The sequence below is a fragment of the Microchirus variegatus genome (assembly GCF_963457635.1).
Source record: "Microchirus variegatus genome assembly, chromosome: 19".
NCBI classification, from domain to species: Eukaryota; Metazoa; Chordata; class Actinopteri; order Pleuronectiformes; family Soleidae; genus Microchirus; species Microchirus variegatus.
The window spans coordinates 9,450,813-9,592,698 of NC_139820.1; the positions used below are offsets into that span (position 1 = coordinate 9,450,813).

Sequence of the window (141,886 nt, forward strand, 5' to 3'; positions counted from 1 at the left end):
TGACTTATAAAGGTTCCACCTGGAACCCTTTTAAAACTCTTTATTCAGGAAAGGGGTTTTAAAGGGTTCTCTAGATCAAAATGGTTTTTACTGGAACCATTAGTGTTACCAAGAACCCTTGAAAAAACCCTTTCTTCGGGAAAGGGTTTTTCAGAAGCAAATGGTTCCAGGTAGAACCTCAGCCCTTGTAGAAGGACCCTTATTTCTCAAAGCGTAGTTGTAACTGAACCCTCGGCAAAAAATAATATATGTGGAAGGGGCTGGGGCTTTTTTTTTTATTGTCAGATGGATAACATGACATTTTTACACAGCAAGGTCACATTTGGGCATCTGATGGTTTTGTATTATGTCGGAGGTAACACATGCTTCTGCTTCAGAACGCACGTCAGAGTAATAATGACGATTAGACTAACATTCATCGGGAGGTCACATAGTTAAAGGCGCCATATGTAAGAATGTGGACAATTATGCACAAGCAACAGCACCATGTTATGTCACCGTGTCGCAGGAAAAGACTTCACTTTGTTCTATAATGTAAAAGCAGTATGTGATTCATTTGTCCCACTGAGGTTTATTCAACATTCTGGAGGACGTACAGGGCAGCAGGGAAGTCACAGTACCACAGTAGTGAGAAACTGCACCACAGAGCATTAGCTCTCTTACAAATGTAGAAAATGATGCACCAAATACCTGACTTGTAAAGGAGGAGCGTGCAATCACTTGGAAATAAGTTCAAATTGTCCTTAACTTGATTAAATACAGCGCAAACAATAGGACAAGATGTCAGCACAGGGACAGAATAAGCTCTGCTCAGTCCAGAGTTTTGGGATCCAGTGCCTGGTAGACAGCAGCATACTGAGTGGGATCCTGAGCACTGGACTCTGGATCCTGTTCTAAAGACTGGAGCTTCACCATGCCCACAGTGGAGGTGCTGCCTTCTGCGTTTTCCTCACAGTAATCGACCTGTGAACGAGTCGACGCTAAGGTTCATTTAAACAGTCCTTTTCAAGAGTCACAAACTTGGAGAATGACTGAATGAACGCTCACCTTGCCTTTGTTCGCCTCAGATCGGCTTTGAACTTTTGAAACACACAAATATACCACATTCATTACAATCCAACGGGTCGAATGGGTTCCCCCCCAAAAAAGTCAAAGAGTTAGAGTTCCCCTGCTCGCTCACCTGAATTGCTCCTCCAGTGTCCATAGAATACGAGAGGGATAAGTGCGCAAACCAGGAGTGCCAGGCTCACAGAAATAATGATGACCATCGTGGTGTCTGCAAAACAGCAGAGTCAGGTATGCATGTGTGCCATTTACCCTACAACAGATCCTCCAAACAAACAATCTGGCACAATCGTCTTTAAGAAAAACTCAGGTATGGGTTACAATAAGGGGGCGAAACTCTGCACAATCATCCAAATATAAGAACAAATCATTTGAGGGCTTGTTAGGCTTGTCTGAAGGGTTCCAAAAGTGTCCTTCTACAAGGGCTGAGGTTCTACCTGGAACCATTTGCTTCTTTCAAGGGTTCTTGGTAACACTAATGGTTCCACTAAGAATCATTTTCATCCAGAAATCCCTTTATAACCCCTTTTCCGAATATAGTTTGAAAAGGGTTCTTGGTGGAACCCTCCAAAAGGGCCAAAGAGGCAGGGGCGCAGCTTGTGAATAGGCAAGGCAGGCAACTGCTTGGGGCCCCGAGCTGATAGGGGGCCCCTCGACACTCGGAGCCTGAGGGCTGTTTTTACTTAAATGTGCAGTGACCAGTCACATCCCCGTCCCCCTTAAAAAACAATGGCCGATTTGCAATGACATCTCAGTAGGAAACCTCCCTAAAGGGGCCCCACCTCACTTTAACCTGTGTGAAGTTATCGTTCTGCAAGTTTGAAAATTAAGAGGATTATTTACAGTGTAAGGCATATCTTTTTTACTGTTCATATATGTTTTTTTCAGTTATTTACAGTATTGTATTGTTCTATTTATTTATATTGTTTTATAAAGTGGGTTCTTTACAGTGTAATGTATTTTTTACTAAGTTTATATCGTTTTTAAAAACTATTTACAGTATTTTATTGTTCTTTACATTTATAGTTTCACATACTTTTTAATTACAAGGTTTTTCCATGTTATTTCAATCATTTCGAAAAAAAAAAAATATTTTGAACTCATACATTTTTCGTTGGTGTCAGATTATTTGTAACATAATAGTGATGAACACTGGTTGGAAGGAAGGTCCCCCTGGGAATTTTGGCTTAGAGCCCCTACAGACTCCGGAATCGCCACAGCAAAAAGGGTTCTCCTAGCCGAAGAACCTTATATGGTTCTACTTAGCACTTTTATTTCTAAGCGTGTAGGGAGACAGCAGCTGACGGTGACTGTGAAATACCTGTGAGGTTGCTGGTTGTGCGCTTGTTTGTCTTGTCAGTAGTGGGTCGTGGCGCCGCCGCTCGGGACGATTTTGTGGTAGATTGAAAGCTGCCATGGGGTAGAGATCCAGGAGGAACAGTGGGAGCTTTGAAGAAAGCAGGGCAGAGGACTCTGTGTTTGCGTCTGTGTGTGAACTCATGTGACTTCCTTTGTGCGAGCGAGGACGCATCACAAGACATATATTATGGGTAAATATGATCATTTCAATCATTTGAGCCAAACAAGTTCTAACAAGTGCTGGCTACACGAGAACATTATTAAGTTCAATATTTGCCAAATTTATATGAACAAGGTTATCTGTTAAAAGTCGATAAGTAAACATTGATCAGTTGTATTCAGTCATTTCTATCTCCCATAAGCTGTTTACCTAACTGAAATCTTACCATCCAGAACTAAGAGGTCGATCTCCTGGTGCAACACATTAAAGGTTTTCTCTACTCCACAGCAGTATCGGCCAGCGTCTATTCTCATCAGCTTCTTTATGGTCACGTTGAAGAGTCCATATCCTTTGTTGACCTCCATGCTGTACTTCCCCTCCCTGCTGGCGTCGGCCCGCTTCTTCTCCGTCATTTCGACGACGATGTTTTCTCTGGAGCAGCCTCCTTTACAGAAGTACATGTTGTTGGGTTCTGTGTTGTTGTTGTTGTTGTTGTTGTTGTCGTCTTTGGTCCCGCCGACGGAGCAGTGGATGGAGACCTCACCTCCAACATGGCCGCTCACTTCCAGCACTTCTGACGTCCTGACACTTACGGCTGTTGCAGAAGACAAATAAGCACAAATCTTTCCAAGGTGTTTGAGGTTATGCATTGATACTAATTCAATCTCATTGTTTAGTAGTGATTTCTTAAGATTTCTGGTGGCATCTGTTTAGTTTAGTTTTCCACAAGGCCTGGTAAAAAAGGGGGAATAGCTAGCCCCCCGGTATGGGGTCGTACCTATGATCCCCGATCGGGGTGCATCAGACCTTTTGTTTTTTTAAAAAGAGTCCAGTGTTCCCAGGTTTTCCCAAAAAAGGTCCTATGTTCCCCAATGGGACCCTTTAAAAAAAAAAGGGCCCCATGTTCCCCGCTTTACCCGGGAAACATAGGGAACATAGAACCCTTTTTCTAAAAAAAAGGGTTCTCATTGTTTAGTAGTGATTTCTTAAGATTTCTGGTGGCATCTGTTTAGTTTAGCTTTCCACAAGGCCTGGCAAAAAAAGGGAAATAGTCGTACCTATGTTCCCTGGTCACATACAAAGCGGGGAACATAGACACGGCCCCCCTGGTATTAACCCACAAAACCTAGATAGCTAAATTGAGTAATTAAAGGAATATGTCACCGAATTGCATTTGGCTTTGTATTAATAGGGGTAGTATTTTTAAAAAATTGTACTTTCCAACCTCAACCATATAAGGTTCTTCGACTTGTCCTCATAGGAGAACCCATTTTGGCCCCAGGTAGAACCACCAAGAACCCTTTTAAAACCCTTTATTCAGGAAAGAGGTTTTAAAGGGTTCTCTGGATCATAATAGTTCTTATTGGAACCATTAGTAACCCTTGAAAAACCCTTTCAGTTTTTTCAGAAGCAAATGGTTCCAGGTAGAACCTCAGTCCTTGTAGAAGGACCCTTTTAGAACCCCTATTTCTAAGAGTGTACTACCCACACACATCAATAGTGGTCCTACGACGCATACGCACTGCATTTGCCCACACAAAAGAGATCACCTGACAAAACTGCAGTAAAAGCGTCGCCTGTCTTCTCAATGATCAAGCTTTCAAAGACCAGTTCAAGGACAAGACCGATTCCCTGGTCATGAGTTGAAGTCGTTACTAATCCTGAACTCAGGAGGCCCCATTTGCAAGAATACGGCATGAAAATCTCATGCTGTATTTTCACGTGGGCTCACCCACAAATGTTACGGTAATTTGACAACAGCACTGATAGGAAATGCTCAGAACAATCGCCACAGTGACATCTGTATTCTCCTTGTATTCTTCAGACAATTTCCAAGAGAATTATCCACATGTAAGTGAGCATTATGAGCACTGACCACAACCTGCAGAGGATTAAATTCCCCTGGGGTTTAACCACAACTTACTAAAGACAGATTTGGATCAGAGGTAAAATGTCTTCAAGAATTGAAGAGAAAGCACTTAAGAGCAAACAAATCCCTGCCACGTTTCTCAGTGTCAATAAACTCAAGTGGTGATGTGATTTGGGAAAAAAAAAAATCATAATTGGTCCTTTGCTTTTTGAGTGATGCTGACAAACACAGACAAAAACATGACCTCCTTGATGAATGTAATTAAGACCTGGATGAATGAGAGACTAAACAAATACGAGTGGAACGACGCTGATTCACACAAATAAACGTTTTTTTTTTTTAACATAATCTAATTATAATTCATGCTGTTCATTGAACTTGATGCATGTGATCACTCCAATAAGTATGTCCCAATTGTTTTTTTTTTTTCAAATTCTAGGACAGTATCTAGCAAAAATACTAGTAGTCTTGCATGTTTTTCTCTTATTAAAACATCACAATATAGATTAACTGATTACGGTAAATAATTGAGGTTGAAGTTGAAAACAAGTTTAACAGGACATTTATACTTTTATACATGTATATATAACAATAAAGCACAAAACCATTGTATGAAAAGTTATCCTTTGTTTTCTCTGATACAACAAAACTCACCCAAGAAGCAGTAAAACACGACAAGAAAAAGAATCCTCATTCTTTATCCAGGTTAAAAATTGAAGTGAAAGCAAATTCACGTCCAAAACTTGTCAGAAAAATGTCACTTGCACCAAATGTGTCATCTGAGATGACAGTGCCATAAAACAACAGAGCCTAAAGGATGGTAAAAAGATATGATTGAGTGAGCAAATGAGTGCAGCAGCTTGTTGGTCCTTAACTGATGTGATCAGTAAAGGGGCATGGTTCTGTCTGATCATGCCTCTGAAAACGTGTATTCCAAGCAGAGAAAACTTCTCTCTCTCTCTCTTTCATTTTCGCCTCACTCTGATCGGAGGAGCCAGCTTTTGTGTTCGCGTTTATTGTTTGCAACCCCCCCCCCCCCCCCCCCCCCGTCTGCCTCGCCGCATCAAACCGAACAGTCTGTTGACTGTGTCAGGGGTGTCAGAAGACAACCTGAAGGCTGCCCCATAAAGCGAGAACGCTGCAATTCGACAAAGAAATCGTGTTTCAGAAAGACATTTTCCCGTACAACATTTCGTTTGTTCTAAATTGCCCTCCTTCGGTGAGGAGGCCTGAACACGTTACACCTGACTGAGACCAAATTCAAGGATGGACTTGTGTGCAAATATTCATATCGAAGTGATTGATGAAGAATCACAAGTCTGCACCGCAACCTCCAACTGTGGCAATAACATCATACGAGTCATTAACATCACATTAGCCACAGTGTGAATGGGAGTAATAGCTGCATGAAGGGAATCGCAAGACTGTATTATCAGTGGTCAGTTTAGTTTCACTTCTTGCCTGAACGGTCAATCCACTGGCGTTTACAATCTACGCATGTGCTAAGCTGAGCTCAAGATGCTCGACAAAAGATACACATTGAAGACATTGACAACTATCGCTCAGAGAACTGACGCTTACTGGATATTTTACAGTTTCTGAAGTAGGCAGACTGGTCGGCCTGCAACAATACCATCATCGAAGTCACGTTCATCCGCCTTTCTTCAACATCCCGAGGCATGGGTTCAACCTCAGCAGGTCATCTCGACTCCGCCTCCCACGCTAAATGTCTCGAGTTGCTGCCATGTGATTTGCTAGAAAGTTAAGAGACAATCTTAAGCACACTAATCAGAAATCACATCACGATGTCAAGAATATCAATTATAATTCTTACCAATTATCACCATGACACTTTCATCCCATGACGGTAAAGACATTCTAAAGATTCCAAAACAACTGGATTTGACACGGTCACGTCAGAAAATTGAAATGCAAGCGTCTTTCACATTTTGAAACAATCGGATTAGAGACGCATTCTGCCGATTATACCGTTTCAGTCATTAATGGCATCATATGGTATGTGAAAGGACATTGCGTGACATAGGGACAAACACACTACTGAAGAAAACAAGTGTTGATGTTCACAGCTCTAATTTTCTTTTTTTTTTATTATTCAATAACGTTTGACAATTCTGTCCAATAATAAGTGCAGCCTCTTGTTGTACCATCCATGGACAAAATGGATTAGACCATCACTTCTTACCCCATGTGCTGTATGGCCCGCCTTTGCCATGTTTCTGAACAAAATGATTTCTTTGACGAATCATTTCTCCTGCATTTTGCACTCCAAGTCCCATCTGAAGCATATAAACAATCAATGGCAAATCCTCAGGTTGCAATTTTAGACAAAATAGAAAACTTCCTCAAAAATAACCTATACAACCCCAACAACTGTTCCCACATGATAAAGCATTTGGTATACTATATACACTTAATTTCATCAAAATATAATCTATTTAGAAATGTTTACACAAGGAAGAAAAAAAAATCATATTTACATTTCTTTACTTTATTGACTGGTGGGCATTTAACCGACCTTAAGTCCTAAAAAATAAAAAACAAAATAAAAATATTGACAAAAATTTGTTGGCAGGTTAGTGCAATAGTCCATCTTCCTCACTATCGTGGTAGGACCTGGGCGATGGTGTCCCGAGCACTCTGACTGAGCCTTTCTGGGAATTTGACCTCAAACTCCACAATCAGGTCACCGCGACGATCGGGCCGCTTAGGATAAGGAAGCCCTTCACCGCTAATCCTCCGCTTCATACCTGGTTGTGCTATATCTGTAGTCACGGTCACTGTTCTGCCACCCAGTGTGGGTGCATTAACTGTGCAGCCACACAAGGCCTGATGGGAAAGAAGAGAACAAACAAAAGAGAGAAACAGAATATAAGACCTTGCATACTTATGGATGTATTAGTAGTTTTTTTGTTTAATGAACTTCAAGGACTATTGCTGAGTACTTTTTACTTACATCTCGGAGTGAAATCTTGGCTGGGTAAACGATGTCTGAGCCGTCACGTTTGAACACTGGATGTTGTTTGTCCTTCAACACAAAGACCACGTCAGCGGGAATGTTGGTGGGAGTCTCATCCCCCTCTTTAGGAAATGTGATTTTGGTCCCCTCCTTCCACCCTTTCTTTATCTGCACCTCCAGGATTTTATCTTCTGCCCTCACGGATCGCCCATCGGGGTTCAGTCTTTTACGAGAGATCTTCATTTTCTTTGTGCAACCTGACAGAACTTCCTCCAAGGTCACGGGCAGATCGCGAACCAGAGGAGGGTCCTGCTGCTTCTTTACGACACTATTGTGACCGCCCATGCCACCCATACCAGAGCTGTATGAGCGGGGGAACCCGCCGAATCCAGCTCCGCCCATCCCAAAGCGGGCGAAAGGGTCATCAGTGTCCATGTCCTCATCCATACCCCCATTGCGGCCACCAAAGAACTGTTCGAAGGGGTTACGCCCACCAAAGAACTCTGAAAATATGACATGAGGGTCTCCTTGGAAGGTGTAGCTGAAGTTGCCAGGTTCGCCACCACTTGAGGGGCCTCTGCCTTTCAGACCTGTGTAAGAGACAGTCATTTAATTCATTTCCACAACGTTAGAGCTTTATTTTCCCGTTCCTGACGCACAGAGGAGCTGTAACAGAATGCTTTCTCTTGTTACCTTTGCTAAAAAGGTTAAGTTTCTGGTCATGTATGACTCATCAGTGCGACTCAAAACTAAAAGAAATCAATTGTTGACCTTAAAAAAAACAGGGAGTGTACTGCAACGTGGGAAACATAGCATTCTTGAGCAGAGGTTTGTGCACGCTGAGTTACAACAACTAAACACATTGCGTGTCGATGCACGCCCATTTCTGCTCCTCTCCAGATCCAGGACAAGGTATTTCTCAACGTCAGAAATTCAAGGATATAAGATAATCAAAAAAATATAGATTTCTCATAAATGTAAATATACAACATTAAAATAAAGCAGGCCCTGGAATGGAATGCCGACTTGTCCAGGGTGTACTCCGTCTATTTAGCCCTATGTTAGCTGGGATTGCTTACAGTGGCCCCAGCAACCATTCGTGCATAAAGGATAAAGCAGTAGAAACTGGATGAATGAATTAAACTAAAGCAAAACTCATAAACGCTAGCATTAGTTAACATTAAGCCTAGGTTATAAACCACTAACTTGAGCTGTAGTGGCTACATTTGTAAGCTGATGTCACTATTTAGCATAAAGTTCAAATTCAAGTTCAACAGGTTTGTGATGAAAAAGAATATTGTTGCCGTTTCTCATTCATCATTATAGTGATATTTGCTTTTAGCATGAAGCTTAGGAATGTTGTGGTATTCATCCAGTGCCGTGGAAGCTGGAGGGCCCACCTCAGTCACGTGATAACTGGATCCCTAGATTACTAGATTTAAACCATATTCCAAGACTTGTTAATGTTAAGTTTCCATTCATGTTGCTTAATGCGCATTAAAGGCTATCAGGAACGAGTCTGTTTCAATATTTAATGGCCAAGTTTCTGGAATTACCATTATGGATGTATAGATGTGACATCATTTTGACTTGTCATAATTTCATTTTCGACTGACTTCCAATTCCAAAAATAGTCAAAACTAGTTTCAGACATCTGTAACTCAGTCTTTTACTGGAGAAAATGACGTCACCGATTACACATTATTCAGTTTTTACTAGTACATTCAAACTTTTTTTTTTTTTTTAACCAGTCATGTGAGTTTGATGATGGTAATGAACTATATATCTGGAATTAGACACCTACAGTTCCGTTGCAGACATCCGGAACTGAATTGTAGATATCGCTGTCATGACGTGCACCATACACGTGACGTCATTATGACAAGTTGAAACTGATGTAACTATAGTTTAACGACGTTGCAGATATCGGTCGTGAATACCCCGACTACCGATTAACCGTCTAAACCGTTTGCCTCGTATCTTAAAGGACCTAAATAGGGTATTTCTTCTCAACTCGGGAATGCTCAGTGATGTCGATTAACACCTTAATATAGAGCAGGGTCGCTGCGTAGTCACCGCGCCGCCATATTGAAACGCACAATATCAAGTACCGTGTTTATTCTTGTAACAGAGCCTCGCCTTTTCCTGGTTCAACAACAGGATAAGTCAAAAAGCCAGAGCAGCTGGCAGCTGACGCCGCCGCCATTGCACACAGAAACGAGACGACTGTCAAGTGTTACTTTCGTTTTGACGGTGTTGCAGGTCACTTCGAAATAACAACTCGCTTAAGTCCACTGTTAAACCGTTTACATAACTTACCCTCTTCGCCGAAACGATCGTAGATGTCCTTTTTCTTTGGGTCACTCAAAACATCGTAAGCTTCGGCAATTTCTTTGAATTTATCCTCGGCTCCCGGTGACTTGTTCTTGTCGGGGTGATATTTCAGAGCCTGCTTACGATACGCTTTCTTTATTTCGTCCTCCGACGCCCCTTTCTTAATCCCCAGAACGTCGTAATAGTCTTTACCCATATTTTTGTGTTTGTTTTAACCACGCAGCTGCTTTAGAGGCTAGAGTTCTTGTTTTTCTTCTTAATTAGCGTTTCACGACAGTGGGCATCCGTTATGTCGCATCACCGCAGCTGTCCTTTGATGAGGCGTTCAGCGAACTTTGTCAAACTTTGTCCTCGAACGTTGTTGTCTTTAAAGTACAGTTTTTTAAGAAACTGTAAGTTCAGACGTTGCGGTTACTCGTAGCCGGTCCTCTTCTGCGCCACTCGCCTCGTTGTCCCCAGGCTACTTTATAAAACCCCATGGAAACTTCCAGAGTTTTCCATACTAAGCTCGAACATTCAGAGCAGTCCAGGTTCCACAGAGACACGCCCACACGCACGTCATCTCATGCTGCGTTCAAATCTGTCGGAATTCAGGTCCATGCATGGTACCATGCCCATCCGCTGATCAGCCTCCCACCCAGAGGCGATTCTAGAGTCTGCAGGGGCCCTAAGCAAAAATCCCCAGGGGGCCCTTCAAACCAGTGTTGTTCATCACCATTATTTTACAAATAATCTGACACCAACGAAAAATGTATGAGTTCAAAATATATTTTTTTCGAAATGAATGAAATAACATGGAAAAACCTTGTAATTAAAAAGTATGTGAAAATATAAATGTAGAGAACAATAAAATACTGTAAATAGCTTTTAAAAAACTATATAAACTTAGTAAAAAATACATTATACTGTAATGTATAATGTATAAAACAACATAAATAAATAGAACAATAAAATACTGTAAATAACTGAAAAAAACATATATAAACTGAGTAAAAAAGATATGTTGCAGAACAATAACCTCACACAGGTTTACGTGAGGTGGGGCCCCTTTAGGGAGGTTTCTTACTGAGATGTCATTGCAAATCGCCCATTGTTTTTTAAGGGGGACGGGGATGTGACTGGTCACTGCACATTTCAGTAAAAACAGCCCTCAGGCCCCCTATCAGCTCGGGGCCCCAAGCAGCTGCCTGCCTTGCCTGTTCACAAGCTGAGCCCCTGCTCCCACCCCCACTTTGGCAAGCAGCAATGGCTAAACTTGACCATCCATCAACGATACAGATATCAACATCATAATCAGAGGTACCAGAGGTCAAAGTACCACTGTGTTTGATTATGTAAAATCTAAATGATTAAATTAAGCAAAAATACTGGTCTAAGCTCCACTGGCACTGAAAATACCTTGTTCTGATGCTGCTCAAGCCTTTGAGATTGCAGAAAGAAAAATAATAATAATACAAAAAAAATATTATATATATATACATACACATAAAAAATACATACCAACACATATATATACTAATTGTCATTCAATAATATATACTCGTTATAATTTGTGTATATTTGTCACGTATTGTAATGTTTGCAAGAAATTTTCAATAAATGTAATTTAAAAAGGAAAAAAAAGTGACCTCTCCGTTTCCTTAAATCTGATTGGACACAGCGTCGAGAGAAGGGGGCGTGCTCCTCTGACTTTGGCCGTTTTTGATTGGCTGCGGCGCCCACGTAACGCCCGCCCTATGTGGCCTCAGCGGTTGAATATCACTCGCTCTGATTGGTCGTTGCTCTGTCAGTCAGCGGTGATTTTGAGGAAGGGCCGTGCGCTGCCAAGATGAAGCACTACGAGGTGAGTGGTGTCAATGAAACCTTAAACCCTTAATGGGGACGTCTGGCGGAGCCAAATTTGAATGAGTTGCATCCAAATGTAACATTTGTGAATGTTAAAACCAACAGAAGAGCCTGAATTAGGGGTTTAACCATGGACAGTGAGGCTCGCACGCTGTAGCAACACTGTCCACCGCGGGCTGGTTGCTATGGCCGGGCTATTGTGACCTCCCGTTCACGGTAATTAGTTGTATTTACTTTGCAACGGTCGCGTTGTAAGTAAAGCTGCAGCCACTCAAACGGCAAAATGATTGCCGTGCCGTGTGTTTGCGATGGCCGCCACTATCCGCAATGTAATACTTGTCTCTCTGTGTGTGCTAATGCTCAGCATTAACGCCGTCTCTGGCTGGAACGACTCATGGCGCTTCCTAACTCGTTATTACCCAATAATGCAGGTGAACAGTCAAGTGTGGCATTTCATTATGATGAGTAAAGGGACGGGTCGGTTTAAAGAAAGGAAATAAATAAAACTTTAAATATATGGAATAAAGCAAATGATACATGTAAATATACCAATAGTGTATTAAGATGCAAGTCAGTAAAGTACATAAGTAGATTTGTATTTTCGTAACATTATTGGATTTGAATTATAGCACGTTTCCACCGGCTTGATTGGCTTTGGCACGGCATGGTTATTTTTGCGTTTCTACTAGCAATAGTATCTGGTACCTTTTTTAGTACCTGCTCTGGCGACACAAGACTTTGACTGAAGTCGGTCAAAGTCACGTCGGTTTCATGCAGCCGCACGGCGACGGCTCCGCCCACGTTGAGTCGGTACTATTTTGTAGTGGAAAATAGGGGTGGGGGTAAAAAATCGATTCACATAGGAATCGCGATTCTAATCATCCACGATTCTGAATCGATTCATAAACTTCAACAATCGATTTTTGAATATATATATAGATATATATATATAGATATATATAGATATATATATCTATATATATATACATATGTGTGTATGTATATATATACATATGTATATATATATATATATATATATATATGTGTGTATATATTTTTTAAGTTTCTATTTTGAAATTTGTTATTTGTGTACAGTTTATTTTTGTAACTTCTGGGAGAAAAAGGCAGCTAGCCTAAGCTTTTATTTATGCAAGTTATTTTTTTGTACAGTAAGTAAGTTTTTATTTGTTTTGAATGAATAAATGTTAACTTTTGTCTTAAGTTTGCCTTTGTGTGATCACATTATCACATTATCTTATACAAACTGTATTGTTTTGATGCCATAATTTGCCTTAACACACTATGCATTGCATACAATTTTGAATCGATTTTGAATCGAATCGGGATCCTAAGAATCGGAATCGGATCGTGAGCCACCCAAAGATTCACATCCCTAGTGGAAAACCAACCTAAACTGTGCCGTGCCGAGCTGGGATCATAGGTGGAAAAGAGGCTATAGGTCCATGTTGGGCAACCTTTTTCAGCCACACTGCTCACTCTCCTGCACTAAAGTCCACAGAGAAAATCGCAGTTTTTAAACTTGCGTGGACACACAAGCTGCTGGTCTACTGCTGCTTTGATTTGTTAAGTTTCAGTTTCAAACGCAGAGGTCACGAAATGGCACATTTGAAGTTACTGGTAAGACAGCAGGGCGATTAACAACTGCTGTGTGCCACGATGCAAAATCACTGACATCCTCATGGACTTTGGTGCAGGGAGAGAGTGGATCGCAAAGTTTCCAGCAAGAAAAGGGTGTCGAGCAGCAAGATAAAGCAGCACACAACCTAAAGATATTGTAGATTAAGCGGACGCTGCGTAGATTTCAATAGACGAGCACCTAAACCAGTTAACCGATCAAATCAAAAGTGCAGTTTCTTTAGCACTTCCTTAAACCCACCAGACAGGATCTGAAGCAGTCTGACAGAAACTGATCCAACCAGTGGCTGCGCCGGTTCCCCTTCTTCCTGTCAACAGCTATGGTTTTTGTAACCTATGAGGGTCAGAACAACATTTAAATTATGAAATGAACTGATTGAGAGCACCACTGATTAATTTGGTTTAGGTAATAAACACCCTTACTTAATAACATTTAAATGAAGCAACACATGGAAACTTATTTTGATTCAATATTTGTTGTTATTCACACGTTGTATTCCACCTATCATTTGGCATTCACTCTGCTGTCAACCTTAGGCTACTCTGTCAAAACCCTAGCTTACATTACACAGTCAGCCAGTCAGCAAAACTACTGCCCTGTATAGATTTGACACATGTTTGAAGCTGCTGTGTCTTATTCAGGCTTATACTTTCACACTCGCAAGATTCCCCCACATTCTGGAGGTAAAAACCCATGGCATGTTCATACAGTTGCAGGTGAGGTGTGTATTTTACAAACGGCAATAACCACCCGATTAATCATGTAGCAGTTATCAAGATGGTACGTCATGTGACCATAGTACAAAGTTTTGCAGTTGATGTAACACCATGCAGCGACAGTATATAGGTGCAAAGGTTTGGGCATTTGCTGCCAGACATGTGAAAGTATTATCATATGGACACCAATAATCAACTGTTGACCTTATTCAGAACATGATAGTATCGTTTTTAGTGTTAACATGAGTTGCTGATAATAATATTGCATTCATTTTTCTGTTTTCATGTTAGAGATCATACACTCTTAGAAATAAGGGTTCCAAAAGGGTCCTTCTAGAACCATTTGCTTCCGAATAAATGGGTTTTCAAGGGTTCTTGGTAATGGTAATGGTTCCAGTAAGAACCACTTTGATCTCGAGAACCCTTTAAAAATCCCTTTCCTGAATAAAGGGTTTTAAAAGGGTTCTTGGTGGAACCCTCAAAAGGGTTCCAGGTAGAACCTTTATAAAAAGGTTCTACTTGGAGCCAAAAAGGGTTCTCCTATGAGGACAAGCCGAAGAACCTCATATGGTTCTACTTAGCACAGTTGGAGGACGCTCCACACAGTCTAGCTGGTTAAACAAATTGGGCCACTGTAGAAACATGGTGGCATGAAAGGCTTATTTAAAAAGCTACAGAAATCAAACTATTAAAATCGGTACAAACGTGCAAATGGGTACTGTATTGAATTTTGGCCACTAAATCCTAAAAATAAGTTTACATGCTGGACCTTTTACATTGCACGATTTCCAAACTAATATTGAACAAAAAGTTAGCAATATCTTGAAATTATAATTGAACTCATAGTTTCATTGCATTTACACCAGATAGCACCAGAGAGCTGCGTCCGCTTCATAGTGATCTGCCTCACTTTCACACTGGAATGCCATCACAGTCTGGCAGCGTACGTCTTATTCAGATTTTTACCGATTAAAAAAACAAACAAAAAAAACCCGCCCTCTTACCTTTTTGACAAAACAAGTTGGAAAGAAGTCAAGGTTTTAACATATTTCTCCCAGATTTTTTCTCCTCACCCAACTGTCCGTTACGACCAAAGACTGTCGCTGCCAGACGGAGACTTTATATAGATGAGAAGTGGGAGGTACAGTGGCAAGTGGGTATGCCTGGCACAGAGGAGAGTGAGATGAAGTTATTTCCATGACCCCAGTGTCATATGTCCTGCTCATTTTAAATGTACATGGGTGTTCTGTTTATCCAGTTATAAATCAGCATCATGACATAGTTTGAAATGGGCAAGATACAATTAATTCCATGCGAAATGAATCCAATCATGTGCACAAAAAAACGTTGATCCTAAATGTCTTTTGTTGCCACATGTGACCGTCTTTCATTCATGCAGGGAACTGTGTTGTCCAGACTGCTCATCGTTAGAGAATGAACGGGGTGAGGGGGAAGCCTCGAGTTAATCTGGAATATGATCATCCCTCAATGGCAGGGGAGCGCGGCCTGCTCAGATTGTTTTTAATAAGCAGCAACACGTTTGGGAAAGTCCAGCGGATGTGAGACCCTGAACTGGGCCTCTCAGGTGTGCACGGATGTCAGTCAGAGAGGGAATGACATCACTACACAGGCATAGATGGGTGGGGAACATAGAGTTAGTGGCAGACATTTATATTTAGTGAGAAGAGGAGGGGGGTCAAATTAGGAAATGGGCGGGTGGACTCCTGTTTGTCATAATAACCAAACTCCCCTCCATCTTCCCACTTAGCCAAGGCTTGAGAGGTGTCAGAGGTCATCAGGTGTCTTTTTTTAGGGAGGGGTTATGTTTCCAACCCAAGAAGCTGCTGCTTTCTGCTCGAGAAGTTTCCTCTGTGGGATTATACACAGATGATCCGTTATGGGCAGTTTGCCGGGGGAGGGGGGGGGGATACTGGGCATTCCTGCGTTTGCAACTGTGCACACACATGTGGTAAATGTCTGTTCTCAGAGGGGGCGCCTGGCAGTTAAATAAAGCAGCGTGCCAGGAGAGGAGGCATGAGAGAGGGAGGGAGAATGACAGAGAGGAGGAAGAAAAGGGAGGGTAGAGAAGGAGGGGGGGAGACAGATTCATTTCCACAGCTGAGTGCTGCCTCTCTCCTCTCTGGCTTGGCGTGGATCTGTGATAGACAGCGGAGAGTGACAAGAGGACTGAGAGTAAGAGTGAGGGGAAGAAGGGAATAACCAGAGTGCAGGAGGAGGACTGTGGACATGGATGCCCTAGCACTAGAGGCCACTGGTGGCAAAAAGGCAGCGAATGGGGTGGCAGCGGCTCCCCCAGTGTCAGCTGCAGCCCCTGTGAAACGCAAACCTGCTAAAAAAGCTAAAAAGGCTGTTGTTTTCTTTGAGGTGGAGATACTGGATGCCAAGACCAAGGACAAGCTCTGCTTCCTGGACAAGGTGAGAATTTTTTTTTTATCATTAAAAAAAAAGTTAATCATGATGCACTTTAAACTGCACTAACCACAACCCTGCCCAAAGTCTTTTTAGTACTTTCACTTAACAGAACAGGTGCAATATATCTGGTCCTATGCCAGCGTCAAAGGTCTGTGTGTGTTTGTGGGCGTCAGACTCTTTCTAGAACATTTCCGAGCCGCTGTAGCCCCTCGCCGTTTGTCAGTGGGTGTGTTGCCTTGGCGAAAGCACCTTTCACACGTATGACACAACCCCGCTGGGCTCACTTATGTGGGTGAGGCAGTGGCTGTTTGGCACAGACATGTATAGAACAATGTAGACAGAATGTCATTTCGCAACCGTTCTACCGACCACAGCGGTGTCGGTGCAAACGCGGCATTGGGCGGAGACTCGCACGGACAGTGTGCGTGTGTTGAAATAACAATAATCCTGTTTTTCCACCCCCAAAATCATGATGTTTATGCTGCTTCAGCAGAGCAGTAGATGGAAGTGAAGGAGGTACACCACTTGTTGCATGGCTCCATATGTATAGTATGTATATAAAAGAATGTAATTGACGAGGTTAGCTTATATGCTACAGTCAGTTTGGCGGTGGTGGTTCCTCTTTTTTGGTTGTAGCTGGTTTCTTAGCTGCTCTGTTTCAGGTGTTTTAAATTAGGTGGAGCAGAAGGTGAAGGTGTGAGCTATGTAGGAGCGTGTCTTTCCGAACATTTTAAAGCAGGCACCGACCATAAACTAGGGATGGAACGATACTACAAACTCAAGTATCTGCCGATACTGATATTGGTCCAATACAGTCATTTTAGACCTTTTAAACTATGACGCTGTTAACAGTACTTACAAGCATTTCAAGCTATTTCAAAGACATAATTCGCCAACTGTGTGAAAGACGAACTGAATCAGCAGTGTTTGCATGGGATCATGCCTTTCGTATCACATTCATAACACATTTTGACATTATAAAAAGCCGGAGTGAGAAGCTTGTCCAAATCATAGCTAGGGATATCCGTCTTTTGTACGACTCGCATGTTAAACATGCATTAGAAAGTGGAAAAATGAAAAGTAGTTGCCTTGTGTTTCTTGTGCAAATGCATCCTGCTTGTTCAGAAGAATCATTGCGTTTAGTCATGTTCTAGTTCTGTCTATGAAGTTGCGATTGGCAAATCACAGAAGCTGCAATGCAATTGTTTTATTCTTTCTTCAATGCCATTTTTAAATACATGTTGAGAACAATTCATGTCTTTAAAACTCGTATTGTTGTATTGCATAATAAAAGTTAATATGGTGCTGGCGTTTTCACGCCGCTATGCACTGCCATAATTGAAGCTTAAGAGCACCACTGTTGTTTTATAACCATAGATTGGGTTTTAATCAGGAATATGACAAGTAAATAATACTCACGTGTTATCTTTGTATAAGGTAGCTTTACTTAGTCTGCTCTGCTTGTAAGTCAGTGCTGTAACATTAGGAGGATTTAGTGTGTTGCTGGTGTGAGGTCTGTCGCTGTATAGTGTTGCGTTAGTGTTCGTTAATAGTAACGTCATGAGGGCTGCTCCACCAGACCTAAAAGTATAAGGTGCTAGCCTGCCTGGATCATACCGTGTTGTCGGCTTAGCAGAGTTTTCGTGGTGAAAGCACGTGCAATATTAACACCTTTTTTTTGTAGAGGCAGTTCACAGATGTGATGGATATAGTAAGTCTGGATCTGGATTTAGCGAAAGAAGGAAGGAGGGGGAGGGGGGAGGGGGGGGTCACTTAAAGGTGGTCTCTCGTTGATGTCATCCTGCTGAAAATGGCACGTGGTCTTCGGTTCATGTACAGTGCTCAGTAACCCAACTTTTTAATTAAAACTACAAATAGAGAAAGCTAATGTGTTAATGATATGATATGTAGACCTTTATTTAAATGCAACACCCCTAAGGGAAAACCAATAATCAAATGTAGATTTAGTGCCTTTACTAAAAGTTACCAAACAACACCTTCATGCAATTTCATCATGTAGTCTTCTTTTCTTACCTTTGCCTGGCTAGAATGTTTTGATGTAAATATAGGTCCACATTTCACGCAGGGATCTTGGCTCTGTTAGTCCGGGCCTGCAGAGAGATGTAGATTTACTGCTATGATGTTTGAGAGACCTGCCAATTAAGGCGTGAAAGAAACTGGACGCCATCTGTACTTCTATCATCATTCTGTCAAACACAAATGGTCTTGTATTAGTCACGTGACGACTATCTGGTTTCATTCTCTTCAGTTCAGCAACGCTACCCATAGATCAGAAGACTCTCCTGATATTTCATTTCATTTTACCACTTTACCACTGTTTCTCAACCATGCTATTCATTTTTGGTCAGAACTCTGCTATTTCTTGTTGTCAGCGTCACCAAATGCAAGACAAAAAGACTTGAGATAATATGAAATACTTTTGATTTGAGTAGACTAAATCAAAACAGCTCCATGCACAATCCTGGAGATGATGGTTGCACCAAAACAACAGCAAAAGCAACAAAATGTTCATGATCTTGGTGAAAGTCAGTTACTAAATATTTATGGACGGAACCATTGGCATGACAAATTGACTTATCATTTATACCAAATGGGTTAAAACAGGAAGGTGTGCTAGCTTAACTCAAACCGATAAAGCTACTCGATCAAACAATGGGAATGTGGCGACGACTGTAAATCAGCTGACTCGGCCTCGGTCCAGTTTTTAGTGCGCGTGTCCAGATTTGCCTTTGTGTGCTCCGTGTTCCTGTTTTGTTGTCACTGTGTTTATATTTGGGGTAGTCAGGCCTTTGCTGGCAGCCCAGCAGAAGGTCGCGTACTTTTGGCTGCGTGTTACTATGTCCAGTCTGTCCAGTTTGAGACACACTGTGTTCCTAACTTTAAAAAATAAAATCAGATTTTGGGTCCGTGTTAAGTTGTAAGTCTTGAGGAAATGCACGTTTGCAAGTAATGTGTGTACGTGTGAGGGTGGGAGTGCACACTGAGGTTTGCTGAAACCCTAATACCAGCTGTTAAATAGTCCACGTCAATGGAGAATTTGGCCTCAGCTCGAGCTAAATTTACCACTAATCACCATCATAAATGGAAAATGGGAGTTATTATCTGTCCGTGTATGTGCCCCGACACTAATTCAATGTGGTGTTATTTGTAGGTCGAGCCAAATGCCACCATTGGGGAGATCAAATCCATGTTCCACAAGAGCCGTGAGTGCAATCTGTGCGCAGACAACCAAAGCCTTGTAATTAAAGATTCATGCAGAAACCCTGACATCAAGTCCCGTCTCTTTACAGATCCTCAGTGGTACCCAGCCAGACAGTCGATTCGCCTCGACCCCAGTAAGTCAGCTACTGTGTATCACTATAAGTGAATGATGTATCGTTATTCTCCCAAGAGTGTAAACCTTAAAGAGTGTGTAAGAGTTACCGTGTGTTTTTCAGAGGGGAAGTCTCTGAAGGATGAGGACGTTCTGCAGCATCTTCCTGTGGGAACCACGGCAACTTTCTACTTCAGAGACTTGGGAGCTCAGATCAGTTGGGTCACGGTGAGTGCAATGCCAGACCGCCCAAACATCGGGAAACGCTCGTACACTTCCACAAGTGTTTGAGAGGGATCAAGTAGAGCTATATTGAGATCTCCCACTGGGTAAAACAAGAGACGGGGCAGAAGTTTGTCACCCTGGGAAACAGAGGAGAAACATAATAAGTAAAGGGGTTTATAAATCAAGCTTTCAGTGTTGAACTCGCCGACTTACCTGTCCTTGTCTTTTATTTTCAGGTCTTTCTGACGGAGTATACTGGTCCTCTGGTCATCTACCTGATGTTCTACTTCAGGGTTCCTTTCATTTACGCACCCAAATATGATTTTACCACCAGTAAACACTGGGTCGTACAGTGAGTGTCTCCAACACGCCTTTACAAACTGACAAATAATGACTAAAAGTGAGGTTATAATTAAGGGTGTCCTGGTCCCAATCTCATGTATCAAATCTGAGCCAATCTGGGCATGATGATCACGCATTTCCTATTACCTATCTTTCATATTATTGGTGAGAGCTGAAGAAGATTTTTCAGTTATGGTAATGCATAATAAGGAACGTAAAGGCTAACATAATACAAACACTGTGCAAATGGGGTGGCTGACAGTCAAAACAGCTAGCTACGCTAATGCTAATAGAATATTACTAATAGGACATTTGCATTGTGCCTAATGAGGTTGCACAGCGTTTGTATTATGTTAGCCCTACGCTAATGTTAATCGTAGCCTCGCTAGCTTACCTTTGGAAACTGGTTCGCCAATTTCGCTGCAAAGTAGTAGCATGCTAATGCAAAATAAATATGCGCTCGCATATTGGTGAATGGACACCTCGTCGTTTCAGTATAACACCATGTTCTGCGATGAACCATGTGAAAATGTCTCACTCACCGTGAGGACAGCCTCTTCACTCCAACCGCCCCCGCTCGAGACAGCGCAGCTGCTGCTGATGAGCTGCTGCCTGCCTGGTGTAGCGTGATAACTCGGAGAGAATTGAAATAAAAAAAAATCAAGGATGCACACCATCGGGCCATGCTCAACCCATATCCAAAGTCTTAGGACGATCTGTCAGCGAGATATGCCCGTCACAGACGAACAGAGTGGGACATCCCTAGTTATAATCACTTTCCCCATCATGTTAAACCGTTGCTGTAAGCTTTGATTTGTCATTAACAAGAAAAAAAAAGTCAGTGGAGTGTCCTCATTGGCAGGATGTCATTTGTGTCCAAGTATAGTCTGGCTCATGCATGCGTCTGCTTTTTCCTCTCCCCAGTCTCGCCTGTATGTGTCACTCTTTCCACTATGTCAAGAGACTCCTGGAGACGCTGTTTGTCCACCGCTTCTCTCATGGAACTATGCCGTTACGCAACATATTTAAGGTTAGGATCCAATACCTCTGCTCAAGCTCTGACTACAGTACTATGTATCGGTGTCATGTCAGTTGTGTGTGTGTGTAGTTCGTAGTTTGTCACCATAAAATCTCAGAACATCTCGTGATGCTGTTTCTGTTCCTTGTTTAGAACTGCACATACTACTGGGGATTTGCGGCATGGATGGCCTACTACATCAACCACCCGCTGTATACGCCGCCCAGTAAGTGTATGTGCAGCTTCACATGTATATATAAACACATCACTCCCATCACTCATCTTGATCATTACTTACAGTAGGTTATTGTGTATTATTGCAGTATACGGGGAGCAACAAATTAGACTGGCCCTCATCCTGTTCTTGGTAAGAGTCTATGATTTGTCACATATTATTTGACTGAAAATTTACACAATTTTATGTACGACAAATTTTTCCCCCATGTTTCTAGTGTCTTGAAGGGTAACATTTATAATTAAGTACACACTATTAGCATTAGTTGAGCATGAATACATGTCTACTTTATCATTAAGAATGCATGAATTAATCATTAGTATGTAGTTTATAAACAATTATAAATGTTTTACTCATGTGCTGAGACGATTAAGTTAGTCATCAAGTGGAGTCTCCTGCGACTAGACTTTATGAGAATTACTACGCAAAATGCATTTCAATGGAAACACCTGCACTTTGTCAAAATTTTTCAAATGTTGCTTAAATTTAGCGAAAAACTGTAATGGAAACTCATCTGATATAATCATTGTTTTCGCTCTCAGTTCTGTCAGATTGGCAACTTCTCCATTCACATTGCTCTGAGGAACCTCCGTCCACCAGGTACACACACACACTGTACATCTCAAAACTATTTGTTCTGGGTCTGTTGTCTGCTGTCCCTTTTTAAAATTCTAAAAAAAAGATCTGACCCTAGAGAGGGAGAAGTCGAAAGGGGGGGAAAAAAGTAATGTTCCCTTTTCTTTCCCCCGTTTTCATTCAGGCTCCAAGACCAGAAAGATTCCTTATCCAACCAAGAATCCCTTCACCTGGATTTTCTTGCTCGTCTCCTGCCCCAACTACACTTATGAGGTAAGAGTGTGTCTTCAACCTAACAGCTAAAAGTTAGTTTTGCTTGAAAGACATTCAATAAGTTACAAATAGACTGTGACATTTTCATGTTTCACTCAAACTTGTAGTTTTTAGGTTCAGGACATTTATTTGTCTTACCTTAACAGCTGCAGCTACTGCCCTCTACTGGTGTCCGTCTGTATTTTAATGTCCCTTCTCCTGTTGCAGTTGGGCTCCTGGCTGGGCTTCACTCTCATGACGCAGTGCCTGCCCGTGGCTTTCTTCACTCTGGTGGGTTTCATCCAGATGACCGTGTGGGCCAAAGGGAAGCACCGCAGCTACCTGAAGGAGTTCCGCGACTACCCTCCGCTCCGCTCTCCCATCCTGCCGTTCATCCTGTAGAAGGCTGATCAGCTGCTCCCTCACTATCTGGCTCTCCCCAGTTGTAGGAGCCAAGTACATTATCTGAGGGTTGCATCTCCCTTTTTCTCTTCTCCAAAGTCTTCAGCGGAAGTTAATAGATTGACTGACTGACTGACTGACTCTTAACTCTGTCCTGCTTTTCTTTTTCCTTCCTATTCTAGATCTGTGTCATAAGTAAAAACATGAAACACTGCATTTTTTTCTTAAACTAACAAACCAATTCTGATTGGTTAACTGGTGTATGTGCATTTGATTTCCCAGAGCAGTCTTCACTTTCATGCTACCCAGTGTTTACTGAAAGACTCGCTGCACTCCCACACTGTCAGGTGTCTACTAATCGTTTGATTTGTTTTCTGGTTCTGGTGCAACATCTGGTGAAATTCATTAAATCTTCACCTGTTCAGTTTTTATACCCATTAGTTTAAACTAGATCATGACAGCATTTGATTTTGTTGATGTCTGAAATAATTTATTAAAAAAAGTAAACAAACATGTTGTCTTTGCTCTGTTATATGATATGTTAAATTGAGTTTACATCTTTTGCTCCAAGACCTTTTTTCACAAAGCTTGAGTTAAAACTGAGATTTATGAAGACCAGAGGTGAACGTCGATGACATCAGACTCTTGACTGAGTCATACGGCAATAGAAATGCAGGAATGTACTAACATTTTTCAGGCTCAACTGAATATGCAATAGTGAAATTTGTTGTAGCAGTGGTTGTGATGGAACCTAAAAATTCAAATCTGTTTTTAAACAGCATTTTTGGGATTATGTTACTGCATGTTTTGACAGGATTAAGACTACAGGTAGTGAAGATGAAACTCAATTGTTTATTGTGAACAGCAGCTCATATATACAAAGAAGAATAAGAGGATGTACTGATTATGCGGCTTGAGCCTGGGCCTCAATTCTCTTCTTCCTCAGCTGGAGCCTCCTCTCCCTCTCGTACTCCTTCATACGCATCACATAGCTTTAGGCAGAAAGAGAACAGGGAATATAGTCAGTGTCGAATGTAGTCAAAAATGTAAGTCGTTTTTTTTCTATCAGTCAAAATGGGATGTTTAACAAAAATTCCCAGAAAGTGTCACCAAGTCTTTCCAGATAAACTGCGTCTCTACATTAAACACTTACTCCTGGTGCTCACAGTAGTCCCAGTCATGTCTCTCGTGCTTGCAGGCCAGGAAGTTGGGCCAGTTGTCCCTCTTGCACTTCATGAGTTTTAGGAGATGATGGGCACAGTAATCCCTCTGCTCCACAGGCAGCTGGGCCAAGTTCATCTGCTCCTGGTTTGCAACCATTTCTGCCAAAAATGACAAACAATTATTTTTAGTAATCCTTCACAGTGTTCAGTATCATGTGGTGGCAAGCAGTGAATCAAAATGTGTGCCCGTTTAAATCCTGTCCAGGTTAGCAACTCTGTACAACCTTCATAATAATAACTCTGTGACACACTTTTTAAAACATTTTTAACATTTACCTATCTGAAACTGGTCGTGATGATTTTCAAAAGGTATCAACTAAAAATCTAAACCTTACAGCACAGCCATAATCTTATCAAAATAACTTTAGCATCATATACAGGTTATCAGCTGCCCTCCTTTCTAAGATTGACATTAGGCATTAAACAATTACATATTGGTCGACCTCTAACTGTACTACATTTTTGACTCAAAATAACAACATATTTTGAAGTGGATATAAAACCGTATAGTTGCACACGTCAGTGTGCAAAGTATTTCAAACAACAGTCATGTTGATAACAATCGTCATCAAGGCATTGAAGGCAAACGTCAATACATTCCACTCGCTGGGTGTAGAACCACTGACACTGCATTATAAGTGCTAACAACTTTCTATTTATTTCGACGTTGCTCAACACATATAAAAAATTAACTGTAATTCGTAAGAATGTGGCGTCTATAATAATAATAATAATCAAGTGCACAGAAGGCAGCAGTAAGCTAATACCAGTTAGCTAACGTTTAGCAACAAAGCTAGCTCAGTTAACGTTTACCAAGTCTAACAGATATACTTGGTAGACTCCAACTATGATGGTTAATAACGACACTAACTACAGTCCGTTTGTTTTGCCACAGCGCAGTATGAAGCAGAAAACCCTCAGGCAGACGAACCTCTCTCTTTCCGCTCTCCGAAGCCGAACGCTGGGTCGAATTCAAACTTCTTCGCAGGGTCCGGCTCGGTGTCCGTCTCAGTGATGTAGCGTCTGACCAAATGAGCTCCCATGGTACCGACGACGTTTACACACGACTATTATGAATATAATATGTCCCCACTTGTCCTTGTTCTGTGCCTATCTTGCCAATTATGTCAAAATGTTGTGGCCGTCTGCCATTCGGTCACCTCCACATTCGCCCTGCGCTGACTTCCGTTTCTCGCCGGAAATAAACAGCGGAGTCGGTGGTGCTTCCCAGGAACACTTCCCCTCCATCATTTGACGAAAACGAAAGGTTCCGCTTGACGGTTTCAACTAATTTGGTGCAGGGGTTTAAAACCTTTTACACCTAGCAAGTGGGACATGTTACTACATGTAACTAGCTACTTTTCCACTTTTTAACTTAAGTACATTTTTAGACCAGTAAATTTACTGAATATCAATTCTTTTAAGGACACTTAATGGCACTTAAAGTATTGGAAGGGACCTATAGGAAACAAATACAACATAGAGAGCCCTGAGTGTTTGTATCATGTCCTTCATACTGTCTTCATGTGGTGCATGTTCCTGAGTTTGTTGCCGTTTGTGTTCAAATCGTTTTTCCCACACAGGAATTAATATTGAAATGATACTCATGCACAAATCTAGACATATCATATCCTATGGCGAGGAAAGAAAAAAAACTGATCATAAAATTATACAAATGAATTTATCACATTTCAAACTCAAACATACACACAACTTACATAAATGTCACTGTGCAAACAGAATAAAGAGTGCTTAAAGGATTTTGTTTTCTTATAGTTGACACATTTAAAGTTGTTTTTCTTAGTGCCAGCGTCTTAGAAGTGTATGCATTGGTGTTGACATTAAAACAAAACATCCTAATATTTTCTAGAGCCAGATAATCTTTTTTCATTTTAATTCTTAGCATGAAAAAGAATTCCTTACCATTACTTATTACCCTATTTCCCTCTCAGCAGGAAAGACTGACACAACAGTAAGAGAGGAAAACACTGTGCAGCTCTACGATGGGTTTTGTCACTGATAAAGATCGTCATCACCTTCTTCTCTGTACAGGTTTGACCTTCCTGACCCAGAGCCTGACCCCTGACCTTCAGACCGGGTACCAGTAGCAGAGGGAAACCTGGCAGGAGAACAAAAAAAAAGAATATGCTGGAGGGCCAAACTAACGTGTATCCTCTCATGTGATACACTGTATTTACATCACTTTACTGTGTGAGCGTTTGTACCTGAAATTTCCAAACCCTCGGCTCTGCTGCAGAGTTTGAGCAAACATCTCATATTTCCGGATGTCGTTGTCACTGACAGAGCGACGGGCAAATCGCATCGCCTCTTCGAAGTGGTCCTTTCTGATCTCAGGGACTGGGTCGAAATCCTCATCCTGGATACAGAGGAAAACAAATGTTATGAGAGCATGTAGCTTCTCGTATTCCATATTCTCTTGCAGAGTCAATCAGCAACCCCTGGTTTAGTCTCGTATAACATGCAGTAGAAGCCTGACAGTCTGACCATGGGAATTCCTGGTCTGTTCTGCCTCTGACGCTCAGCTTTGATCTCAGCCTCGATTGCCTCACGGATGGCCAGCTTACAGGCTCGCTGGCAGATCTCTGTCAGGTCAGCTCCGGAAAAACCATCTGTGATGTTGGACAGGTACTCCAGATCCACGTCCTACATGACGCAGAGAAAAACACACACAAACTAAGAAAAAACCTCAGAGTATAGTATTTCGTCCAAAAACGTCATAGTATGTAGTCCAAAATTGGTCAAAAAAGTCATAGTATAGTATGTCGTCCAAAAATGGTCAAAAACGTCATAGTATAGTATGTCGTCCAAAAACGGTCAAAAACGTCATAGTATAGTATGTCGTCCAAAAATGGTCAAAAACGTCATAGTATAGTATGTCGTCCAAAACGGTTAAAAAAGATAGTATGTCGTCCAAAATTGATCAAAAACGTCATAGTATAGTATGTCGTCAAAAAAATTAAAAATTGGTCAAAAATGTCCTAGTATAGTATGTCGTCCAAAAACGGTCAAAAACGTCATAGTATAGTATGTCGTCCAAAACGGTCAAAAAAGATAGTATGTGGTCCAAAAATTGTCAAAAACGTCATAGTATGCTCACACGGCACGGATCTGCTCTGCAGGTGCACCCTTGGTAAATTGCCGTAGGTATAAAATACAACTCCTTATATGGACATCCTGGTGGTGTGAGTTTGTAGGTCACATATCCAGGCTTTAAAAAATGTGTTTTCTTACATGCTTCTTATGTGTTGTTGAGTCAAAGTTATGATTCATTTTACGTTGCATTTTTACTAGTGATATAAAGTAGCAATAATTGTGCAGAAGTCACAAAATTGTTTTTTTTTCCCACAAAAACGAGCAAAGTGTGTGAACTTTGAACTGTGGAATTTTTTGTGTTTATATAGTTGATGGAAATTTGATCAGGTTGCCTATAGGTTGTGTTGAAAAAAAGGATAAAAGACACTATATTGCACACTCTTAGAGCCTCTATATACACTACCGTTCAAAAGTTTGGGGTCACTTAGAAATGTCCTTGTACATTGTTAATGTGGCTATTCTAGCTGCAAACGTTTGGTTTTTAATGGAATATGTACATAGGTGTATAGAGGCCCAATTATGAATCACATCGCAATCATAATAAATGTCAAAAATGATCGTGTGCCCAGTGTGTGTGCAACTTACACGTGCGACAGGAGATTTCCGTAGGTTAGCATTTAGGATAGCGGTGCGAGACGGTTTGTCTGGGAGTGGGATGTAGATGAGCTGGTCCAAACGGCCCGGTCTCAGGATGGCTGAGTCTATGATGTCAGGTCTGGTGGGATTAGAGAGATTTGAACACGTAATCGCGAAAAAAAAACCCCACAAACAAACGACTTCCCCTCACCTGTTTGTGGCACCAATGATGAAAACGTTCTTTTTGTCGGACATGCCGTCCATCTCGGTGAGAATCTGGTTGATGACTCTGTCGGCTGCACCACCTGCGTCCCCGGCGCTGCCGCCTCTGGATTTAGCAATGGAGTCTAATTCATCGAAAAACAAGATGCAGGGCGCTGCCTGTCTGGCCTGGTTACAGAGGTTACAACGGGACACATGGCAGAGTTGGAGTCAGCCATTCTCCGAGGTTTTTGTTTTTATATCAGTGTAAGTGTGTAAAAATTAGTGACATCTAATGGTGACACTGCAGATTGCACCAAACAAAGGACTCCTCCACTAACCCCTCACTTTCCTTCACATAAGCGAAAGGATGATTTGTTTGTGTTGTAAACTTGAAACTGTCGTAGGGATGGGAATCGGTATCGGTCCGTATTGGTTCAGTATTGGTTCAAAATCACGGGATCGGATATCGGACAGATAGAAACATAAAATCCGATATGATCCAAAAATCCTACACTCTCAGAAATAAAAGTGCTAAGTAGAACCATATAAGGTTCTTCGGCTTGTCCTCATAGGAGAACCCTTCTTGGCTTCAGGTAGAACCTTTTTGTAACGGTTCCACCAAGAACCCTTTTAAAACAATTTATTCAGAAACTGGGTTTTAAAGGGTTCTCTGGATCAAAATGGTGTTACCCTGAACTCTTGAAAAACCCTTTCTTCTGGAAAGGGTTTTTCAGAAGCAAATGGTTCCAGGTAGAACATCAGCCCTTGTAGAAGGACCCTTTTGGAACCTTTTGTTGAAATGACTCAGCATTAATGTGTTGTAACAGCTTCATAGTTCAAAAATGGTCTAAAATGACTCATGTTTCAGACTAATATCGTTATCGGTAGAGTTTGCAATATCGGTATCTGAGACAAAAAAAGTGGTATCGTCCCATCCCTAAAGTGTAGGAAATAGATTTGTCTGTTTGTGCTACTGCAGAAACACGGCAGTGCTTGTATTTCTGCCAATGAACCCTCCTAGATGTTACAACTGAACCTTTCAGCTGCCCTTACCTTATCGAACACGTCCCTGACGTTGGCCTCCGACTCTCCAAACCACATGGTGAGCATCTCAGGACCTTTAATGGAGACAAAGTTGGCCTGGCACTCGTTAGCAATGGCTTTAGCCAGAAGGGTTTTCCCGCAGCCTGGAGGACCATAGAACAACACGCCTCGGGATGGCGTCATCCCAAACTTCAGGAACTTGTCCGGGTACTCAACAGGGTACTGATAGGGGCAAAATGAAATTCAATGGCTGGTTAATGAAATAATTACAAACCAGTTGATGGGTTGATAATTATTACTGTTTAAACGTGTTTTCTTCCACCTGAACAAGCTCTTGTAGCTCTCTCTTGACCTCGTCCAATCCTCCGATGTCCACCCAAGTGACCTGAGGAACCTCTGCAACAGTCTCTCTCAGAGCTGATGGGTTGCTCTGACTCAGCGCCCACTGATTAAAGGAAGAGACGCCTTCAACACTCCTAGACACATTTTTGTATTGTAAACAATGTTAACTAAAATACTTACACTGACACAACTGCGCACAAACATGTGCTCATTGAAACTCATTCAAATCACTTTTTTTGACAAAAAGTTTGATATGTATGAAGCATGAATTCTGAGATTAAAGTCAGAACTGTCTTTTTTCCTCAGAATTCTGACTTTTTTGACGGAATTCTTACACCTTAGAACTGTCACTTTCAATTTTTCTACATGTGGCCCTAATAATCTTCTGAAGTATGATGACTTAAAAAAAAAAAAAAAAAAAATAAAAAAAAAAATTGCTTTAAAACAATATTGATAATATTAAAAAAATTAATAAAAAAAAATGCAAGAATATATATACACACAGGATTTACAAGAGCTTGTGTATGTGTGTGTGTGTACTTTGAAGTCGTCCATCGTGACAGCCATTGAGTTGAGCAGGTCAGCATCAATGGATTCATCCTCCATGTCTATGAGAATCATCTTCTTGCGAATGGCCTGCAAAGCGGCTTCTGAGCACAGAGCCGCCAGGTCAGCACCCACATGACCATGGGTCTCCATGGCGATCTGAAATACACAGTAGTAATCAACTCAGTTTTATGCAATTATTATAATTATTAATAATAATAAGTGGCACACACCCATCTATTGATTGGTGGTGGTGTGTTTGCTGCATGGCGCATCTTACTTTATTTTTTATGCATAACACTGGGATTAGACAAAATCAGATTGTAATGGTTTTGATGATTTTGGTTTTTTTTTAACGTGTGTTGGCCCGAACTGCTGGACTTTCTCACCCTCTCCAGATCGACATCATCAGCCAGTTTCATGTTTTTGGTGTGGATCTGCAGGATCTCCAGTCTGCCGGTCGAGTCTGGGATTCCAATGTCGATCTCACGATCAAACCTGCCTGAAGACAAACATCACTATATTTGTATATGTGTGTGTGTGTGTACTTGGATTAGTGACCTCTTCTGGACCTTTTCTGACATAAACAGTAGCCCTTATGGAGACCAAAAGAGATAAGGCTTTGTTAAAGCTGTCCATAGATAGATAGATAGATAGATAGATAGATAGATAGATAGATAGATAGATAGATAGATAGATAGATAGATAGATAGATAGATAGATAGATAGATAGATAGATAGATAGATAGATAGATAGATAGATAGATAGATAGATAGATAGATAGATAGATAGATAGATAGATAGATAGATAGATAGATAGATAGATAGATAGATAGATAACCCTGTGTGTGTAGTGTGTGTTTCCTGACCAAAGCGTCTCAGAGCAGCGTCAATGCTGTTTGGCCGGTTTGTTGCTGCCATGACAACCACGTGAGCTCTTTGCTTTAGGCCGTCCATCAGGGTCAGGAGCTGGGACACGATACGCCTCTCCACCTCACCATGGGTCTATGCACACACACACACACACACACACACACACACACACACATGTAAACTGGTCTTATCCAGCAGAAATATTCTTCATAACTTGTTGGCTGCAGATTACCTTCTCTCTCTTGGGAGCGATTGCATCCAACTCATCAATGAAGATGATGGCTGGAGCGTTTTTCTCCGCTTCCTCAAACGCCTTTCTTAGGTTGCTCTCCGACTCTCCCGCCAGCTTACTCATGATCTCAGGACCTAGTGACAGAATGATGTGCAGCATGTGAGACACAGGGCCATCAGTAGGGAAAAAAACCAGTACGTGAACCAGAGTCGCCAATCTGTTGAATCAAAAAACTAGCCATTTCTTCAGCTTTGCCTGGGCACAGTTGGTCTCACCATGTCATTGTAGCAAACCTCACCATTGATGAGGAAAAAGAAGGCGCCAGTTTCATTGGCTACAGCTCGAGCCACCAGGGTCTTTCCTGTCCCTGCAGGGCCGTACAGCAGGATGCCTCTGGGGGGCTGACAGAGACGAGGGAAACACACACACACACACACAGTGAATATGTTTGCATGAGGGAAAAAACTAGACTAACACATGTTAGTTAACATGTGTTAGTCTTGCTGAAACTGTCCTAAGTCTAATTTCTCATATGGAGTGTTTCCACTGGCTTGCCTTGCCTCGCCTCGGTATGGCACGGTCACGGCAAAGTTGCGTTTCCGCTAGTATATTAACTGGTAGCAGGTACATTTTTTAGTACCTGCTCTGGTACTAACCCTCTAACCCACCCTCTAACCCAACCCTCTAAACCCTCTAACCCTCTAACCCTCTAACCCTCTAACCCTCTAACCCTCTAACCTCTAACCTCTTACCTCTAACCCACCCTCTAACCCAACCCTCTAAACCCTCTAACCCACCTCTAACCCTCTAACCCTCTAACCTCTAACCCAACCCTCTAAACCCTCTAACCCACCTCTAACCCACCCTCTAACCCTCTAACCTCTAACCCACCCTCTAACCCAACCCTCTAAACCCTCTAACCCACCTCTAACCCTGTAACCCTCTAACCCTCTAAACCCCCTAACCTCTAACCCTCTAACCCAACCCTCTGAACCCTCTAACCTCTAACCCTCTAACCTCTAACCCCAACCCTAACCCGAACCCCAACCCCAACCCTAACCCTCTAACCCACTAAAAATGTGGGTTAATCTTGCCCACGTTGAGTAGGTACTATTTTTCTTTTCAGAGCCACTCGTTAGGGTTCGGCGCAGGATGTGAGTTGCGGTTACGGATATTACTTGATTATGGATAAGGCTTTAGGTCAGGTTAGGTTACATTGTCCAAATAACCAGAATAGCTGCTCAAAAAGAGCATGTGTTTGTTTGTGTTGTGTAACGCACACCTTAACTCCTATCGCCTTGAAGAGACCCGGGTGTCTGAGAGGAAGTTCGACCATCTCTTTGATCTGAGCCAGCTGCTTTCGACAGCCTCCGATGTCGTCGTAGCCTATGTCATTGAGGTTCTCCTCTTCGTCCTATCACAGGGGACAGGATGCAAAACAGATAAGGTAAGTTTTTGTTGTTGTTTTAATGTGGCACGCTTGGGGGGAAACAAATATTTACTTAGTGTCTATGAACAAGACCAATGATAGCCTTTAATGCAGAAAGGATTAGAAGGACAATTTGAAGGGAATTGAACTCTAGATGCCCTGAGTAGACAAAGTGTGAAAAAAGATGACTCACTCATGTTTTTGTGGTACTCCTCATTCTAAGTACAGGCGGATTTTGACTTCCGCTCATATCTGGAAGAGCAGAAGTCCACGAAGTGTTCTCTTCTAGGCTGCACAGTGCAGCACAGAGTTCTACACAAACTTCCAGCCTCAGAGGACTTACGTGTCCAGTGGATACATTTAATATGTGACGGCAATGTGCCGGCTAGCATTGGCAAATGATGGCTTTTCCAAATGCTAACTGCTGTTAGCTGCCGGAGCCTCAGTGACGCTGACGTAGTTTCCTGTGTCTCATTTGCATTTAAAGAGACAGGCACTCAAAAGCGAGCGTTCTGAACAGGGCTGTTTTGGCAAAGTGATTGAACTGCTATGGTGCTTCATCTTTAAGGTATTTTGACCAAAGCATGTCATTAGGACACCAGGGAACTCGGTTAACTTGGAGAAATCGGGTATAATATGGCTCCTTTAACCACAAAATGTCCACCGAAAGGCAAAGTACAACAGCACCCCACAAACCAGAGGCTTTTACACATGCAAATTTGACTTGGAGGACGGACTGAAAACATTCATATGTGTGTGGATGTGTATGATAAGTAGAAATATTCAGCTTCCATCTGATTTCACTCCAATCATTTAGTGTATTAGTGGATTATTCTGCTGATTTCAGCTGGAATCCGCTGAATGGCAACATACAATGACAGCGCAGACACCAGAGGCTCATTAATCCGTCACAGACCTCTCTTTTGATTGGCTCTCCCTCGCAGTATATGACGGTGTCTGGGGCGACGATGCAGTGAGGGCTGGGGTCTGTTTCCACCACCTTGAATTCCACTGCTCGCATGCTCCCCCTCACCAGGAAGATGTCACCTGACAGCACAGACAGACAGACAGACAGACAGACAGAGTAATGTGTGCACTTTTATTTTATATAGTAGGGTGCTGTTGCTTTAGTGATGAGTGGTGGTGGTGGTGTTGTTGTGGCACCTTTGTGTACGGGCCGGTAAGCCTCCAGAAAGTACGGTTTGAGGAAAGCGTCGAAGAGGCTTCCAGTCAGGCCTTCAATGGTGTCATCTATGGGGAGAACATGAATCTTTTTTCCATACTTGATATCGGGGCAGGCATGGATACTGTGGCGACACACAGACATGATACAGATGATTTAGACACCGGCCATTTAAATATGATCAGTCCTGCCTAAAGACATGTGTACAGTTGTATCTTGATTAATTGTACTTAAAGGGGACATATTATGCAAAATCTCAGTCTAAGCACAGGAGATGAAACACGCCATGTTGACTTCCGCACTCTTTGGGACGCCACAATGCGCTAAATTCCTGGAATTGTTGTCTCGCGGAGCTCCGCTTTGTCCGTAAAACACGTGAAAGTGCTGGCGAGGGCAACGGTGTCCGAAAACCGGAAGTCCGTGAAGTCCGCGAAAAAGCTCTATTCTTGGCTCCACAGTGCAGCACAGAGTTCTACACAAACGTCCAGCCTCAGAGGATTTATCTGTCCAGCGGATACATGTTATATATGACGGCAATGTGCCCGCTAGAGCCTGCGAATGATCACTTTTCCAAATGGTAACTGATGTTAGCTCCCATTAGTCTCTGTGGCTGATGTCATTTCCTGTCCCTTTAGTTTCGTTTTGTTTTTTTTTAAGGTGGATCTTTAAGGTGGACCTAAAGAGATACTACTAAACAGAGCGTTCTGAACAGGGCTGTTTTGGTAAAGTGATTGATGTCACAGACATGTTCATTAGGATACCAGGGAACCTTTAAAATAAAAAATGAGTCAATCAATCTGATGACTTACCTGATGACATCACCAAGCCGGACGCGCAGGTTACTACGCGTCACGCGATTCATCCGGATGCGCTCGTCTGCACAGGTGTCGTCAGTTAGGACGATGCACACCGTCTGCCGTTGTTTCCGTCCTCTCAACACCACCGTGTCCCCCCTGAAGAGCTGCAGCTCCTCCATCTTATTCTGGCAGGAACACACACGTGTAAGAACAACCTCTGGTGTATATAATGTATTCACACGCGCACACTACGCACACACAGACCTGCGACAGGCTGACAATGCTGCTGTCTTCGTTGATGACTTCATCCACGACGAGCCTGTTGGGTCGCGGCTTCTGCTTTAGGATGGCGGTGGAGAAATCTTCTCCCTTTGGGCTTCCAAACAAGACACACAATCGTTTCGCGACTCTCACATGCAAGGCTCGGCTCTACACCGTCCCGTCGCTCTAATTTCCTCATGTGACACCAAGCTGTATTTAGACTCTGTCTGGCTCTCAGCGCAGCAACCACACATGATGATTCTGTAGATATGTGAACATTTACCATGCAAATGTATTGTTAATTGCACTTTGTACAATACAGTAGTGAAACAGCATGGTAATAAGGAGGTCATAGTGTAGTAATACTATTCTATTTACAATGCAATAATGGTAAACAAATCATTATTACCATACTATTACTACATTTTTAAAGTGCTTTAATTCAGGGGTGTTAAACTCATTTAAGTTCACACACTGCAAAATGCCTCTAAAGAAACAGGAAAATATAACCATTATGAGGGGAACATTTTAGTTTTATGCACAACGACCGGCCAGTGCAGCAAGAAAATGGCTGCAATTCAAATTATTTGAAGTATCTTCAACCTTAATAAGTCCCAAAAAGGGTGTGTTATCTTTTTACTCTAGTACAGGGGTTCTCAAAGTTTTGATACCTGAGGGCCAATTTAGGAACCCAACATTGGACCGAAAAAAACCAGAAAGAAATCCTGTTAATAATAACACTTATTGGTCTGTAGCCAGTAATGTAGATCCTGGATTAAAACTATCAACTTTAATTCATTGCGGGCCACCAGAAATGTTTCTGCGGGCCGCCATTGGCTCTCGGGCCGCACTTTGAGAACCAATGCTCTAGTACATATTTTCATTTATTGCAATGAAATTTGATGTCAAGTGGGCCGGACCAGTAAAACAATAGCATACTAACCTAAAAAACAACAAGATCTCCAAATTGTTCTCTTTGAAATGACCAATATAGTATTGTTTTGCGGGCCGGATTGGACCCTTGTGCAGGCCATATGTTTGACACCGCTGCTTTAAATATGTTGTCATTCTGAACATAATGTAAAAGAAACGTTTCATAGTGCAAAGAGCAGTGTCAATATCCGTAAAATACCGAAACAGCTGCTTCACTCACTCTGCTCCTCCCGAGCCCCGCATGACTGCTGTTCCTGTGTCTCGTCAGATTCCAGATAGCTTCACTTTTTCCTTTCTCTTTCCCGATCTGGGCCTGAGGTTTCAGACCGAGCCTGATCCGAGTTCCCAAACAAACGTCGCGTCAGTCTCTTCTGTGTTTTCCTTTGGCGCCTGGAGCCATCATGGTTAGTGGGAGCTGTGTGTTCATCAGTGGAGGTATTAATAAGCTTCGCCGTCTTATTTTGTAACCCCATCGTGTGCGTGCACACACTTTCATACTCGCCAACAGGCAGAGATCCCAGGCACTTACCTTGGAGAGTGTCCCAAGACTGATATAGCATGATATCCCCCCCCGCCCCAAATACCAGCACTAGCACTGAGCTGGTGCCAGAGAACGTTTTCCTAACTTACAGGGACATATTTCAGGGTCAACATAAACTCTTGGAAATGCTTTCCAAAAGAGACATTTTCTGGATGTCCTCGCGCGATCTTTCACTCTCCACCTTTGACTCGCGTCGTCACTGTGACCTCAGCTATCAACCTCACACACAGACACATGCTCATATTTCACATGATCTATTTCCAGACTTTCATTCATTTGGACCAAATTATTAGCGCCTAACCTAACCGTAACTTCACCACAACGCAAATGTTACAGCCCTAGACTCGGTCACTTCCTCCCAAATGAGGTTCTGCCATTATTAGGACCAGGATTTGGTCTCCATGAGGATCACTGGTCAGTGTTTACGCTAGAAAAGGTCCAGAGAGAGAAAAACAAACACACAGTACATATCCACATACAGTATGTATATCCGTGTTTCCTAAACTTTTTATATGGGGACCCACTTTTTTAAAAATGACAGACCATCGTGACGCAGTTCACAATAATAATAATAATAATAATAATGAAAAAAACAAGACTACAGCTACTTTGATTCGACTGTAACACTGTAATATTATTGGTACGTCAAAAAACGGTGAGCTGATTATTGCCCAATAGTCACCAGGTCTGATACATGACAAAATCCATTAGTTTTGGGGTATGTTCAGGCCCTCAAAAACGCGATTTATTTTGAGGAAAAAAGTAAATAATAATAATAATAAGAAGAACTCCTTGCATTTCAATAGGGTTCTTGCAGTCGTGCTCGAACCCTAAAAAACTGTAACGTTAACGCCTCAATATTTGAGAAAATGTAAATATTCCATAAGTTAAAAGGCGCCATATGTAAGAATGTGGCCAAAAGCGGTTACTACACTCAAATTCAAAATACCGAGGTCTTTTAGTTTTTGTTTTTTCCGCCGTTGCAGCTCAGACGTAACTGGCAACCCGTGGTTGCTCGGCAGCTGAGACCCTACTGACTGCAGTGATTGGTAGACGGCGGTAGGTGGCGCCACATGCCAAAACATGATTTCAAAATATGATTTGCTGTGGGCAAATTTTTTTTTTTAATAAGAATATTTTGTCTGTACTGTTGTTGTTGGTGAGTTCAGTTTGTTATATGAACATTATTCCTGAGTCTCTGTGACATATTAGGAGGATTTTATGGCCAGTTGCTTTAGATTTATAACATAATGCACCTTTAAGTGAATTTTGAGTCTTTGACCAATGTTAAAGTCAAGGAAGTCTCAACTCAAGGAATCTGCGACTTGAGTGTATATATCTGCTTGATAAACGAATCACAACTTTGTTTAATGCATGCTTCCTATAATAAAAAGTAACTGGGCATTTTCCACACGATAGTGTTTTGATTTCGTCTTTTATTACTAAAATCATCCTTTTTTACAAATAGCAAGGGACGAGCAACAAAGGCAGAAACTGCGTGTAAAATCCTGCTGCGAGACCGGATCGCCTTCTTTGAGAAGAGGAGGTGAACGTTAAGGGAGAGGTGTGCGAAAGCTGAGAGGGGGGCCCATGTTCGCTTATCTCAAGATCGAGGGATAACGGCCTGATTCACAGGTGTCAGACCCGACAGGCCGAGTTAAGAGGGAACGACCTTATACACTACTCACAAAAAAAGTTAGCCATATTCGACAAGAATATCCCCATGAAAAGTTCATGCTACGGCAATATTCTACCATGAAAGCAGGGCATTTAAGTAGAAGGACGCAATTTCTTTATCTCGAACAAGAGCTAACAACAGTGGTGGCAATACCACAACAAACATGATCAATTTTAGGCTAGCTTTACACGACAACGATCCACCGCAAAAGTGACGTTTCGAGTGACTTTTTATTCCGTGTTTCGACAATCGTCTTTGGGTGTAAATCTGCACGCACGCGGTGACGCAAAAGTGTGTGGAATTTGATGTAGTATGCATGTCAGGTGGCTAGGTGGCACTGCGTAGCACTGCCATACAGCAACACCAGGAGCGCGCGTATCGCGTGACGCCAACGCGTACGGGAGGATAGCCAGCGTGAGCAGCTCAGAGCACACTTTTGCGTTTTTCAACCCTTTAGACGGTAACGCGGCGGTGGAGCGTTTTTAAGATTTCCACTCTGGAGGGTGGGTTCATTTTTTTTTGCGTTTTTAAGCCCCTCGGTTTCACCCGGGAGCGTTGTCGCGTAAAGTGTTGTCTTGGTCTCATGATTTGAAGATCATGATGAAGACGACCGTTTGAATACAATAGAGAAGGTCAACTTAAGTTCACCTGTAAATTCTGAAATTGAATCCAAAAGCCAAACATCCCTAACTTTTTGTGAGTAGTGTATATTTTTTATCTGTGAAAATGAGCCCCGTTATGAAAGAGCGCATCGCACAGCGACCATGTTTGTTCTTGGCTTCTGTAGAGATGAGAGGTAGATGAGGTTTAAAAGAAATGTGGCGTGGAGGACGGACTGAAAACATTCACAAAGGGAAACCATATTTCGTGAACAGATTGCAGAAAACCTGGAATGATTGCTTGTACAAGTGCGGGGGGTGGGGGTGGGGGTGGGGGTTGTTGGGGGGACGACACGACAGTGTTTGGTTTCTCAGGTTTGAGTTTTTGTAAAAACGGTAAAAAAATGCTGGTGGTACACGATGACTCGAATGATTCCGCTCCATCGTCCGCTACCTAAAGTTACAGCTGCGATTCGCGCATGTTGATTAATGCGTTAAATGGCGTGAATGTTTCAATATATTTACATATTCACATTGATTGTTCTGCTCCCATTCGCTGGTGTGTCCACTCTGGAGTCGGTGGCATTAGATCAGTCCAGTCTCCGCTTTGCTCTCAGAGGAGTTCCGACATTCCTCATGAACTACTACACGTTAACCCTTTAACACCGAATTACACGATGGTCCGTGCTAACACTAGGTTGTGCAGGTTATTGCAGTGATTTCACTCGCGCTGTTGCAGGAAGCTGACAAATCAGTGTCTTTGTCGCCAGAGTCTGCAAGCGGTCTGAAAAAGTCTGGAATCGTGACGTAAGGATTCCGTCTCCTGAACAGCAGATCCTCCTGCTCCGGGCGCTAGTTCGGGCACGTCCGGTTGCGTACATTGAACCGCAGAAGAAGAATAACATAAGTTGTGGAGGTGTTTCACTTGCGACAGTGTCTACTGACTCTGGGTCCGACTCCGGGTCAATGAGGGACTATGATGGGGAGTCGTGATGAAGCCATTTAAAAATGTTTTGATAATGAGTAGCAGTGCATCCACCGTTCCAGAGGTGGGAGCTGCGCTTCTGAAAGCTGACGTTGCTAATTACGTCACTTCCAGGTACCTGGCCAATCACAAGACAGTTGGGAAAGCTCTCGTTGGCTGGCCAATCACAACACAGTTCTGTCTTCTGGGGCTGAGATTTCGGTCTGAAACAGCGCGGCTGAACTGTGCCGTACCGAGGCCAGTTGATGCGAGCTGGGACCATCGTGGAAAAGGCGACAAGGTCAAACATCTAGGGGGGAGTTATTATCAGATTATTGCTTTGACCAGTGACTCTTTGTTGTTTATATAAGATCGTGACCTGTGCATCGGATCGCATCCTGGTGTTGACGACTACACCAGAATCTCAACCCTCCAGTCCAGTTCCTGGGAATGTATTTCATTTGGTCAACTTCTAATCCAGCATTCTCTGTCTTTGTTGTGTTCATCGGGACAAAAAAAAACACACAGGCTGAATAAAAATGGATCTCTTTGAAAATGAGTTTAAAGACAAAACCACCTCTCGCAGTTTTATCAAGAAAGTGCTTGACGCTGGTAGATGAAGAGAGATCGCAAGACTGTCTCAGACGTCCTGTTTTCTCCCTCAAACATTCGTGTAAAAGAAAGTCCCTGTTGTCCAGGAAAATCCAGCCGACATTTGTGGGCCAAGAGGAAGAGAAACAGAGGTGTGCATGTCTGTCTAAAAAGTAGAGTGTTTCATGCATGCATTTTCATAGAACTTGCGCGATAGGCCGATGCAAACGTAACTGCGCCGTTAGCAGTCGTCGTCGTCAAAGTGCGTTTTCTGCAGCACCTTCACGTGATGCTCGTAGATCTTGAGGGCGGGGCCGAGCCTGATTGACAGGCCGGTCAAGACGTCGGCGCGCTGCATGAGGAGCAGAGACTTGCCATCGACTTCCTAATGAGGAGAGCAGAGCTTACCGTGAGAGGAGGGTTAAAGCACAGTCCCGTCTGTGGTGCCCTCTAGTGGGTTTTAAAGGGAATTCAAAGACTCACCTGGGTCCGAAAGGCAGCTGCCTGCTCAGGGAAACCAGCTGCTGTGAAATAACTGACCACATCAGACACTGTCCAGTCCAGCGGGCTTCCACTGGCCGCCTCACACTTCTTCAACCTAGAAATATGTGGTAGAGCACATTACAGGTACTTTCATTGTACTACTTTACTTTTACTAAATCTCGACAGTCGTATCTCCCTCTTAAAGTCCTAGTAGAGACTCTGAACCATGATTTTACAACATCTCGTGGCCAAGTGGAAAAGGAACTTGGCTTGTAACCGGAGGGTTGGGGGTCACCCCTCAGCAAGGTACCCAACCCCCATTGCTCCCCGGGCGCTGCTCAGTGGCTACTCGCTGCTAACTAATTCTAGGAAGGTTTCTAGTAGAGGATGGATGGGTTAAATGCAGGGAAGGAATTTCCCTCTGCAGGACTAATAAATGTATTATTGCAATTCTCCGTATGATGGTTTAGACCAGTCATCTGTCCGGCGACTGCAGCTGGTCCAGAACGCTGCCTTTTTTTGATTTTAGCGCCAAAATCCCGACTAAAACCCCCTTGTTATTCTAGGAATTCTTCTTCTTTTTTTTCTCTCGACGGAATCTCAAATTTGACCACCTATCGTGCGTGAAAACGGATTCGATAAAATAATGGAATTGTGAAAAACCATTGGAAAATGGCTCAGTAGTGCCCCCCTCAGGTCAAAAGCCTACGGAGCAGCCGAAATTATTAAGTTGCGCCGAATTTCACGAGATTTGGCGGGAACATCGGTCGGCCCAAGACGAACAAAAAATCCTCTTGGGACCATAATCTCGACTCAACAGGAAGTCGGCCATCTTGGATTTGGAGTCCATCTTGGCGTTTTGCAAGCCATTGGAATTTTGGCGAATTTCGACAATTTGCCACGAAACTTACCCACTTACTCGGCCTGGTAGCGGTGCGAGGGCCCGCACAACGCTGCTTGCAGCTTTAATTTATTATTGATTATATTTGTTATACATTTAACTCTGTAAAGCACGTTGGTCAAACTGGGTTGTTTTTAAATGTGTACTTGTTGAGCCTACATTTATACATTTTCTGCTGTGATCCATCAACCCAAAAAAGTCGATTTGTAAGTCCCTATGTAGTATTTAATGTGTCACATTAAAACGATTCAAAGTTGTTGTTTGATTGCCCTGGTTTCCGGCAAATTTTACATGAAAAATGACTTCATATCAGACACAAAAAAAGCATGCGAGGGGCTGCTTTCAGTGATGAATCAGTATGTCTGCCGTACTCACCCCGCACTACTAACTCCTCCATTTATCACTCGCTCTTCAGAGAGGCCGGAGTCTCCTGGGGAAGCGGTGGGTGTGAGCAGGCAGGACGACACACCCACCTCTGTCTTACACTCCACAGCTACGAGGGGGGGGGGGGGGGGGATAAAACGTGAAGTGCAGCGTGACTTCCTGTTACCACAAAACGCATACATGCAAGAAAAAAACGTGTATATTTCGGAAGCGGAACAACTCACCGGTGAAGGCTGAGGAGGCAAGGTTGATTGGTTCACGCTGCTGCTGATTCTGTGACGTCCGATGAGGGGGGGGGGGGGGGTCAAACAGGTATATACCAAATACAAAATGAGCGCAGATAATTAAATAAATTCTCTGATGATAGTGCTCCGTCTACAGGACTCAGGCTTCATGACGAAAAAAAGTTGTTGTGGTAAATGTACGGTGGCCTGGAAGCGCAAACCATTATTACACGTCCCGAAACATACGAATTCAAGTCGAAGCTAATTTTCATTTTCAAAAAAACGCCACAGTTGCTACGAATCCGTGTATCAAGTGTATCGTAACCCGGTATAACAGGCTATAACCTAGGCTATAATCTAGCCTAGGCTGCTTTAATCCCAGGTTTATTCTGGACTGGGGTTATACTATGGACTGTTACACCAGAACGATAAATCTGCCTGCAAATCAACAAAAGAATTAAATTTTTATTACACTACACTGTACTATGGTGACGTTATTGAATGTTTTTTTCGGGCGTTGCACTTTGTAGACGGTCCCTAGGCGTCGGTCTCACTGACGACTGCAGGTAGAGATCAACGTAGTTGAAAGACGGCTCTTTTTTGACGAAAACAATGTTGTTGCTTGTCGTCTAAAATTCAAAATATGTCTCGCATGCGTTGTTGATGATCGCGGAAGTTCGAATCTGTGAGTAACTTCCTGAAACCCTGAGGGAAACCCTCGCTAAGTGACACACAGATTTTTACAGAAAGGGAATTTAAATTTTTTGAAAACAAATATACACCAGCAAACTCCTGGAATAAGTTCTTTATTCGGCCAATTTTATACAGAACCACTTCCTTGCAACCTGGCTTTCAAAATAAAAGCCACTTCGGACTTTGGCTTTTTACTCCTTCTTGTATCAAACCTTTGCCATAACGTTCACTGTATTAGTAAAATAAACGTTTCACTGTCCTTCCACAAACTTTGTAAATAAATAACTTTAAAGGTGCATTATGTAATAAATCTAAAGCAACTGGCCATAAAATCCTTCTAATGTGTCACAGAGACTCAGGAATAATGAGTCTCTGTGACTCATTTTTTAATATTTGCATTAAAAAAAATATTTTGCAGACTGCAAATCATGTTTATGTTTTGAAATCCTGTTTTGGCATGTGGCGCCACCTACCGCCGTCTACCAATCATTGCAGTCAGTAGAGTCTCAGCTGCCGAGCAACCACGGGTTGCCAGTTACGTCAACAAACGAAACCTAAAAGACCTCGGTATTTTGAATTTGAATGTAGTAACCGTTTTTGGCCACATTCTTACATATGACACCTTTAAATTTAAAAAGTAATTTGGTATATTCCTTTCCTGTAAGGGACTGTGGCTGTATCATGTTGTTATACATAATGTTTTGCACTTCCAGGCCACCGTATAAATGCAATACAGAAAAAAATAACAATAAAACCCTTATTCAGGACAATTCACGGTAAATAAAAAAAACAAAAAAAAAAACACGAAAGACGCTCACTAACCTGTGCCGCCATTGGCGGCGGATCTGTGAGGACAGCGCTGTCCTCCAGGCGTCCACCGTTACACTGAGACAGTGAAGCTTCCTGGACGGGTGGGGACAGAGCCCTGATGAGGGAATCCGGAATCTCTGAGCAGCCAAACGCAGAAGGGACAAAGATTAGGAACAAAAAAGAGAGAACAACCAACAAAGAGCCTGATATCTAATTATCTGGTTTTGATATTAACGGCTTGTATGTGATGCAATAACATCGACTTTATAATAATAAAAATGCCCACAACTTGTGTTACTTTACACTCACACACACCTTTGACTATGTGCTGCTGCTGCTGCTGCTGCTGCTGCTGGTGGGGGCTCCCCTGCTCTGATGCTGCCTGAATCTCAGGATCTTCTGCAGGTACATCAGTGAGCCCTGGTTCGGTTGCCATGGCTACCGGCGATCGTCCTCCCTCCTCATCAGAACTCCGGGGATCACCATCCTCCCTCTCCCCTTCTGCTTCTTCTTCTTCTTCTTCTTTCTCTTCCCGTTCATCTTCTCCGTCCATCTGCTCTTCCTCCTGGACTGGAGAGGAGGGCGGCGGCGGCGGCGGCTGCTGCTGCTGCTGCAGTGACAACATAAACTTATATCAAAAGTAAGAAAAAAATGGCACCCTTAAAGAGAAGTGTGGGGGGTCAAGGCATCTCTTAGTCTTTGGGTTTGCTGAGCAACACGTGAGTTTAATCCGAAAGTTCCTGCAGGGGAGATGGAAGACACACACAAGCCACCTTTTGTGGATAACTCCAGTGTGTGTGTGTGTGTGTTTGTGTGTGTGTGAGAGAGAGAGGAAAGGGAGCAGAGCGAGCGAGCGCGCGCTGACGGTGATTACAAAGGCACGAGACGTGAAGATAACAACAACAACAACAGCAACACCTCTCCATGACTCTCGTGAAAAAAACGATAAACGTGTGATCGGCATGAACAATACATGACGCGCGGGTGCAGCGCGCGCGGCACGTCTCAAGTTTACAGACACCGCCTACCGCGCGGCGGAGGCGGCGGCAGGCGGCAGGCGGCAGGCGGCAGGCGGCAGGCCCCAGACACCGCGACGCGCACGGATAAAGTTCCTGAAAGAGAGGAATCACAATGTTTACTGACACACGAGAGATTGTGACAATGAAACGAGGGGGCTGCGCGTGACCACGTCGCGCACAGACGCTCTTTTACGGAGGTCGCGCGCGCGCGCTTATCCCGAGAGCGGAGCAGCCGCGGCGATAACACTGAGCGGCACACACACACACACACACACACACACACACACACACACACACACACACACACACACACACACACACACACACACACACACACACACACACACACACACACACACACACACACACACACACACACACACACACACACACACACACACACACACAAAGACACAGAGGCACTTTTGCGTCAAGGTTTTAAGAGAAAAAAAACCAAAAATATTTGGCGCAGGGCGCTGAGCGCGTGCGTCCTGATGTAGTTTCGCCATCAAATCACGCGCACGCACGCACACAGTTCTGCACATTTTACTGGGGCGTGTTGGAAATATCAAGTTGTCGTTTCTCACCTTCCTCGCCGTGCTCCGGTCCTGCGGCGCGCTCTTCCCAAGTCCGTCAGCGGGCGCATTCTTCGGCATCGGCTCCTCCACCTCCATCCCCCGCAACGGAAGAGTGATGTTCCCACAGCGGGTCCTGCGCAGCCTGCCTCTCGCCACCTCTCTCTCCATGACCACTTTGACTTTGCCGCGGGTCAGCTTCTCCTCTGACAGCTGCTCCTGGCTGCTCAGATAACCCAAAATCTCCTTGAGCCCCAGTGGTTTTATCATGTGGCCTCTGGTCGCGGCAGTGGCAGCGGCAGCGGCAGCGGCGGGGGCCCCTCGGAGGCTCCTCTCGGACAGACTGCGAACAGAAGCGACCAGTCTGTCGCCCAGGTTGGAGTTGGCGTGGTTCCCCGCTCCTCCTCCGACTCGAAGTTTGGGTTTGTGGGGCGCAGTCTGCCTCTGCTGTGGAGGGAGGCTGCTGCTGCTGCTGCTGCTGCTGACGCTCCCTGAGCAAGTTTTGTTCTCACTGTCAGCTCCGGACACACGAGGCGCGTTTCCTCCGTCAACTGCAACGTCTTTTCCCGGCGTTGTCCTGCTGCCATCGCCGTGGTGGCATGCGCTTGTCCCCAGTCCGGGACCGGGCGGCGGAGAGCCCCACAGTCCCCGCTCTCCTAATCCCTTGTCTCTCGTTGCACTTGCTTTCTCCTCTTTACAGCCGCTCCCGACGGCGCAGCCCGTTGTTGCGCCACAGCAGAGGCACCCGTTTCCGCTACTTGGGCTGGAGGCAGGCTTCGGCTTCTTGGCAGCGGTGCTGGCTGATGTTTGAGTGTGGGGATCTGGGCTGGGCTCCGACTCCTCTGCCTCCTCCTGGTCGCTGAAGCTGTGCGCACTGTCGCCGTTGTTGTTCAGATGGTCGTGTTTGGTTCTCTCCCTCGCTGCCTCCGCGCCGCCGCCGCCGCCGCCACCGCCGCCGCCGCCAGCCGCCGTAAACTCACTCTTCTTTCTGCTTTTCCTCTGCACCTTCGCCGCGTTTCTGTAAGAGATGGAGCCCTTGTAGCTAACTTTGAGCACGGTCTGCTCTTGAATCAGTTTTTCCAGTTCTATCCTGGTTCGGTCCGGGTCTGACCCGTGTCGTCTCCGGACCATTCGACAAATCCTCTCCAGGTCTGGACGGGCTTTCCTCGAGCGGAGAGAGTCGATTGTCTCCAGGATCCACTCTCGGTACTTGTTGGGCTCGGACATCTTCTGCTGCGGGTGCCGGATGAGGCTTTGGCCCGAGTGCGTCTGTTGTCTCACAAGTGACGCTGCTGTGTCAAAAGCTGAGCAGCCGGAGTGCGATCCCCCCCGGCAGGAGAACGAGGACGGAAGCCTGGCTGGTACGCTTGCGTTCGCTGGCCACATTGTGCGCTTAAGGTAGACCGAAGATGGCGCCGATTGTCTCAGACGCAGACACGGACGCAATTGGCATTTAAGGTGGAATTGTCTCGCTTTTAGCGCACGGGTGATAAATAAATACATATATACATCTATATATATACACATATACACATACATACATATATACACATATAAGTATACATATATACATATATATATATATATATATATATACATACATATATACACATATATATATATACATACATATATACACATACACACATATATACATACATACATACACACACACACACACACACACACACACACACACACGTATATATATATATATATACATACATATATGTATAGCCTGAATCAATTACACACACAAAAGTGATCCAACAGGAAGGGAAAACACCACCGCTGGAGTTACATTTAAATAAATACAAGTAAAAACAAGCCAAATTAAAAAGGTGATGTGAAACTAAACTAAAAAAAGCATTTAAAAAAGGCAAAAATAAAGGATGTTAAATTCCCTAAAAGTAAATTGACATCACTTTCCCAAAACGTTTTTTGGTCACCACAAAAATGTAAACCCACACAAAGCCTAATCCCTGACTTTAACCATAACCTTACATCGCCATACACTGCCTCACTCAGACCAGGTTTTTGGTTCCCATAAGGGCTACTGGTCCAGATAAGGTCAGTGTTTTCATCCTCAAGAGGGAACAAATACAAGTCCAAGACAAACGCATGTGCGCAATTCCAGTAGAATTTTACCAGTAAAACTTTATTGGAATGGTACTAATGTTGCAAAATATTACACTTCATGTTTTCTGTGTCACTATTCCCGTGACTTTGGATGCTTCCCTTTGCAATGTGTGTGTGTGTGTGTGTGTGTGGGGGGGGGGGGGTTAACATGGTTTACATTGGAGAGGGAGAGGGAGGGGGAGGGTCTCATTTCCCTAAAAAGTGCGACAGCATGAACCAGCATTGTGCCTGCATCGACAAGGAGGAAGTTGTATCACTGCAAAAACACCAAAGAGACACCGAATAATATTGTATTATAACTTCAAACAGTTGGTCCATGATGACAGAGTCAACACTGAACTCGACATGGAGGAAATACAGCAAATGTGAAGTCACATAATAATAACAACAACAATAATCATAATCATAATAATAATCATAATAATAAAGTGGTTTCTAAATAAGATGCAAGATACAAGTGTGCATCTAACTACATGTAGGTGGAGCCACCCTGCAGCTTTCGACACCGTTTATCTGCCAGTGTTTGTTTGTTTTCAGCAGGTTCACCTTTTGCAGAAGGGAAAAGTGCAAACAGTGCTCACTGGTCGACCTCTGGATATGAAGGAGTGATGAATCGTGAACGGGGGAGGCTAATACTTGGGAAAGGACCCAATTGCTCACAATTGTTAGTTTTTTTCGCTTTCCTGACGTGGTACTTGGTGTGATTACTTTTCTTGGGACTATGCTGTACTTGAGCATCGGCTGACAGCATGGAGAGAGTTAAAGGTCCAGTGTGTAACATTTAGCTACCAACAAAGTGTGTTTGTACGCGGGTATAGCCACTTCAAGCCACTTTTATGTGTACTTAAAGGGGACATATTATATCCGTTTGGTCATTAACAGACAAGAGGTAACATTATTCATCTGAAAATGTCAAGAAATACTATCAAGAGGTAACATTATTCATCTGAAAATGTCAAGAAATACTATCAGATCTGACTGATATTAAAGTAGACATATTATACTCTATTTCCCCAAGTTAAACTAGTTCCCTGGTGCCCTAATGAACATGCCTGTGACACGTGACAAGGATGAAGCACCACAGCAGTGCAATCACCCTGCCAAAACAGCCCTGTTCAGAACGCTCGGTTTAGTAGTATCTCTTTAGGTCCACCTTAAAAAAAAAAGTAAAAGAAAACTAGCCAGAGGCTACTGGGAGCTAACGGCAGTTAGCATTTGGAAAAGTGATGATTTGCAGGCTCTAGCAGGCACATTGCCGTCATATATAACATGTATCCACTGGACAGATAAATCCACTGAAGTTTGTGTAGAACTCTGTGCTGCACTGTGCAGCCAAGAATACATCTTTTCGCAGACTTCGGTTTTTTGGATACCTTTGCCCTTGCCAGCACGCGTGTTTTACCAGGACCACAAAAACATGAGCGAATCATCTTTTTTCACACTTTGCTGCCTGATAGGGCCCCCGGAGTCCCGAATATAAGGATTTAAATGATTAAAAAGTTGATTTTGCATAATATGTCCCCATTAAGCTTCATTTTACAGAGGCTGCCTTGTTTCCTCGCCACGTTTCTCGAACAGTCCGAACGCAAAAACCAGCTAAGATGTTAGTTTTGCTTTATTTTTTATTTTTTTAAAGCACAAATGATGATGAACAACATCCTTTCTGGTTTGTGAAGTGAGTGGAGAGTCCTCCATTTGTTCCAATCCTCAGTCTCACCGTGAGATGTCACTAATTCTTACACACTGGAACTTAATCATGATGCGAGTTTTAACGCTGTCCCGTATGGCATTATTGATTGGCAGATGAGTTGAGTGCATACCTGCTGCATCGAGAATGTTAATTTTCATAGGACCAATCACAGGAACAACATTTAAAGTTGTGTTCGGTGATCAATTAGTCCTGGCCCAGTCATATGGACTGGGGAAATAAAAATAAATAAGTGCCGTCATCCAGGTGTCTCAGCTGAGGCTTGGAGAGTCTAAAAAAACAACCCGAAACCACAAAAAAAAACAAAAAAAAAACAGAGTAGATGTAGAATCAAGAATATTTGGCCTCGGCTACAAGTGTCACATTTATGGAAGTGCAATAAGAAATCACTGGAATGGCCCTTTAAAACGTCCATTAATTCAGCTGATACTGTGCTTACATGGTGCATATCCCTAATTAGTTTCTGTTTAAATCACTCGGCACACAGTGATCCAGGGGCCACATAACAATCCCAACATTGCATGACTGTACATCATGTACAGAAAGGAGGAGGGATGTTGTTGTTATATGGACCCAAAGCTCCTGCAGTAGAAGACTCATTCGGCCATTGACACTGAGCTTCATTGACCTAAATATACTCCGGAATCAGATCCTTTAGCTCATCCTGCAAAACTGCAGTCATTTTACATATCATCCCATATGACAAAGAGGACACACACACACGCACACATACAACTACACATAATACACATTTGTGTAATTTCGGAGAAAAGGCTTGTTACATTTTCCCTTATCGGAACAATTTTGGACAAAGCATACAAATGTGATTTTAAAAAAACAACAACAAAAAAACACCCCGAGTTTAAAACGATATGCGGAAAAAAAACAACAAGAGTGCGGCTGTGGGAAACCAAATCAGTGTAACGTTAAAATACAGCATCTTAATAAGAACTCCGCCATTGTGGCTCAGGAGACACGGAAACACCGGAGTTGCCGTGTGTGTATTGTACTGTAAAATAAATGGGCAAGATGTACACTGTGCGTCTGTTTTGTCAGTTTCTACTATATAGCCTTCCCCCAACAAAGTGCTAAGTAGAACCATATACGGTTCTTCGGCTTGTCCTCATAGGAGAACCTTTTTTGGCTCCAGGTAGAACCTTTTTATAACCCTTTTGGAGGGTTCCACCAAGAACCCTTTTAAGAACCCTTTACTCGGAAAGGGGTTTTAAAGGGTTCTCTGGATCAAAATGGTTCTTACTGTAACTATTATTGTGACCAAGAACCCTTGAAAAACCATTTCTTCGGGAAAGGGTTTTTCAGAGGCAAATGGTTCCAGGTAGAACCTCCGCCCTTGTAGAAGGACCCTTTTGGAACCCTTATTTCTAAGAGTGTACTAGTCCTCTTTATGACACCGCCACATCAAAAATTTAAATTCTAATTAAAGTGAGCATCTTAAACACAAAAATAAGAGTCGAGTTGCTGTAAAATGGTCCAACCTCGCAAGTGATTATACTAAGGGTTCCAAAAGGGTCCTTCTACAAGGGCTGAGGTTCTACCCGGAAATATTTGCTTCCCCGAAGAAAGGGTTTTACAAGGGTTCTTGGTGACACTAATGGTTCCAGTAAGAAACATTTTCATCCAGAGAACCTTTTAAAAACCCCTTTCCTGAATAAAGGGTTTTAAAAGGGTTCTTGGTGGAATCCTCCAAAAGGGTTCCAGGTTGAACCTTTATACAAAAGGTTCTACCTGGAGCCAAAAAGGGTTCTCCTATGAGGACAAGCCGAAGATCGATAGAACCCTATATGGTTCTACTTAGCACTTTTATTTCATTGAGTGTAGGAGAACACTTTTTGGCTCCAGGTAGAACCTCTTTATAAAGGTTACACCTGTAACCCTTTTGGAGAGTTCCACCAAGAACCCTTTTAAAACCCTTTATTCAGGAAAGGGGTTTTAAAGGGTTCTCTGGATGTAAACCATTAGTGTTACCAAGAATCCCTTCTTCGGGAAAGGGTTTTTCAGAAGCAAATGGTTCCAGGTAGAACCTCAGCCCTTGTAGAAGGACCCTTTTGGGACCCTTGTTTCTAAGAGTGTAAATATAATGCATTATTATTATTATTATTATTATTATTATATGGTTCTACTTAGCACTTTTATTTCTAAGAGTGTAGAGGAGAGGGCGTCTATAGAAGACCATAAAATCAAGCCACACTATCCAGAAGAACGCCAACAACATGGTCAGAGGAAGTCTGCTTCGGGGTCTCTTTCACTTGCAGTTGAATCAGGGCCAAATTGTCGATTCGATTCTGACGAGAAAGTGTTTTTTTCAGACCAAGCAGAGTTGTTGAAAGTCAGCAAAACCAAATCTCGCCGAAAAAGGGAAAACGGTGGAAGACGCTGGAGCAGAACTCCTCATTTTCCCTCACGATCAACTTCTACTGTATATAAAGAAGGATCCAAAATACCTTCTTCACTCACCGATCGGAACGCTTTCTGTCATTAACATGTCTATTAAATGATATGTTCAAACCTGAGACACCACTGTGATACGACACCATTAAAACATTTGAGATATTGTTTCCTTTTCTCCATTTCCTGGTGTGTTAGCATGACATGACATCATTAGTACCACTAGAATCTAATGACATTTAAAAAAAACAAAACGTAGTGCTGTAGATATGCACAAAGCCTTGCTATGCTAAGAATTATAAATGGATTTACGCAGTAAGCTCAGTTAACTTTCTTCATCTCCGTCTGTCTGATCTGTGTTTGTTCTGACATTAATCCCAACATGCCGCCGTATGAGTTCTACGATATGATTGTTTAAATATTCACGGTAAAATCAAGACTTCGCTTCAAAACATAGTCATTTAAAGGTCCAGTGTGTTACATTTGGGTGGATTTCTTGGCAGGAAATTGAATACACTGCCAATAAGTATAAGCTTTGAAATAAACACATTTGGGTCTTAAAATAAGCCTTTTCCGTGTACTTTCGGCTATGGACGCTTGCTATATTTACATTTCACGACTAAACGTTGGCGAGAACTCGATCGACTTTCGTTACGACTGGTCCGTTCAGAATCAGCTGTCTATCACAGATTGTCCGACACGATTTTTTCTCTGATCGTACGTACCCACAGCGACGCGGCGCTCTGGCTCTTGATCTCTACGAGGGCAGCACAGAATAGATTTTTTTCCCGTCACTGTGGTGAGCGAGACGGTGATTGCATGAATCACTGCTCAGCTGCTCAGTGCAGACTTTATGTATAAAATAACATGAACCCAGTGCTTAAAACAAAGAAGAAGACGGACACAGTGGAGAAAGTGAAAGAATCTCACCAATAATTGTCACTAATTATTACACACTGGACCTTTAAGCCAAAGTGCATATCCACGTACATTGGTCCACTCACTCAATCAAGTTGAACTTCGCTGGGCTTCGTGTCGCGATGTACAGACTGATTTATCGTGAATAAAAGATGAAGGAAACGGTAAAGGGTGGGGGGGGGGGGTAATCTTGGGTGAAAATGTGCAGGGGCAACTCTAATAAACGGGGGTCCCGACACCAATGAATGTGACGCACACGTTCATTACACAGGTATCCATAAATAAGACAGAATAATAAATAAAATGCAACAGAAAAGGCAACACTGCTGGTTATCAGTCTCTATGCGCTTTCCCCCCCCTCTCTGTCCCATTTTTTTTTCTTTTTGTAGCTGGTGCTTGTGATTGGACAGGAGACAGTATCCTCTCCTCAGGTCTCCCACTTGACCAGCCTACCTTAGACTCTCCCTACTTCCTTCGTTCTTCCTCCGTCGCCCCGCTAAACTCTAAAACTCAGCAAACTCCTTGCCACATTTCTCAGTGAAGGAGACGCGGATCTCCTCCTCCTCGTAGTCATCGAAGTTGCTGGTGTCGCCTGGTCCTTTGAATTTGGGCACGAAGGGAGCTTCCACCTAAACACGAAAAAGAAAATTGATCAAGTACGACAGAGGCGGGTCACAAACCTCCACTGAATACTCATGAAGTGTAATAAGTGTACCTTTTTCTGATAGATGGCGATCCAGTCAGTGGTTGCGAACCACTTGTGTCCCTTGATGTCGTTGACCCCGTTCTTGAGGTTCCCGTAACGTTTTGTGAGATCAACCTGAGGATAACACCAAGATATTTTCCTCACTTACACCATATCAAAGTAGACATCATGCCACATTATTTATACCAACATTATTTGTCTGCTGCACCCTTCATCTGAAAATGTCAAGCAATACTATCAGATCTGACTGATATTAAAGGGGACATATTATACCCTATTTCTACAAGTTAACCTAGTTCCCTGGTGTCCAAATGAACATGTCTGTGACATGCTTTGGTCAAAATTAGTGCTGGGTGCGTTAATGCGATAGCGGCGGTTAACGGAGTCAATGGTAACGCGCGTTAGCGCACGTTAGCGCACGACACGCTTCCATGACGACTGACCGATTGTTATAATGAGTCTCTAAAATAACGCTAAACTTTAAAAACAGAGGCACACATACGCAGTACTCGGGTACGCTGGATATTTGTAGCGCTGCTCTTTTCGTTTCATAAATAGACCGCTCGAGTTCGACTGTAGGCGCGCTAACGGCGCTAATGCAGTGCTAATGCAGCTAACGGAACTAACTGGTAAACGGTGCCTGGACTCCGGTGTCGAGGCACGTAAACATGACGTCGCACGTCTTTTTCCGGTCAATCGTCACTGACCGTGCATTAACCTAGTGCCCAGCCCATTGTCAAAATACCTAAGGATGAAGCACCATAGCAGTTCAATCACCCTGCCAAAACACCCCTATTCAGAACGCTCAGTTTTGAGTGCCTGCCCGGCAGCTAACAGCAGTTAGCATTTGGAAAAGCCATCATTTGCCGACTCTAGTCGGCACATTGCTGTCATACATAAAATGTATCCACTGGACGCGTAAATCCTCTGAGGCTGAAAGTTTGTGTAGAACTCTGTGCTGCACTGTGCAGCCAAGAATAGAACACTTTGCGGACTTCTGCTCTTCTGGATACTATTGCCCTCGCCTGCAATCTCACGTTTTTTTTAGGGACAAAGCGGAGCTCTGCGAGACAACAATTCCAGGAATGTCTCATTGTGACGTAGCAACGAGTGCGGAAGTCAACATCGCGTGTTTTATCTCCTGTACTTAGACTGAGTCGGACCACAAAAACATGAGTGAGTCATCTTTTTTCACACTTTGCGTTCTCATAGGGCCTCCAGAATCCCAAATATAAGTATTCAAATGATTAAAAGGCTGATTTTGCACAATATGTCTCCTTAAATGCAAAACACAGGAAGAAAAGCAAGTGAAACCCCATGAACACAATGGCTGACAGTTTTGTTTTCACCTGTAGTAGATTCCTCAGGAGGTCCTTCAGGTCTGAACTGAAGTGAGATGGGAAACGCACCTGAAACAGAAGACAAGTAGGGGACACAGCTTCAGTTTAAAGATCTTAGATGTCTGAGATGTCCTCATGGAGACCAAAACTAGGTCCCAGTGAGGCAGAACCTTAAGTTTAGGGTTAAGATTTTAACTGTGGTGAGGTTATGGTTGCTTAAGCCTTAGAACACAGCATTTAGGCTGCTTTTTTTCCATTACTATGTTAAAACGTACATACACAGGCTATAAGAATGTGCAATATAGAGTGTCTAATAGCCTTTTTTTTTTTACTCTTTGTGAATTTGTGAAATACGTCACATTTCCAAGTTCGCTTGGCTCGTTTTTACGAACAAAATAGGAGAAAAATTGTCTATTTTGCAGCACTCACCTTCCCTGATACAATCTTCTCATAAATCTGAATAGGCTGGTCAGCAAAGAAAGGAGGGTATCCTGCTGCCATCTCATAGACAAGCACGCCCAGCGCCCACCAGTCCACTGCCTTGTTATAACCCTGGTGGATGAAGGAGGAGATCAGTGGTATGAGCATACAACAGTAACAACAACACAGAACGCCTCCCACAGCTGGTTACAGGATACGCAATAACATTTTTGAATCGAGAATCGGTTTTGAATCGAATCGTGAGACACCCAAATATTCACATATCCTAATAATAAATATGATGATTATCAATGCAACAGCCAGGAAAAGTCCTCACAGATAACTTCAAAAACCATAAAGCAGCTCACCTTGCTGAGAATAATCTCTGGGGCCAGATATTCTGGGGTTCCACACAGTGTCCAGGTCCGACCTTTTACACGTTTGGCAAAGCCAAAATCTGTCACCTAAGAGACGGAAAACAAAAGCACATTTTCACCTGTGGTTGTCACACTCGAGGAGCCCACTAGAGGGCACCAGTGACTATTACTGTTATTGAGAAAATTCATTCTGCAACCACAGATGCACTTTATTTATATGTAGATAAAGTTTTACACACTCTCATGGCACATAAGAGAGAATATGATCAGGGCATATATATATATATATATATATATATATAAACAATGAATGCTTGTTTGCTAACTTTATAAGTGGGACATTTATGATGAGCCTCCATTCATTTCTCCATCTGGTGCCATTTACCTGAATGTAGCCCTGCTGGTCTATGAGCAGGTTCTCAGGTTTCAGGTCTCTGTAGATCAGGTCCAAAGCATGCAGATATTCAAAGGTCAGAACAATCTGAGCAGCGTAGAACCGAGCGTGAGGCTCACTGAACAGGGAGAGAGAGAGACTTGTTGAGGCTATAGGCTTTAGCAGACCTTCGTTCAGAGAATAGAGCCGGACAGAATGGAGGAGAACACAGCTGAGTGTGTTGATCCACAGTTTCTTCATGCTGTGAACAGGCACTCACCTAAATCTGCCAATTCTCCGTAGATGGGAGAACATCTCTCCACCTGGTACATACTCCATCACCATGTAGAGGTTGGTGTTGTCCTGGGGAAGACAGAGGGTCAGGGTTAGTGAAAGCATTGGGGCACAAACACGTACACAGGGGATGGTCAGCTAGGCGACGGGAACTTATACACTCTTAGAAATAAAAGTGCTAAGTAGAACCATATAAGGTTCTTCGGCTTGTCCTAATAAACTCTTAGAAATAAGGGTTCCAAAAGCGTCCTTCTACAAGGGCTGAGGTTCTACCTGGAACCATTTGCTTCTGAAAAAGCCTTTCCCAGAAAAAAGGGTTTTTCAAGGGTTCTTGGTAACACTAATGGTTCCAGTAAGAACCATTTTGATCCAGAGAACCCTTGAAAACCCCTTTCCTGAATAAAGGGCTTTAAAAGGGTTCTTGGTGGAACCCTCCAAAATGGTTCCAGGTGGAACCTTTGTAAAAAGGTTCTAAAAAAGGTCCTACCTGGAGCCAAAAAGGGTTCTCCTACACTCTTAGAAATAAAAGTGCTAAGTAGAACCATATAAGGATCTTCAGATTGTCCTCGTAGGAGAACCCTTTTTGGCTCCAGGTAGAACCTTTTTATAAAGTCACTTGCGTGACTGCGACATGAAATCATATTTTAACCTTGAGAAAAAGCAATCAGTGATCATATCGTGTCTGTAAAAACTGTAAAGTAAGTCACTGCACAGGCACTTTAAGTGGACGTCATTGATTAACAGTTATAGTATATACAATATACACACCCGGGTTAAAAAGTGTGTTTATTATGATTATTATGAATATTCCATTTCCATAACTTGTTTCAGGATAAGAATCCATTCCATTCTGTTTTGCCCTTTTAAAACTTTTAAACTAAACAGCAGCAGGTTTGGTCACGTCCACTTGCCTCTTGACCCACTTTTCAGGCCGAGTTGGCGGACGGCACATACGGACAAGAATATTCCGTTAATAGGTTTATTTGAGGTGTGCACGGTGCATATAAACAGCTTAACTCGAATGAGACTTTAATTGGAGCGTAGCCATCGGCCAGGATAAACTGTTCAGGAAACTAGAAAGAAGGGAATGTGAGGAATGTGAGAGTCAGATTATGAAAGGCCGAATGTTTGCGTGCATCGGTTAACTAATACATATTGTGTCCCATATTTTGCAGGACACACACACACACACACACACACACACACACACAGACGTACGTTATGCAATTCTCCATACCTTGAATGAGTACTCTAACCGCACCAGAAATGGGAAACTGACAGCCTGAAGAATCCTCTTCTCATTCAGAGTATGCTCTATCTGTTTGAGTTTCACTACCTGGAAGGCAGAGAGTGAAGGGGAGAGACAATGTTGTCATAATGCTTCTGGGACCAAACATCATTTCATTCAACAAAATGACCTGCAAAACTTAACCGAACAACTATTTCTGATTTGATAAGAGTTACACATACAAGCATCGACATTTGGGGTGGGGATCACAGGGTACCCTCACGTCCACGATGCCACCGATACAACAATTCTGTGATGATCAATGTACTACGAGACGATCGTAGAGCGACACAGGATTTCTCTAGTTATTCACAACATCGAGAACAAAGTGCATAAAGTCGTACAGTACTGGACACGGATGGGGGTATCTCTTGACGTAGCTTTCTCCACCACTATCCTGCTGTAAATTGAGCAGCGCCACCGCGAGGAGACATGAAGACAGGACGCCCGGCGAGTGAAACCGGCAGGGACCTTTTTACTTTTGAGCAACCTTCATTTATTAACTAAACTCGAAAAGCACTCGGAGAGCACAGACCTCCGCCAAGGCAGCTCAGTGCCGACAAAATAGACCCAGTGCTAGCGTCTACGGATCACGCCCAAAATTGAATCACTTGTTCCTGGTCCCATTACGGACATTTCCTGAACATCCAAATCCGTCCGTGACTTTTCAACAGCGATGTGCATCTCAATACGATAGCGGCGGTTAATGGAGTCAGCGTTAACGCATGACACTTTTCCTAGAAAAATATTTGTGCCACGTCATATTTACGTGACTCCCGATTGTTATAATGAGTCTCTAAAGTAACGCTAAACTTTAAAAACAGAGGCACACATACGCGGTACTCGGGTACGCTGGTTATTTGTAGCGCTGCTCTTTTCGATTAATATACAGACCGCTCCAGTTCGACTGTAGGCGCACTAACGGCGCTAAAGGAGCTAATGCAGCTAACAGAGCTAACTGGTAAATGGTGCCTGGACTCCGGTGTCGCGGCACATAAACATGACGCTTGTCGTCACTGACTGGATATCGAGTATCGCATTGCACGAGGGAGGACAAGGAGTTATTGCCGTCGTCTATCAGTTGCGACTCAACGACAACGATGTGCATCTTTGGGGGGAGGGGCTACGAGAGGATGGATAAGGGACAAATTCACAAATCTGAGCAGGTGATGTCAAAAAAGACCAATTACATGAGCTGCTCTCAATGTGGCTTTTGCCGTTTTGTCAATACGCTATGTATGTAGATTGATATCAGTGAGTAGGGCTTTATGGCACACATCATGTTTCTGCATCAGTGTGGTTAAAACTAGTACTGGAGGGACTGGGATAACAACAGACAATATTTTATATAAGTACTCTCACATACGGGGACAGAAACGGAGGCAAATGCGGACCAAAATGACTCTGCTTTAGTGACAGACATGTGAACACACTCCTTCATCCCGAACCGGACTCACCTTCTGCTTGTTGAGGATCTTCATAGCGTAATGCTGCCCGGTTTCTCTGTGTCTCACCAGCATCACGCGACCAAATGAGCCCGTGCCCAGGGTTTTCAACCTCTCAAACTGCTCCAGGCAAGCAGTGTTCTGAGCAGACGAAAAAGAAAAACATTTTTTTTTTTATGGGAAATTACGGTGGGATACTTTTCCTATAATACTACGTATGTTTTGCTTGTGTGCTTTTAACGATCTTATCTCGGTGTGTCAAAAATGTTCCAGATCAACTAAATAACCACCCCGCATACTTTCCAAGTCACTTTTAAAAAAAACGACCCGAATGAAAGGCTGACATGTGCAGCAGTCGACAGAACAGAACAATCGCACCACTCGCAAGTGAAATTTCACAAGTGATGGGTGATGCTTTTACACCGCAAGAGGAAACGAAGACAGCATCCCACACAGACTTTCGTATGCTATTATACTGTACATTTGCATCAAGACAGACACTAACCTGTGCAGGATTCTCCCATTTCTTGAGGAAGTCCTCTTTGGCTTTAGCAAGGAACTCCTTGACTATGGAAGAAAAAAAACAAAACACCAGAATTTAGAAGTGTGTGTTATTCCTTAAGGACCTTTTCTGACATATACACTGACCTTGTAAGGATCAGTAGTCCTAATTTAGACAAAATCTAAACTGAAGCAAACTTGAAAGGAACCCAATAAAGCCTATTCAGAACATAGATTTCTTAAATGTGGAACAATGACTTTTGGAACAAAAATATGTAAATACAGTGGTGTTTTATACTGGCATTCTTATAGATTATTCAATATATAGCTTCTCCTTCCATGGCACAATCCCACTGTTTCAGGTCAACAAAAACACATCCACAGAATTCAAGTGAAAAATATCTCCAACTGAACATATGAGCAAGGAATAAATAATAATAATAATATATTTTAGGGTTTAAATGAATTAAACAAATTACTTTCTACTTGGACTGATTGCATTCGTTTTATTCTTAGCAGAGGCAGCAAAATGAAAATAAAAAATGATATATATTGTGACACAATCGCATCGTACACATATACAGTATTTATACATAAAAGCTATTATTGATCTGTTGTGTCATGTCAGGTGGTTTCAGCAGACTGATGTGAACTGGCGATGGTACCCACCGCTTTCCATCTCGTTGCCCTTCCTTGCCGTGGGCGCGTTGCCCATGATGACAAGTTAACAACGGGCGATCCGTGGCTTTTTCGGCCGCCCTGCCGCCTCCTCAAGCCGCTCTGAGCTCGATTAGGTGCGAACGATATTTCCTAAAATCCAGATGTATCAAGCGCTCCGTGATGATGCGGCGGCGGCGGCGGCGCCACGACAGTGGGCTCCACTTGCTCCACGGTCACCGGCCACCGGCAGGCGATGTGCAGCCCGAAACAACGGGAAGCTAACGGTGAAAAAAAAAAAAAAAAACCTCCGATGCTGGACTGTGTCAGGCCGAGACAGTCACAGTTGGCCTGGATCCTGTCCCTCCTTGCTGCCCCCGTCGAGCGAGCCCACCCCGGGCTCCCCACCTCTCCCCCAGCCCGAAAAATAACGACACCGAGGACGGAGGGGTGGGTGTGATATTCCCTATCGGAAACCTGCCAGTTTTCGTTAGTGAACCGAGCTTTTAAAATTAAACCTCGGCGGGGTCCGGCAACGGTGGGAATTCGCCCAAATCAACATTGCCCCCCCCCCTCCACCGTAGCCCCGGAGACAAGCGAGATGACGGAACTCCAGCCGAGGGAACGCCCCGCCTCCCCTAACTCGGAACAGGGAGTTGATTGACAGCTGGAGCTCGACTCCAGATTGGCTATCTTTGGCAGCGCTGAGCAACGAAGCACTGTGATTGGCTCCTCGCAATCCTTCAACAACGGCCGCTCAACAAAAAAACAAAAAAACAAGCGAGGGGGACGTCACTGATTATTGTCCTCCTGACGGCGTACGTGCCCCGTTTCCATCCTCCATTGGCTTAGAACAGAATGAACCGTGGGAGTCTCAGCGGATGAGAGGATGACTATTGGCCAAATCAGCAGTGGTTGACAGGAGCGCCCCCCCCATCCAAAAAGCAGAGAGGAACAACAAAAATCCCATCCCGCTATACTATGGAAAGCCGATGGGGTGATATTCGTCTGAAAAAAAATATGCGCGTCTACCATTCACTTGAGCATGGATGTACGTAAGAACTGGACAAAGCACCGTCCCTCTGCATTAAAGGTGCATTATGTAATAAATCTAAATCAACTGGCCATAAAACCCTCCTAATATGTCACACGAGACTCAGGAATAATGTTTATATAACAAACTGAACTCACCAACAACAGTACAGCCCAAAATATTTGCATTCAAAAATATATTTTGCAGACTGCAAATCATGTTTATGTTTTGAAATCACGTTTTGGCACGTGGCGCCACCTACCGCCGTCTACCAATCGCTGCATTGCCAGTTACGTCAGAAAACGAAACCTAAAAGACCTCTGTATTTTGAATTTGGGTGTAGTAACCGTTTTTGGCCACATTCTTACATATGGCACCTTTAAATACCATTTTTCCAGTGGCCACCCGTGGTACTGCAACAAAAAAAACACTTGAACGGCCCAAAAAGCAATTTTCCTATTTCATGGAGTTTGTAAAACCTTCCTCGTTGACGAGCTGAGACGGATGGACATTTTTTTTTAAAGATGTATTACAAACCAAATATTAAATATAGCATTGTAAAAACAACATAAAATAATGTATCAAAATATTTTATGTATCACAGTCAACGCGATAGTAAGCGCAGACTTTTTTCAGATGAAATATGACCCTATCGGCCCTCCATACTCCACTCACTCTCACCGCCGCCCAAGCGACTGATACGCGGTCGGCCGAATGACGTCAAGCGCAAGCTATTTTTAGAAATGTTGGTCAGATGAACGCAGCGTGCACGCGGCGCGATCTCGTCTGGCAGGACTTCTTAACAGGTTGCAGACGTGAACGATGTGCTGGGGAATGAATCACACAAGCGATAAAACATTTTTTTGTTTGTTTTGCAAATCAGTGGTGGATGAAAACACAGAGCTCTGGCTGTCTTCGCATCATCCACCTTTATAATACTCCAGCAGCATCCATGCACACTATCTCTCGGCTGATTATAAGAGGCAGGTGATGCCCCACACATCTGTTTTTTTGGGCGGGGGGATAATATGAATATGCAGCACGTTGTCAGACACAGACTCCAGCGCTTTTACTCAGCATGAGCGACCGACTGTCAACCATGTCGACATGTGAGAAGCACACAGAGATAACACATAGATGGACGGACGAGTCCTTCCTTTCAACTAACAAGAGATAAAACGGGAAAGAGCAGACAGTCCCTCCCCCCCTTTGTGCTCCAGTTGCCTAGCAACGTGAGGCTAGAGTGAAAATGGTGGCGTGATGCTGCTGCATTTTATGAATGAAATTGGAAAAAAAGACAGGGAGGGGAGGGGAGAGTGTGGGATGAGGCACGCATGCATACACGAGCACGAAGTCTCACTGCTGCAGCTGAGGTTCCCCCCTCTTCACCAGTCAAAAAGGAAAAGCAGCCGTTTTAAAATGTACAGATTAGCACAAGCTTCCAAAACCAAACTTTATTAACCCAATCACTGTTGTAGCAAATATTGAGGCAGAGATTATATAGCAAGTACAAAAAGGACAAAAAAAAAAAAGGTCTTCTTTTCCCGAAGACAAAATAAGTACTCGGTTAACATTATTTACAGTGAGCCTCAACTGTCTAAACAGACATCTTCTTATGGAACGTTTAAGAAAACTTTCTGTATCAGGGGCCTGTTTGAATTTGTGGGTTCTGGACAAATAAAGGGCAAAAATGTGCATAATCATGGCTGTACTCTGCAGTGATGATCCAGCTAAGTACGTGCTGCAACAAACTCCTGAACGTGGCCCATGATTTGTTTCCACAGGCACTCCTGATGCTACTAATTAACGTCAAATATGCAGACTTTCAGAACAAGACTTAGTTTATTATGAACAAACCAGCGCTACACCTATCCTGACATACTGGACACTGTCTATCTCATAGATCTGAGGTCAATATGGCAGAAAATATATAGGTGTGCAAGTATGACTTGCAAGTCTCTGTGTTTGTGAGGACTTGGCATTCCTGTAACACCACCACCACCACCACACCCTGATGACTCAAAATGTCTCAGTTTTAAAATAACCCAAGACAGAGATGAGGTAAAAAATAAAGGCAGTGCTGGTGGAGGTTGTGTGTTGAAAAGGGGAGAAAAGTATTTGTAAATATCCCAGATCTATTATATTCATGGATGATGTATAAAAAGAGTGTGTCCCTGCTGTCATGTCCATGCTTTTCCGACTGTCCACACATCTCGTAGATGCATCCATGGCCTCCTTGTCATTGTGTTAATGTGATGATTCTTACATGCAGTCCATGGAGTTGTCTGGCATCAGTCCGAGAGATGCCATCTTTCCCGGTACACAGGATGGAGGGAGCATGCTGGTGATGTTGGGAGATGGGTCCACATTCTCGCTGTCTTCCATCTTATCCGCCAAACCGTCCCAGTTAATGTGAAAGCGGGTGACGCGAGGATTGGAAGCCAAAATATTCCTCTGGAGCTAAAAAACAAAACAACACAAATACAATACATCTGTATTAACCCTGATTACAAGCGACTGGGTAATTAGAAAGGTAAGAAATATCCCCCTGGAGATGAGAGGGGAATAGGTCCAACTATGTCAAACGGTTGAAATAAATGCCACTGGGATAAAACAACAGCTTTTTATCATAAAATAATTAGAAAATTGATATTAAAAGAGCAGAAAAATAACTGCTTGATCTTGATCCTCCTGTTGCCTGCAACAACCCTTTCAGAGCACTGGAGGGCAGCAAAAAACACACAGACAAGCATGTGTGAAGTTGTGTTACCTGAGTGTAGTCAGGTTTGAGAGGTGGGTTTTCCCGTTGCTCCTGGTCCGTATATTCATTGTTAACGTAGTAACCGATGCGGATGAACTCCTGTCCACGGTAGGTGCAGGTTATAAGGACAACCGTCACTCCTACAGCGTCGCTCTCTGGAATCAGGCCCGTGTTGGGAGCGTCGGCCTGTGGGGATGGACAGGAACATAGAGGCCAATAAATGCAGCCCCAAGCCAAGTGAATGACACAAATTAAGATATGAAACTATGTTGAAAACAGATATCCATCGAGAGAAAGGGCAGGAGGAAACTATAGCACACTCACCTGAAAGACAAACATGTGTCTGCCAGCAGGTACCGGGCCAACGAGAACAGAGTCCAGGACCTGGTCATATTCCTCACTCTCAGCTGAACCCACATAGATGATTTTCCACTCCAGGTCTGTCATCACACATATAAGACAACGGAAATGGTGAAGTTGTTACATCTCGTACAGGCCTTTGTGATGAGTGTATTCGCCTCATTTAGACTGACGGGATGATTTATTTATTGATAACTCTCACCTCTTTTTTTGTCCAACTTCATAGCAGATATACCAGGCAACTCCTATGCTAAAGGGATGGCATGATACCTGTTTTTCCTGTCCAATACCAATATCACAACATTGAGTATCTACCGATAACAGTCCAATACCGTCATGTTAGATCTTTCAAACTATTCAGCTGTGTATGCCACTTTTGCACTACTTTTTGGACCAACCACGACTTGCCTCTACATGGTTTGGTTGGTTTTCCATTATAATATAGTATCTCTTCAACATGGGCAAGGTCATCACATCATGGCTGCAAGAAACTGCCGTGACTTTGTTTTATAATGCACACAAACTAGTGACTAGTAAAGCAGCTGTTTTCAATGTACTCAATGATCAGAATCAGTTAATTAAAAAGATTAGTTCAGTACTTCCTGCACGACCGGAGCACAGACACACTAACGATATCTTTGTTTATTTCAAATGCTTTTATTGCGATGTGTAAGTGGAGTACGATGAGGTTAAGTTACAGCAAGTCTTGGTCATCATGGGTCAAGCTCATGGGTTGTTTGTTTTTGCTGAAGTGTGTGTGTTTGCTCCCCTGTTCGTCTTTGTGTGAACCACTCCGTGTTAAACTATATGTTCGAATTAAGTTTGACTGACACATTCCCGAACCACAACAATTAAAATGAGTTACCATGAATCTACTGCAGAGCAGGTTAACACATCAGTGTACTCACAGTGATCGATTTAAAGCTACAGTGAGCCGCCTGTGGTGATTTTTGTTGTTGATGGTAATTATTCTGCTTCAAACCGATTATCAAAATAGTTGCTGATTAATTTAGTAATCGATTAATCGATTAATAATCGATTATTCGATTATTAATCGCTTCAGCTCTAGTAGCATTATTCGTCTGCTGCATCCTTCATCTGAAAATGTCAAGCAATACTATCAGATCTGACTGATATTAAGCCTGTGACATGTGTGACCTTTGACCGATACATTATGTGTTTACATGTTTTATTTCGTAAGCACTGTAATTTGTAACGGCTTGCCTTTAATTTGAAACAATAAATGTGAGATGTGTGTCCCTAGATTTGTACTTTTAGCACAAGAAAGACGCCCTAAACAAGCTACTTTAACTTGAGTACATTTTTTAGACCAGTACTTTTACTTGTACAAGTGTATCACAAATAGTGGTACTTTTCCTCGAAGAAAAAGTAAGTAGATGATTTCAGTACTCCTCCCACCTCAGGAGTGACCGCTCTCTGTTGTCTACTTTGCGTTTCGCGGCAACTCGTTCAGCTCGTGTGTTGCTACAGAAACACGGCGTGAAAAACCAATCACGTTAGCAGGAAAAGGCCAGAGGAACGCCTTTGAGCCAATGGCAGGAGGAAGGAGGCGGGACGCTGATCACAAACGCGCCAGCGCCAAAATTCAACATCACGTCAAACAGCTATCAAGCCAAGCGACAGCTAATAACAGCGTCGTATCTAATTGAATGACGTGCTCATCAGCCACTACCACCACAATCTCACCTGTCCATGTGTGTGTCACACATGAGCAGAATGTGCCTAGCATATAACGCACAGTACTTTAATGTGACATTGCGTGCGGAATGAAAACAGTACCCACCTTCCGGTAAATCCTCCATGCATTCAAATGTTATTTCAAACTGGAACGGATTTCTAAACGGGCTTGGGTTGTCCAGCACAGCGACGTTTACAACTTGTACCTTGGCCATAGCGGTAATGTTATCTTGTGAGGCAACTCGAGCCGGAAACCGTTTTAGCTTGAATGCAGGTTGAGCCAAGTGCTGTCGACACGTTTCCGGGTTGTTTAATGCGCTGCTGCGTCGTCGTCTGTCTTCAAGTGTTCACTTTTAATTGTTATTTTTCTTCTTCTTTTTCCCCATTCAGCGAGGACACCATCGACATCAACCCGCGGCTGCTTAGCTAAAGGCGGAAATACGTCACTCCTCACTTCTTCTTCTTTATTTTGAGGTTTCATGGCGGTTGGCAAACAAGGTTTTGGCGCATTACCGCCACCATCTGGTACGGAGTGTGGATCAATATGTACTACTACTGAAATATATATACAAAAAAATATATATATATATGTATGTATATATATATATATATATATATATATATATATATATATATATATATATATGTATACACGTATATATGAACATATATATATATATATATATTTATAAAATGTTGCCCTTTGTTGTCATTAGCTTTAAAAATAAAATAAATGAAGCTCCCAATATTAATTGATGCTAAATTAATATACATATATATTCTTACTACAACCCCAGGCAGTATTTATTTAAATGTTGAGCACTTACCAAAACTAATGTATAAAAAAAAGGACACAACCCGTTAGATGACGACTTTATAGTTTATTCCCCACAGATTAATTTACATCTTATAACAGTTAAAGTTTTGCATAATGAATGCAAATAAAAAATAATAATAATGTGAGAAAGACAGTTGATTTTCTGGTGTTGCACTACTGCGGACATCCAAACATAGCGTATTGCGTGAGCATCTCCTCCAAGCCCAAACATGTTGGCCTGTGTTCATCCTTTTGACACTCTGCGCCTGTGGGCCAGTACTCGATCCAGATTCTTTCACCGAGCACATACTGAAACCTGTGGGGAGAGAAGCAATCACATGGATGCTGGTATGGATGCACAATGTAAACACACACACACACACACACACACACACATTTTTGTTGATGTCAAAAATCTCCACAGAAACCGGAGTGTTTGTGTGTATACAGCAGCAGCACAGGGGTGGGTGGAGGCATTTATATCATCAAAACTGGGGTTTTGAGCCACGTAATTCATTTTCTGAAACTTTTTGCGGGCCCTTCTTTAGTTTGTCGTCACACACAAACCTATTTGCGGCTGTCTCACTTTGCCAGAGCAATGTTGCCGTTGCCACTGTCTGTCTTGACACAAAGCAAGTCACTTCCTGTGTGCAGCATGAGAATGTCGCCCAGGTGACACAAGATCTAACCACTTCAGCGCGTTTAGTATAACACCCATTGCTCGAACAGGAGTATAAAGAACACATTCGATCACTCATAAAAACTTACCGTTGTTGGGCGAAAACATCCTCTGGTGTGCCCATGATGAGATACGTTTTGCCTTTAACCAGATCTAAAGCCTCCCTGCAGTGAGGGTAGCTGAAGAATGTGCGTAGTTTACCGACAGCACCAACATCATAAACTCCTGTTTTTTTTTAAATACAGCAGAAGAGAAAGAAGAGAATTCTGGATTAAACACACCACGCATCTTAAGCATTCCTGTAAAACATGATTATCATTTCCCCATATCTCCCAAATGGATTCAAAAGGAAAAGTCGGCCATTTTATGAAAATGGCTTTATTTTGTAGCCAAGAATATTGATAACACTCATATATAATGGCAGTTCACACCCACCTTCTTTGATCACTTCCAGTATCCGCATTTCGTAAATCAGTAAATCAATGGACAAACCATTTAGGTTTTCTTCCACTCTCACTTTGTAAACTGAGGACAGATAAGTGGAAGATGATTTTCTCACTTATGAACCTCTTCTTATACAAACATTCAGATCATTTACAGTTAAAACAAATAATGCAGATCATTCACACTGAGTCTTACCAAAATCTATTCTGCTGGTAAGTATTGTCTCACAGATTTTAACCAAGCGCATATCATTGCTGATTTTACCCTTCTTCTGCATGCTGCAGTTCTCTGTAAATAAACAGCAGACGCACAGTAAAGATACAAACAATAACATAAGTACATACTAACGTGTCTCTGGACAAGACAAACATGCTGCACATACTGATGCACTGTGTGAATGGGTGTGAACTAGTAGACTAGGAATGCGCTGTATAAATACAGACCATTTACCATTGTAACCAGTGTAGTTTTTGGGCAGGTTGTGGGAAACTGCAGCTCTGACCCTACATTAACAGTGAGGATATTCACACCCACTGATAATTATTTCAGACTTATTGCAGCTAGTAGAAGTTAAAAGAAGTGTGACTGCATCCATATTTTATTTCAGTGAGGCAGTTGTTGCTAGTGGAGTGGGTGTCAGGGGTGACTGATTTGGTAGGACTGTAGATAGATCTGGATCAGGTGCATCTTCAGAGGGACACTAGAGTGTTTTACCTTCAGCACATGTGCATTCTTCATTTCTACAGCGCCTTCGCAGCTGCCCATCTCTCCTCTCTGGATGGTAGAATTTCACACATTGTGTTTCTGCAATGATAAAGACACACACTGAGGATATGTGCATTCAATCTAACACTGTTAACACTGCTGATCTCTATATCCAGAGGTCTATTCAAGTAAATATTATTTATATCGCCCAACATCACAAACACAATTTGTCTTGTGGTGAATCACTATCTGATCACAGAAAACCCATTTTAAAGCATAACGGCTGTTCCCCCAGCAGTTTAGGCCAATGTCAGCACAACTAAGCGATGGCTCAGAGTTCACTTCAAACCAGCCCTAGCTATAAACTTTACTAAAGTGGAAAGTTTTAAGTTAACTGTGGAAGCGTCTGCCTCCTGGATCCAAAGTGGGAGCTGTTCCACAAGAGAGGAGCTTGGTAACTGAAAGCTCTGCCTGGGAACCACAAGCCACCCTCCATTTTCTCATCGGAGTGTCTATTTAGGTGGTAAGGAATAAAATCATGTGTTATGTGCCAGTTTTTGTGTCCTCACCTTCCTTTCCTTCTCCCTCTGAGCAGGTACCTACTGCAAGCCGTTGTAACATTTAATAGCTAGACTGGATATGTATTACAGATATCTGGAATTAAATTCTACCTATCCACAATGACAATCTTCCTATCCACAACGACATTCTTCCTTGGACTAATGGCGTCACTTTTGCCATTCATGTGTATTGGGCTTTCAATTTCAGATATCCACAATTACATTTTTCCTATCCACAATGACATTCTTCCTAGGACAAATGACATTTTTCCTATCCACAATAACATTCTTCCGAGGACAAATGACATTCTTAATATCCACAACATTCTTCCTTGGACAAATGGCGTCACTTTCGCCATTCATGTGTATTGGGCTTTCAATTTCAGATATCCACAATGACATTCTTCCTATCCACGATGACATTCTTTCTTCTTCTTCAGTGCAGTTTCATTACAATTACCGTAAATGTTATGACTACTAACAATTGGATTGAAGATATCTGAAATGGGAGTTTCTCATAGTAAGAATTCTATTGCAGATATCCAGAATGTTCATTCTCGATATCCAGAATGTCATTGTGGAGATCTGAAATTGAAAGCCCAATACACATGAATGGCAAAAGTGATGTAATTTGCCCTAGGAAGAATGTCATTGTGGATATCTGAAATGTTCTTTTTTGAATAGGAAGAATTTAATTACAACTATCTGTATTACATATCCGGTCTAGCTATTAAATGTTAAAACGGCTTGCCATAGGTACCTGCCTTACTCCTGAATCTTTTCCTGAGCAGACACTCAGCAGGTGGTTGTGTGTGTGTGTGGGTCCTTGTGATCTGGAGAAGCTTCCTGGACGTGATCACCAGTGCTCAACCCAAATCCTGACCACGATGTGCTTTACATGTGAGGAGGAGGACTTTAAATTCTATTCTAAAATATCTTTAAGGCTTACGGTCATAATATTCATAGACAGATACAGCCGCTGGTTGCATGACGCCCACTTTCAGAGTCTGGTGGATCCTAAAAGAGATCTCCTCTGGTCGTATGTGAGAAACCTGTGGAGAAATGTAAAGCGAAGATGAGAAGTGAACCTCTCAGACATACTCTTTTTTTGCCACTCCTTTCGTCTAATGTCTTACCTTGTCCAGGTAGATGATCAATGAACCTCTCTCTGACAGAGCTGTGTTCATCTCGTATTTTGCAATGGTACGATCTCGTCCTCGGGCCAACTAAACACAAGCATACAGTCAGACACTTTTCAAAGCCATGAACATCATGTTTTTTCATGTTCATTAACCTTTGAATTATAAGTGTGTGTGTGTGTAAAAATCTTACTAAGTCCAGGTCATTTGTGTTGACAATGAAGCCAGTGAGTAAGCCAATATCTAAGATTGACAAGGTTGCATCTTGATGCTTGTCGTTAGATCTGTGCAATAAATGGGCACATTTATTTGAAAAATATGGATAATTCAATTCAAATGTCCTGCATTAAAGGTCCAGTGTGTAAAGATTAATGACATCACAAGCACGCCAGGAAACTACTGTGGCTGTTGCATACAGTACCAGATAGAATGTAGAAACTCATTCACATTCATCTATGTTGTAGTTGGGTTATGTATTGGCTTAATGAGGGGGACAGAGCTCCCATTCCCATAAATGTAAAACTGAGTTGAGGCTGTTGTGGAAACATGGCGGCACAAGTTTTAAATTAATTATAGAATAAATCCTGTTGAATGTTACACACTGGACCTTTTAAACCAGCACCATTTATTTACTGTACTTACAAAATGTCTATTCTCAGTTTGTATATCTTCTCATCCTCATCCATTTTCACTGGAAAAGCAAAATACTACGTCACACTATGAGCATGTAATCTTTTGTCATGTTAAACGTGAAAGGACACCGGGCATCACATTACCTGGGATAAGCTCCACTGACAAGTTAAACTTCTGACAGTCGCTCTGTTTTTCTGTAGGCAGAGCGTAATACTGTGACACCATCTGTTAACACAGGAACAAAGTGCATTTTTATATTGCATATGCTTTATGGTGTTTATTCATATTGCTTTATTTACCGTCAGCGTTGCTTTTCCAGTTCCTGTTGCAATCACTTTAACAAAGTGTATGTCATTGAACTGTGATCAAAATAAAAACAAAAGAAACCAGATGATCAGGAAAACAGGATTGATTACAGCCACCGAGAGCATGTGTGACAAATGCTCACTTTTAATGTTCTAGTAGTGTGGTCGTTGTTCCTGTTGAAGTGGAATAGAGTGAGCCTGTCAGGCAAATGGATCTCCACATTCAGATCATACTCTTCTTTAACATTAGTCCAGTATTCTGCTACAGCCTGGTACACTGTCATCGTAGCCTGGACAGAAAAGCAATGAGCAGCAGAAGACCAGAGTAATAAAACGTCCATCGACCAACAAGTTTTATAAGGAAAAAAAAAAATGCTAGAGGTCAAGTTGAGATGTCCTGTTACCTGAGTTGAGCCATAGCCTCCACTATCCCTCTGCTGTTCGTTGAACCATTTCACAACAGGTTGAGCATCTTCAAAGGCCTTTATTAATAGAAGGTGAGACAATGTTTGAAGCACACTATATACAGGTCTGCAGTAGTAAATTAACCAAACTATTTCCATTTTCCAGCGCTTTATCCTCCATGAGTGTCGTGGGGGGTGCTGTGCCAATCTCAGCTGACATAAGGCGATAGGTGAAGTCACACCCTGGACAGATCACCAGTCCATCACAGGGCCAAATATAGAGATAAACAACCATTCACTCTGACACCTACAGTCAATTTAGAGTGTCCAATTTACCTAATTCCTGCATGTTTTTGGACAGTGGGAGGAACCCGGAGAACCCATGCACACAATGGGGAGATGTGCAAATTCCATGCATTGAAGGACAGTGAGAAGGTTTGGAAAATACAGCTTTTGATGCTCATAAAGTCTCTAACGCAAACATATGGAAGGAGTTCTCGTGAAAAATTGAAAATATTGAAAAATAGAATTTTCAGGACCTCGCAGAGACTCACCTTGGCCTTGACCAGAGCAAGAAGAGCATAAGCTGTGGCCTCTAATGTATAAACATGTCCTTTAGGAACATTCCAGTGGGACAACTCTGTAAGAAAAACACAGGCAAATAACCTTTTTTTTTATTATGGGGCAGAACTTGTGCCAAATGTCATCTGATATGGAAAATTTAATCTCTCATTCAGACCTGCAGGCATGAGAGCGCAATTGAGGAAGGATTTTAAAGGCCAATTCAGATATTATTTTATTTATCCTTTATTTAGCCAGCAGGGTCCTATTGAAATGCATGATCTTCTGGGGGAGTTCTGGTCAAGATAGCAGCACAAATAGTACAAATAATTATGTAAAACTCACAACATAATATACAAACTAAAAGGAATTACTTAAAGGAGAGTAAAAAAGAGAGATATAATAAAGTAAATTGCAGAAGCATACAGGCCATACCCACAAGATCATGACAGATAAAGGAGCCATAGTATACCCTATTTGTCCAAGTTGACCTAGTTCCCTGGTGTCCTAATGAACATGTCTGTGACATGTTTTGGTCAAAATACCTTAAGGATGAAGCACCACAGCAGTTCAATCACTCTGCCAAAACAGCCCTGTTCAGAACGCTCTGTTTTGAGTGCCTGTCTCTTTAAATGCAAATGAGACACAGGAAACTACGTCAGCGTCACTGAGGCTCCGGCAGCTAACAGCAGTTAGCATTTGAAAAGCCATCATTTGCAGACTCTAGCCGTCACATTGCCGTCATATATAAAATGTACCCACTGGACACGAAAACCCTCTGAGGCTGGAAGTTTGTGTAGAACTCTGTGCTGCACTGTGCAGCCAAGAACAGAACACTTCGCGGACTTCCGCTGTTCCGGACACTATTGCCCTCGCCTGTACTCTCGCGTTTTTTAGGGACAAAGGAATTCCGGGAATGTCTCATTGTGACGTAGCAATGAGTGCAGAAGTCAACATCGCATGTTTTACCTCCTGTACTTATACTGAAACGGTCCACAAAAACACACACTTTTACCAAATCGTCCCAAATATAAGTATTGAAATGATTAAAAGGTTGATTTTGCATAATAAACATTAAAGAAAGTCAACAACACAGATTTTAGTGTGGACACAAGTTAATATTAATGAAAGAAATCATGTAGAATTAATTCCCATTTCAGTGAGTCCGACAGAAATACATATAACAAACTGAAATCTGGTTCAGTTTTTCTTGTATTGGAAAACTGTAACTGTACCTGGAGAAGCAAAATTGTAGAGGATCTCTTTGTTCAGTTTGTCTTGGTTGGCCAGGGCGTATGATGACATGGCCACAGCGTATGGGTTGGTGAGGCTGGACAAACGCTTCTCCAGGTAGGCCACGGCTTTGTCAATACTTAGAGGCAGATTCTGGACATCAGGAAAGCAAGAAAGAGAAAAATGATGGGAATGAATGTGACAGGAGGACATACAAACATCACGTATCCTGTGCAAACAGACAGCGTCATCTGCAAAGTTACATTTCCAGATAACGCTGTCACTACACAGTTGAAATGCTCATCAAACATGCCGTGACATGTTCTCTCATAAAGGTGCAATTCCACTACCTGTTGCAGGAGATGGAAGATAAGCGGCTGCTAGTCAGTGCAGTCAGGAAAATTAAAGGGATAATTCGGAATTTTGGACATAAGACCTATTTTCCAACTCAGCCGGTGTGATGGAGACGTCTGCAGATGTTTTCGAGAAATTTCATTCGGTTCTTCTAGGGTGAATTCCAATTCCTTGCTTAACCCTTAATCTTAACCCTCAATCTCTTAATCCCTCAAGCAGCTATCGCATTATTCTGCCCCCTACAGTCTGAAGACGTATCTGCATTTAAGGGGTGTCCCATTTCTAAGTGACAAAATAACCCTCAACACTTGGTTTTGAGGGCCAGTTAAGATTAAGGATTAAGATTAATTGTTGACCTTGAGGGTTAAGATTGAGGGTTTAGATAGGAATTGGAATTGGCCCCTAGTTGCCGAGTTCGCTGGTGCACTCATATCGACTCCACAGTGCACCCGAGGCAAATCAATTGTAACGGCAGACTATCAATGTACATATCTGTACGGACTCAATACATGCAATACATGGACTTCCAAGCACCACTTTTTTTTGTGAGAGCAGACGAACATCCAGACAAAACATTGGCAAGGGCGAACCCTTGTAACATAAACAAGATTCCTAATACCTATCTTGGTTGTACAGAAATGTGGATTGTGTGGTCAGATTGGGAGAGGACGCTGACAAAGTTGCCATTTTGCTCAGAATGCAAAGGTACATATATCATGTCGTCATACTATATTTGGCAATTATGACTTTTTTTATGCAATAAAACTTAGCTAATGTTCTGTTCTTTGCAGAACATCCATACATTAGTATAGAGCAGGGGTATTCAATTAAAAGTCAACGAGGTCCAGTTACTAAAATTTCCTCCAACTAAAAGGTCCGAACATTTTCATTTCAACACACTTTTTCATATGGTTTCAATATTATTTATTGTCAATGCAGGAAACCTTTAACAGAGTGAACTTGTATAGTAAACTAGCTCTTTGACCATAAATAAAAGTAGTGCTGCTGGCAAATAAATTTAAGGCCTTTTTTTTACATTCAAAACAGAAACCTCAGAATAAAATAAATAAAACAGAGCCTACAACCCATTTTTTTTTCTGTTAAATTAAAGAAGTCCCAGCCTAAAGAAACACACTTCAAGTAAAAAAAAAAAGCAGCAACGTCTAAACATCTTCAGGAAATAATTAATAAAAAGTGTCACTTTTAGGCACAAAACAAGAGCAAACAGAGCATTGACTATATTGTTCTTAAAATCAAAGAGGTCTCAGTCTAAAAATCGGACAGGTCAACATCTTAAGAAAACAATAAATAAGAAATGCCTCTTTTAGGGAAAAAATGATAACACAGCTTGGACACCACCTTTCTCTTTTGATTATTATTTTTCTCTTAATGAGAAAAATGGGCATGTGACTGCCCTGCCAGTGATTTAAATCTGGGTTGGAATGGAGTCAGGGCCATCCTCATGCAGACATGCAAGTGGCTATTCGTCAGCCTAGAACGGTTCTTGTTTTTGATGATGTTCATGGTGGAAAATGCTGACTCACAGCTGTAAGTGGATCCAAACATGGTCAAGGTGTGCAGTGCTACTTTAGTTAGACCGGGGAACACACTCTCAGACACAGTCTGCAGCCAGAAGGTAGCAGGGTCAGTTGCCTCAAAATGCTCTTATAATGCAGCATTTCCTTGCAGATCAATGAGCTCAAGCTGTACAGATCCTGCATGTGCCCACTTGAACACATGTGTCACCTCCTTTGAAAATCCTCTGACCTCTCTGATGAGGAAAGGATTCTGGATTAGCAGGAGGAGCTGTGGCCCAAGGCAGAAGCTGTTGAACCTGTTACTGAAGTTTTCAATCAGCTTGCTGAGGAAGTCAACATAGGGAGAAACATCGCTCTCACCCTGCATCTGTTCCTGCAGTTTTGGGAAGTGTTCACACTCTGCATCAATATCTTCTTTGAAAATGTCCAGCTTTCTCTGGAAAGAGCGAACGGCTGTCATCAAATCCGCAACTGAATTGTTCTGGCCCTGCAGCTTTAAATTGAGCTCATTAAGATGTGATGTACTGTCAACCAAAAAAGCAACCATATCCATCTTGTGCTCATCTTTTATTGCTGCATATATGTCCTCTCCTCTTGTGTGTGTTTCAAGTGGTGTTACACCCAGCAAGTCCTCACAGAGCTCCTTCTTATCTTTGTGAAAAAATCTCACATACACCAAAAGCTGGGCATTATCAGTAACATCTGTAGATTCGTCAATGGCTAAAGAAATGCATGGTGCACTCTGAATGGCTGCATCAAGCTGTGCCAATACATCATCTGCTAACATTTCTGATTTTCTGGTTGCTGTTGAAGCTGACATCGGGATTTGTTTGATTTTTTCACACATCTCGTCTTTGTGTTTCCCCTCAAATAATGTTTCAGCAACAGCATTTAAGCACTCCTTCACAACTGTCCCATCACTAAACGTTTTTTTGTGTTGCCCCAAAATTAGGGCCCTATGATTTCCGTGTTAACGGAATCGCAGACGGAATCGCGGAATTGGCCAATAAAAACGGAATCTAATGTTAAACGCGGAATATCGCGGAAATTGACATAATGTGACTGAAATGCTGTCATTGTGAGGAGAAGGAACGTTTGTCTGGAGAAATGTTCCGGGGAACGCTCATTCGTGACACCACCCGTGCATCTCCCCACAAACACTCACCTGGCCAGGGTTTCCCCCAGTGCGTGTTGCTTGTTTATTTACTTTATATACACTTTTTTTTTCTAAACCGCGGAACAAGTGCGCTGCGCCCGCATGTAACCGGCGAGCGTCTCCTTGTCCAGGTGCCGATTGAAACCCAAGTCACACCATCAAATACGCCATTATTACGGTTATATTGTTATTGTCAATAAAGATGTTATATTTAGGAATGCACCGATAATTCGGTGGCCGAAACACGGCGAGTAAACTGTGGAACATCACCTGATAAATGCTGGAAAGTCTCTGCGCAAAAGTGAAACTTATGAACTCCCCGCGACTTTCACTTCACACCAGAGAACATTCTCTCTCTTTGAACAGTTAACTAAAGACATCGGCTCATCTGATGCATCTGTTATTCCCTTAATTGCAGAGTTGTAGGGGTAATATTGCGTGTAGAGAAACGATCCAGTCGGATACGGAGAAGCGCATGGCGCAGGAGAGGGAGAACAGTACAGAGCAGGGGCGGTGCGCAGAAATCCGTCTGCACCAGATGAGGGGGCACTACCACTTTTTTATTTATGTTAATTATTTTACTTTTAAATGTGACCAGCATTGCATGGCTTGTTTTAAGATTCACTGGTATTTACTTAATTAGGATTTAACTTAAGTCAAAACAAGTGAACAATTGAGAAGTCAGTGGACATTTTATTCACTGACACAAAAAGCACACATTCTATGGTGGTAAAGTAAGTATAAAAGGTATAAAAAAACAGAATTAAAAAAAAATAAAACGGAAAAAACGGAATTCTAAAAAATTAAAACGGAATTTGGAAAAAAATAAAACGGATTTCATAGGGCCCTACAAAATCCACGATACCTTTAGTGAACATTCGTTTGCATGTTGCTGGGCTGTAAATGAATGCGTGATGAGTCGGGTAGACCTGTCATACTGGGCTTGCAGTTCGGTTATTTTGTGCGCCCTCAGCTCGGACTTCAGGGGAAAACATTGCTCAAATGAGCTGTGCTTTTTTTCGTAGTGCCGCTTCACATTGCCACTTTTAATTAATGCGACGTTTTCGGAGCATATGAGGCACACTGGTTTTGAACTGCCTGCCGGAAGAATGAACATAAACTTCCCCGTCCATTCATCTTTAAAACATCGATTTTCCGCATAAACCTTCCTTCTTTTGGAGCAAGCCATGTCTCTTCCTCACTGCTCTGGTGCGCCGGCCGCACAGGGTAAACAAAGGATTTGATTGGCTCAACTGAGTGAAGCTATTGCCGTATTAACTCGAGTAGCAGCGCCCCGCCGTCTATAGTAGCGACCGTCAGAAAAAAATGCTCCATGAAAATCTGCTATTATCGTTTATCAGAGATTGGTCAGGGGTCTGGACAGAACCATCACTGGGTCCGGGTCCGGACCGAGGTCCGCCATTTGGTGATGCCTGGTATAGAGGGACCTAGCTTACAAGAGTTTAATGCCAAGGAGGCTGTACAAATGAGGTTCAGTCAGGGTAAAAGGCCAAATTATGAGGCCTACTTTTTATGTAGTGGCACTAAAGTTGTTGACCAGTGCCCCAAACTCTGCTTGGTCCATCACTTATGTACAGTGAGTATGTGGTGTAATATTAATGGTGTAATACAATGCATGAAGGTGAGGTACTCACCATAACTGTGCCAGCACAAAGCTGGCGTGACTCCTGCATGGCGATGAGGCAGAAGGCCGTCATGGAGGCATCTGAATCTGAGCCTTGCACGTCACCCTACACACACACACACAGAAAATGTTTTTATTTGAATTTGCGAGTGTGTCATAACCTTCTTTTTGTCATTTATGATGTTACTGGAATGAGTTCACGCACAATCATCTCACTGTGGATCACCCTTCCGACTTCTCTGAAGCTGCCATCAGCTTCCTGTGCTTTGAGAATCAGAAACTTGACAGCGTCACAGAGCACATTCTGCTGCACTGCCACCAGGTTGTCGGCCATGGCAAACACCTTGACCACATAAGCTGTGAGCCTTTGAGAGAGAAGAGAGGGGGTGACTTAAGTTACATTAAACACATGAAATATACACCCATCTTCACACAGTCTGAGATCGACGAGGATGTGGAAACACTGTGCGAAATACAGGGGGGTCTGGGGGGGTTAGACCCCCATGATTAACACTCGAGACCCCCTGAAAGCCTCAAAGGTAAAATTTGAGGGGGGTCTAAACTTGGGCTGGACGATTAATTGAATTTTATTCGTGATTTAAATTTTGGCATATCACGATCATAAAAACATTATAATCGAAGAAAAACGATTAATGCACCTTACGGTGCGGTGTGTAAATTCCTAGGCTAGAAAAACACCTTGAATGCACCCGTGTTACGTGCAGCTGCATCAAGCGTGTGACGTGTGTGGATCTATATGAATATATGACTATAAAAAAATGTTTTTGCTTGTTACTAATGTATTTCTGGTTGTTCTTTTGTATTATATTTAAAGTTGAGTTTTGGTGGTTTTGAAATCAATGAATAATCGTGTCTATTAATCATGATTTCAATATCAGTCAAAAATAATTGGGATTCATATTTTTGCCATAATCATCCAGCCCTAGTTTAATGAATTGCTTTCCAAATGGCGCTGTGGAAAAGGCCCACACAAGCCCACATCTGACAGGGAAAATAGCCAATACTGCAGTGTGGCACCTGGGGTGGTGAAACAGTTTTGCGCAACAAATGGGAGATAAGAACCCCCCCCGATTATTAATGGGTATTTCGCACACTGAGTGGAAACATTTACATATGACCTAATTTATATTTGAATGTCTCACCAGGTGCTACTTTTGGCTCTGGGCCATGCTGAAAAAGATCCATCTTGTTTACGGAAGCTAAACTCATTCTTGTAGCCTGGATGAAAACAAAACACAATATATATATATTTTGTGTGCCATTCAGTTCATGCATCATACATGTATGTTAGTCTTAGGAGTCCCGTTCTGTGACACATTCAATGAATGTCAGTGTCATTATTGTAGCTCTGTAAATCTGCACAGTAGTTTGGTGTCTACCACACTGTTTGCTTTGACACCCTTTCAAGTCAAGTCAACTTTATTACATGAGCACATTTAAAAAAAAAAAAAAAAAAAACAGATTTAAAGGTGCCATATGTGAGAATGTGGCCAAAAACGGTTACTACATCCAAATTCAAAATACCGAGGTCTTTTAGCTTTCGTTTTCTGACGTTACTGGCAACCCGTGGTTGCTCGGCAGCTGAGACTCTACTGACTGCAATGATTGGTAGACGGCGGTAGGTGGCGCCACATGCCTAAACATGATTTCAAAACATAAACATGATTTGCAGTCTGCAAAAGTTTTTTTTAATGCAAATATTTTGGCTGTACTGTTGTTGTTGGTGAGTTCAGTTTGTTATATGAACATTATTCCTGAGTCTCTGTGACATATTAGGAGGATTTTATAGCCAGTTGCTTTAGATTTATTACATAATGCACCTTTAAAATTTCAGCCACAGAGAGAAATGAAATAAACATGATCTCACCGGTCTTGATATGCTCGAGGGTTTCATTCCGTCTCCGAACGCCCACAGTTTCCCACTGGTTAGTTTTGTCCAAATACATGGTTGCGATGACAGGTAGAGTCATGTGGATCATGTTGTGCTCTCCACAGCCGTGTGGTCGCTGGATCAATGAACCCATCGATGACCCACTAATGACGTTCTCCACCAATGGACCAACTTCCCTCCCTGCACATGAATAACCAGAAAAATCAAAACACTACTAATCAACAATACTGTATAAAAAATAAACACTTTGAGTTGACCGTGTAAGTCTGTAATGTTTAAAATGCAGAATGTGATATCTCACCTGTTACAGAGATCTGTGTGCTTGTAGGTGTGTTAGGAACCCAGTCTTTCATTGGAATTTGACTAATGAGGATTTCTTCTTGTTTACCTCCTAGAGGAAGAAAGTTTGGGGGGTGGGGGAAGTCATTTCAAGTCAGTTCAAACACACAACACAGAATGACTATAAAGTGAAGGCATTCAATGTATGAACTCACCGACACCTTTGTGTGTGGGGTCTAGAATTATATTCTGTTGAGACTTAGTTAGTACACCTTCAGACTGGAAAAACAACACAAACATTATAATCAGAACAATGTTTTCTGTATATGTTGGGGCAAGTGCTGGGGTATCCCTGAGCAAGGTACCCAAACTCCCATTTGGGGTGAATTCTAATTCCTTGCTTAACCCTCAATCACAAAAATGTGCGCTCCCTCTAGTGCAAGTGCTGTCCCGATTCTCCGAAAAATTAAGTTGGGGGGCAAGTTTAAGGGCTATAACGCCCTCAATATTGAGATTTTCCGAGACCACCCTTGGGAGCAAGGGCTACCCAGAATGCATTGCGTGTTTTCACATAACAAAGATGGCGTCGAAAGCAGCGAAACACGTACGCTACAAATTAAGTATTTTCTTTGTTAATAGAGATATAAAAATGATGAAAACCATTGTATTATCTTAGTTTAGGCCCATATTATGGATTACTGACGTCATTGTTGCGTAACATTTATTTTTATTTTACGATCTTTTGTCAATAGTCGGCCGGTGCGGACAAGCGATCGTTTGCTATGGTTTACTTTTCGATAAGCCGTGGTGTGTGGTAACTGTCAGCTGAATATGTCTGTGGTTGTGGTATTTGTATGAGTATCATCTTATAACTAACTGACAACCTAATAACTTGACTGACAGACGGATCGTAATAAATAATCCTGACGTAAATGTGTTCTTCTTCTTCTTTTTTGGAGTTGACAGACTGGACACAGCTTTTGCGTTATTCTGCCCCCGGACATAGGGCAGAAGGACGAGTCACCAGTGCATTGCAAGGTTGCAAACCCGAGCCTTTTTGCTGCAAGGCAACAGCACTGACCCCTAACATGGCACCTTCTTTAGAACATGGGCAAAATTTTTTTTTACTGTTGTATGCAGAGATGTTAAATATGACATTGACTCTTACACTTGTACACACACAACAAATCTGTTGAAGTTGGTCTGATGTCATCTAATGTCATGATGTCATCGTTAAGAACGTGTGTATGTTTCTCTTACCAACACGCTCAGCATCTTCATGACTCCATAATTGAGCGACGAGTCCATCACAGCTGCTTTGACCTCAATGGTGAATTGTCCATACTTCATGGGTATAATGATGAAGGGAACTGATCGTGTAGTCGTGGGCCCGACTCTGACCTCCTCACGATATCTTCTACGTTTGAACGCTGCACTGCACACATCCACCGTCTCAATCAGATCCACACGCACCTTGGACGCGAGATGGCGAGAGGAGAATAAGGTTACGAGCAAATGATCACAGATGAAGAAACGCCACAAAGTGAATCAGCTGTAAATTAAATTGCGAATTAAATATAGTTATGCTTAAATAGAGATATTTCCTTTCAGGATCTATCTATCCTGTTTTTGTCGTTGCTGTTGTTATTCCTCTGCATATGGTTGCTCTTGCCAGTCAAATATAAACTTTTCTTTTTTTCATTTTTGATTACAAGCTCCTGAGAAAAATATCATGGTCTCATTGACTGTGGCCTGACACAACAGACTTACAGTGATAAGATCAGGGCTGTAGTTGTGGAGGATTGCCTTAATTTCTAGCTGCTCTCCACGGACAGCAGAGTAGGGCAGTCTAAGGTCGATGAAGAAGTCTTTTCGAACGATCACTTCTAACGGCTCACTGACACAGATTCCTTCAAGTAAAGGAGAAGTAAGCGATGAGAGAATAGAATAGTCAGGTAAAATCATAGATTGTATATAAAAATCCACATTGTCAAGCCTGGGAATTACGACGGAAGTAGCAGTAAACCAACAGGGACAAACCCAATAGCTGCAAAAAGAACTAAACTTCAATGAAAGTCTATGGGAAATTAGCCTACCACTCACTTGACTTCACACTGATTTAAAATGACAGTAAACAAGGAATAATGGTCTCAGTGGCTACTTTCAGGTCTTCTGCAATAAAAAATAATGCCAATAGTAGATTATGTTCCCATTTAGAGTAAAATTGATGAAAAGTCATATCACATATGAGCAGAGGTGGAAAAAGTACTAAAATATTGTACTCAAGTAAAAGTACCAATACTTTCATGAAATATTACTCAAGTAGAAGTAAAAAGTAGTTAATTTGAAATGTACCTTAAAGGTGAAGTAAGTAGTTTATAGTGCCATCTAGAGGAGAGGCTGAAATTTACAACAAAGAACTGCTCCTCTGCTCACCCCCTCCCTTCCCTGAGCGCTCAAAATCCTCAGCCGGTCAAATGTCGTCCTCGTCGTCTTTCTCCGTGTCAGCAGATGAGGTTCGTGAGGCGAGGGAGAGGGCGAGCTACCGCGGCCGTAGCAGACGAAGCGGAGAGAGAGGAGGCGGGACTTCCACTACAAGTAAAGCAACGCTTGATTTGTTCTCTTGCATTTGTCTATACAGGCTCCCGTAGAAACATAGCGTCGTGGCAATGCAGTAGCGGCCCGCGACCATGTTTTATTTAACATGACTTTTTGAAACACTACGAAAATGAAACAAAGAATATTATACAGCGACTAGACAATGCAGGAGCACATAATATGTATAAAAAAGTTGATTTTGGGTTATATAAACCCATAAATACTACACAGGGTCCCTTTAAGTAAAAGTTACTTAGTTACTTTGCGTGGGGTGTGAGGGTAGTAGAAATATGACAGGGGGTCAGAAATCCAAAACTATTTTGGAGCTCACGCGCCCGGCGCGACACAGGATATTACGTCACTTTTGGCGTTCGCCTCTATGTTCACGTGCCAGTGCTGGTGCTAATCACATCATCATTCGTCTGGTTCTGGTGTATATTTTCCCCCTGTAGGTCTTTATTGTGCTGAAAGTTTATTTTTACTCAGTAACAGATAGGATTTATAAAGTAACTAAGTACAATACTTGAGTCAATACGTACTCAAGTAAAATACAAAATCCTGATTTTAAATTGTACTTAAAAAATACAAAATACACAAAAAAAGTATTCAATACAGTAACTTGAGTAAATGTATTTTGTTACTTTCCACCTCTGCATATGAGTGGACATCGGTGTGATTGACAGCTGGTATCGACAAATAGGAGCCTGGTATCAGCTGATAGAATTTGCAAAAACTGTTGTGGCTGTGGTTGAATTCACAAATCTCAAGACTATTCAAGTCCATTTTAACATACAGTCTATGGATACAAGTGAAACAACAGATATTCAATGAGTCCTCACCATGGGTTCTTGACAGACTAATGCCAGTGAACTGCCAGGTTGTGATCGAGTCTGGTAAAGGAACAGTTCTCGTCAACGATGAGGTTGGACTGAAACAAAGAAAAATGTTGGCATTTAAGTGGCATCATGAGTGAGGATATCTGTGTGTGTGTGTGTGTGTGTGTGTGTGTGTGTGTGTGTGTGTGTGTGTGTTGCCTCACCAGTTGGGTGTGTGTTGAGGGCAAGAGGGCAGATCGATGTCTAACCACAGCCAACTTTCAGAGAACATATTGCGAGACACTATATCATTGTTGTCCATGTACCTTATGTCTTCAACCTCACCTAGAGAGACATCAATAAGGTTTTCCAGCTGCATTTGCAATCACATGCCCAGTGAGTTATTTTTGGTCTGTTCATCATTCAGTGGAAGCACTGCCATTACATTAGACTACAAATGCATGTAAAACACTCGCACCGTTGAACCATGTAATGTGACGGCACATCACTAGTGATTTAGAGCTGTGTTCTTACTGGTGGTTTGTCTTCTCCTCCTGCTGCTGGGGGCTGGACATTTTAGTTCTGGAAATGCAACAAAGACAAAACATTGAACAGAGCCCAATAAGGTAAGACTACGCTTGTGTTTAGCAAGAAACAAATTTGCTGGACCTTTCAAACTTAATACAATTGTATGCACTGAGCGAAATACAGGGGGGTCTGGGGGGTTAGACCCCCCTGATTAACACTCAAGCCCCCCTAAAAGTCTCAAATGCAAAATTTGAGGGGGGTCTAAACATGTTGCAGTGTAATTGGAAAGCATGTTTTTTTGGAATATTATATCCAATACTGTGGTGAAACAGTATTGCGCAACAAATGGGAGATGGGGACCCCCCAATTATTAATGGGTATTTCGCACACTGAACACAAAGATGGATGTTCTCTGTGATCCAATTTAAGAAACAGTGCAACACCACAGGGGGAGTAAGGAATATCATTAACACCTATCGTTAAATGTCTTGATCCTGAGAGGAAAAGGAGAAACCAAAAGATCTGAGAGTAAAATAGTGTCACCTTTTCTGTAAGGAGTTCCAGAACCTGTGCTGGACTCAAAAAACAGCCCAGCATCGTAGAACACATTCATACCATCCTTTCCTCCACCAGGGGTGCAGCCTGTGTCATATTTCTCCACAATGTCCCACACCTGAACAGAGTTGACATTTTCACACAGAAATACAAACACACAAACAGCTGGTCCTGAGTGACAATTTTCATTCTCCGTGTCTTAACTTGATGAATGGCATTAAAGTAAACCTTGAACCTTGACTGTGTTAAACCATATCTGTACGCAAGAAAGTTCTGACATAACCAATAACAAACTTACGTATAGTTTGTTTTAGAATGTATTGATCTGAATATGACATTTATTACACCACTTTCTATGTTCAAACTCATTTTCAATGAGGGCCACATCAGCATAATGGTTACCCTCAGATGTAGGAAGGGCCAGATGTAACTGTCATACAGAATAAATGGAACTGAATGTAACCAAATATAATGTAAAATGAAGGTAACTACTCCGTAACATATTGCTAAATAACTTTCTGTATTTATTACATACTCAATTTCACTCGTTGCATGATGCATATACAATGATACACTGCGATCTAGTGGCGGTGCCGTCACTTTGTGGGAAATAAATCACTCGCGGGCCACATAAAATGACGTGGCTGTCCACATCTGGCCCCTGGGCATCGAGTTTGACACGTGTTGTACACCTTCTAAATTTATTCAAAGATGAAAATTAATTAAAAATTATAATAATAATAAAACCTTTTTCTGGGTGAGGCGGTGCTTGTTATTCAGGACATAGACTCCTTTGTCAACGGCCACCAGTCCAACTGTGGCTCCTGGATCTCCAGAAACCTTCAGACCAAAAGTCCTTCGAGGTTCATAGGATGGAGCAGGTCTCGCTGGTTCTAAGTTCAGCTGATTGTAAAGAAAACATTGTGTGTTTCATAGAAATGTTGTTCATTTACTTAGTTTAACTCCACTATATCAATAATGTGTGTCTCACCGAGCCCATGCAGGAGTCCTTGACATACACCCAGACAGAGTCTGATACCACTTCATTGTCATTTGGATGGTAGTAGGCGATGATGCGGAAAGATGGCAGCATTTCTTTGGTGATGGGAACGATCAGGGAAATCAATATTTGTCCTCTTGTCCTGTAACGGCCATGTTTGATCAACTGACCTCTGCTCAGGATCTGGGGACACAGATTTACACATCAGCATGGACCCAAACTAAGTTTATTCAGAACGATGAGTAGGTCATAGCATGTGGCTCACCAGGTATGTGATATCAGTGTGTTGATTTGACTGTCTGTTCAGGGTTAGGTAGACGTTCAGATTGTCTCCTAACTCGAGCTCTGCTGAATTCACACCTGGAAAAAATGATTTTGCGATGACTTCTGCACAATGAAAACCTTCTCATGGTACTTTAATCATTTTTACATTACAGTATTTTCAGGATTTTATTTACCTATGTGGATGTAGCTGTTGCTTTTAGTTGCATATGGAACAGCTACCATGGTGGCTGATGCTTGTCTTTCTGGTAAAATACGAGGATCACTGGTTTTTGCCTAAAATCAGAGACACACACAGGTTTACAAACAGAGTAATGTAAAGAAATGTTTTCTCTTTGTTTTAGCTCTCAGTCCGGGTGTCACATTCCTACAATAATATATATATTAGGGCTGTCAAAAGATTAACATTTTTAATCAGATTAATCACAGGGTAGCTGTGGATTAATCACAATTAATCACGATTAATTACTATTCGTAAATATGTATCCTAAAATTTTCTCTTTATAAACAGTATAATGAGAAAATTCTAATTTTCTCTTTATATTGTTGTAGGAACTAAGAGATAAATAAAGTATGTGAAAATATAAATGTAAAGAACAATAAAATACTGTAAATAACTTGTAAAAACCTATACAAACTTAGTAAAAAATAAACATTACATTGTAGAAAAACCCACATTATAAGACAATATAAATAAATAGAAAAAATAAAATACTGTAAATGACTTAAAAAAAACATTGCACTGTAAATAACTCGCATTATAAACAAAATATAAAGTATAGAAGTTAAATAGTTTTCTTACTAAACCCACAGCAGGAAATTCCTCATCAGCACTTTGAAGCACTGCTTCTACTAGTTAGCGTTAGCGTCAGCTAGCATTCTGACGCTAATATTAGCTGCTGTCTGTGTCCCCGTTAGTTAGACAGTGACTGTTAATGTTATGATTATATCATTATCTGCGCCAGCAGCGCCACTTACAACTGTGTGTCTTTCGTTCTCTCTTCTTCCTCCTCTCTTTTTTTCTTCCTCTTCTAACTTCCTGATTGATAACTCCTCTTCATGTTCCTTCAGCTTCACACAGGTTAACGTGGGGAGACGTGGGGCCCCTTTAGGGAGGTTTCCTACTGAGATGTCATTGCAAATCAACCATTGTTGTTTAAGGGAGACGGGGATGCGGCTGCTCACTGATGCATTTAGGCTCCGAGTGTCGGGAGCCCCCCTATCGACTCGGGGCCCCAAGCAGTTGCCCGCCGCTTTGCCTGTTCATAAACTGCACGTCTACCCGTAGCGCGATGAAAGTGAGAAAGTGCGTTAAAAAAATTAACGCGTTATATATATGTTGCTAATAAAAGGAAGTGATGACAAACTAACCCTGGAGGTCTGTAGTCCTGAGTTTGAATCGTATACATACAAACCACCACTTCATCTAATGCAAGATACCAGGTCTGTGTCCGAGGCAGTGTATTCTACTTTGAAAAGCCATTCCACACATTGACCCACGGCATGCACAAAGCCAGTGTGTCCATGTGTTCGTAAGTTTATGATTCAAATCTCTGTGGCACAGGTTCGTGAGCAGGGGAGGAGGAGCCATCTTTGTGCCTGCTGTGTTTCGAAACATCAGCGCACAAATTCATGCATAAACTACTTTTCCATTTCCATTACATATAATAAAGGTTGTCTCATTCTACCTAAATATTAGTCCATCTAGGTAGTATTACCTTAATCAGATCACCGAATAGTGTAAAGTAAATGAAGCAACAGAATTAGGTGATTTTAAATATTGCAAGTAGATATCAGAAATATGAGTTGATTCAGCTTCCATTAAAAACAAATTATTAAGGGAAAGGGGGAAAAAAAAATCTATCTATTTCAGAGACTTACAGTGATTCTCAGCTCTGATGCTCTTGCCTCTGTATTGATGGTAAGCTTTGCAAGGCCATTGGCTGCAGTCAAACCCCTCACATCACCTGGATTCACCACCACAGCAACACCTATAGCTGGAGATTCATCTGGATTCACGACTTCAATCTGCCATGAAAGAAACAAACAGCAGAATACATTTAGCTGTCTTGTTAAATTATTCAGTAATTATAATTGTATTATTATATATTATCATTTTGGATTATGACTAAATGCATTACCGAAACATCGAAGGGCATTCCTGGTTTGAAATATTTGGGCGTTTTCTTGAAGTGAATGGTGTAGGGTGATGTAACGATCTGGATGCCTCTCACCTCTGCCTCCACCATTTCACTACCTGTTGAGTCGATGTAGAAACACACACGCTAACACTTTAACATAATGCGTTTTACATTTTCTTATTGATCAATGAAATTAAATTAATCACGCATGATCATGTGACACAGACTGTTTTTCTTACCACTCTCTGTCAGCACACTGACTGCTACAAATATGGAACTCCCCACAAGGTCGATGATATTCGGCAAGGTCTGTGTGATGTGTTCCCTCTTCAGTTTGGCCTCTCCAGCACCATTTTCAATCTAACACAACGTTTAGAAGTAAGCTACAAAATATGCACATGTAAAGCCTTAACTTTTTTTTAACCTTTATTTAACCAGATAAAAGACCCGTTGAGATAAAGATCTCTTTCACAAGGGTGGCCTGGCCAAGAAAGGCAGCAGCACACGTCATGGTTAATAAGAAACAGGGAGACAATTATAAAACAAACATTTATTATTATGATTAATTTAAGAACACAGGCACTGGTCAATGGATTTCCGTTGTCAGTCTTTTTGTCACGATCCACATTCGCACCACAGACCTATTTGTTGTTGTTTTGTTCGTCGCCACTCTGTGTTCTCCTCTCTCTCTCTCCACCCTGCAGGGGGCGTGGCTGACCTAGTTCCCTGATGACACCAGAATGACTTCCACCTGCGCAGCTCCAGCCCAGCTGCTCCTGATCAGCGATCACGTGGGCTTATAAGGCGGAGCTTCGCGTCTTCTGGTGTCAGATCCATGTTTTCGCTCGCTTGGTAACTACTCGTTCTTTGCTGCTAGAAATCCTGACTTCGTTCGTCCTTACCTCACGTCTTTGTTCAGGTCACCACGCCTCCTGTCGAGAGAGGATCACGGAGTTTCCTGCGGATTCCTTTCCACCCCGGAATCGCTACCTCCTGTTCCTCTCCGTTCCCGTTGTCATCTCCACGCCAGCATCGCCTCGTCGCCCTTCTTCGATCTTCGTGTGCTTCCCGACTCCGCTCTTCGTCATCTCGAGTGAGTCCGTTCCCTGGAGGAACAATCACGAACTGTGTCGCCACGAAGAGTCGTTGAAGACGCTGACTTTGCGTTCGCTGGACATTCAACCCGTTTCTGTCTCTGTCCCCGTTGTCACGTTAGCTAACACAGCACGTGCTCGTCGTTTGTTTATATATCTATATATATATCTATAATTATATCTATATTCTTATATCTATATTGTTATTGTTATATATATATATATATATATATATATATATATTCTTATTGAGTATACCGCTGGTCGGCTATTGTTGTTGTATATTTATTATTATTATAATAAATATTGTTATATTGATACCTGGTTGTCCTGCTCTGCATTCGGGTCCACGCCTAAGTCCTCGGCTTTTCCCTTTAAAGGGAGAAGCGTAACAGTTGGATCTGACCAACCATGGACCCGGCAGACAGAGACCAGGTTATACAGGCGCTCTTAGCACACAGCGAAGCTATCCGTCGGCACGAGGGGTTGCTCACCGACGTAGCCTCCGCTCTCCAGGAGCTAGCTACTAGTGTTAGGCCTCAGGCACCCACCCAGACACTCGCCGCGCCCGTAGCTGCTACCCCGCACATTGGTCGCGAACCATTCGTTCCAACCCCCGAACGTTTCTCTGGGGAATTAAACAAGTGCGCTAGTTTCTTGTTTCAATGTTCGTTAGTGTTCGACTTGCAGCCTACTACTTACCCGACTAGCCATGCTAAGATTGCCTTCGTCGTCAACTTATTGACGGGTCGAGCTGCCCAGTGGGCTTCTGCGTTCCTCCAGTCGGGGCACCATAGGGGGGTTACCTTCGGGACATTTTCGACAGAGCTAACTCGGGTTTTTGACCACAACTTTCAGAATTGTGATATTGCTAATCAGCTACTGTCCCTTACCCAAGGGAGATCGTCAGCAGCAGATTTTGCTATTAGTTTCCGCATTCTGGCAGTAGAGAGTGGTTGGGGGGATTCCGCATTACGCGCTATATTTCGGCGGGGATTAAGTGACGAGTTAAGAGACGAGTTAGCTACACGAGATGTCGCACCCAACCTCGAGTCGCTAATGGAGTTAGCCATCCGATTGGATGTTAGACTTAAGGAGCGAAACCACGAGAGACGACGGAAGCTAACAACCCGAGGTTCTCCTCTAGCCCCGTCACCAGTAGTCCCCTCACTTTCTTCTGTCCCGGCTGATCCTCATAGCTATTCAGAGCCCATGCAGCTGGGTCGCACTCGTCTTTCGACGACGGAGAGACAGCGTCGGAGGCAGGTGGGAGCCTGCCTATACTGTGGACAAATGGGTCACCTCATCGCCGCTTGTACGCTTCGCCCAAAAGCCTAGGCTCACCAGCTCATGCAGGAGTGCTGGTGAGCCGGACCATTTCCTGTCCTGCACCCACCCGTGTGTCTTTAAAGGCCCAACTTCGCTGGGGCCAGGAGAACATTGCCACTACTTGTTTGGTGGATTCCGGAGCTGATGAAAGCTTCATAGACACTCAGTTCGCTGTACAGGCCGGCATTCCGACGATACCATTAGACAAACCGAAGACTATTTCTGATCTCAATGATAAACTACTGGCCGAGGTGACTCACCGCACCGTTCCCCTTACTCTGACTTTGTCTGGGAACCACGTCGAAGAGGTCCAACTCTTCCTGATCCCCGCTTCCTCGGCGTCGGTGGTCCTGGGACTTCCCTGGCTTTCCCTCCACAACCCGTCGTTCGACTGGCCCTCTGGTCGTCTCTCCGGTTGGAGCGTCTCCTGTCACTCCCGATGTCTTCGTTCCGCTCAACCATCCTCGACCAGGCCACCCAGTGAACCGCCAGCACCCCCAGACCTCTCCAACGTTCCCGAGGTGTATCACGACCTCGCTGAGGTTTTCTCTAAGGACCGAGCCCTCTCCCTACCTCCGCACCGACCCTATGACTGCTGCATCGACCTCCTGCCTGGCGCCAACCTCCCGTCAAGGAGGCTCTACAACCTCTCCCGCACCGAGCGCCAGAGTATGGAGGACTACATCAACCAGTCGCTGGCAGCAGGTCTCATCCGACCATCATCGTCTCCTGTGGGGGCAGGGTTCTTTTTCGTGGAGAAAAAAGACGGGTCCCTCCGCCCATGTATCGACTACAGAGGTTTAAACGACATCACTGTCAAGAACAGGTACGCTCTTCCTCTCCTAGATGCCGCCTTCAACCCCCTCAGCAAGGCCAAGGTGTTTTCCAAGCTGGATCTACGTAACGCCTATCACTTGGTTCGAATCAGGGAGGGGGACGAATGGAAAACAGCCTTCAACACACCTAGTGGACATTTTGAGTATCTGGTGATGCCATTTGGCCTTACCAACGCTCCTGCGGTGTTCCAACACCTCGTCAATGACATTCTGCGCGACATGCTGGACAAGTTCCTCTTCGTTTATCTAGACGATATCCTGATTTTTTCTGAGACGAAGGAGGAACACGTCCAGCATGTCCGCCTCGTTCTCCAGCGACTGCTGGAGAACAAACTATTTGTAAAAGCTGAAAAATGTAGCTTCCACTCACAGTCGGTTCCCTTTTTGGGGTTCATTGTCAAGGAAGGCAGTTTGGCCCCTGATCCATCTAAGATCTCAGCAGTAAAAGACTGGCCCACACCCACATCTAGGAAACAACTACAACGTTTCCTAGGATTTGCAAACTTTTACAGACGTTTTATTCGTAATTATAGCCGCATTGCTGAACCTCTAACTAACCTCACCTCTCCCAAGCAGACGTTCCTGTGGTCCAACGATGCTGAATCAGCCTTCACACGCCTGAAGGAGATGTTCACCTCCGCTCCCATCTTGTCGCACCCGGATCCTGATCTCCAGTTCGTGGTCGAAGTCGACGCATCCGACACCGGGGTAGGGGCGGTCCTTTCCCAGCGCAACCACGCCGACCAGAAGCTCCATCCCTGCGCCTTCTTCAGTCGCAAGCTATCCCCGGCTGAGAGAAACTACGACGTGGGCAACAAGGAGCTCCTGGCGGTCGTCCTGGCCCTGCAGGAGTGGCGACACTGGCTGGAAGGGACCGTCCAACCCTTTATCGTATGGACGGACCACAAAAACCTGGCCTACCTCCAGAACGCTCAACGGCTCAACTCCCGGCAAGCTCGCTGGGCCCTGTTCCTGGGCCGTTTCCACTTCACTCTGACATTCCGTCCTGGCTCCCGTAACGTCAAACCCGACGCCCTTTCCCGAATCTACTCACCTGATCCTCCGGAGCTGGAACCAGGCACCATCCTACCCCCTACCTGTATCCTCGGCGCAGCTACGTGGCCTGTGGAGACCAGAGTCCGCGAGGCTCAGGCCAACGAGCCTGACCCCGGAGGAGGACCTCCCGACCGGCTATTCGTGCCGGAGGTCACTCGCTCGGAGGTTCTCCAATGGGGTCACTCCTCAAAGCTGGCTTGCCACCCTGGGGGCGCACGCACTCTCCAGCTCCTTAAACAGCGCTTCTGGTGGCCCACCATGTCTCAAGATGTTAATACCTTCGTCTCAGCGTGTCCCACCTGCTCGAGAGGCAAGTCGTCTAATCGTCCCCCGTCTGGATTACTACACCCCCTTCCCATTCCCCATCGTCCCTGGTCACACATCGCCGTCGACTTCGTCACCGGCCTTCCCACATCCAACAATCACACCACTGTCCTCACTGTCATCGATCGGTTCTCTAAGACTGTCCATTACATCCCCCTCCCCGCCCTTCCCTCCGCTATGGAAACAGCAGAGGTTTTGGTCCAGCACGTTTTCCGAATTCATGGTTTTCCAACGGACATTGTGTCGGACCGGGGTCCCCAATTCGCCTCCCAAGTGTGGAAGGCGTTCTGTTCAGCGGTGGGGGCATCTGCCAGTCTATCTTCAGGTTATCACCCGCAGTCAAATGGACAAACAGAGAGGGCCAACCAGAATATGGAGGTGGCCCTACGCTGTGTTGCTGCCCGCCATCCAGAGGAGTGGAGCACCTTCTTACCATGGATCGAGTACGCACACAACTCCCTAACCTCTGCGTCAACAGGTGTCTCCCCGTTCATGGCGTCTCTTGGTTACCAGCCCCCACTCTTCGACTACCAGGAAAGAGACGCGGCGGTTCCTTCGGTCCACGCCAACATGGAGCGCTGCCAGGCGGTTTGGGAGGAGGTTAGAGCCTCCCTCCTCAGGGCGTCCCAACGCTCCCAGGATCAGGCCAATCGCCATCGGATCCCTTCTCCCGAATATGTTCCCGGCCAAAGGGTTTGGCTTTCAACCAAGGACCTACCCCTGCAGGTTGAATCCCGCAAACTGGCACCCAGATTTATTGGTCCCTACCCGGTGGACAAGATGGTCAACGCCACATCCGTCCGCCTCAAGTTGCCCCAAGCTCTGAGAATCCATCCAACCTTCCATGTGTCCCTCATCAAACCAGTGGTCGAGTCCAAACTGGTCCCTCCCGCCGATCCCCCGCCTCCGCCCAGGATGATCGAGGGCGGAGAGGCTTTCACAGTTAATCAAATTCTTAACATTCGCAGGCGCGGTCAAGGGGTCCAATACCTAGTCGACTGGGAGGGCTATGGTCCGGAGGAGAGATCCTGGGTTCCTCGTCGCTTCATCCTGGACCAGTCCCTGATCCAGGATTTCCACCGCGATCACCCCGATGTACCTGCTTTGGCGCCAGGTGGCACCCGTTGAGGGGGAGGTACTGTCACGATCCACATTCGCACCACAGACCTATTTGTTGTTGTTTTGTTCGTTGCCACTCTGTGTTCTCCTCTCTCTCTCTCCACCCTGCAGGGGGCGTGGCTGACCTAGTTCCCTGATGACACCAGAATGACTTCCACCTGCGCAGCTCCAGCCCAGCTGCTCCTGATCAGCGATCACGTGGGCTTATAAGGCGGAGCTTCGCGTCTTCTGGTGTCAGATCCATGTTTTCGCTCGCTTGGTAACTACTCGTTCTTTGCTGCTAGAAATCCTGACTTCGTTCGTCCTTACCTCACGTCTTTGTTCAGGTCACCACGCCTCCTGTCGAGAGAGGATCACGGAGTTTCCTGCGGATTCCTTTCCACCCCGGAATCGCTACCTCCTGTTCCTCTCCGTTCCCGTTGTCATCTCCACGCCAGCATCGCCTCGTCGCCCTTCTTCGATCTTCGTGTGCTTCCCGACTCCGCTCTTCGTCATCTCGAGTGAGTCCGTTCCCTGGAGGAACAATCACGAACTGTGTCGCCACGAAGAGTCGTTGAAGACGCTGACTTTGCGTTCGCTGGACATTCAACCCGTTTCTGTCTCTGTCCCCGTTGTCACGTTAGCTAACACAGCACGTGCTCGTCGTTTGTTTATATATCTATATATATATCTATAATTATATCTATATTCTTATATCTATATTGTTATTGTTATATATATATATATATATATATATATATTCTTATTGAGTATACCGCTGGTCGGCTATTGTTGTTGTATATTTATTATTATTATAATAAATATTGTTATATTGATACCTGGTTGTCCTGCTCTGCATTCGGGTCCACGCCTAAGTCCTCGGCTTTTCCCTTTAAAGGGAGAAGCGTAACACTTTTAAGATAAAGCAGAAAGCTTCCAATGAAATACATTTTGGCAATTTAAGTAGAGTACAGAATACCAGGTCCTTTGTGTATAGTGTATTGTATATTGTGTATTGTGTCTAGCCTGCACCTTCCTGCAGCACCAGCAGGGAGCCAGCTCCCCGATACCTACAGTAGACAAAGGTAGAGTCTTTGTCTATTGGAGGAATGCGAAGGGGGAGCTGCTCAGGCATAAATGTGGAGTGTTCACTTTGCTCTGGGTCTTTTCTCCAGCAAGGATCACACCTGTGAAGATTGACCTTTTCCTTGCAACGAAAATAAAACCTTGTCAGCCGGCAGAAGTTCTCCATTTCATTCTTCACCAGCAGCAGAGGAATTTCCACAACAAAGTTCAGAAACGGAAAGCTTTTTTTCCCATTTCAGTAAGGTAAGCTAAGGCATTACGGCGTTTGGTTCTCTGAAGAAAAGTGCTTCAATAAGCAGGAACCAAGCCAAGAAGGGCCTTATAAACCAGAATCATCCAGTGTGTGTAGCATCTTACAGTCAGGGAGGGCATGGAAGCTTTAGCATACAGTTTGCAGTGGTGGGTGAGGCGGCTACAACCAGTGATCACAATGAACAATGGTAGTCAAGGACTGTAAGCAGCTGTTCGAAGCACCCATAAATAAGTAGAGGTAAGACGGTAACTGATATCAGAAGATTCCTAGCTCGGAGGGTGAAACATGACTTGTTTCTGGAAAAGAAACCAAAATTCACCCTTAACCAAATTTCTAAAATAACTTTGAACGATAGCTCCCCATCAATAATGAATTTGAATGAATGCAAAAATGTCAATGTTTGTGCAATTGAGTGTGAACAACTGTAAATTATGGAATCATCAGCGTACAAATGGTATGAGGCATTTGACTAGTTTGCACACAGATCGTTTATGTAGATTCTAAACAAAATGGGTCCTAGGACTGAGCCTTGAGGTACACCCTTTGTGACCTCAAGAAAGGTGGAACACACTCCAGCCTCCAGTCTGAACACATTGCATCATATTTGCCAAATAATCTTTAAACCAATTGGCAGATTGTGTGGAGATGCCATTTTTCATAAGAATATCTAGCAAGAGATTGTGCTCCACAGTGTCAAATGCCTTGGACTGGTAAATGAACAGGGCAACGCAAAACCTTTTTGAGTCCAATGCCTTAAACACATCACTTAAATATTTTAGGGCAGCAGTGGCAGTGCTGTGTTGCTTCCTAAAACCTGAACAAATGCAAGTATGTCCTCACCGCTACTCTCTGAAGAGCATTTGGAAAGCTCCTCTTCTGAACTCCAAGCACAACCCCAAATGCCACGTATGCTGTGCCAGTCACCTCTTCACCAAACAGATACCTGAGGCCACAAGAAACAGTTTCAATGAAAGTCGGACTAAAACAGCAACACAACCTCTTCCTTTGGAAAGAGGAGTTGGATGACACACGCGGTACCCCTGGTTTCCGTAAGCCAGGTAAATAACACATACGTACGTAGCTTTGATGTTGACAGTGAGATCTGGACTGTCCACATAGAAGAAGGAGCTCACAGGCATCAACTTCACCTCAAAACCTGGCAGCACTGGAAATATATATATGTGTGTGTCCAACATCAGAATCATGAGTCCTTGTTCTTTTTTTCTTACTGTAACAGCAGGTAAAATGGGGACTCACCATATTCTTTGACCTCAAACTCTGCAGTGTAGCTCTCCTGTGGGGTGTTGCGGAATTTGGCCACCAATTTCCACACTCCATGACTGACGCACACACACACACACACACACACACACACACACACACACACACACACACACACACACACACACACACACACACACACACACACACACACACACACACACACACACCCCACACACACACAGCCAATATTATATCTCACTATGATTGACCAATATTGACCATCTCTATGAACATTATCAGGACTTACAATAACTATTTGACTATTATTGACCATTATTAGGACCATTAATATGACTATGACTGTAATCATTGTGACTCACAATAACTGACTATTATGACTATTAGCCTTGGGAGACTTCATACAGCAGAGCTCTCAGACAAGCATGCAGGGAAAGCTCAATCGGTCATACTAAAACTAGGAAGCAAGTTTTTTACGATTGTTTGTGTAATTATCTGATTATAATAAAGGTCAATGATAGTTTACACTAGCCAATTTCAAATTTAAATAATAAAAACAAAATAAAACTAACCTGACATTTTCATCAAGATTGTAATAACCAGAGAGGATCCCAGATGTTGAAGAGGCCAAGAGGTAACCAAGAGGTAAAACGATGCCATAAGGAGTCTAAACAAATAAAAACAAAGTAATACCATTAACAGTGACCCAGACCTCTTTACAAATTAGCACAGTATAACTGTGCCACAGCCGAGACTTAGCAACAAATGGTCATGCCTGACTGTCACTTGGCTATTTCGCCCGAATGTTCAGTTGTGTTTCAGTTCAGTGACTGAGTCAGATTTCTGTTGAAAACCATGCATTTAGTTTTGTTTGTATTTAAAACTAAAGTCCAGAACAAGTGTGTTGGACGTAATGGAAACTGGCCTGCAATGAAGACAAAGCAGTAGTCGGGAAGGAACTAGATGTTTCGTATAGATGTATATACCATAATCTCAGTGTCAATGTCGACCCTCTCCACGGGCTCCATACGAGGCGTCACTGCAAACATCCTGTAAAGAACTGACAGGAAGAGAAAGAGGCTGATTAGACTGATTCAGTTTACAAATGCACCGTGTTTCTTCTTTTCGGTGTCCTGAGTCTTTAGAATCAGTTCACCAACAAGTTTCGTTCAAAAGATTCGCTCACCGGAAACCGAATTGGAACTAGACTGTGTGTCTTTATGTTCTCGCTTCACTAAGTGTAAACATCTTGCGCCGACTACACTCACTCACTGAGTGAGTGACTGATTCGTTCAATATGTGTCAATATGCGCTTTTCCACTAAACGGTTCCAGCACGGCTCGCCTCAGCTCAGCACGACACAACTCGACACGGTTTGATATGGTTTTCTTTATTACTATAGTTACGTGGGTGGAGTCATCATGGCATGGCTGCATGAAACTGCCCTGATTTTGTTTCATACGTGAGACACACAAACTCTTGACTATTGACTTAAGAAGTTGCTTTCACCATTAGATGACTCAGTACACCGATGATCAGTTCATTAAAACGATTTGTTCGTGCGGCAGTGCTGTCGCAAAATTCTCTAGAATTCTATATATATAATTCTAGACTCTAGACATTAAATATTGAGATTTTTTAACTGATCTACAGTTTGGCATTTTTCGGTTTGATTCTTGTGTCGAACGTTGTGCTCAAGACTCAGTGATGACACTCTGCCAATCAGTGGCCAGCAGTCTGTCGGCGTCGAGTATGTTCGGAACCTCATCAGAGCAGGTACTAAAATAATACCACGTAATGTCACAAATGGAAAACCAAAAAACCCCAAAATGTGCCGAGTTGCGCCATGCTGAGTCGAGCTGTGCTGGAACTTATCGCGCTTTTTCCAGCGCCATATGCGTCGGCAGTAAACGAATCCCCTTTGCCCCCACCCACTACCACAAGCCCACTGTCTCACTCAGCAAAACTCAGCTGAACTGTGAGACGAACACATTGTTTCAGTAAGTGATTCAGTTCAGTTCGTTCACCCGAACGATTCATTGCAAACATGCAAACAACACTATGTCACAGAGATGTGTGTGCTTTAGCACCGATGTTGTACTGAACACACCTTTACTCCCGGGGGTGTAGAGGCTCTTGTCAGTCTGAATGAAGATGTAGCCGGACTGGAAGGACACAAGGACGACTTTCTCCAGCAGGCGGTCAGGGAACTGAGCTTGCAGGTAGACGTTCTGCTTCACGGTGGCATCTCTGCTAAACCCTTCAGGGGGGATCTGAAGACAGCATGTACAGAGGAATCAGTAATGAGGAGCAGGACAGGTTTGATGATTAGACTATAGTGATCCCACACCAGGGAAATTCTGTGGTGCACTCACTCACCCTCTCACACTCAAGGTATTAGTTAATTACATGTCATTAACCTTGTGCTATCTCTCCCTATTTTATGCCTCTCCTTCCTGTTCTCACTCTCTCCGTCCTCATCTTGCAGACTGCAGGATCCAGATCCAGGTTCGAAGTGAAAAATAATGCAAACAATTCACCCGAGATCTCTCATCTGCGCTAATGGTTGGATATTTATTAATAGTGTTTCATTTACCTTTATTTGTCCAAGTGCCTGGAAATAATTTGTACTGTTAAGGGTCACAGTTGTGGTCACCAGCTCCGTGGTGGTTGGATGGTTCATCACCTTGATCCGAACCTGTATGTTTCCCCCTGTACAGTCTTGACACTCTACAAAGATGTTCTCTGTTGTTCCGACACGCAACATGTTTGGGGCAGACATCACCTTCCTACAGAGAACAGGAAAAGACAGATGCTCTTGTCAGATTACACAATGTAATGTTAGATTTACTTGTATTTTTTTTGCTGGGCGTTTCATCTTTATGTTTTGTCTTTATCAAACAATCACTTGGTTTGCTGATTATCTGTCCAACAGAACGCAGTATGTTCCAGTGGCTGGTTCCTCTTCCCCTTTTCTTGAGGTCACTAAAGGTGTGCCACAGGGTTCAGTCTTAGGACCCATTTTATTCTCCATTTATAGCAACAAACACTTGTCAATTATCACTTTTGGCAAAGTGATTTTTTGTCAAATGTCTTCTATCATTTTTATGCTGATGACACCATAATATATTGCCGTTCTCATTCGATTTCACAAGGCTTTCAAGTTTTTTTTTATTTCTCAGAGTGAAGCTTAACTTCTACAATCAAAGTCAACCTTGCTTCTCCCCTCAGACTTTGGAAGCTTCTTGTATCAGCAACCTTTGATTATGGCCACGTCCTGTATTTGAGTGCTTCAACTAAATGTTTCCAGTCTTTGGATCCTGTCGATCACTGTGCCTTGTGTTTTGTAACTGGTTGTAGTCACCTCACACACCACTGCGAACTATATCATAGACCTGTCTGGCCTTCGTTGAGTGACCGCGGATAAACACATTGGCTGACGCTGTGTTACGAGGCTCTTCTTGGTTATAATGCATCCTCCTCCTATTTTATGTATATTTCTGCAAAGAATAACAGTGACATGAATCCAGTGACATCTTTCATTTGACTGTTCCACATGTTCGGACTGAACTGGGGAAAAGTGGGTTCAGTTTCATTTACCCTTCACCAGTAACACATACTGTACTGATATTTACACATCTTAGCAAATCCCACAAGTGTTCCATTTACTATGACACCCAACATATTCATATATACCCTGTGGTTTGGAGACATACTCACTTCGTTATGATTTTCGAGACCTACAAAATAGGCTTAGGTCTTAAAGGGTTAAAGGCCAGGTCGGATAAAGGAACAGTAGATCTACTCACAGTGGAGAGCTGTCAACCAGAGTAGTCACAAAGGCCAGAGAGGCCAGCAGCCACAACATCATTCCCATTATCCTTCCTGATGGTTTCTCCACAGCTTGCTCCTTTTGTCCTCTCAAGTCCTTCATTCAGTTCCCCTCTGACTCATCATCTTCTTCCAAAAAGTTCTGTACGAATGCAGAACAACATCATTTTCTAGCAGCAGTTGAGAAATGGTTCAGTTGAAGGTTATCTACGTCCAAAAGGAAAAAATAAACATGAGAAAATCAATAACTGTGCAGTGATTAACAGACTCCTACACATACAAGTGAATCAACAGTGCAACGCTGTTCTGCATTTCTATTTCTGCGTTTCATGAAGCAATTGTCCTTGGTGTCTTTTTGTTGTTTGGCTATTTAAAAGTCAGCTTGCTAAATCAGCACATAGACCTCATCACAAACAGTAAATACATTCCAAGAAGTTGGCTCCCCGTTTTGTGGATCCATTCACCATCTGAAGGCACCTCCTCCCTGAGTGCAGTACGTTCGCTCCGTGGGTCAGTGAGTAAGTGACAACGCGAACAAGATTTATGTCCTCAGCCACAGTTCTGTGTGTCCGTTCGTTCCTCGGCCACAGTTCACCAGCTCTCTGTGTCAGTTCGTTCGCGAGATTCACGTCCACAGCCACAGTACACCAGCTCTCTGTGTGTCAGTTCGTTCCTCAGCCACAGTACACCAGTTCTCTGTGTGTCAGTTCGTTCTGTAATGATTAAGTGGCGTGGACCCGAAAGCAGACGGAGACGGAAAGCTATTTCAAAACAATATAAATTTATTAACAAGAACGTATAACATAAAACGACTTCCCAAAAGTGGGAAGCGATAGGGGATAGATGGAGAGATAGGGGGAAAATTGTCCTTGCAGCTACTGCGGGGGTGACTCGGCAGGTCGGCGGAAATCCAGAGTGGAAACAACTCACGAACGTGGCACAGGAGATCCCAGGAGAATAGGGAGACCGGAACAGCCAAGGAGTTGAAGACCAGCAGGAGACGTGACGACCTGGAGCGGAGACGAACGGGTAAGTATCTTTGTTCGGTAAGTACAGCGAGAGAGCTAGCAGCATGTCTTTACCCATGTAAGTTGGAGAACGATCTGACACCGGTGAGGAGAAATGGCTCCGCCTTTAAGCCCCGCTGATTACCCATCTGGTGCAGGTGAGGAGGAGCCGCGCAGGTGCAAATGATCACCGGTGTCTGGGAACTGGGTCAGCCACGCCCCCTGCAGAGTCAGAGGAGAGGGGAAAGAGCAGCAGCCACAAAAAACAACACTAATAATAAAATTGAGGAGAAGGTGCAGGTGGAATCGTGACAGTACCTCCCCCTCAAAGAGCGCCTCCTGGCGCTAGGCCAGGCTTATCCGGATGGGTCCGATGGAAGTCCCTCAGCAAGTCTTTGTCCAGGATGAAATGGCGTGGAACCCAGGATCTCTCCTCCGGGCCGTACCCCTTCCAGTCGACGAGGTACTGGTGACCCCGGCCCCTGCGTCGACTGTCAAGGATACGCCTGGCTGTGTAGGCCTCCCCCCCGTCGATAAACCTGGGTGGAGGAGGAGGGTTGGAGGGTGGGACCAGGTCCGACTCCTCCACTGGTTTTAGGAGGGAGACGTGGAAGGTCGGGTGGACTCGTAGAGCTCTAGGAAGCTTCAGGCGGGCGGCGGACTTGTTGACCATCCGCTCGATGACAAACGGCCCAATGAAACGAGGCGCCAACTTCCGGGACTCGACCTGTAGGGGAAGGTCTTTAGATGACAGCCATACCTTTTGTCCCGGACGATAGTCTGGAGCCGGGATGCGGTGGCGATTGGCCTGCCTCTGGCTCTGGATGGAAGATCGTTGAAGGGATGACCGGACCTGTCTCCACACCGCGTGGCACCGGCGAAGGTAGGTCTGGACAGAAGGGACGGCGACCTCCTCCTCCTGGAAGTCGAAGAGGGGTGGTTGGTAGCCCAGGGTCGCCATGAATGGGGAGATGCCGGTAGATGCGGAGACCAGGGAATTGTGCGCGTATTCCACCCATGGAAGCATGGAACTCCAGGAGGCGGGGTGGCGGGCGGCGACACAACGGAGGGCACTCTCCATACTTTGGTTGGCCCGCTCTGTTTGGCCGTTAGACTGGGGGTGATACCCGGACGTGAGGCTGGTGGACGCCCCCAACGCCGAGCAGAACGCCTTCCAGACCTGGGAAGCGAACTGAGGCCCTCTGTCTGATACGATGTCCTGCGGGAACCCGTGGAGTCTGAAGACGTGTTCGACTAGGAGGTCCCCCGTCTCGATGGCAGTTGGGAGCTTGGTGAGCGGTATATAGTGGACGGACTTCGAAAACCGGTCCACCACCGTCAGGACCGTGGTGTTTAGGCGAGACGGTGGTAGACCGGTAACGAAGTCCACCGCAATGTGGGACCAGGGACGACGTGGGATGGAGAGCGGCTGCAGGAGACCAGCTGGAGGGCGGTTCGAGGTCTTCCCTCGGGCACAGACGGGACAGGCTCGGATGAACTCGGCAGTGTCCTGAGGCATGGAGGACCACCAAAATCGCTGGCGGAGGAACCGGAGAGTGCGATTGTGGCCGGGATGACATGTGAGCTTAGAGCCATGTGCCCATTGTAATACCTCAGATCGTGCCGCGCCCGGGACGAAGAGCCGGTTGGGAGGACCGTTTCCTGGGTCTGGTTCCTCTCGTTGGGCCAGACGGACCCTCTCCTCCACCGGCCAGGAAGCAGCCCCCACGATGCAGGCTGGGGGAATGATTGGCTCGGGAGACAGAGAAGGTGGATCAGGTGAGAATAGTCGAGATAATGCGTCTGGTTTAACGTTCCTTGACCCAGGTCGGAAGGTGAGGGTAAACACAAATCTCCCCAGGAACAGGGCCCAACGTGCCTGTCTGGAGTTGAGACGTTTAGCGTCTCGTAAATATGATAGATTTTTATGGTCTGTCCAAACGATAAACGGAAAAGACGCACCTTCCAACCAATGTCGCCATTCTTGAAGCGCCAGCACGACCGCCAACAGCTCCCTGTTCCCCACGTCGTAGTTCGCCTCGGCAGGGGAAAGGCGTCGGCTGAAGAAAGCGCATGGGTGCAGTTTTTGGTCGGCAGGCGAGCGTTGCGAAAGAACGGCTCCAACTCCAGTGTCGGAGGCGTCGACCTCGACGACAAACTGTAGGGAAGAGTCAGGGTGGGAGAGGATTGGTGCAGACGTGAACAGTACCTTGAGTCTCTGGAAGGAATTCTCGGCGTCATCGGACCAGCAGAATGGTTGCAGCGGAGAGGTGAGTCGAGTGAGGGGTCCAGCCACCTTGCTGTAGTCCCGGATGAATCGCCGGTAGAAGTTCGCGAAACCTAGGAACCGCTGCAGCTGCTTCCGGTTGGAGGGGGTCGGCCAGTCCCTCACCGCGCTGATCTTGGCCGGGTCTGGAGACAGCTTACCCTGGTCGATAATAAACCCAAGGAAAGGAACCGATGATGCGTGGAAGACGCACTTCTCTGCCTTGGCATATAGTTTGTTCTCCAGCAGTCTTTGCAGCACCATGCGGACATGCTGGACGTGTTCCTGCTCGGACTCCGAGAAGATGAGGATGTCATCCAAATACACGAACAGGAATTTGTCCAGCATGTCACGCAGAATGTCATTGACTAGGTGCTGAAAGACTGCTGGAGCGTTCGTTAATCCAAACGGCATGACCAGGTATTCAAAATGTCCCATTGGCGTGTTGAAGGCGGTCTTCCACTCGTCTCCCTCCCTGATACGAACCAGATGGTACGCGTTGCGAAGGTCGAGTTTGGAGAAAACTTTAGCCTTGCACAGAGGGCTGAAGGCAGCGTCCATAAGCGGCAGAGCATATTTGTTGTGGACCGTGATCTCATTGAGACCACGATAGTCGATACAAGGGCGCAGGGTACCATCCTTCTTCTGGACAAAGAAGAAACCGGCTCCGACAGGGGATGAAGAGGGACGAATGAGGCCAGCGGCCAGACTGGTTGACGTATTCTTCCATGCATGAGCGTTCGGTCTGGGATAGATTATACAGCCGTCGGGAAGGTAATGTGGACCCCGGAAGCAGGTCAATGCCGCAGTCGTATGGTCGATGGGGAGGAAGGGAGAGAGCCAAGTCCTTGGAGAACACCTCCCCGAGGTCGTGGTACGCCGCCGGAATCGTGGAAAGATCTGGAGGCTTGGGAACCGGAACCGGAGTGGTCGAAGGAGCGGGCAGTGCTGAGCGGAGGCAGCGGGAGTGGCAGGGAACGCTCCAGCTGGAGAGTTGCTCAGACGACCAGTCGAACCGGGGATTGTGGAGCGCCAGCCAGGGCAGGCCCAGCACGATCGGGGAGGAAGACGACGGAATCAGGAATAATTGAAGCAGCTCGTGGTGGTTGCCGGACAGGACCAGGGCGATGGGTCTGGTGCGATGAGTGACTGTGGCCAAGATCTTGCCGTCGAGGTCGTGGATCTCCTTCGGTGTCTCGAGCGGGATCGTGGGGATCCCGGCCTGGAGGGCAGTGTCCAAGTCCAGGAAACAGTCGTCTGCGCCAGAATCGACCAGACAGGGGAGCGTGACCGACTTCTGGTCCCACCGGAGTTGACCTGGGAGGATCACACGTTTCTTTGTGGCACAGGAAACGGCACCGCCTGCCAACACTCCGGCGTGTGTTGGAGAGCTTAGTCCTTTTGGGCGTACTGGACAGTTTGCCCGTTGATGGTCCAGTTCGCCGCAGTAGAGACAGGCCCCGCTTCTCACCCTCACCGTCCGCTCCGCGGAGGTGAGTCGAGTACGCCCCAGCTGCATCGGTTCAGGTGAACCAGGAAAGGTAGGAAAAGGAGGCAGAGAAATGGGAGCCGGATTGTGAGGACGTGAGTAGCTAGTGACGCGCCGGCTACTCGCCGCTCTTTCTCGATCTCTCTCCTGGATGCGATTATCAAGCATGATACATAAGGCAATGAGTGAATCTAAATCGTGGGCGTCGTTCCGTGTCGCTAGTTCATCGCGTATTTCTCTTTTCAGATTCCTAATGAACATAGCGCGCAGCGCCGCGTCGTTCCATGTACTCTCCGCAGCGTGAATGCGGAACTGAATTGAAAAATCGGCCACCGACGAATTACCCTGTTCGGTGTTGATTAATCTGGAGGAAATGTCGGACTCCTGAGGAGAGTGATCGAAAACTTTGCACAACTGGATGGTGAACGACGAGTAGCTAACTGAAGCGGGGGCTGCGTGGGATAGCGTGGCCGTTGCCCACTGAGCGGCTCGCCCCGACAACAAGTTTACAACGAAAGCAATTTTGGCGTTGTCATCGGGGTAGGTGCGTGGTTGAAGGCTAAAGACTAGCGAGCATTGAAAAAGGAAGCTTGTGCATTTACCAATCTCCCCGGAGAATCGTTCGGGGATGGGGACAAAAGGTTCCCGCGGCGAACTAGCGGAAGTGGCTAAGTTAGCGCTACTAGCCGCAACTACCCGCTCCGCGCTAGCGGAAACGGAAGTGGCGGAGGCTACGGGAGGGTTAGCCGACCTAGCAGCATTAGCCATGAGTTCGCGGAGTGAAAGAGAGACCTTAGAAAGTATCTGACTATGGTGCCCGATGAGTACGCCCTGGGCGGAAATAGCCTGCTTACACGCGTCAAAGTCCGCCGGGTCCATGTTGGTCAGATCGTTATGTAATGATTAAGTGGCGTGGACCCGAAAGCAGACGGAGACGGAAAGCTATTTCAAAACAATATAAATTTATTAACAAGAACGTATAACATAAAACGACTTCCCAAAAGTGGGAAGCGATAGGGGATAGATGGAGAGATAGGGGGAAAATTGTCCTTGCAGCTACTGCGGGGGTGACTCGGCAGGTCGGCGGAAATCCAGAGTGGAAACAACTCACGAACGTGGCACAGGAGATCCCAGGAGAATAGGGAGACCGGAACAGCCAAGGAGTTGAAGACCAGCAGGAGACGTGACGACCTGGAGCGGAGACGAACGGGTAAGTATCTTTGTTCGGTAAGTACAGCGAGAGAGCTAGCAGCATGTCTTTACCCATGTAAGTTGGAGAACGATCTGACACCGGTGAGGAGAAATGGCTCCGCCTTTAAGCCCCGCTGATTACCCATCTGGTGCAGGTGAGGAGGAGCCGCGCAGGTGCAAATGATCACCGGTGTCTGGGAACTGGGTCAGCCACGCCCCCTGCAGAGTCAGAGGAGAGGGGAAAGAGCAGCAGCCACAAAAAACAACACTAATAATAAAATTGAGGAGAAGGTGCAGGTGGAATCGTGACACGTTCCTCAGCCACAGTACACCAGTTCTCTCTGTGTCAGTTCGTTCGCGAGATTCATGTCCACAGCCACAGTACACCAGCTCTCTGTGTCAGTTCGTTCCTCAGCCACAGTACACCAGTTCTCTGTGTCAGTTCATTCGCGAGATTCACGTCCTCAGCCACAGTACACCAGCTCTCTGTGTCAGTTCGTTCCTCAGCCACAGTACACCAGTTCTCTGTGTCAGTTCATTCGCGAGATTCACATCCTCAGCCACAGTACACCAGCTCTCTGTGTGTCAGTTCCTTCGCGAGATTCACGTCCACAGCCACAGTACACCAGCTCTCTGTGTCAGTTCGTTCGCGAGATTCACGTCCACAGCCACAGTAGACCAGTTCTGTGTGTCAGTTCGTTCGCGAGATTCACGTCCACAGCCACAGTACACCAGTTCTCTGTGTGATTCACGTCCACAGCCACAATACACCAGTTCTGTGTGTCAGTTCGTTCGCGAGATTCACGTCCACAGCCACAGTACACCAGCTCTCCGTGTCAGTTCGTTCGCAAGATTCACGTCCACAGCCACAGTACACCTGTTCTCTGTGTCAGTTCGTTCGCGAGATTCACGTACACAGCCACAGTACACCAGCTCTCTGTCAGTTTGTTTGCGAGATTCACGTCCACAGCCACAGTACACCAGTTCTGTGTGTGTCAGTTCGTTCATGAGATTCACGTCCACAGCCACAGTACACCAGTTCTCTGTGTGATTCACGTCCACAGCCACAATACACCAGTTCTGTGTGTGTCAGTTCGTTCGCGAGATTCACGTCCACAGCCACAGTACACCAGCTCTCTGTGTCAGTTTGTTCGCAAGATTCACGTCCACAGCCACAGTACACCAGTTCTGTGTGTGTCAGTTCGTTCGCGAGATTCACGTCCACAGCCACAGTACACCAGCTCTCTGTGTCAGTTCTTTCATGAGATTCACGTCCACAGCCACAGTACACCAGCTCTCTGTGTCAGTTCTTTCGTGAGATTCACGTCCACAGCCACAGTACACCAGCTCTCTGTGTGTCAGTTCGTTCCTCAGCCACAGTACACCAGTTCTCTGTGTGTCAGTTCGTTCGCGTGTCATGACTGAGTCAGTGACTGACAGCGCGAACGAATCACAGCACCACGACACAGTTCTTCTTACTAGTCACTCCCTCCCCGCTCGGCGCACATTGGCTGGCATCGTTTGCCGAAGATTCACAAGTGAGTGACAGCGTCGGCGAACGACTTCACGAGTGATTCACAGAACGCGGCAGTTCAACTCCCGGCCGCCACGATCGCTGCAGAGCTCAACGGAACTAAGAAAGGAACGAATCAGTTCATGAAGTGATCCCAGTCAGTTCGCTCACTCAAATGATTCGTACTTTCGAACGAATCACTCATGACCGACGCAACACTAGAAGAGAGTGGTGAGCTGCTCCACTGCAGGCAGAGGGTAGGTAGCCACACAAATCTAGAGTTTGGTTGCAACACCATTGCAGAGGGCAAGCAGTAGCTACCTGAGGGGGTGAATCACTGGCGTCACTGTGGGGGTCCACCTGAGGGCGATAAAGAAATGCAGTCAAGCAGCCAAGCCATTCGAACAAAGAGCATCATTTAAGAGAAGCATCATTCAATTTTGGTTTAAGCAAATGACACTTAATCACAAAGTGAGCTGCTGTTCATCCAGCCGTGGTAGAGTGAGTCGTGGTTGGTCTTTTGCTGCGTGATTAGTAGAGTACACAAGGTACTGTGACGGCCTCTGTGTGAAGGTCCTTGGACATACATACTGTTTTTGTCGTGTCTATCATTTCTTGTGGTTAAACTGCTGTAACTGCTCTAAGGCCTGTGCAGAATGATTTTGAGTGTCTATATAATATGTGATGCAGTCTTTTATGCATTTTTATTGTGGTGGCTGAAAAAATGCAGGAAAAGTCTGCTCAAAATTTGCTCTTTCATATGAATATTTGATTTTTAATAAAGGAAAATCCCATAGTGTATAATCCTAAAGTGTATAAAAGGCTTAGCCTTAGAACAATTCGTAATAGAGTGTAGATTGAGTTTGGTGTTAAGGGTAGTTTTTCACTGATTTATCCATTCTGTCAGAAGCAGTGTATATTCCTCTCTGGAATCTGCTATGGCCACAAGATAGTGCCATTGCACTGTATAACGAAAGGAATCCTTGTACTCAGTGGGGGGCCAGCAAATCACTGATGGTGATGTTTACATTGTTATTTGCTGCATTTTCGGTTAATATGTGAGGATATTGTTGTCCAAAGAGGGATATTTTATGTTGTGTTTTTTTCTTTCCTTATCTTTGGCTGAGGAATTATAAGCCTACGTTTCATTCCTTCATTCCTGTATTCTGACAAATGCACAGTTCTGTTTAGCGGAGAAACCTTTTAAGAGCCAGTACTTTCTACTTTCTGAAATGACTAATTTTCATTGCCACAATTATCATTTCTGAATGGAAATGTAACCAACCAGAACTGCCGTTCTTTCCACATTTGGAGTCAAATAACACGAGATGAGTGCATGTAGCTGTCATAGGTGGGTTTCAAACCCAGGACTCTCAAAGCACAACTCCTTACCAGCTGAGCTAATGGTGGCGGTACATGGCCAACCAACGTAGCTTCGGGGAGATCTGATGTGTCACAGCACACAGAATGATCTTAGAGGTGCTCAACACATTTGTGAAATGGAGCCAACCAAAAAAGTTGGACATTTATGCTGTAGCCTCAGGTGGATAAATCACAGTGGATGGTTTTGGATGAAGGTGTCACGTTTGGTTTGTGCTGCTGTGCTCAGGAAGTAGGGCAGGTTCGTGGTTCAGACCCAAGTCATTGGTTCAGTCCTTGGCTCCTCTCGTCCACATGCCACTGGACAATAGACTGAACCTTTGCCGTCAGTAAGGACAATGTTTGACTGGGTGAAGGGTATACGTAGTCAAGCATTCAGCAGCAAGAGTACTATATATACAGTATATAAATAAAAAAGAGAATTTGTTTGAATGTGTTCAAGTTTTAGCCTAATTGCAAAAAAACTGGACAGACAAAGGTAAAACATTTTTTTTTTTTTTACACGTCCTGCTTAATCATGGACTTTAAACACATTGGATGATCTATTGATGATCTTGATCTACATCCAACACTGGATCAACACATTTCGCCATTGCTCTGAACTTTGGATTTCTTTGGCATCACTTTTAAAGTGGATTTGTGTAACAACAACTTGCAAAGTGGACTCAATGTTGTCATTATCTAAGACACAGAAGTCATACATTGAATAAATACTTCAATCTTTACTTTGTATGAGTACTTCTACAGACTGTTGTGATTTATCATATATATATATACATTCTGAATTGGGTTTAAAAAGTGGTCATATTTAATCTTTGGAAAACAGTGCCATACACTAATGAAACAATGTTTTGTGTCTGACTGCATGAGGACAGAGGGATTTGTGTTTCACTTTAACCCTATAACACCAAAACGTATCATATGTGATACATTCGTTTTTTGAGCAGTCCACATGAGCAGTGTGACCCGACAGAGATGCAAGCACTGCGTAGGCCACTTTACCCATGAGTACTCTGAGTAATGCAGAGTGCATCTTAGTCTGGACCACTGTTTTCAAGCCTACCATCACTCAAAATAAGTTCCAGTGCCAGTTCCATTGCTGCATTATTTTTGTTGGATTTATTGGATTTGTTTGTGTATTTTTTTGTTCAAGAAGAAAAAGAATCTTTGAGCATTGTGACCCGCTGTATCAAATATGATACAAAATAAAACCCCTATATGGAAATTCATATTTGAATTTGTTTTCGTTTGTTTGTTCAGAAGGACCAATAAAGGCTCCAGTTTCAAAGAATTTGATGTTTCAGTCAATTATTTAATGGTTTGGGCTTTACAGGGTTAATCAGACGTAAATGCACTCAGGTTAATTTTAAAACTTGATATAAAAAGTTTGTTGTGGTAAACATTTTTAGATTGAGTTTTTCCTTTGTTATTAGCTTCTGTGTTGATAGAAGAAAACACCAAATAGTAATTGATACGAAATCAATGAACACATTTCTCACTAAAACCCCAGACAGTAATAATCAACCGTTTCATTTTGTGCATGAACTAAACTTAATGCGTAAAAAAAAAACCACACATAAAGTTAGATGAAGACTTTATGGTTTATTCCAGAGCAACTTTTCTATCTCTTACATTTTCGAACAGTTAAAGTTTTGCATAACAAATTCAAAAATTAAAAAGAAACAAAGACAGTTGATTTTCTGGTGTTGCACTAGTGCTGACATCCAAAGAGAGTGTACTGCGTGACCATCTCCTCCAAGCCCAAACATGTTGGCCTGTGTTCATCACTTTGACACTCTGCTCTTGTGGGCCAGTACTCGATCCAGGTTCTCTTACCGAGCACATACTGATACCTGTGGGGAGAGAAGCAATCACATGGATGCTGGTGTGGGTGTTGGTGTGAATCCAGTATGTGAGAAGAACTCATATGTTGTCTTGACATAAAGCAAATCACTTCCTGTGTGCAGCATGAGAATGTCGCCGGGTGACACAAGATCTAACACACACAGTTTGTTTAGTATAACACTCACTGATAGAACAGGAGTATAAAGAACACATTTCATTGTGCAAACACTTACGATTGGTCCTTGTAAATATCCTCTGATGTGCCCATGATGAGATAGGTTTTCCCTTTACCCAGATTTAAAGCCTCCCTGCAGTGAGGGTAGCTGAGGAATCTGCGTAGTTTACCCAGGAGATCAGTATCATAACTTCCTGTTTTTTTTTTTATAAATACACCACAAGAGACAGAAGAGAATTCTGGATTAAACACACATCTTAAGCATTCATGTATATCATTTGTCAATCTGTATAATATGATATATATGACGTGGTTCACACTCACCTTCCTTGGTCACTTCTAGTATCCGCATTGTGTAAATATCATTGGACAAACCATCTGTGAATTCTTCCAGTCGCACTTTGTAAACTAAGGACAGAAGTGGCAGATGATTTTCTCACTTATGAACCTCATCTTATACAAACATTCAGGTCATTTATAGTTAATCAAATAATGCAGATCATTCACACTGAGTCTTACCAAAATCTATTCCGCTGGTATGAGTACTCTCACAGATTTTTCCTGTGCGCATATCATTGCTGATTTTACCCTTCTTCTGCATGCTGCAGTTCTCTGGAAATAAACAGCAGACGCACAGTAAAGATACAAACAATAACATAAGTACATGCTAATGTGTCTCTGGACAAGAAAAAAAAATGCTGCACATACTGATGCACCGTAGGATTGTGTGTGAATGGCAAAACTGTAGAGTAAAGGTCACCAAGTCTAGGAAGGCGCTGTAAAAATACAGACTATTTACCATTGTAACCAGTGTTTTTGGGCAGGTTTTGGGAAATTGCAGCTCTGATGCTAAATTAACGGTGAGCCACAGTTGTTGACTGTGGGAGAAAATGTATGACGGGAACAGGGCGAAGGAAGATAATTATTTCAGATTTATTGCAGTTAATAGAAGTTTGATTGCATCCATGTTTTACTGGTAGGAACGTCGATCTGGACATCATGACTGTGACAGTTCATGACGTTCAGATCATGACGACGTCTTGTGTTTCTGAGGGTGAGTATTTATGCTGAGGTGAGGTGGGAAACGGTGCTTCTTGAAGCATGGTGTTAGTATTTATTATGAGTTCCTTCAGTACTTTCAGGTGCATCTTCAGAGGGACACTAGAGTGTTTACCTTCAGCACATGTGCATTCTTGATCTATACAGAGCCTCAGCAGCTGCCCAAATTTCCTCTCTGGATGGTAGAATTTCACACATTGTGTTTCTGCAATGATGAAGACACACAGTGAGGAAATGTGCATTAAATCTAACACTGTTAACACTGAAAATCTGTCTATGTGCGCTCTATCCAGATCTATCCAAGTGTCTTTAAAGCTTACGGTCATAATATTCATAGACAGATACAGCCGCTGGTTGCAGGACGCCTACTTTCAGAACCTGGTGGATCCTAAAAGAGATCTCCTCTGGTCGTGTGTGAGAAACCTGTGGAGAAAAGTAAAGCAAAGATGAGAAGTGAACCTCTCAGACATACTCTTTTTTTTGCCACTCCTTTCGTCTAATGTCTTACCTTGTCCAGGTAGATGACCAATGAACCTCTCTCTGACAGAGCTGTGTTCATCTCGTATTTTGCAATGGTACGATCTCGTCCTCGGGCCAACTAAACACAAGCATACAGTCAGACACTTTTCAAAGCCATGAACATCATGTTTTTTCATGTTCATTAACCTTTGAATTATAAGTGTGTGTGTGTAAAAATCTTACTAAGTCCAGGTCATTTGTGTTGACAATGAAGCCAGTGAGTAAGCCAATATCTAAGATTGACAAGGTTGCATCTTGATGCTTGTCGTTAGATCTGTGCAATAAATGGGCACATTTATTTGAAAAATATGGATAATTCAATTCAAATGTCCTGCATTAAAGGTCCAGTGTGTGAAGATTAATGACATCACAAGCACGCCAGGAAACTACTGTGGCTGTTGCATACAGTACCAGATAGAATGTAGAAACTCATTCACATTCATCTATGTTGTAGTTGGGTTATGTATTGGCTTAATGAGGGGGACAGAGCTCCCATTCCCATAAATGTAAAACTGAGTTGAGGCTGTTGTGGAAACATGGCGGCACAAGTTTTAAATTAATTATAGAATAAATCCTGTTGAATGTTACACACTGGACCTTTTAAACCAGCACCATTTATTTACTGTACTTACAAAATGTCTATTCTCAGTTTGTATATCTTCTCATCCTCATCCATTTTCACTGGAAAAGCAAAATACTACGTCACACTATGAGCATGTAATCTTTTGTCATGTTAAACGTGAAAGGACACCGGGCATCACATTACCTGGGATAAGCTCCACTGACAAGTTAAACTTCTGACAGTCGCTCTGTTTTTCTGTAGGCAGAGCGTAATACTGTGACACCATCTGTTAACACAGGAACAAAGTGCATTTTTATATTGCGTATGCTTTATGGTGTTTATTCATATTGCTTTATTTACCGTCAGCGTTGCTTTTCCAGTTCCTGTTGCAATCACTTTAACATCCTGGTTTATGTCATTGAACTGTGATCAAAATAAAAACAAAAGAAACCAGATGATCAGGAAAACAGATTGATGACAGCCATTGACAGTATGTGTGAAAAATACTCACTTTTGATGTTCTAGTAGTGTGGTGGTTGTTCCTGTTGAACTTATATCGCGTAGCACCGTTGGGCAAATGGATCTCCACATTCAGATCATACTCTGGTTCTTTAGCATTAGCCCAGTATTCTGCTACAGCCTGGTACACTATCATTGTAGCCTGGATAGAAAAACAATGAGCAGGAGGGTACAAGAATAAATAAAATGTCCACAGAACTGCAAGTTTTGTAAGAAGAAAAAAGTGCTAGAGGTCAAGTTGAGATGTCCTGTTACCTGAGTTGAGCCATAGCCTCCACTATCCCTCTGCTGTTCGTTGAACCATTTCACAACAGGTCGAGCATCTTCAAAGGCCTTTATTAACAGAAAGTGAGACATATAAAGGTCTGTAGTAGTAAATTAACCAAACCATTTCCATTTTCTACCACTTTATCCTCCACACTAGGGCCACAGGGGCCATATTCAGGAAACCTCTCCAGGATGCGCTGGGATGCATCAACAGTGTTGTAACCTGGGGTCATAAGGTGTTTCGGGTCTCGCAACATACACCCCTGCCCAGGTGACCTCGCCACCTGCAAGGAACTTGCAGAGTGAGCAATCTGCAAACCCTCTGCAGCCAACCTCTATGGGCTCATAGAAGGTTCTCCAGCCTCTGCCCCTGCACTCCTCCGCTAGTTCCTGGGCCTTAGCACGCTTCCTCTCGTTTGCTTCCTCTATGCGCTCTTCCCAGGGCACTGTCAGTTCCAGCATGATCAGGTGATATGAAGCCTCAGAGATGATGATGGTCTGGACGGAGTGAGGTTGTTGCGATGTGCTGTGGGAATGTCAGCCACTTTCCCAGATCCCAGAGGATGTGTGGAGAAGGCCTGTTAGTTTTGCCTGAGCCTGGGTTTCTCACCAGCTCTGATGAAGACTTTTTTGGTGGGCAGTGATGGCTGTAGCGAGACACTCTGCAACTGCCCTAAGCACCTGGTCATGTCACCAATGATAGCGGCCATCTGCCAGAGCCTTTGGGCAGCTGCTGAGGAGATGTTCCTATGAGCCTCTTTCAGAGCAAAGCGGGCAGGACGGTGTCTCGCTCGTTCCCCAGACGTGAACGTTTGCTGGGCTTGGCAAGGCATCGTAGACTGCCTGCAACAGGAACTGGACACTACAGAAATCTGCCAGTAAGATGTTAGACCAGCACTGCAGAGTACTCTCCCACCTGGTCCACACTCCCTGCTGCTGGTGCCCTACTGCCCTGCTCACTCTCTCTTCCTCCACCCCTGCTCGGGCTCAGGCACGACTCCGCCACCTCCATTTCCTAACCTCCACTACCTTGATGCCAGCTGCTGACACTTTAGCATCCCTGGAGTCCCTATACTGGAGGGCTTCCCGCATGCGAGCCACCATGATCTCCTCCTTGAGACCACTGAAAGGTAGCTGCAAGGTGTTGCTCATTAGGATGCGTGGAAGGCCCAGCCACTTGCGCAGGAAGCTGCTTATTTTCCTCTCTAGGGACTCGACTGTCATCATTGGGACTGTGTAGACCAGCAGAGGCCACAAGACTCTGGGCAGGATGGAATGCTGGTAGATACAGTCTTTGAATCTACCAGGGAGACCTAACTGGTCAACCTTGGTGAGCCAAGAACCAAGGTCTTCAGAGGACTTCTGGATGGCAGTGGTGTCTTTCAGGCTTGCGTCTTCCTCAAGCTCTTGACTGGCTGCTCTATGATGGATGGGATTACTCTGAACACATTTCATATTTAACGCAAGAGCGCATGAGGGGGCGTCAGAATGTAGTATTTTTAATTTTTCATTGTTTTCAGTCTATCATGTGTTCAAAACATCCCAAAACTCGGAAAACTCCCCTGACTTGTTAAAACCAAAATTAACAGTTGAGCAAATTCAAATTCCGAGTTTCCAGTTTTCCTTGAACCCATCACACGTCTTACGTTATGTTGTCAGTGCGTCTCCCCGCCGCAAGGAAAAAAAAGCTCACAGATTTTCAAGCGCAAGCAACACTAACCCAGCTATATTTTCATTCAGAATGGGCATTTGCAAATGGCTGAAAAAGCCAGAGACTACACCGCAGCAGGAGAACCGGAGAAGCCGGCTCCTCGTGTCATCGACCCCACCTTTTATTCCTTTCCCAAGCCAATGCCAGTCAGATGTTTCTGGCTCAGAAGTGACCCTCAAGCCTGTGTGACCCCTCAGCAGTGCGAGCTCGACCAGCTTGTGTGGTATGGAACCATAAACGTTGGCCAGGTCCAACCACAACACAGCAAGGTCACCTCTGTTCTCATGAGCCTCTCTTATGAGCTGCGTGACTACACCTGTATGCCAACACCATGCATTAAAGATTGGTGAGAAGGTTCGGAAAATACAGCTTTTGATGCTCACTAATGCAAACATATGGAAGATGAAGAGAAGTGAAAAATGAGAAAATATAAATTTCGGGACCCGCAATGAACTTGCTGAGACTCACCTCGGCCTTGACCAGAGCAAGAAGAGCATAAGCTGTGGCCTCTAATGTATAAACGTGTCCTTTAGAAACATTCCAGTGGGACAACTCTGTAAGAAAAACACAGGCAAAGGACTTTCATTATGGGTCAGAACTTGTGCCAAATCTTCTGATATGGAAAATGTAATCTCACATTCAGACCAGCAGACATGAGAACTCAATTGAGTAAGGATTTTAAAGGCCAAAAGACAAGGCCAGAGACAAAACAATTTCGGATATAAAACTCACAACAGAATATACAAGCTAAAATGAATTAGTTAAAGAAGAGTAAAAAAATGCAGAAGTAAAGTATACAGGCCATACCCACAATATCATGACAGTTAAAGAAAATAAAAAAAACAAGATTTTAGTTTGGACACAAGTTAAAGCTCACATAGAGTGGTCCTATTGCACATATGTGCGTTATGGAGGTCTACTTACATACATTAACTTGTTTTTATGGTCAAAAACCTCCTAGTTGCTGTAAACGAGCCGATAGAAATCTCTCTTTTCTGACGCTGTCCTCAGCCGCGATAATTCAGACTGAAATCTCACCCCCAGAAGACAGAACTGTGTTGTGATTGGCCAGCCAGCGTAGAGCCTTCCCAACTCTCTTGTGATTGGCCAATACCCAGAAGTGACATAATCAGCACACCCGCTCTCAGAAGCGCAGCTCCCCCCTCTGGAACGGTGGATGCACTGCTCCTCATTATCAAAACATTGTTTTAACAGTGTTTAAAAATAGCTTCGTCACAACTCCCCGCTGAGTCCCTTTTATGACTTTGACCCAGAGTCAGACCCAGAGTCAGAAGACACAGTCGCTCGTGAAACACCTCCACAACGGACGTTATTCTTCTTCTGCGGTTCAATGTACGCAGCCGGATGTGCCCGGACTAGTGCCCGGAGCAGGACGATCTGCTGTTCAGGAGAACAACCGTTTACGTAACCAGTAGGGAGATCTCGCTTATAATAAAACACCACGTTCACAGCAATGGCTGAACTGTTTGTTTTTGAACCTTCAAGGCTTCATAAACAAGTTAATGACGCAGATATACACTAAAAAACAGCGTTAATTGGAAATTTACGGTTTAGGTCCGCTTTAATATTCCTGAAATAAATCATGTAAATTCATTTCCATTCCAGTGAATAGGACAGAAATATACAATCTTTTTGTATATCTGTTTTATTTACATATTTAATACATAATATCCACTACATTAATGTTTTAGACTAAAGGTAACAATTATTCTTGGGAGTGTTTTTTATGTAGTGTAACTGTACCTGGGGAAGCAAAATTGTAGAGTATCTCTTTGTTCAGTTTCTCTTGGTTGGCCAGGGCGTATGATGACATGGCTACAGCATATGGGTTAGTGAGGCTGGACAAACGCCTCTCCAGGTAGGCCACGGCTTTGTCAATACTTGGAGGCAGATTCTGGACATCAGGAAAGCAAGAAAGGGTTAGGGTTAGAACATTGATGGGAATGAGTGTGACAGGAGGACAGATAAACATCAAGTGTCCTGTGCAAAGAAGATGAGATAACACTAATCCATTTTTAGACCTGAATGCACATCTTCTCCTCTGTATCTCGAGAACGAGTAATGAGTACTACTTAATACTTCAAGATACCAACATGAGTGACATAATCAAGGCTCCAGACTGCAACCAAAATTTGAATCAAGTGAAATTTACATCTACTCGGACATTTGCGGCAAGTACAACTGCCATTACAGTTGGCAGGCCAATGTGTGTGAGAGGTGGAGAGAATGACCACTGTAGGTTGGGAGGCTCATGGAGTTTAAGGATTGCATGTATCCCCATGCAGTGAAGAAGGTGAATTCACATTTAAATACCAAGACACATGAGACGAGTACTTTCTCCCTGGTAAGCCTGGTGTGTCAGAGGCAAACCCATCTTGAGGATGAATACAAGATCTAGTTTTTGTGAGGTATGGCTGTACTAGTTTACCAAATATACTTTATTAAAATGTGTTGAGACTCAATACATGCAATACACGATGCATGGACTTCCAAGCACCACTCTTTTTTTGTGAGAGCAGGTGAACATTCGGCCAAAACATTGGCAAGGGTAAACACCACCCTCCTTGATCCGGCCCAGGACTGGAAAAACCAGGTCAACCTTGACCACAAATTTAGCTTTCCAACAGAGAAAACAACAACAACAACAACAACTACTCTCAGGCCAGACCTCAATCTGTAGTCAACTTCTTAAACTCCTTTACATCCTGGAACTAACGGTACCTTTGGGATGCACGCTGAAATAGCAGCCCATGCAGAACAACGCAACTGGCGTACCAAGGTGTTCCCTGCAGAAGTTGGATCTTTGTTGCCAAGACCACAACTAGCCTCCTGAAGAGAATGGGGGTGAAAGCACAGGCCTTCCAGCAAGCAATGAAGTCACATTTAGAGGCTGCGGAGCAAAGAAGCAACTGGCTGTGGAGAAAGGACTCCATCTGGGCTGAAATGACCGTTGAGGGGTAAAGACAGAGGAAGGGTGGGTCTAAATCAGCAAAATACTGAAGATGGAGGGTGCCCACATGATGTACCCCAATTACATTTTCACCCCTCTCGCACTCTCTCACAAGACAACAAGCAAGAAGCTTAACCATGTAGTGACTCTTTTGAATAATCATGACAAGATATAAATAAGTATAACCTAGAACAAGATTCCTAATACCTATCTTGGTCCTACAGAAACGATTGTTTTTGTCAGCTTTTCAGAAATGGCTGTGATGCCAATCTGGCTAGAGAAGAATATCGATCTGTTACGACATTCATTTTCAGGAACTGCATGGACTTACCGTCTTACCGTGCCTCATGGGAGAGGATATTTTTTTTTTTATGAAATAAAACTTAACTAATGTTCTGTGCTTTGTAGAACATCCTACATCATGCTGATCCTCCCAATCTCTCTGTGCGAGAGGGGATGTAGACACTGTATAGGACTTGATTCAAATTAGTATTAGCTTCCAAGAGTTTGATGCCAAGGAGCCTGTTCAAATGAGGTTCAGTCAGCGTAAAAGGTCTAAGAGGCCAAATTACAAGGGATCACCTTCTGAGCCACCCAATAGACCACAGGGGGATTTTCTCAAAGAGTGAGCAAAGTTGTTTAGGCCTACTTTTTCTGTAATGGCACTAAAGTTGTTGACCAGTGTCCCAAACTCTGCTTGGTCCATCACTTATGTACAGTGAGTATGTGATGTAATAATGGTGGTGCAATACAATGCATGCAGGTGAGGTACTCACCATAACTGTGCCAGCACATCGCTGGCGTGACTCCTGCATGGCGATGAGGCAGAAGGCCGTCATGGAGGCATCTGAATCTGAGCCTTGCACGTCACCCTACACACACACACGCACACAGAAAATGTTTTTATTTGAATTTGCGAGTGTGTCATAACCTTCTTTTTGTCATTAATGATGTTCCTGAAATGAGTTCACGCACAATCATCTCACTGTGGATCACCCTTCCGACTTCTCTGAAGCGGCCATCAGCATGCTGTGTGTTGAGAATAAGAAACTTGACAGCGTCACAGATCACATTCTGCTGCATTTCCACCAGGTTGTTGGCCATGGCAAACACCTTGACCACATAAGCTGTGAGCCTTTGAGAGAGAAGAGCGGAGAGATTGCGTGAGGATGGATGTATATCTCAAGTGTTTAATGTAGCTTAACAGTCAGAGATCAACGAGGATGTGGAAACATTTACATATGAGTTCATTTATGTTTGGATGCCTCACCAGGTGCTGCTTCGGATCTGATGCCATGCTGCAAAAGATCCATCTTTTTGTCGAAAGGCAAGCTCATTCTTGAAGCCTGGATACAAACAAAACAGAATATATTTTTTTCACCAAGTGCCTTTCAGTCCATGCATCATACATGTATGTTAGCTTGAGGAGTCCTGTTCAACTGACTCCTTCATTGGAGGAGCCCTGGAAATCTGTGGATGTTTTTTTCATTGATTCAAGCATATTTGTCAGATGGCAGTTTCATTTTGTTGTTCAGAAAATGTTTGAGTTTGTGTCTCTGTGACACTTTCAACTAGAGAAGCACTCGGAGAGCGCAGACCTCCACCAAGGCAGTTCAGTGCCTACAAAATACAACCTGCTTGTGCACTTGGGTCAGACAGCGAGTGTTGTAACCAGTGATGGCGTCTACGGATCACGCCCAAAATGTAATCACGTGTTCCTGGTCTCACTGCTAACCCAACAGACAGTCAGACAAAACGCCGGCAAAAACATATACCTCCTGGCGGAGGTCAATTAAAGTCAGTGTCATCGTTGTAGCTCTGTACAGGAGTAATTTGTTCTCTACCAAACTGTTATGACACCCATTTCAGCCACAAAGAAGAATAAAATATACATCTTCATTGTGATCTCACCGGTCATGATATGCTGGAGGGCTTCACTTCGTCTCTGAACGCCCACAGTTTCCCACTGGTTAGTTCTGTCCAAATACATGGTTGCGATGACAGGTAAAGTCATGTGAGCCAGGTTCAGCTCTCCAGAGCCAGACGGCCGCTGGATCAATGAACCCATCGATGACCCACTAATGGCGTTCTCCACCAATGGACCAACATCACTCCCTGCACATGCATAACCAGAAGAATCAAAACACTATCAAATCAACAGAAAGAAACAAGTAAAAAATATACAAAATATACAAAAAACAGCTAGCTGGTCATCTCCTAATTAAATCAATACTGTATTAAAAAAAAACAATGCACATTGAGTTGATATCTCACCTGTCACAGAGATCTGTGTGCTTGCAGGTGTGTTTGGAATCCAGTCTTTCACTAGAATTTTACTATTGAGGATTTCTTCTTGTTTACCACCTGGAGGAAGAAACAGGCAAGTTTGGGGGGTGGGGGTGTCATTTCAAGTCAGTTCAAACACACAACACAGAATGACCATAAAGTGAAGGCATTCAATGTATGAACTCACCAGCACCTTTGTGTATGGGGTCTAGAATTATAGTCTGTGGAGACTTAATTAGGACACCTTCAGGCTGGAAAAACAACAACACAAACATATTATTACAACTATTTTTAAGTTTAATCTTTTCTGTATATGTTGGGGCAAGTGCTGGGGTATCCCTGAGCGAGGTACCCAACCTCCATTTGCTCCCCGGGTGCTGTTCAGTGGCTCCCCCCCTGCTCCTAATTCTCGGAGAATGGGTTGCACTTGTTGCACTTACATCTGTAATCATGAAGTGTTTTGAGAGACTAGTCTCACAGCACATTAAGACCCGTCGACCTCCCACTCTCTTGACCCCCATCAGTTCGCTTACAGGACAAACCGCTCCACTGAAGATGCCATCAGCATAGCACTCCACACTGCTGAGTCACACACACTGAGTCACCTGGAGTATCTGGGGAACTATGTCTGGATGCTCCTCCTGGACTTTCAACAACATTAACCCGGAGATCCTAGTTGTGAAACTTTCCCACCTGGGCCTCTCCACCGCAATCTGCCACTGTCTGACTAACTGTCCACAAACACTCAGCACTGGCTCCCTCCAAGGTTGTGCACCGTGCCGTCTTCTGTACACACTGTAAACATTTGACTGCTCCCCGACCCATCTCTCAAACACACACTATAAAGTTTGCGGACGATACCACTGTGGGCTCATCTCGGGTGGAGACGAGTTGGTCTACGGAGATGCTGTCAAAAGACTGACAGCGGTGTTCAGCAAACAATCTTACACTAAACACCACAAAAAACAAACAAATAATCCTAGACCTTAGGAAAGGCAGGGCAGACTCAGTCCTGCTCCACATGGTTAGTCAATCTCTGATGACCTCTCCTGGACTGCTAACCCCACGGCTGTGGGGAAGAACCTCTTTTCCACACTCTCCCCTGCTCTGGACTGTTGACCCAAAGTACTTAAAATCCTCCACCTTCTTTATCTCCAATCCCTGTATCCTCATGGTTCCACTTGGATTCCTCTCATTCACACACACACACACACACACACACACACACACACACACACACACACACACACACACGTAGTCCGTCTTACTGCAACTTACCTTCATTCCTCTCCTTTCTAGAGCATATCGCCACCGCTCTAACTTTTCCTCCACCTGGCCTCTGCTCTCACTACAGATCACAATGTCATTTGCAAACAGCACAGTCCATGGAGATTCCCGTCTAACCTCATCCGTCAGCCTGTCCATCACCACTGCAAACAAGAAGGGGCTCAGAGCCGATCCCCGATGTAGTCCCACCTCCACCTTGAACTTCTCCGTCACACCTACAGCACACCTCCCCGCTGTCTCACAGTTCGCATACATGTCTAACATACTGCGCTGCCACTCCAGACTTCCTCATACAGTACCATAGTTCCTGTCTCATGCTTTTTCTAGATCTACAAAAGCACAATGCAGCTCCCTCTGACCTTCGCTGTATTTCTCTACAGCATCTTCTGCTCTCAGTCTAGTTTCCACTACTCATCAACTTTATTCCTCTATAGTTATTGCAATTCGGAACATCCTCCTTATTCTTCAAAATGGGCACCATCACACTCCTTCACTCCCTCACTCTCTAAGATCCTGTTGAACAGTTTAACCAGAAACTCTACTGCCACCTCTCCTAGACACTTCCATACCTCCACAGGTATATCATCAGGACCAACTGCCTTTCCACTCTTCATCTACTTCAATGTCCTCCTCACTGGGCCACACTAGTCTCCTCTTCTACCCTTTGCTCTCTTTCATTTTCCTCATTCATTATCTCTTCAATATACTCTTTCCATCTTCCCCATGACTCCTGTGGCACCTGTCAATACATGTCATCATATGCCCTTTGTTTGGCCTTTGCCTCTCACCTACCCCTACTTTGCAGTCACTGATCTCCTTCAGATTAGATAGAAGATGTAGTGTACCCGTGTGCTCCGACCTCTGCTCTTATAAGTTACCCTATGCTCCTGCCTCTTCTGGAAAAAAAAGTATTCACTACAACCATTTCCATCTTTTTTGCAAAGTCTACCACCATCTGTCCCTCTGTGTTCCTCTCCTGGATACCAAACCTGCCCATCACTTCTTCATCACCTCTACTTCCTGCACCAACATGTCCATTGAAGTCTGCACCAATTACCATTCTCTCACCTCTGGGGATATTCTGCATCACTTCATCTACCTCACTCCAGAATGTTTCCTTCTCCTCTAACTCACATCCTACTGTGGGGCAAAGCCACTAACAACATTTGGCATCACACCTTCAATCTGACACTCTTTTCAGCTCCAGGACATTCCTAACCCCTACTCCATTTCTCTTCCTATCAATACCATAGTAATATAACTTAAAACCTGCACCTAAGCTTCTCGCATTGCTACCTTTCCACCTGGTCTCCTGGACACAGTATATCCACCTCCCTTCTCTGCATCATGTCAACTAACTCTCTAGCTTTTCCCGCCATCGTCCCAATATTCAAAGTCCCTACTCTCAGTCCCAGACTCTTGCCTTTCCTCTTCTCTGCTTCTGAACACACCTTCCTCCTCTCCTCCTTCGACCCACAGTAGCCCAATTTCCACTGTTACCCTGTAGGTTATCGGCACCAATGGCGGTCGTTGTTAACCTGAGCCTCGACCAATCCTGTATGAAAGTATTAGGTTGGATTTGCGTATTTGGTTTTGGCACAAGTTTTACAGATGGCCTTCCTGACGCAACCCTCTGCATTTATCCGGGCTTGGGACTGGCTCAAAAAGACACTGGCTTATGTCCCCCTAAGACTGCCTTTATAATAATATAATAACACAATAAAGGCTATTCTATTCTATTCACATGAGGGTTGTGGGGCTGCTGGTGCCAATCCCACCTGGCATAGGGCAAAAGGACGAGTCACCAGTGCATCGCAAGGCAAACACGTAGAGACAAAAAAAACATTCGCTCACACACTCACAGCTATTGGCAATTGAGAGTGTCCAGTTAACCTCTGCATGTTTTCCAAACTCCATACAGAAAGGCCCTTGTCCTGACCAGGTTGTGAACCTGAGCCTTTTTGCTGCAAGGCAACAACACAAAACCCTAACGTGGCTAATATGGTGTCCGTTTCTCTTACCACCACGTGCAGCATCTTCACGACGCCATCATTGAGCGACGAGTCCTTCACGGCTGCTTTGACCTCAATGTTGAATTGTCCGGCCTTCATGGGTATAATGATGAAGGGAACTGATCGTGTAGTCATGGGCCCGACTCTGACCTCCTGATGATATCTTCTACGTTTGGATGCTGCACTGCACACATCCTCCGTCTCAGTCAGATCCACACGCACCTTGGGAGAGAGATGGTGAGAGGAGAATATCAATAAAATGAGATATAACTTCATTTTTATGCTGCATTTTAAGTCAAGAAATACTATCAGACCTGACTGAGGGTGTGTTTGTGTGTATACACTGGTGGTGCAGGGGCAAGCGGGGTCAAGAAGCACTTTTCTCATTAAAGCTGAACGATTATTCACATCTGAAACTTTTCACGATGGCTTCATTGTGTTTTCAGTCATTCTCACACCTGTTTGGAACCGTCTCACTTAGTTATTAATGCAATGTTGCAGTTGCCTCCATGAGTCTTGATATAAAACAAATCACTTACTGTGTGTGTTTTTTCATTTTTGATTATAGACTCCTATGAAAAATATCATGGTCTCATTGAATGTGGCCTGAAACAACAGACTTACAGTGATAAGATCAGGGCTGTAGTTGTGGAGGATTGCCTTAATTTCTAGCTGCTCTCCACGGACAGCAGAGTAGGGCATTCTAAGGTCGATGGAGAAGTCTTTCCGGACGATCACTTCTAACGGCTCACTGACACAGATTCCTTCAAGAAGAGGAGGAGAAGTAAGCGATGACAGAAATTTCACATTAGTCAGGTAAAATCATTGCATATAAAAATGGACATTGTCTTCAATTTGAAAAGTGAAGCCTGGGAAGTAAGATGGAAGTGACAGGGACAAACCCAGTCGCTGCAAAAATAACTAAGCTTCAATGAAAGTCTATGGGAAATTAGCCTCAACCTCAGTTATTGATTTATAATGACAGTAAACAAGGATGAATGGTCTCACTGGCTAGTTTCAGGTCTTGTGCAATAGAATATGATGCCAATAGTAGATTATGTTCCCAGTTAGAGTAAAATTGACGAAAAGTCATGTCACGTATGAGTGAACACCGGTGTGATTGACAGCTGGTATCCACCAATAAGAGCCTGGTAGCAGCTGATAGACTCAAGTCCATTTTAACATACAGTCTATGAATATAAGTGAAACAATAGATATTCAATGAGTCCTCACCATGGGTTCTTGACAGACTAATGCCAGTGAACTGCCAGGTTGTGATTGAGTCTCGTAAAGGAACATTTTTCATCAATGATGAGGTTGCACTGAAACAAAGAAAAATGTTGGCATTTTAGTGGCGTCATGAGTGAGGATATCTGTGTGTGTGTGTGTGTGTGTGTGTGTTGCCTCACCAGTTGGGTGTGTGTTGAGGGCAAAAGGGCAGATTTATATCTGCCCACAGCCAACTTTCAGAGAAGTGAGTGCGAGACGATATCTCACTGTTGGACATGTAGTCTTCTTCCTCACCTAGAAAAATATCCAAAAGGTCTTCTAGCAGCATTTGTAATCACATGCCCAGTGAGTTACGCATTCTGAATACTTGGATTACTCCACACTGTATTGCACAGGTCAGTTCATCATTCAGTGGAAGCACTGCCATTGCATTAGACTATCCTGAACCCAAATTGAATTATCTTGTGTTCATTCATTCATTCCTTCATTAATTTTTCCTCCACACGAGGGCCTTGTGGGAGCTGTAGCGAATCCCAACTGACATATGGTGAAAGGTGAGGCTACACCCTGGACAGAGGTCCCGTTGTTCCCCGGGTCCTTTTGGGTGAACAGGGGGGAACATAGAACCCTTTTTTTAGAGAAAGGGTCCTATGTTCCCCGGTCACATACAAAGCGGGGAACATAGGACCCGGGAAACATAGGACCTGGGGAACATAGATACGGGGAACATAGATACGGTCCCCTTTTTTCACACTGATCTTGGACAGACTCTAAGTTGGCATAGACAGGCGCGTGCCGGCCGCGGTTTTTGCGGGCGTCATCACAACATCGTTTCGGATGTTTTTCCGGCGATAAAAGTCTTTCGGCCGTCGAATTTCCGGTGCATCCTGAAATACATCTTTATGGGCAAGAACAATATAACCGTAATAATTATGTATTTCATAGTGTGACTTGGGGGTTCAATCGGCAACTGGACAAGGGGGCACTCGCCAATATACACATGGGGGCACAGCGAGAGAAAAAAACCATGTGGCCAATTTTGATCACATTCAGCGAAGTTACTGGGGGAAATGGGAGGTAAAAAAAGGGCATCTTTAGGGCCCCGCTGGCTAAAAGAGTACACAGCGCACACCTGCACACGCATGATCACACAAGTTGCATGTAAAACACTCGCACAGTTGAGCCCTGTAATGTGACGGCACATTAAATCACTGGTGATTTAGAGCTGTGGTTCTTACCGGTGGTTTGTCTTCTCCTCCTGCTGCTGGGGGCTGGACATTTTAGTTCTGGAAATTGCAACAAAGACAATGTTGAACAGAGCCCAATAAGGTTAGACTACGCTTGTGTTTAGCAAAAAACACATTTGTTGGACCTCTCAAACTTTATACACATTTAATTGTATGGTTAATATATTTTCACTTGCTCCGACGTCATACAATCTTGTTAGGAGTTCAATATATCTGTTTCGGAGGTTTCTGCCTCCACCTAAACACAAAGATGGATGTTCTCTGTGGTTCAATTTAAGAAACAGTGCAACACCACAGGGGGAGTAAGGAATATCATAGGCTAATAGACAGTCAAATGAGGACCACAAAACGTCTGCGTCAAATTATTTTCCCAAACGATTTTCCCTATTGTTAAATTTCTTGATCCTGAGAGAAAAAGGAGAAACCAAAAGATCTGAGAGTAAAATAGTGTCACCTTGTCTGTAAGGAGTTCCAGAAGCTGTGCTGGACTCAAACAACAGCCCAGCATCGTAGAACACATTCATACCATCCTTTCCTCCACCAGGGGTGCAGCCTGTGTCATATTTCTCCACAATGTCCCACACCTGAACAGAGTTGAAGACATTTTCACACAGAAATACAAACACACAAACTGCTGGTCCTGAGTGACAATTTTCATTCTCCATGTCTTAACTTGATGAATGGCATTAAAGTAAACCTTGAACCTTAGACTGTGTTAAACCATATCTGTACGCAAGAAAGTTCTGACAAAAAATATACCCAATAACAAACTAAGATATAGTTTGTTTTAGAATGTATTGATCTGAATATGACATTTATTACAGCACTTTCTATGTTGTACCCTTTCTAAAGATGAAAATGAAATAAAATAATAATGATAACCTTTTTCTGGGTGAGGCGGTGCTTGTTATTCAGGACATAGACTCCTTTGTCAACGGCCACCAGTCCAACTGTGGCTCCTGGATCTCCAGAAACCTTCAGACCAAAAGTCCTTCGAGGTTCATAGGATGCAGCAGGTCTCGATGGTTCTAACTTCAGCTGATTGTAAAGAAAACATTTTTTTGTTCATAGAAATGTTGTTCATTTACTTAGTTTAACTCCACTATATCAATAATGTGTGTCTCACCGATCCCATGCAGGAGTCCTTGACATCCACCCAGACAGAGTCTGATACCACTTCATTGTCATTTGGATGGAAGTAGGCGATGATGCGGAAAGATGGGAGCATTTCTTTGGTGATGGGAACGATCAGGGAAATCAGTACTTGTCCTCTTGTCTTGTAACGGCCATGGTTGATCAACTGACCTCTGCTCAGGATCTGGGGACACAGATTTACACATCAGCATGGACCCAAATATAAGTTTATTCAGAACGATGAGTAGGTCATAGCATGTGGCTCACCAGGTATGTGATATCAGTGTGTTGATTTGACTGTCTGTTCAGGGTTAGGTAGACGTTCAGATTGTCTCCTAACTGCAGTTCTGCTCTATCCACAACTGCAAAAAAAAGATTTGTAATGAGTTATGCACAATGAAAAGATTCTCATGGTTCACTGTCATCATTAATGTCTTTTTACCATTTGAAGTTACAGTTTTACAGGACTTTATTTACCTATGTGGATGTAGCTGTTGCTTTTAGTTTTATACGGAACAGCTACCATGGTGTCTGATGTTTGTCTTTCTGGTAAAATACGAGGATCCCTGGTTTTTGCCTAAAATCAGAGATGGACACAGGTTTACAAAGACAGTAAACCTGAGGTTATGACAAACTAACCCTGGAGGTCTGCAGCATTGAGTTTCCATTAATAACAAAGTATACTGTAAAGGGAAAGGAAAAATTACTTACAGTGATTCTCAGCTCTGATGCTCTTGCCTCTGTATTGATGGTAAGCTTTGCAAGGCCATTGGCTGCAGTCAAACCCCTCACATCACCTGGACTCACCACCACAGCAACACCTTGAGCTGGAGATTCATCTGGATTCACGACTTCAATCTGCCATGAAAGAAACAGCCGAAGAATAAGAATATATTCAACTGTTTTGTTACATTATTCAGTAATTTTAATTATATTATAATTAATCATGATTAAATCCATTACCGAAACAGTGAAGATCATTCCTGGTTTGAAATATTTGGGCGTTTTCTTGAAGTGAATGGTGTAGGGTGATGTAACGATCTGGATGCCTCTCACCTCTGCCTCCACCATTTCACTACCTGTTGAGTTGATGTAGAAACACACACACGCTAACACTTTAACATAATGTGTTTTAGCATTTTCTTATTGATCAATGAAATTAAAATCACGCATGATCACGTGACACAGACTGTTTTTCTTACCACTCTCTGTCAGCACACTGACTGCTACAAATATGGAACTCCCCACAAGGTCGATGATATTCGGCAAGGTCTGTGTGATGTGTTCCCTCTTCAGTTTGGCCTCTCCAGCACCATTTTCAATCTAACACAACATAGAAAAAAAAACAAGTGGACATTTAGAGGGAAGCTACAAAATATGTATCACTTCCATCAATCTTTGATTTAGTCTGATCATCATAAATACATAAATAACTGAACCGGTGGTGACAACAGGCAACTGGAAAACTGGATATCCTAAATAGTTTAGTCTCTCTGATTGTGTCTCACGTGTAAAGTCTGAACTCAACTGAGTGTAAAACACAAGTATGTCCTCACCGGTACTCTCTGAAGAGCGTTTGGAAAGCTCCTCTTTTGACCTTCAAGCACAACCCCAAATACCACGTATGCTGTGCCAGTCACCTCTTCACCAAACGGATACCTGAGGCCACAAGAAACAGCGACACAACCTCTTAATAACTATAATAACTTAGTAATTTATGCCTTTACTGCCTTTAATGATTCTAGATCTGAAAGTCAAAATCGGTCAAAGATGCTTTAACTTTCTCACACAGGGACCTGTCCTCATCATTCCCAGCCAAAGTTTATGGTGTTTTTAAAAAATAAAATATATCTAACTACAGTACTTCCAAAAAATACACAATAGTAAAATTACAAATTTTAATAATAACTAAATAAAGACTTTTGACTTATTTGGCTTTCTTTGGAAAGAGCAGTTGGAACACACACACACACACGGTACCCCTGGTTTCCGTAAGCCAGGTAAATAACACATACGTACGTAGCTTTGATGTTGACAGTGAGATCTGGACTGTCCACATAGAAGAAGGAGCTCACAGGCATCAACTTCACCTCAATACCTGGCAGCACTGGAAATATATATATGTGTGTGTCCAACATCAAGTAAATGCATACATCAGGAGTTCTTGTCCTTTTTTTATCTTACTTTAACAGCAGGTACAATGTAAACTCCAGGTAAAAAGGGACTCACCATATTCTTTGACCTCAAACTCTGCAGTGTAGCTCTGCTGTGGGGTCTTTTGGAATTTGGCCACCACTTTCCAGACTCCATAACTGCACGCACACACACACACACACAAAAAACAATTTATTTGTTGTGACCATCAAAGTTACAAACTGTGACTACTAATGATAACTACTATGGCCAATATTATATCTCAATATGATTGACCAATATTGACCATCTCTATGATCATTATCAGGACTTGCAATAACTATTTGACTATTATTAACCATTAATATGACTATGACTGTTACTATCATCACTTTGACTCACAATAACTGACTATTATGACTATTAGCCTTGGGAGACTTCACACAGCAGAGCTCTTAGACAAGCAAGCAGGGAAAACTGTGATGAAGCAGCTGAGCGATGGCCTCTAAAAGAAGGGAGGCGGACAGTCTCGGGACGTATCTATGTTCCCTGGGTCCTATGTTCCCCGCTTTGTATGTGACCGGGGAACAGAAAGGGTCCTATGTTCCCCGCTGTTCACCCAAAAGGACCCCTTACCCTAACCCTTACACTAACCCTAACCCTTACCCTAACCCTACCTCTATGTTCCCCGCTGTTCACCCAAAAGGACCCAGGGAACATAGGACCCTACCCCTTACACTAACCCTTACACTAACCCTTACACTTACCCTTACACTAACCCTTACCCTAACCCTTTACCCTGGAGCGCCACACCCAGTTTCCCTGAGCGCTGGCTCAGGGAAACCCGGACCATCTCTTAGTTATGCTGCTATAGACCTCGACTGCTGCTACCCTCACTCTCTCACACTCGAGGTATGAATATGACTTCATTGACATTAACCTTGTTCTCTCTCTCCCTAGTTTGTGTCTTTCCTTCCTTTCCTCTCTCTCTCTGTGTCGTCATCTTGCAGGTTGCAGGATCCAGATGCAGTTTCGACGCTACTACTATTATTATCATTGTTGTTATCATCATATATGTCATCATCATCATCATGGCCCTGCGATGGACTGGCCGGGTGTACCCCGCCTATCGCCATATGTCAGCTGAGATAGGCACAGCACCCCCTCCAGTGGAGGATAAAGCGGTTGCAGGATCCAGAACCGAGGCTACTACTACTTCCTGTTGCCACCAGCGAATGGGATGAGGCCAGCCTTCGCTACAGGCTGTGACAAACCCAGTGATCTGGATGGATCCTGGCATTTTAACACTTTTTACTTCCTGTTATAAGGATTTTTTCCCCGGTAGTTTGTCCTTACTCTGGTTGAGGTTTGAGGATGAGGATGGACAGAGGATGTTAGCAACCCTGTGAAGCCCCGAGAGACAAACTGTGTTTTTTAATTGTGTGCTTTATAAATAAAATTTAAAATTTGATTTGACTGTTTTAAAAATACACACAGGATTGTGCTTGTTTAACTGGTCCCAGCACTAACTGATAAGTGCACATAGTTTTACCAGCACCAGCATGGAGTTTAAACTTTCAGACGATCAGACTGTTTTGTGTAAGACAGTCTTGTTCTATTTAGCAACACATCTAAAGATCTGCACTTTCCTTTACACTTAAAGGTGCATTATGTAATAAATCTAAAGCAACTGGCCATAAAACCCTCCTAATATGTCACAGAGACTCAGGAATAATGTTCATATAACAAACTGAACTCAACAACAGTACAGCCAAAATATTTGCATTAAAAATATATATTTTGCAGACTGCAAATCATGTTTATGTTTTGAAATCATGTTTTGACATGTGGCGCCACCTACCGCCGTCTACCAATCATTGCAGTCAGTAGAGTCTCAGCTGCCGAGCAACCACTGGTTGCCAGTTACGTCAGAATCCTAAACCTAAAAGACCTCCTTGGCCACATTCTTACATATGGCACATTTAATTAATAATTTGATTGATCTTGTCATATGTTTATTGTATGTACCTGGTAAAGGTTTTGAAAGCTCTTGATCCGCAGTCAGTTAATAAATACTTGACTTAATATGCTGCCCCCATCTTTATGTATTTGCTGGACAAATCTTGTGTCCCGTTTAGCTATTTTACATCATAAAACATTAGATTCATGTAAATAATTTTTGTTCATGAAGTTGCCATCGAGTGGACACAAGAAGGACACTGTTAATCATCTAACAAATTGATACGGTCTTGCTTTATGCAATAGGTTATTAATTATCAGAAAAATCCCCTCCGAAATTTTCTTCAGGAGTCGCCACTGCTTCTGATATTTAAAAAATAATTAAAACAAAATAAAACTAACCTGACAACTTGACCAAGTTGATAATCACCAGTGTAGATCCCTGATTTTGGAGGGGTGATTGAATCAACAGGTAACGTGTTTCCTTCAGGAGTCTTAAAACAAACAAACGAAAACAAAATTAAACCATTAACAGTGACCCAGACCTCTTTACAAATTAGTGCAGTATAACAGTGGCACAAACAAGATTTAGCAACAGACGATCATCCTTGGTTGTCATCAGTTCAATGGTCACTTGGCTATTTTGCCCAAGAGGCTTGACACACTGTTGTACGCAGCTGAAGAGTAAAAGGATTCTGTATTCTCATTGTAGTTAAATGCAATACCATTATCTCAATGTCAATGGAAGAATCATGAGGATTGTTTTCATCCTTCTCCACGGGCTCCATACGAGGTGTCACTGCAAACAACCTGTAGAGAACTGACAGGAAGAGAAAAAGGGCTGATTAGACTGATTCAGTTTAAAATGCAGAGTGTTGTCATGAATGAAGCCACACGGTGATTCACAGTGTGTTCTGATGTCCTATCATATGTGGACTACTGTCACAGAGATGTGTGTGTTCTTTAGCACCGATGTTGCACTGAACACACCTTTACTGCTGGGGGTGTAGATGGTCTTGTCGGTCTGGATGAAGATGTAGCCGGACTGGAAGGACACAAGGACGACTTTCTCCAGCAGTTGGTCAGGGAACTGAGCTCGCAGGTAGACATACTGCTTCATGGTGGCGTCCCTGCTAAACCCTTCAGGGGGGATCTGAAGACAGCATGTACAGAGTAATCAGTAATGAGGAGCAGGACAGGTTTGATGATTAGTCCATAGTGATCGCATACTGGGGAGATTCACTTTTTACAGCAGCAAACAGGTCAGAAGTAAACAAGTGACAAATACAACATATAAACAGCATAAGCACTCAAGATACATAATACAAGAAACATAATTATTCAAATTCAAAATAAGAATAAATAAAATTAGGTTAAAATGCAATATTGTTTTATTATCCATGCTTCTAGATAAGATTGCTGCAACACATTAATATCAGGAAGTTCCAGTCTGTTAAAACCCTCCAGTTAATTCAAAAAGCTGCAGCACGAGTTCTGGCAGGAACTAGAAAGAGAGAGCATATCATTCCAATGTCCTCGTAAGGTACAAAGCAATTAATGATCAGGCCTCATCATACCATAAGGACCTAGTTTTAAAATATCATCCCAACAGATCATTTCAGTCCCAAATGCAGGCTTTTTTTGTGGTTCCCAAAGTCTATAAGAGTAGAATGGGAAGCAGAGCCTTTAATTACCAGGCTCCTCTCCTGTGGACTCAGCTCCCGGTGTCAACCCCGAGAGATTCTTCGTAAAGAATACAAGTTTGCGTGAAAAGTTGAATATATGTTGACGCTGGGCATCAAATTAAACAGCAGAATCTGGGCTACAAGGCTATAAAATTCTATTTTAAAGAGCAACCGAGCCGCCTGGTGTTCATTTTTGGAATGGAAAATACATAGAACTCTGCAGGAACTTTGAAACAAAGCCATAAACTGCTTTATTGAACACTAACAGTGATATAAAAGGGAACAAAAATAGTTAAATACGTGAAAAAATACAAAAGGCACAGATGTTTCTAAAATGTGACAAATGAGACCTTGTCTGTACTTTCAGTACTAAAACCTCTCTAATTTTGTTCTTCACTTGATCAAAGTCAACCTTTGCAGAGATGATGTTCCCATGTTGTACTTTGAGTTGATTGAAGCTGCAGCTGCATCATTCCAAAGAGAAACTCATCCTAAAATTGCTTTTTATTTTTTAAGTGCCATCTTCATTTACTCTTCACCAGTAACACATGTACTGATATTTACACATCTTAGCCAATCCCACAAGTTTCCCATTTACTATGACAGCAATTTTAAAGCAGAGACTTACAAAATAAGCTTAGGTCTTAAAGGGTTAAAGTTAGAATTTTCCTTTTTGATAAAACTCATAGTTAGGGCATCTCTTACTTATGCTGCTATAGACCAAGGCCCAATTCCAATTCCTAACTTAACCCTCAATCTTAACCCTCAAGCTCAACCCTTAATCTTAACTGGCCCTCAAAACCAAGCGTTGAGGGTTATTTTGTCACTTAGAAATGGGACACCCCTCAAATGCAGATACGTCTTCAGACTGTAGGGGGCAGAATAACGCAAAAGCTGTGTCCAGTCTGTCAACTCCAAAACTGAAGAAGAAGAAGAAGAACACATTTACGTCAGGATTATTTATTACGATCCGTTTGTCAGTCAAGTTATTAGGTTGTCAGTTAGTTATAAGATGATACTCATACAAATACCACAACCACAGACATATTCAGCTGACAGTTACCACACACCACGGCTTATTGAAAAGTAAACCATAGCAAACCATCGCTTGTCCGCACCGGCGGGATATTGATAAAAGATCGTCAAATAAAAATAAATGTTACGCAACAATGACGTCAGTAATCCATAATATGGGCCTAAACTAAGATAATACAATGGTTTTCATCATTTTTATATCTCTATTAACAAAGAAAATACTTAATTTGTAGCGTACGTGTTTTGCTGCTTTCAACGCCATCTTTTTTATGTGAAAACACACAATGCATTCTGGGTAGCCCTTGCTCCCAAGGGTGGTCTCTGAAAATCTCAATATTGAGGGCGATACAGCTCTTAAACTTGCCCCTCAACTTAATTTTTCTGAGAATCGGGACAGCACTTGCACTAGAGGGAGCGCACATTTTTGAGATTGAGGGTTAAGATTGAGGGTTAAGCAAGGAATTGGAATTCACCCCAAGACTCCTGGGGAAATTCTGTGGTGCACTCACACTCACTCTCTCACACTCAAGGTATTAGTTAATTACATGTCATTAACCTTGTGCTTTCTCTCCCTAGTTTATGCCTCTCCTTTCCTGACCTCGCTGCCTCCGTCCTCATCTTGCAGGCTGCAGGATCCAGATCCAGTTTCGAAGAGGAAAATAATGCAAACAATACAGTCTAGAGCTCTCATCTAATGGTTGGATATTCATTAATAGTGTTTCATTTACCTTTATTTGTCCAAGTGCCTGGAAATAATTTGTACTGCTAAGGGTCACAGTTGTGGTCACCAGCTCCGTGGTCTTGGTTGGATGGTTCATCACCTTGATCTGAACCTGTATGTCTCCCCCTGTACAGTCTTGACACTCTACAAAGACGCTCTCTGTTGTTCCGACACGCAACATGTTTGGGGCAGACATCACCTTCCTACAGAGAACAGGAAAAGACAGATGCACATGGTTTGCTGATTATCTGTCCAATAGAACACAGTGTGTTTCAGTGGCTGGTTCCTCTTCCCCTTTTTCATGAGGTCACTAAAGGTGTGCCACAGGGTTCTGTCTTAGGACCCATCAACTGTCTATGTGATCATTTGTCAAGTGCCTTCAATCATTTTTATGCCGATGACAACATTATATATTGCTGTTCTCATTCGATTTCACAGGCTTTCGAGTTTTTAGTTTTTTAGTTTCTCAGAGTGAAGCTTGACTTCTACTATCAAAATAAATCTTGCTTCTCCCTCAGACCTCGGAAGCTTTTTGTATCAGTAACCTTCTTACCTTTGATGGAATATGGCGACGTCCTGTATTTGAGTGCTTCAGCCAAATGTCTCCAGTCTTTGGAGTCTGTTTATCACTGTGCCATGCGTTTCATAAGTGGTAGCAGTCACTTCACACACCACGGTGAACTATCTTAGATCTGGCTGGCCTTCGTTGGGTGTACGTACGCAGATAAACACAATGGCTTTATTTTAGGATAAAGTTACAGTAGATCTACTCACATTGGAGAGCCGTCAACCAGAGAAGCCACAGAGGCCAGAGAGGCCAGCAGCCACAACATCCTTCCCATCATCCGTCCTGATCCTGTGCTGCTGTCAATGTAGACGGTTGCTCTACAGCTTGCTCCTTTTTACCTCTCACCTCCCTCCTTCACACGTATGTAAACACAAAGACATAATTTCCCGGCAGGAGTTGAGAAATGGTTCACGTCAGTTAAAGGTTACGTTATCTACGACCAAAGGAAAAAATAAACATGAGAAAATCAATAACTGTCTGTGATCAACAGATTTCCGCACATACAACTGAATCAACAGTGCAACGCTGCTCTGCATTTCTAATATGTTTTACACACAACACGTTAACACATTTGTCCTTGGTATCTTTTGGTTTTTTGGTAATTTAAAGCGGAACTCGACCGGAAGTTCCTATTAACGCTGTTTTTTTTAGTGTGTATCTGCGTCATTACCTTGTTTATGAAGCCCTAAAGGTTCTGAACAAACAGTTCAGCCATTGCTGAGAACGCTGTGTTTATTGTAATCTCGGGGCTCAACGAGATCTCTGAAAATCCCGTAATAGTTATGTAAACAGCTGTTCTCCTGAACAGCCGATCGTCCTGCTCCGGGCACTAGTCCGGGCACATCCGGTTGCGTACATTGAACCACAGAAGAAGAATATCGTCCGTTGTGGAGGTGTTACACGAGCAACAGTGTCTTCTGACTCTGGGTCTGACTCCGGGTCAAAGTCATAAAGGGACTGCGGCGGAGAGTCGTGAAGAAGCTATTTTTAAACACTGTTAAAACAATGTTTTGATAATGAGGAGCAGTGCATCTACCGTTCCAGAGGGGGGAGCTGCGCTTCTGAGAGCTGGTGTGCTGAATAGTATTGGCCAATCACAAGACTCTGTCTTCTGGGGGTCAGAGTTCACTATGAAACATCGCAGCTGACGAACACCTTCAGAAAAGAGGATTTCAATCGGCTCAGAGGTTTTTGACCATAAAAACAAGTTAATATATGTAAGCAGACCTCGATAACTAACATTTATGTGCAACAGGACCACTCTATGTGACCTTTAAGTCATTTTAGCTCTTCAGAGCTTGCTAAATCGGCACATAGACCTCATCAAACACAGTATATTCACACAAATTGTAACACTTTTCAATACTCAATATTTCCTGATCATTTCCATGCCTCATCACTAACTTATGTTTTTGCCAAGCTCTCCCACATTGCTTTTTAAACCTGCCTAAAACCTGACCTATTTCGTGTTCCAACTTCTGGATTCGGTCTCTGTGATGCTTTTGGGTTCTTCTCTGCCAGAACACATCACAGAAATATCTGGCTAAAAATGAACCCAGCTGAGTCAGAGTCCCGCTGTGATGAGCTGAGAGCACAAACCACCGCTCTTCAACGTCACAATGAGCAGCTTACCTCCATATCCAGTGGTCTGCAGGAGTTCTCCTGAAGTCTCCAGAGGCTCTCCTTGTCGGATCGTGGTCCCGTTCCAGCGTCCTCACCGAGTCTTCCTGTCCATATACACCCCGTCACTGATGCTCATCTTCCTCCTCCAGAAAGCTATTGCTTTTGGTCCTTCCTTTGGCCGTTCCTTGTCCATTGTTCTCTTGCCTATCTTCTTTCGAGTGGACCCAGGTGGCGTTTTCTCTGCTGACAGACTGGGGAAGCAATCTGCCATTTGCTCATCTGTCAAGATATTAAATCTGACTCAGCGAGTGCAGTCAGAGGACGACACAGACATCTGCTTCTGCCACCAAGGCTGACTATACACATTATATGCTCCTGAAAATAAACCTCTGGCAGCCGGGATTATAAGACCATCATCTTCAGCTGAGGGAGCAGAGTTTTTCTTTGTTAGTAAAACGGACAAAGCCTTGCGTCCCTGCGTTTACTATAGGGGCCTTAATGAAATCACTGTCAAGAACAGGTACCCTTCATGTGAGCATGTTATTATTAAGGAGCCACCATAATCACCAAGCTTGACCTCCATAATGGTTACCACCTAAGCTGGTCCAGGCTTTTAAACAGGTGGCAATCAGGGTGATCTGCGGCAGGTGAGTTGGAGGGAAACCAGGTAAAGGGGTTTCTCTGGCCAGCCTGCAGGGAAAAAGACAAGTAGACACACCCACAAACCGCAGACATGGGAAACAGACAGACAACCATATAACAGCAAGGGAAAGGGGAAGAGGGCCCACGGTTGGTGTAGTGGTTAGCACTCTTGCCTTTGCAGCAAGAAGACCCGGGTTCCTGGGTTCGAGGCCCGTTTGGGACAACTTCGGAACAAGGGCCTTTCCTGCAAGGAGTTTGCATGTTCTCCCCGTATGTGCGTGGGTTTTCTCCGGGTTCTCCGGCTTCCTCCCACAGTCCAAAAACATGCGATATGGGGATTAGGTGAATTGGTCACTCTAAATTGACCGTAGGTGTGAGAGTGTGAGTGAATGGTTGTTTGTCTCTATGTGGCCCTGCGATGGACTGGCGAACTGTCCAGGGTGCACCCCGCCTATCGCCCAATGTCAGCTGAGATAGGCACCGCACCCCCCGCGACCCTCTGGTGGAGGATAAAGCGGTAGATAATGGATGGATGGATGGAAAGGGGAAGAGGAAAGAGGAGGAGATACATACTATGCAGACTGATGAAGCTGCAGGAGAATGGAATACAAAAGGAACACCGTCAAGGTCTCTCTCCAGTCCTTGTTTCAGAGAAGTCCCTGTGGTACATGGCCAACTAACGTAGCTTTGGGGAGATGTGATAAGTCACAGCACACAGAATGATCTTAGAGGCGCTGAACACATTTGTGAAATGGAACCAACCAAAAAAGGTTGGAAATGTTATCCCCACTTCTCTGCAGCCTCTTTCCACAGAAATTCCATAGAAATTAGTTCGAGTTCATTTTGTAACTGTGCGTTGTGGTCCTTTGATTTCATTGGTTCAGTCCTTGGCTCCTCTCGTCCACATGCAACTGGACAATAGACTGAACCTTTGCTGTCAGTGAGGACAATGTTTGAATGGATGAATGGTACACATAGTCAAGCATTCAGCAGTAAGAGTGATATATATGTGTATGAATGTGAATGTGAACGTTTTAGCCTATTGCAAAAAACTAAACAGACAGTTTTTTAGCTCAGGCTGTCGTGCTTAATCATGGACCTTAAACTCATTGGATGATCTATTGATGATCTCTCACTGAAACCCCAGACAGTCATAATCACTTGTTTAATTGTGTGCATTAACCAAACTTAATGTATAACAAAAAAACACACATACAGTTCGACGAAGACTTTTTTTCGTTTTATTTCACACAGAGCAACTTTTCAATCTGCTATCCTATTGCATAAATAAAAACAATGGGAAAAGGACAGTTGATTTTCTGCTGTTGCACTAGTGCTGACATCCAAAGAGAGTGTACTGCGTGACCATCTCCTCCAAGCCCAAACATGTTGGCCTGTGTTCATCACTTTGACACTCTGCTCTTGTGGGCCAGTACTCGATCCAGGTTCTTTCACCGAGCACATACTGAAACCTGTGGGGAGAGAAACAATCACATGGATGCTGGTGTGAATGTTGGTGTGAATCCAGTATGTGTGAAAAACTCATATGTTGTCTTGACATAAAGCAAATCACTTCCTGTGTGCAGCATGAGAATGTCGCCGGGTGACACAAGAACATACTGTACTGTACAGCATCATGCAAACACTTACGATTGGTCCTTGTGAATATCGTTTGATGTGCCCATGATGAGATATGTTTTCCCTTTACCCAGATTTAAAGCCTCCCTGCAGTGAGGGTAGCTGAGGAATGCACGTAGTTTACCCAGGGGACCAACATCAGAAGTTCCTGATTTTCAAAATACAGCAGAAGAGAAAGAAGAAAATTCTGGATTAAACACATCTTCAGCATTAGTGTAAAACATGATTGTTATTTTCCCATCATCTCCCCCAAGGGAAATCAAAAGGAAAAGTTGGACATTTTATGAAAATGGCTTTACTTTGGAGCCAAGAATAAGATGAGGGGATTGATAACACTCATTTATAATGTGATATATTTGATGCAGTTCACACTCACCTTCTTTGGTCACTTCTACTATCCGCATTGTGTAAATATCAGTGGACAAACCATCTGTGAAATCTTCCACTCTCACTTTGTAAACTGAGGACAGATAAGTGGAAGATGATTTTCTCACTTATGAACCTCTTACAAACAGTCAGATCATTTATAGTTAATCAAATAATGCAGATCATTCACACTGAGTCTTACCAAAATCTATTCTGCTGGTATGAGTAGTCTCACAGGGTTTAGCTGTGCGCATATCATTGCTGATTTTACCCTTCTTCTGCATGCTGCAGTTCTCTGGAAATAAACAGCAGACGCATAGTAAAGATACAAACAATAACATAAGTACATGCTAATGTGTCTCTGGACAAGAAAAAAATGCTGCACATACTGATGCACTGTAGGATTGTGTGTGAATGGCAAAACTGTAGAGTAAAGGTCACCAAGTCTAGGAAGGCGCTGTAAAAATACAGACTACTTACCGTTGTAATCAGTGTAGTACAGGTTTTTGGGAAGGTTGTGGTAAACTGCAGCTCTGATCCTAAATTAACTGTCAGCCACATTCTTCAACCATATCTCTTTTTTATCATGAATTGAATTTCAAAGACACTTTAAATGTGAAACAAGCCAATAAAACAAAGAAAGCACTAAAACTGCACATTCAAATGTTGAATTGAACATGATATGGTACAATGTAGATCTGGACATCATGAGTGTGACAGTTCATGACGTTCAGATCATGACGACGTCTAGTGTTTCTGAGGGTGAGTATTTATGCTGAGGATGTGATGTTGTAAACAGCAGAATGATAATTGGCCAGTTATTTAATGAAGCATGATATTAGTGGTTATTATGAGTTCCTTCAGTACTTTCAGGTGCATCTTCAGAGGGACACTAGAGTGTTTACCTTCAGCACATGTGCATTCTTCATTTCTACAGAGCCTCAGCAGCTGCCCAGCTTTCCTCTCTGGATGGTAGAATTTCACACATTGTTTTTCTGCAATGATGAAGACACACAGTGAGGAAATGTGCATTAAATCTAACACTGTTAACACTGCTAATCTGTCTATGTGCTCTCTATCCAGATCTATCCAAGTGTCTTTAAAGCTTACGGTTATAATATTCATAGACAGACACAGCCGCTGGTTGCATGACGCCCACTTTCAGAGTCTGGTGGATCCTAAAAGCTATCTCCTCTGGTCGTGTGTGAGAAACCTGTGGAGAAAAGTAAAGCAAAGCAGAGAAGTGAGGTTGTCTGAGAGGTCTGGGACAATATGCTTTTTATCACAGTTTCATATGTATCACAATACTGTTACGATTTCACCTGCACCTTCTCCTCAATTTTATTATTAGTGTTTTGGTTTTGTTGCTGCTGCTCTCCTTTTCCCACTCTGACTCTGCAGGGGGCGTGGCTGACCCAGTTCCCTCCATGACGCCGGTAATCACTACACCTGCGCGGCTCCGCCTCACCTGCTTCGGATGAACAATCAGCGGGGCATAAAGGCGGAGTCATTTCTCCTCACCGGCGTCAGATCGTTCTCTATCGTACACTGGTAACGTCTCGGCGTATGTACAACCTTTCACAGACTGAACGTTCCTGCATGGAGGAATACATTAACCAGTCGTTGGCCGCCGGACTCATTCGTCCCTCGTCGTCTCCAGTCGGTGCAGGGTTTTTTTTTGTTCAAAAGAAAGACGGTACACTGAGACCCTGCATCGACTACCGGGGGCTCAACGAGATCACAGTACATAATAAATACGCTCTTCCACTCATGGATGCTGCGTTCAGCCCGCTCTGCAAGGCTACGATATTTTCAAAGCTCGACCTACGCAATGCTTACCATTTGGTTCGTATCAGAGAGGGGGACGAATGGAAGACTGCATTCAACACCCCCGTTGGGCATTTTGAATACCTGGTCATGCCTTTCGGCCTGACCAACGCTCCAGCAGTCTTTCAGCACCTGGTGAACGA

The 141,886-nt window shown here is 43.6% G+C and overlaps 11 protein-coding genes across 15 annotated transcripts in view; 1 reads left to right on the forward strand and 10 right to left on the reverse strand.

Moving 5' to 3' along the window:
• Positions 1-491: 491 nt before the first annotated feature.
• LOC310941177 (uncharacterized protein) lies at positions 492-15,122 on the reverse strand. Of its 2 annotated transcripts, XM_083906301.1 has the most exons (7): positions 14,988-15,067; positions 13,508-13,600; positions 2,811-3,179; positions 2,387-2,512; positions 1,181-1,276; positions 1,048-1,079; positions 492-963 (listed from the first exon to the last, which is right to left on the reverse strand). In XM_083906301.1, exons 3-7 carry the CDS (start codon positions 3,043-3,045, stop codon positions 811-813), a joined length of 642 nt encoding a protein of 213 aa, XP_083762427.1. In that variant the 5' UTR covers positions 3,046-3,179; positions 13,508-13,600; positions 14,988-15,067; the 3' UTR covers positions 492-810. The 2 variants fall into 2 exon arrangements, with proteins under 2 accessions (XP_083762427.1, XP_083762426.1); XM_083906300.1 differs by lacking the exon at positions 13,508-13,600 and having other exon boundaries at positions 14,988-15,122.
• On the reverse strand, positions 6,551-10,224 carry dnajb1b (DnaJ heat shock protein family (Hsp40) member B1b). Of its 2 annotated transcripts, XM_083906253.1 has the most exons (5): positions 9,751-10,224; positions 7,429-8,021; positions 7,075-7,301; positions 6,953-6,998; positions 6,551-6,751 (listed from the first exon to the last, which is right to left on the reverse strand). In XM_083906253.1, coding segments are annotated over exons 1-4 (1,032 nt in total). In that variant the 5' UTR covers positions 9,962-10,224; the 3' UTR covers positions 6,551-6,751; positions 6,953-6,997. The 2 variants fall into 2 exon arrangements, with proteins under 2 accessions (XP_083762379.1, XP_083762378.1); XM_083906252.1 differs by having other exon boundaries at positions 6,551-7,301.
• Positions 15,123-16,107: 985 nt separating the features above from the next.
• Positions 16,108-23,302, forward strand: tecrb (trans-2,3-enoyl-CoA reductase b). 2 transcript variants are annotated; one of them, XM_083906435.1, is made up of 11 exons: positions 16,108-16,419; positions 19,589-19,640; positions 19,728-19,772; positions 19,875-19,978; positions 20,212-20,327; positions 21,242-21,347; positions 21,489-21,567; positions 21,659-21,702; positions 22,113-22,170; positions 22,331-22,419; positions 22,627-23,302. In XM_083906435.1, exons 1-11 carry the CDS (start codon positions 16,231-16,233, stop codon positions 22,798-22,800), a joined length of 1,056 nt encoding a protein of 351 aa, XP_083762561.1. In that variant the 5' UTR covers positions 16,108-16,230; the 3' UTR covers positions 22,801-23,302. The 2 variants fall into 2 exon arrangements, with proteins under 2 accessions (XP_083762561.1, XP_083762562.1); XM_083906436.1 differs by having other exon boundaries at positions 21,489-21,561.
• Positions 23,303-23,632: 330 nt separating this feature from the next.
• Positions 23,633-25,208, reverse strand: ndufb7 (NADH:ubiquinone oxidoreductase subunit B7). Its single transcript, XM_083905711.1, has 3 exons — positions 24,955-25,208; positions 23,954-24,122; positions 23,633-23,792 (listed from the first exon to the last, which is right to left on the reverse strand). Exons 1-3 carry the CDS (start codon positions 25,064-25,066, stop codon positions 23,705-23,707), a joined length of 369 nt encoding a protein of 122 aa, XP_083761837.1. The 5' UTR covers positions 25,067-25,208; the 3' UTR covers positions 23,633-23,704.
• Positions 25,209-25,692: 484 nt separating this feature from the next.
• LOC310940795 (transitional endoplasmic reticulum ATPase) lies at positions 25,693-36,001 on the reverse strand. Of its 2 annotated transcripts, XM_083905803.1 has the most exons (18): positions 35,779-36,001; positions 34,629-34,740; positions 34,377-34,549; positions 33,549-33,691; positions 33,301-33,431; positions 32,238-32,369; positions 31,254-31,356; positions 30,956-31,089; positions 30,720-30,855; positions 30,239-30,351; positions 29,844-30,008; positions 29,284-29,406; positions 28,971-29,183; positions 27,925-28,103; positions 27,723-27,852; positions 26,529-26,687; positions 26,249-26,400; positions 25,693-26,142 (listed from the first exon to the last, which is right to left on the reverse strand). In XM_083905803.1, exons 1-18 carry the CDS (start codon positions 35,799-35,801, stop codon positions 26,037-26,039), a joined length of 2,427 nt encoding a protein of 808 aa, XP_083761929.1. In that variant the 5' UTR covers positions 35,802-36,001; the 3' UTR covers positions 25,693-26,036. The 2 variants fall into 2 exon arrangements, with proteins under 2 accessions (XP_083761929.1, XP_083761930.1); XM_083905804.1 differs by lacking the exons at positions 34,629-34,740; positions 35,779-36,001 and having other exon boundaries at positions 33,549-33,635; positions 34,377-34,518.
• A 4,171-nt stretch (positions 36,002-40,172) lies between these two features.
• On the reverse strand, positions 40,173-46,247 carry samd1b (sterile alpha motif domain containing 1b; the record flags this gene model as incomplete). Its single annotated transcript, XM_083905699.1, has 6 exons — positions 40,173-40,316; positions 40,415-40,529; positions 41,691-41,808; positions 43,435-43,541; positions 43,765-44,015; positions 45,033-46,247. 6 exons carry the CDS (start codon positions 46,245-46,247, stop codon positions 40,173-40,175), a joined length of 1,950 nt encoding a protein of 649 aa, XP_083761825.1.
• Positions 46,248-52,694: 6,447 nt separating this feature from the next.
• On the reverse strand, positions 52,695-59,650 carry prkacab (protein kinase, cAMP-dependent, catalytic, alpha-b; the record flags this gene model as incomplete). The annotated part of the gene is made up of 11 exons (XM_083906135.1): positions 52,695-52,820; positions 52,907-53,011; positions 54,247-54,306; positions 54,667-54,789; positions 55,026-55,121; positions 55,420-55,546; positions 55,688-55,770; positions 56,939-57,037; positions 58,447-58,575; positions 58,940-59,001; positions 59,605-59,650. The coding sequence occupies 11 exons, from the start codon at positions 59,648-59,650 to the stop codon at positions 52,695-52,697; spliced, it is 1,056 nt and encodes a 351-aa protein (XP_083762261.1).
• Positions 59,651-62,803: 3,153 nt separating this feature from the next.
• LOC310941267 (histone chaperone asf1b-B-like) lies at positions 62,804-65,659 on the reverse strand (the record flags this gene model as incomplete). Its single annotated transcript, XM_083906407.1, has 4 exons — positions 62,804-63,085; positions 63,396-63,572; positions 63,711-63,826; positions 65,551-65,659. 4 exons carry the CDS (start codon positions 65,657-65,659, stop codon positions 62,888-62,890), a joined length of 600 nt encoding a protein of 199 aa, XP_083762533.1. The 3' UTR covers positions 62,804-62,887.
• A 776-nt stretch (positions 65,660-66,435) lies between these two features.
• Positions 66,436-99,913, reverse strand: LOC310940709 (complement C3-like; the record flags this gene model as incomplete). The annotated part of the gene is made up of 41 exons (XM_083905700.1): positions 66,436-66,577; positions 67,030-67,165; positions 67,376-67,465; positions 67,580-67,672; positions 68,099-68,188; positions 69,599-69,701; positions 69,786-69,875; positions 69,982-70,072; positions 70,431-70,479; positions 70,565-70,646; positions 70,721-70,780; positions 70,870-71,016; positions 71,131-71,208; positions 71,685-71,770; positions 72,927-73,077; positions 77,628-77,723; positions 77,823-77,982; positions 78,781-78,856; positions 79,506-79,709; positions 79,831-79,920; positions 80,024-80,087; positions 81,069-81,281; positions 81,579-81,718; positions 83,246-83,334; positions 83,446-83,566; positions 84,293-84,422; positions 85,052-85,207; positions 85,296-85,487; positions 85,570-85,664; positions 85,763-85,862; positions 87,468-87,614; positions 87,728-87,843; positions 87,967-88,087; positions 95,644-95,746; positions 95,881-95,968; positions 96,061-96,143; positions 96,618-96,712; positions 97,032-97,105; positions 98,156-98,318; positions 98,642-98,834; positions 99,855-99,913. The coding sequence occupies 41 exons, from the start codon at positions 99,911-99,913 to the stop codon at positions 66,436-66,438; spliced, it is 4,656 nt and encodes a 1,551-aa protein (XP_083761826.1).
• A 10,520-nt stretch (positions 99,914-110,433) lies between these two features.
• Positions 110,434-135,912, reverse strand: LOC310940711 (complement C3-like; the record flags this gene model as incomplete). Its single annotated transcript, XM_083905702.1, has 42 exons — positions 110,434-110,575; positions 110,801-110,936; positions 111,067-111,150; positions 111,262-111,354; positions 111,917-112,006; positions 112,122-112,224; positions 112,310-112,399; positions 112,504-112,594; positions 112,953-113,001; positions 113,087-113,168; positions 113,243-113,305; positions 113,394-113,543; positions 113,657-113,734; positions 115,848-115,933; positions 117,144-117,294; positions 119,127-119,222; positions 119,326-119,485; positions 119,621-119,696; positions 120,262-120,465; positions 120,607-120,714; positions 120,824-120,887; positions 123,945-124,157; positions 124,560-124,699; positions 125,169-125,257; positions 125,345-125,459; positions 126,404-126,451; positions 126,867-126,996; positions 127,295-127,450; positions 127,539-127,730; positions 127,814-127,908; positions 128,024-128,123; positions 128,258-128,404; positions 128,510-128,625; positions 128,749-128,869; positions 129,103-129,205; positions 129,566-129,653; positions 129,776-129,858; positions 132,041-132,132; positions 132,364-132,458; positions 132,629-132,791; positions 135,087-135,282; positions 135,854-135,912. 42 exons carry the CDS (start codon positions 135,910-135,912, stop codon positions 110,434-110,436), a joined length of 4,737 nt encoding a protein of 1,578 aa, XP_083761828.1.
• Positions 135,913-137,898: 1,986 nt separating this feature from the next.
• LOC310940712 (complement C3-like) overlaps positions 137,899-141,886 on the reverse strand; it is a gene marked incomplete at both ends in the record, with an annotated part of 26,910 nt that continues 22,922 nt past the window's right edge. The window contains 7 exons of the mRNA XM_083905703.1: positions 137,899-137,960; positions 139,254-139,384; positions 139,563-139,698; positions 139,927-140,010; positions 140,119-140,211; positions 140,822-140,911; positions 141,027-141,129. Coding sequence (XP_083761829.1) covers positions 137,899-137,960; positions 139,254-139,384; positions 139,563-139,698; positions 139,927-140,010; positions 140,119-140,211; positions 140,822-140,911; positions 141,027-141,129 — 699 coding nt within the window. The remainder of the gene's footprint in view (positions 137,961-139,253; positions 139,385-139,562; positions 139,699-139,926; positions 140,011-140,118; positions 140,212-140,821; positions 140,912-141,026; positions 141,130-141,886) is intronic.

Bases quoted from the DNA above. Each gene is read 5' to 3' on its own strand.
- LOC310941177 (XM_083906300.1), bottom strand. From the start codon at position 3,045: ATGTACTTCTGTAAAGGAGGCTGCTCCAGAGAAAACATCGTCGTCGAA. The intron at 1,277-2,386 runs GTATTTCACAGT...GCTGTTTTGCAG, and splicing joins CACAACCAGCAACCTCACAG to ACACCACGATGGTCATCATT. The intron at 964-1,047 runs GTGAGCGTTCAT...ACTCGTTCACAG, and splicing joins CTGAGGCGAACAAAGGCAAG to GTCGATTACTGTGAGGAAAA.
- dnajb1b (XM_083906253.1), bottom strand. From the start codon at position 9,961: ATGGGTAAAGACTATTACGACGTTCTGGGGATTAAGAAAGGGGCGTCG. The intron at 8,022-9,750 runs GTAAGTTATGTA...TCTCTTACACAG, and splicing joins CGATCGTTTCGGCGAAGAGG to GTCTGAAAGGCAGAGGCCCC. The intron at 7,302-7,428 runs GTAAGTAAAAAG...CTTTCCCATCAG, and splicing joins CCAAGATTTCACTCCGAGAT to GCCTTGTGTGGCTGCACAGT.
- tecrb (XM_083906435.1), top strand. From the start codon at position 16,231: ATGGATGCCCTAGCACTAGAGGCCACTGGTGGCAAAAAGGCAGCGAAT. The intron at 16,420-19,588 runs GTGAGAATTTTT...TGTTATTTGTAG, and splicing joins AGCTCTGCTTCCTGGACAAG to GTCGAGCCAAATGCCACCAT. The intron at 19,979-20,211 runs GTGAGTGCAATG...TTTTATTTTCAG, and splicing joins CTCAGATCAGTTGGGTCACG to GTCTTTCTGACGGAGTATAC.
- ndufb7 (XM_083905711.1), bottom strand. From the start codon at position 25,066: ATGGGAGCTCATTTGGTCAGACGCTACATCACTGAGACGGACACCGAG. The intron at 24,123-24,954 runs GTTCGTCTGCCT...CATTTTTGGCAG, and splicing joins CGGAGAGCGGAAAGAGAGAG to AAATGGTTGCAAACCAGGAG. The intron at 23,793-23,953 runs GTAAGTGTTTAA...TTCTGCCTAAAG, and splicing joins GACTACTGTGAGCACCAGGA to CTATGTGATGCGTATGAAGG.
- LOC310940795 (XM_083905803.1), bottom strand. From the start codon at position 35,801: ATGCGGGGCTCGGGAGGAGCAGA. The intron at 31,357-32,237 runs GTGTGCGTTACA...CGTCTCTGTCAG, and splicing joins TCAAGGCGATAGGAGTTAAG to CCCCCCAGAGGCATCCTGCT. The intron at 29,184-29,283 runs GTGGAAGAAAAC...TGCCCCTATCAG, and splicing joins AGCTACAAGAGCTTGTTCAG to TACCCTGTTGAGTACCCGGA.